Source organism: Moschus berezovskii, chromosome 10 (assembly GCF_049115385.1).
Source record: "Moschus berezovskii isolate FMDL1 chromosome 10, NW_MosBer_1.0, whole genome shotgun sequence".
Taxonomy (NCBI): domain Eukaryota; kingdom Metazoa; phylum Chordata; class Mammalia; order Artiodactyla; family Moschidae; genus Moschus; species Moschus berezovskii.
Genome location: NC_142469.1, coordinates 66,020,958 through 66,165,136, shown reverse-complemented (window position 1 = coordinate 66,165,136; position 144,179 = coordinate 66,020,958). Strand labels below are relative to the sequence as shown.

The following is a 144,179-nucleotide window of genomic DNA, read 5'->3' as shown; positions in this document are numbered from 1 at the left end:
CAACCTGGAAACAATTTTGAGTTTTGCATGGTCTTGATTATATTTATTTAGTAAAATACATGACTTTGTTTCAGTGTGGATCTTGAAGGTTACATTTTTTAAATCCCAGCCTCCTTTTCTTTGAAAAGTGGAATCAAATGAAAAACAATTCTAGGTTAAATTATGCTAAATGCAGTGCTCAAGTCTGAATTCACCAAAAGCTTGTCTTGAGTGGTCAGATTACTTTGTACAAGTGTTTGTGTCTATGGCTGGAAGGTTCTAGCATGCGAGTCATCTGGCAATGGGGTTTCTGCGAGTCATCTGGCAGTGGGGTTTCTAACATTTTCTTACTCTGAAATAGCACGAGTGGTTCCTGATGTTCCCGAGGCCATGTGAAGTTTGTTTCCTGACATACCTTGGACAAGGTTCTTTCAGAGCACAGTCACAGCCCTTCCCAGGCCTCCAGCTCCAGTTTGATTTTGAGAGATAGAACTCCTTGAACCCACTGAGAACCAGGCCACTGCATAGGATGTTTTGAGGTTACACATGACATTCTGAGTGCTTAGAATCCTTCAAGTGGAAAACTCAGATCAGTCTCAAAGAGCCAGCATGTGATGATAGTCAACTTCTCCATGCAATTTCTTTCTGCTAGACCAACATTAAATCGGTGCTGGAAAATAAAAAAAAAACTTTATGTCTTTGCTGCTTTTTCAGTTTCTGTCTGGGGCACTGGTGCTGTGTTAATCAAAGGCTCGTGGGAAACATAACGTCTGGCGCTGGTACTCAGAGTGGAAGAGCTGCAATTGATTAGAACATGGAAGATTCCTTGTAGATGCTATAAATTGCATTATTGAGTTACTGTAAAGTTACAAAAATGAAATACAGTAGCACCTCTTTATCCTCAAGAAATGCATTCCAAGACCCCAAGTGGATGCCTGAAACCTCGGATAGTACTCAACCCCGTCATGTTTTTTCCTATACTTACATACCTATGATAAAGTTAAATTAGGTGGGGGGCTTCCCTGGTGGCTCTGAGGTAAAGAATTCACCTGCCAATACAGGAGACACGGGTTCGATCCTCGATCTGGGAAGATTCCACATCCCGGGGATAACTGAGCCTCTGTGCCACAGCTGCTGAGCCTGTGCTCTCGAGCCTGGAAACCACAGTTACCGAAACCCAGTCGCCCTCGAGCTCATGTTCCAAGACAGGGGAAGCCACTGCAGTGACAAAGCTGTGCGATGCAGCTAGAGCGCAGCCCCTGCTCACCGCAACCAGAGGAAAGCCTGAGCAGCAGTGAACACTCAGCACGGTCAAAAATAAATTAAAAATGTTAAATTAGGGACAGTAAGGAAATGGTAACCCACTCCAGTATTCTTGCCTAGAGAATCCCATGGACGGAGAAGCCTGGTAGGCTACAGTCCATGGGATCGCAAAGAGTCGGACACGACTGAGCGATGGGATAGGACGGGAAGAGATTAACAATCAGTTCAGTTCAGTTCAGTTGCTCAGTCGTGGCCGACTCTCCGTGACCCCATGAATCACAGCACGCCAGGCCTCCCTGTCCATCACCAACTCCCGGAGTTCACTCAAACTCATGTCCACAGAGTCGGTGATGCCATCCAGCCATCTCATTCTCTGTCATCCCCTTCTCCTCCTGCCCCCAACCTTTCCCAGCATCAGAGTCTTTTCCAGTGAGTCAACTCATCGCATGAGGTGGCCAAAGTATTGCAGTTTCAGCTTTAGCATCAGTACTTCCAATGAACACCCAGGATTGATCTCCTTTAGAATGGACTGGTTGGATCTCCTTGCAGTCCAAAGGACTCTCAAGAGTCTTCTGCAGCACCACAGTTCAAAAGCATCAATTCTTCGGCACTCAGCTTTCTTCACAGTCCAACTCTCACATCCATACATGACCACGGGAAAAACCATAGCCTTGACTAGACGGACCTTTGTTGGCAAAGTAATGTCTCTGCTTTTTAATATACTATCTAGGTTGGTCATAACTTTCCTTTCAAGGAGTAAGCGTCTTTTAATTTCATGGCTGCAATCAGCATCCGCAGTGATTTTGGAGCCCAAAAAAATAAAGCCTGACAATAGCAGATAGTAAAATAGAACAATTATGACACTATACAAGTTGTAACAAAACTTATAAGGGTCAGTTGAACACAAGCATTGCAATACCGTGACAGCTGATCTGACAACCAGATGGCCGCTTAGTGACTGACGGGTGGGTAGAGAATACAGCGTGGGGATGCACTGAACAGAGATGATTCACCACGACTGGGCACAAGATTTCTTCACGCCTGTCTGAACAGCATGCAATTTACACACGAAACTAACACAAGTTGTACATCAACAATACTCCAATATAAAATAAAAAGTTAAAAAAAAAAGAAATCTGAAGAAAAAAATCCTTGTTCTTTATTTCTGGAATTTTCCACTTAATATTTTGGACCACGGTTGACTGTGAATAACTGAAACCTCAGAAAGCAAAACTGCAGACAGAGTCTTCCATGGTGGTCTGGTGGTTAAGACTCTGAGCTTCCAGTGCAGGGGATGCTGGTTCAATCCCTGGTTGGGAAACTAGGATCCCACATGACACATGGCACAACCAAAAATTGAAAAAAAAACAAAACTTTGGATAAAATGAAATTGTGCTGTACCTAAGTTGGTTTCCTCAAATACTCAGAGTTACTGTCCATCCTATGGAGATGGAAACTTTGAGGATGAAGCGGGCAAGGCAATGAATGTTTAGCTGAAATAAGAAATAGATAAAACTCTTTGAATAAGTTGGTGCTTTTTTTCCCCATAGAACTCATTTGGGTTCATCTTATATTTAATGCTTTTAGTGTTGCATTATAGATAAATGGCCATTTGAAAACATTCATCAGATCGGATTTTCATTCAAGATGGCAGAATGAAACAATTGGAACACGTATTTTTACTGTTCTGTATTAACATAACACATTTGAAATGTTCCACCAACTCTTTTGAAAGAGAGAATAGAAAAAGGGAAAAAGACAAAAGCAGTGCTCTGAGAGACAAAATTAAAACAGAGAACTCCCTTCACCTGGTCGATTATTTCAGGGCAAGAGATAAGGCTCCTCATTAAGTACACACATCAAAGAAAGTACTTTGTGTAAGGAAATTACACAGAAAGAAGGAAGGGAAAGCAGGAAGCAAGGGCTGTGGAAAATGTTTCTCCATTTTTCTAATTATTCACTTCACTTCCTAGAAAAGAGTGGCTGCCCACAGGTGGGTTGGCCTAGTTTAACATTTTTCTCAAAGTACAATGCTTATTGCTGGTGGTGGTTTAGTTGCCAAGTGGTGTCCGATTCTTGTGATCCCGTGGACTGTAGCCCACCAGGCTCTTCTGTCCATGGGATTTCTCAGGCAAGAACACTGAAGTGGGTTTCCATTTCCTTCTCCAGTACAATACTATTGCCTAAGCTTTATTAACAACGTCAAAATTATTGAGGAAAAGTGAATGACCATTAGAACAATGTGGGCTTTCTGAAGACATTGTCGAGTATTTCTCATCACTTTTTCTGAGTGGTCAGTTAACTTGGATGGATAATGCCAACAAAGAGAACAGAAACATTGTATAGGGCCAGAGAGTCAATTCAAGCAACTCCACTTTTAATTCTTTTTTTTTCTATTTTGGAAAGTTGACTTTGAGGTTTATATAGGAAATAAATGACATCCTCTACCCTTGACCTCGGATGGTGGAAAATCACCTCACTCCCACCTCACTGAATCCTTGCACTTATTTTCATGTTTCTTTTTAAAACAGTTTCTACAGATCAAAGGAGTCATGATTTTTGCCCACAGCCACCTCCTTGAAGACCCTTGGCCTAATAGAGAGGTATCTATTTATTCACTCTTTGAGCACTTGGGGGTCGGAAGGGGAAATTTCCATCTGACCTTTCAGTGCATTCCTTTTCTGAAAGTGACTTTTTTAGTGTGAACTCTCTGATGTGGTTGCATTTGACTGAAGTTATTCTTATTTTTAGCCCATTTAGCAGTGAACCCAAATTTAATATCAGTGCATGTGTGTGTATGCTGGGTGGTTTGACAGGTTGAGCTGTTACTGAGGTTTAATCATGGCCACCATATCAGCAGCCAGATCTTAGTTCTCTGGAAGGGAAAAACGGAAATACTATCTGACTCTTAATATCTGGCAGTAATATTTGCAAAGAAATGGTGACTTCAATCCTGATAATTGCTATTACAATTACAATGATTATTATTACTAATACTACTTCTAAACCATGTGTAGGTTCAGGATTTAAGAAACTTGTGAACTTATTGCAGTCTCAAACAATACATTTAACCTTTCTGGAAATGTCTTTATGCAACAAATACAAGTTATTTAAAACTTTATTTTAAAATATTTTACTGGCCATTGAACTTATGGGCCAGACGATTTAAGCATCATTAGCAACAAAACTTCAGAACGAGGCAGGAGAAGCGTATGATCTAACTCCTTGCTTTCGTTGTCTGGAGATCGCCATACTCCCTACCCCAGGGCAGTGTACTGAATTCCTATGTCTACAACATTGTTCAGGAATGACAGTGCTGTGATTGAGGCTCAGGTCAGTTGACATGTGAATAACATTCCTCAGTGTTAGAAAGGATGGTCTCTCATCTCTGTTTTGCTCTTGTTCATAAAATCCAGTGAACTGCCTTTGGGTTGAAAGACTGGGCTTATGGAGGAAACAGCAACTTGTGGAGGAACTGCTAAAAATGCTGATATGGGTTTTTGGAGGCAGATGTTCAGATAGTGCAGGGGCTGGGAAGTCAGGGTGACAAATACAGTGGCATTCATTTATTACCTTTGGAATTGGTAGAGGCTTTGTCCAGAAATGGGCAAGCTCAGTGTTTCTCAAGCCTTAAGGTTTTTGTATATCTTGACCTTTAACCCTCACATTAACCCTATGAGATGGATACTATTACTACCTCTATTACCTCCCAAGCTCCACCTTGGGCTTCCCAGGTGGCTCAGTGGTAAAGAACTCACCTGTCAAGCAGGATATGCAGGAGATGTGGGTTTGATCCCTGGGTCAGGAAGATCCTCTGGAGGAGGAAATACAACCCACTCCAGTATTCTTACCTGGAAATATCCCATGGACAGAGGAGCCTGGCGGGCTACAGTCCAGAGGGTTGCAAAGAAGCAGGCACAACTTAGCAACTAAACAGGAGCATGCAAGCTGAGGCTTAGGTGAAGCGAAGTCACTCAGTCGTGCCCGACTCTTTGCAACCCCATGAACTGTAGCCTACCAGGCTCCTCAGCCCATGGGATTTTCCAGGCAAGAATACTGGAGTGGGTTGCCATTTCCTTCTCCAGGGGATCTTCCTGACCCAGGGATTGAACCTGAATCTCCCGTATTGTAGGCAGACACTTTACCATCTGAGCTACCAGAGAGGCTTAGGTAGTTAATTAAAATGCCCAAGGTGGCCAGCTGGTAATTATTAGGAAGCAGGATGCCACCAGGTTGTACCTGTCTACATCTATTTCAGCCTGTTCCCATCTATTGTTTCATCATGGGTTTGTATAATGTGTAATGACTATTGCTGGTCATGATACCTTGCTACACTGGCTCCCATGCAGCAGCAGGTCTGGACAGAAACTGGATGCAGGCAGAGCTCTCTGGCCATCCTCAGAGGATCACAAGCATCTCTTACCTGGCCCATCCTGTCATTTCCGCATCTGCATATCTCTGTGCGCACACGTGTCCAAGTGCCTGGATCTTCTGTATGACTCTAACCTTCCTTCCCTCAGGCCACAGTTGAGTCACTGCTTTTCATTAGGTGGTGTAATGAATCCATCTGCCCAGCGGAGCCTCCAGGCGGCACCCTCTCACCGTGCACATCTGTTCCAGCAAATCTACAGCAACACCGACCTCTCTGAGATCGCAAACACTGAGAGACACTTGTGTTTTTTGTTTTTTTTTAATGTCAGCACACATTTATCCCGTCCTCCCTTTATGTAGGTTAACAGGGAGATGCAATATTACTGAGCATCTGGGGACAGTTTTGAAGGGCAGTCCTGTTGACAGGCCTCCTGGCGTGCATGAAAGATGACGACAGGTCTGAGTTTCATGGGACAGATCAGTGTCTCTCTTACATGGCATTGTCCTTCCAGTTTCTGCTGCTCATGAAGGCAACTAACACAGGAAGCCATGAAGACTGGGTGCCAGCGGGAAGGAGGCCCGGGCTTCTGACTCTTCTGGCCCCACGTTTCACTCACAAAGTTGAAAGCACCACTCTCTAAATTCAAAGCGAAGCAGCTGCCAGGGAGAATTCAAATGGCAAATCTGAGGCCCCCTCGGAGTTGGCAGAAGACAGAAGGATTGAACTTCTCTCCTGGTGCCAGGTTAGGACAACTGTGGCTCTTGTATGGCTCTTAGGAACTGGCATATGACGTTATTTCATCTGTAGTGTCAAAACAATGAGAATAAAAATAATCACTGCAGACCCTGGTCCTGCCGTTTATGAGATGCAGGCATCATTTCTGAGAAGTGTAGGAGCACATAATACCCATTGTCCTCCTAGTAATTGCTTTGGTCCCAAGAGTCTTAATGGGGAAGGGGCTTAATGAGCTTTGGCTTCCCAGAAAATAGGAAATGGAACAAAATATCCATTGTTCTGAATGTAACCAGAATGATCCCCAAGACAGAACCCTAGAGTTATATAGGAAAGGGTACTCATGACTGATAAGAGGCAGATTCTATTACTAGGAGATTTATTTCAATATGGGAGTAATATCTAGCATTATCCAAATACATAACAAACACTCAGGTTCACTCAGCATCTATTTATTGAGCCAGCACGATTCTAGGCACAAAGGGTGTAGCTGTGAATGTGAAGATGTACCTGCTCTGGTAAGTTGACAGTTTAGTGGGGGTATAAAATAACACGGGCTTCCCAGGGGGCTCAGCAGTAAAGAATCTGCCTGCCAGTGCAGGATATGTGAGTTTGATCCCTGGGTAGGGAAAATCCCCTGGAGAAATGGCAATCCACTGGAGTATTCTTGCCTGGGAAATCACACGGACAGAGGAGCCTGGCAGGGCTACGGTTCACGGGGTCACTAAATAGTCTAATAAGACTAAACAACAACAAAGATAACACACAAACAGGAAACACATGGAGTGGTAAGTGATTTGCAAAGAGTTACATACTGGATGGAGTGAGAGAGAGACCGGGAGTGTTCAGGGAAGGTGGCCGTGAAGTCAACAGCTGACCACTGAGGAAAAACTGAGTGAAATAAACACAAAGTTGAGGGAAAGAACATTCCAGGTAGAGAAAAAACTTCCAGGCTCTGAGAATGAGCTTGGGATATTTCAAAAACACAAAGACCTGACCTGGGTGAGCAGGGTTAAATGAGAAAGAATGGTACAACACAAGAGCATCAGGGTTTTTCCTAAGTCATGACGCTGTATGAGACTCCTTAGAGAATGTATGAAGACATGGGAGCCTAGGGGTCGTTGCACAAACCCTAGTGCTCGGAGGTTCAGAAAAATGAAGCAAATCTGTTGAAAGAGCAGCAAGTTTGGACAAGAGGCAGCCAGGAAACAGGCAGCAGAACCAGGAGAGTGTGTTAACAGTTTTCTAGGGAGAGCAGAGAAGCGGGGCAGGGCCTATGTGAAAACATGTCCTGAGGGAGTTGGTTTTTCTATTTTTTAATATGGGAGGCACAGGATCACACTCTGGTAGGGGAAGTGAAATGAATGGAGCTGAAGAGAAGGAAAAATTGGAGGAACAAAGTCCCTGAGAAGCACAAGGAGAGATGGATAATGGAGGAGGGTGGATAGTGCCTAGAGAGAGGAACACTTGATCCCTGGTGACTGGAAGGAAGCCTGGAGGACACAGTGTGGTCTTACGGTGGCGATGTGATAAGGGAGGCCCTTTGGGTTGTTGCAGCTTTCTTGAGGAAGTTCAAGGAGGCGAGGTCCCCAGCTAAAACTGGGGTGGGTATCACATGAAGAGCGATCATGTAAAACGGTCATTTCACCGAACGGAAAGCTCACCGACGTGGAGTGTGTGGTAGGCTCACCAGGCAGGGCTGAAGGCCACTTGGAGATTTTGTGATTGTGAATTATAGTAAAACTAGTCAGAAAAGTTGTATAGAAATGAAAGTTATAAAATAATGATGTAAATACCTTTTAATAACTCAAAATGGGACACCATTTGGGAAAAAAATACTGAATCACTTGGCTGTGTACCTAAAACTAACACAATATTGTAAATCCACTGCACTTCATTAAATAATAATAATGTCTATATCACTCCATCATGCTCAAAGCATTTCTTACATCCACTAGCTTGTTTGGACAGAACATAATCCTAGGGAGTGAGAAGGTAGCACGAACACTTCCCCTTTAAAGATGTGCAAACTGTTGCTTAAAGAGATTAATGTCCAGCTTGGGCCACATAAGCAGAGCATCTGCCTCCAAAACTCGTGTTCTTCTATCTCACCAGCATCTATGGAAGTGGCTCAAAACAGGTTTAAAAACACAGAAACACAGCAGTTTTACAAGTAAAAGACCCATGACCATACCTGTTTTGAAAAGATTTTATAGATGATGCTATAGCAGAATATGGCTGACAGATTTGATGACAATCATTCACGATAGAATAACTGTTCAAAAAGATTCTTACAGCATGACCTCAAAAATATACAGTTGATAAATGTGGATGATAGATGGCACTAACACAGCATGGTGGTTAAGTGGGTGGACTTTGGGAAAAGAATTCCCTAGATTCAAACCTTGAGTTTCAGGCTTTGTCAGAGGATAAGTAATTTAACTTCCCAAAAGTCAGTTTACTCACCTGTAAAATGGTCATGACAACAGTACCCTACCTCATTGGGTTGTAGTGAGATCAAATAAAATACTTCATGTAAAGAGTATGGTACAGTGTCTGGTATACAGCTGCTGCTGCTATCATTAAAGTTATACTATTATTATAAGTAGTAAAAATTAAAAATGCAATATGAGGATGGGCTGCTGTAAATTGTATCAACAGATACTGAAATGTGAAGCTCAGCGATTATTTCTCAAAAGTGAGTTGATAAAGGAATTTACACAGTACTCTATATATGAACCTAAGACTATTTAGCAATATTTGCCACCAGGTATACTAGAAAGAAGTCTAACCTACAAGACAATGTATTTGGCTCTTAAAACAGTTTTCTGCTGCTTTAAAAAAAAACACTCAAAGCAGAAAACAACCTTCAAGACCTTACATGCCTGCTAAGTCGCTTTAGTCGAGTCCCACTCTTTGTGACCCTTCGGACTGTAGCCCGTCAGGCTCCTTTGTCCATGGGATTCTCCAGGCAAGAATACTGGAGTGGGTTTTGCTGCCCTCCTCCAGGGGATCTTCCCGACCTGGGAATCAAACCCATGTCTCTTACATCTCCTGCACTGGCAGGCATGTTCTTTATCACTAGCGCCACCTAAGACCTTATGTATATTTATATATATGTATAAAAATCTCACTTAAAAATATATTCAGGAAATATAAGCACATATGTACTTCTGACAGAGAGACTACAGATAATATGAAAAACTACAAATTCAGAGTAAACATGTTGGGTCACAATGTCAGTGATTCTGATCTTACCATGTAGGTACTTTACATCACATTGTGGCAACGTTTCCAAAAACAAGGTGGTATCTGGCTGCCTTCTCATTAGAAGGGCCCTGTGCGTGCATGCTAAGTAGCTTCAGTCGTGTCCAACTCTTTGTGACCCCATGGACTGTAGCCCGCCAGGCTCCCAGGTCCATGGGATTCTCAGGCAACAATACTGGAGTGGGTTGACATTTCCTCCTCCAGGGGATCTTCCCGACCCAGGGATTGAACCCGCATCTCTCCTGTGTTGGCAGGCGGGTTCTTTACCACTAGCACCATCTGGGAAGCACCCCCTAGAAGGGCCCTAGTCTGTCTATATGTGAATATGTCAAACTTAGCTGATGAGCCCCACACTGTCTTATGGAGTTTCTATCATGATCATCCCAGTTACTAAAATAAGGTCATAAGGCAGCAGTGCTGGTATTTTTGATCCCTGCACAGGTTGAATGCTGGTTTATCCAGACCAAGTGCTATCCAAAATTAAAGAGGAAGCCTGTATAACTGCCAGTAGAGGATTGCATATAAATCCTATGTTTTTATGAAACCTGATAACTTTTTGTAATTTGAGGAGTAAGTCTGTTGAGTTAAAACAGCAAAGCTGAGCCATGCTACCTGTAAAGCTATTTTACCTTTTCAGTCTGACTCTTGGAGTCTTTAGTACCAAGGATTTGCTGAGCTTAGATCCCTGCTAAGGAAGGCAATAGCATTGGTCTCCTTAAGCCCTGTGCCTCCTTAAACTACCTGTGCAAAATTTTGTGATATCCTGAACTCATCCCAGGAATGTGAAGCTAGAATCTCCAGGGCTAGAGCCCAGGAATGAGCATGTTTCACTGTGATTACACACTCCAAAGGTTGAGAAATGAAAACCTCCAAGGTTTTATAGGCTACTATAGAAATATGTGTGTATCCTACATTCCTAGACATATACTCATTTGGATTCAAATATTTAGCATTATTTAATGTCTACAGAGCTTATGCTCTGAGAGTTTGAGAGTCAAAGTGACTGTGGATTTTTCTGCTTAGGTCAGCAAGGTATTTCAGAAGCTTATCACAGAATTCTTTATCAGATAAGAGTGTTTTCAGCAGTAAGCAACAGAAAACCCATCTGAGTCACTTAAACAAATAGAAGGGTATTTTTCTTACAAGACTAAGAAGTGTAGCCCAGGGCTGATGCAGCAATCAGTGATGTCAGCAAGAAGCTAGGACCTGTTTCTTGTTCTTGCCTGACATCCCTACCATGTGGCTTATTGCACTGTGACTACAATATGGCTGCCTCTGTGCCAGGCATCAGGTCCACATTCGCGGCAGGAGGAAAGAAAGAAAGAGTAGCACTAGCCATGCCTCTATCAGGGAAGAAGATCTTGCTCACATCTCTTTGACCAGAACTGTATCTCACTGCCAGGGAGGTTGGAAAAGTGACAATTTAGCTTTTCTTGCCTCCAGAGTGAAAAGACAAGGAGGAAAGACAGTTAAGAATGCCAGTCAGCACTGACTGTCATATTTTGTATATCCATATGCCTAGTCCATTAACTTCCCTGACATCAGAGAAGGTGTCTTAATACAGCTCTCCGAATCCTGCAAGGAGTTGGGATTGAAACTTCAGTCTCTATGACTCCAAAGCTTATGTTCTTTCCCTGGGCAGGCAGGGCCTCTACACTTGGCTCAGAATTAGTCTTCAGTGATTCACACAGACATACATACACAAACAAAGAAATATATTTTTCATAATCACTACACAATTTTTTACAGCAGGCTCCATCTAGTACTCACAAGCTGCCCCTTACAACTCCTTGAAGTCATTCAAGGGAACAAAGTCATCCTGATGTTGAAGACATCTCCCAAGTGCTATGGTCACTGGTCAGGGCAGCCAACTCTGCCTGGGACTTGTCCTACTTCCCCTCCCCATGGCTGCACATGGACTTTCCCTCTGCTCTTGCATTCTTGCTGCAGGAAGCCCCTCTTGGCAGCTTTGTGTTGCCAGTCTTTCCAGGAATTCAGCAAGGTCTCTGGGAAATGCTGAGACAACCAATTTGAAGAGGAAGCGCTATGGCTGTGTTACTTTCTGGCATAGAAACAGATTTTACACTGCCAAGGTCAAGTCGTTATTTCTGGGGCAGACTCGACCCAGCGATGGTGCTTGGTGATGATGAGCAGGGCGCTCCACAAGACCATTCTGCATCCCCTGGGTCCCAGCCTCCGAGGCTGGCCCAGGGAGTGGACCCACCTTAGGTAGAAGGCCCTTTCTTATTTAAGTCTGATTTACAGGAAATGTGACCAGATTCAGCAGAGAAACTGACTTCTAGACAGCTCCTTAGATTGAACTTTGGGTATAAAGAGGAATCTTTGGATTTGTGAAGATTTCCTTCGGCTCTAGATAACCCCCAGAAACAGTTCCTTACCGGGTTGATAAAGCTAAGATTCTCAGGTTTTAGAAACCAGCTTCTGATCACAGTAAAATCCTCCAAAAGACGTTTTTGAGGTCCCTGTTGTGTGGTCTCTTGAACAGTCAGAGGTGGGGTTAGAGACAGAGTCCCTGAGGGATCTATTTCAAACTGTGGAAGCCCAGGTAAGTATAATAACAACTTGTATTTGCTGGCTAGTCAGTGCTTAAAATTCTCTTGAGACTCAGAAGTGAATCAGAACACACCTTGATTTTTTGACTCTTGCAGTTTTGCTTGTGGTGGTGTGTTCACTGCTTACTCTGAGGAGGCAGGTGACCAAAGCTGACCCAACTCAAAGCCTCTTCTGTCTCCCAAGGAGCTATTAGGAGCCTCTGACTCTTGGATTGGTGCAAGGCAGACTCTGGACCTGCTTTTTTGGTGCCGAGCATGGATGGCTTCTGCAGTCAGCCCCATATAAAGCCCCTGATGTTGACAGCCCACATAAACACTGATCCTTCTCTTGGTCATGGCAAACCAGGACAATTTTTTGATTCTGCCATCTCTCTACCTTACCTTTGGCATCTTCATCCACATATGAGGATCTCAGTCTCTACTGCCTGCAAACACTGGGGCAGTGGGGGTGTGATGGAGGACAATCTATGTTCAATGGTCAGCCAGGAGCTCTGCTGTGACCCCACAGCCTGAGATGACCTACATTTTGGGTTTAAACTTGACTAGCATCTTACATTCCTTGGTTTTCATAATGGGGCCTGAGGCCTCTAAATTCATAAATTTATAAATACTACTTGTCTCCTTTTCAAAGGCTGACAATTCACATGAGCCTGTAAACATCTGAGGAGGGTCCTCTGAGCTAATCCTCCAGGCTCAAAAATTCTCTCAGGAATTTCTTGCAAAGCAGCAGATGACTTGGGGTTTATCAAATTTTCCATTGCTATTTTTGGCTCCCTCAGTAGGAAATAACCTGAGTGTCATGGTTTCTGCCATTCTATTATCCAGTATGTCCATGCCTTATTCCTTTCTGCTCCCTTAATTCTTTGTGACTTTTTGCTCTTTTGGGAAAATAATCCTGAGGGTAGAGATGAGAAACAGGTCTGCTTGTGCTAAAAATGGGCAACCCTTCCTAAGGAGGCAGAAACAAGCCCAACAGTTGGATAAGTGGTACATTATTTTCTGAGTCCGTTCACATTCAGCAAGGTTCTTGGTGATTTCACCATCTCTGTCCACTTATTTTGGGCAACTTGGACAGCACAATGTCTTCTTGTAAATGTGGCAGGATTGGGGGACTGGTTTACCACAAACCTCCAGCAGGTGAGGTCACATGAACAACTCAGCTGGATTGGGACTTTTTTTTTAACCTCTAAAGTCAACACTGGTGCTCCAGTGGCACAAACAGAATGTTCCCAACTCTCTCCAGGGGCAGATCCATTTGGTGATGTCTTTCCGGCTCAATATAATTCCCCCTCCTCTGAGGATGCCTTTCCCCTTCCCGCCTCATCCACAGGAGGAGCTTCCAGAAACCAGGCCTGTTTTGTGCGACCCTGCCTTTCTGTCCTAGTGATTGGACAGATAGACACCTGGTGTAAGCTGGATCCATTAGATTTCTCTTTTGCGGATTCAGCAGTGATTTTCGGAGCCACTTTGTATGGTGATTGGAAATCTTTCTTCAAATCTTACTTTCCTCCTGGGGTCTCCTCTGACCCATGTTTAAAACTGTACCCAGGGTGCCTTACCCCATGGGCCAGGTCCCCCACCTCCTGACTCTGCTCCATTTTTCTTTCTCCATCTTCCCATCTAATGTGCTATAGTCTCTCCTCAATGATTATGTTTGCATCCCTCTATTTTACTAGAATGTAAACTCCATGAAGCAGGACTCCACTTTGTTCACTGAGGCACCCTGAGCACTTAGGCCAGTGCCTGGTATACCCTATACCCAGCTGACTTGAAGCATGAAAACTGGGTGGCCATATTTTGTCCTATGGTCTAGAGAAGCAGAAGAGTCAGGATGTGCATAGTGGAGAAGAAGCAGACCTACAAAGAGGGGAGCAAGAGCTTTCTCTCCGTCCTAGGCCCTCCTTGAGTCCAGCCTTCCCTTTTGCCCACGGGTTTCATGAGTCCTTGGGATAAATGGCCTCCCTTCCCCCTTAAGCTGCAGTTGGTTCCCATGACTTGTGAGAAAAGATTTTCACTAATCATGTGAGCAGACAAAACCCCAGGCTTCTTAGATCTTGCATTCTAGTGGAGGGAGACAGACAAGGAAAAGTGAGTGGAATATGTGGTGTGTCCGGAAGTGATCAGGGCCTAGGAGAATCAATTTAGGAAGGAGGGAGCAGAAATTTCTAGAAGGAAATCATCTGAAATCCTGACTAGGGACCCCAACTTCAAATGCTCAGGGAAAGTCCCGCTGAAAATGTGATGTCTGAGCAGAAACCCAAAGCATATGAGAATGCAATCCAGGATGGTATGTGGGGAAGAGCACTCCAGGCAGAGGGACCAGCAAGTGCAATGGCTCTGAGGCAAGTGTGAGAAAGACTGAGGAGGCAGGTGTGGCAGGAGCCCAGAAAGGTGGGGAGGAAAGTAGGAGGACAGAGAGGGGCAGATGGACGGGGATGGAAGGGCCTCGTGGACATTGTAAGAACTTTGGTCTTTAACCACAGTAAGGTAGAATGCAGCTTTGGAGCACTTTAACATTTTAAAAGGAGCCTACCAGCTCTTGTGGGGCTTCCCAGGTGGCGCTAGTGGTAAAGAACCCACCTGCCAGTTCAGGAGACCCAAGAGACCCAGGTTTAATCCCTGGCTCTGGAAGATCCCCTGGAGAAGGGAATGACAACCCATTCCAGTATTCCTACCTGGAAAATTCTATGGACAGAGGAACCTGGCAGGCTACGGTTCATAGAGTCTAGAAGAGTTGGACATGACAGAAGAGACTCAGCATGCACCAGCTGTTGTAGGCAATCAGTGTGGGGGTTGTGGTGGGCAAGAGGAAGCTGGAATCCCAGTGGGGAGCTCCTGCCATAAGCCAGGGGAGGAAGGTGAGGCTGAAGGGGCAGCAGAGGAGGAGGTGGTGAGAAATGGCCCAGTGCTGCGTCTAGAAGGCAGAGCTGCACCTCTGACAGGTGAAGACCCTGGAATGGTAGGAGTCTCCTGTAGGCTCCAATAGAGTGGCTAGGCTCTTGATTCCCTGTACCCTGACCAGTCCCCTGATTCTCGCTCTCCAGCCATGGCCTCTACTGGGTGAGGCTGAGCCGCCTCCACTAATCCTGGGGAGGCTGCACCCCTTTCCCACCTTGAGGCTTCTCAAGGGCTATTTGCTGAAAGGAAAGCTTTTTCACACTTGTGGGTGGTGTGGGGTAAACAGACCAGGAGTGGTCAATGTGGATCCAGTCCTAGGTTTGGCTTTGGCTCAGGCCTCAGTTTTCTCATTTGTGAAACAGGTTTGATTTGCACGATCACCGGCTATTATTTTGCAGGTCTGAGGATGCAGTGATTCTGTCATTGAACCCAGGTCAAAACCAAAGGCTTCATCTTAAGTCAAAAAATAAACGATACACCCCTTGGGGGTTCCTGGAGTAATGTAAGGGGCTTAGCCCTGCCTCAGGCTCACAGTGACAAGTGGTGAAAGTGATCTGGGATGTATTATCAACTGGAAAGAAAACAGGTCACAAAACTGAATTCTTACATTTCATTTCCATAGGAAACAAAGATGAATGAAACACACTATAGCGTCAGCAACGATTCTCTCTAGGAGGCAAAGTTGTAGATTATTTTCCCCTGGAACTAGTCTATGTTTTCTGATTCTTTCAAGACCTTTTGATATAATTTAATATATGCATATGTAAATAAATGTATATGCTTTCAGAAGTGTGATCTTCATACTTCTTATCCTGTTTTGATTGGTCCCCTCCTCCCCACCTTTCCTGTCCCCATGGTCACTGTTTTGGCACATGTCCTCACAGCCCAGAAAACTGTTTATTTTTCCAGTGAACACCAGTATCACCTCAATGGTCACACAGCAGTCAATCATCCATCCGTTCCTTTGGGAAAAAAACAAGACTCCAAGGCACAGCCTTGACACTCCCACCCACCATGGGCATCATCTTGAAACTCTCACCTGTTTTTGATGAGCCAGAGAAAGGGGTGGGTAACAAAAAAGAGGGTTGAGAGAAAGGAGACCAGAAGACTTGTTTCCTGAATGAGTGTCCTTAGGACTAACAGGACTGTTTGCAGGGTAATCAGTCAGCTTTGACAGCAGAATTGCTCTAGACTCTCCCACTGTAGTTGAACTCACGGCAACTTTCCATGGGGAGACAAGTTGCCAGCATGTGGTTCTTGTAACAGGAGTGAGTGGGGAGGCTGCATGCGTGGGACTGGACCAGCGGCATGGCAGGTCCTGAGCTAAACTGTCCTCTAACTTGATTCAGAAATTGCCGTTAAGAGCACCCCACTTGGCCATCCAGCCTAGAAAGCAAGGCTGTGGCAGAGGAGCCAGCCCAGCCAGGAACAGGATGTGTGATGGGCCCCCGAGACAGAGCAGGATGTTGACGGGTCACTTCCTGACGAGACAAGTCACCTGGTAAGGCTCAGAGCACTGAGCTCTGGGTGACCGTAGGCTTCCCTGAAACACATGTTTTATCAGATCAGATCAGATCAGATCAGTCGCTCAGTCGTGTCCGACTCTCCGCGACCCCATGAATCACAGCACGCCAGGCCTCCCTGTCCATCACCAACTCCCGGAGTTCACTCAAACTCATGTCCACAGAGTCGGTGATGCCATCCAGCCATCTCATTCTCTGTCGTCCCCTTCTCCTCCCGCCCCCAACCTTTCCCAGCATCAGAGTCTTTTCCAGTGAGTCAACTCGTCGCATGAGGTGGCCAAAGTATTGCAGTTTCAGCTTTAGCATGAGTCCCTCCAATGAACACCCAGGATTGATCTCCTTTAGAATGGACTGGTTGGATCTCCTTGCAGTATAATGCATATATTTACATGTATGTGTCTGTGTATATTTTTCCTTCTTCATTTTCACACCTCTGACTTGAATGGTGGTGTGAAGAAAGGCTGTGTGAATCAGAATGTATGAACAATGCATGTGAGAGATGCCTGGTTCCTGGAGAGAGAAAGGGTTCCAGAGAGGGTCGGGGCAGCTGGGGCAGACACACAGAAAATCATGGAACTCCACAGTCCAGACCCGGAGGAAGTAGAAACACAGATTATAGCCACGGTGGAGCTTGGAGGCTATTCATTCCACCCCACTCTCTCAGCAGGTGAGGAAACCAATGCCCAGAAACATTAAAGAGGAAAAATCTTGTTCTTTAGCAGTTCAGGGACAGCAGATCAGACCCAAGTTCATTCACTTGCCTGTCTCCATCTGACAGATTTCAAGGCATATAGAGGCTCAGTTGGACACGACTGAGCGACTAAGCACAGCATAGCACAGAGATAGGAACATTTTATTCTTGTTTTGTCATAATAAAACAGATAGTTATTGATTTCTCCAAGGCAAACTCCAATTAGGAGGACTGTCTTTACCCTTTCTGAACTGAAAAGGTGTGTGTGTGTTCAGTCATATCTGACTCTTTGCAACCCCATGGACTAGAGCCCGCCAGGTTCCTCTATCCATGGGACTTTCCAGGCAAGAATATTGGAGTAGGTTGCCATTTCCTCCTCCAGGAGATCTTCCTGCACCAGGGATCAAATCTGCGTCTCTTGCATCTCCTGCATTGACAGGTGGATCCTTTACCACTGAGCCACCAGGGAAGCTGCTTTCTTTGCTTTGTGTGGGAATGGTTGGCAGTGTTTGCCCATAGACTATTTGTGATAAACTGCATGTGAATTTTATCCTTAAGGCCTTGGGGATGGACTTAGAACCTTAACTTGAGTGTTTCATTTTTGGTCACTTTGCATTGTTTTGGGAAACACTGAGGGAGTGGATTGGCCTTAAGTACAACCTCTCAAAACAGCTTGGGGACATCCAGGCCAGAGAGCTGGGACCTGCAGGAATACGTATACAACTGTGAGTATCTATCCTTAAAGGTTATAGAATGCACCAGGGGATTTCTTCCTATTTTATAAGCCCACTGGGTCAATAGCTTCTGTGTTGAAATATATACAAATATGGAACCCATATGTGTATATGGAAATCGTCTTAATTTGGGCTATTATCAAGGAAAATCGGCCTAAATTAGGAACAGAACTAATCAAAAGGAAAAGTTGAAATAGAAAGAATTTAAAAAACAAAACCCCACTACTCTGTTCTCTGCAGCTACCCTTTTGTTTTGGTTTGGCTTATTCACACTGTAGCGTAAGCAGAAGTAGAAATCCAGTGTTGTACTCAAGAAATTTAATGTCATGTTACAAATCAATGTTATTACCTCAATAAAAAATAAAAAATCTTTGTAAGCGTGGTATCTGCAAAGTGTAATAAAGCAAAGTACAACAAAACAAACAAAAAAGAATACCATATATATGCCCATACATTTTTTAAAAAGGCAGATGCTTAAATCTTGCAAGTCATATACTCAACCCTCAGTGCACCTAATATTCAGCAGGGCTTCACCATGATATTGGTGTCAGCTGTTTGAAGTACAGGTGTTCTGAAATGCTGAAAAACCAGTGTTCTCAGATAGTGATAAAACACCCCTTCACTCTTGTTAATTAAGAAGAAACTACCACTGCTACTGAGTGATTTTTATCCCTATAGACGGGCCTATGAAACGGAATAGCACAAACTCCAGATCCTTCTCAGGGTGTTGGAGAGGATAAGCACATGACCCCCTTCATCTGAGACACCCTTGCTTCTCACATGACATAGGAACTTTATCTCTTTATTTTGTTTTAAAGGGAAAAACAATTTACAGATCCTCTTGGAACATAAATAATGGATGGAATAGTAAAGGAAACCACACTTTTGAGCTAACCTTGGGTCTTAGTTTTTACCTGGATGTAGAAACACATTGAAGACAATATGCTCCCAGAAGGAGTCAGACTGAAAAATGGAAAATCTGGAAAGCTTCGAAAGCAAAAATAACGCCTCGATTGTTGCATCAGCAAAGGAGAGTCACTGGATTGCTCCCGCCCAGCATGATCCTCCCTCCTCCACGTCCCCTGTGACCCACGACATCCACTGACCGGGAGGAGAGCAGGCAGACCAGCGCTGCTCAGCCTCCCTTATCTCAGCGGAATGTTCCTGGGAGGCATCGTCTCCCCAGCGCTGTCTGCATCATTGGCTTTGTCTGAAAATGGTGTGTTTTGTTTGAATATTGTTTTAAAAATAGTTGGCTCTAGAAGAGATACTGGTCTTTTTAGAAAACTGCTTCTGGCATGAACCAGATATTCTGTGACTTTAAGCTCTTCGAGAAAGCTGTGTGTATAGGAAAGCCAGCAGTAAAAGCGATGGTTGCTAAGGGAACAATTGAATTGCTGACACAGAGACACATGGCGAGACTGAAAACTCTTTTTTTCTTCTCCTGCCACACGGAAAAGAAAGCACATGAGTCAGAGGGAATGGTGGACGGTCCTTTCTGCTTGTTAAGAAAGCTAAAAGGCTAAAATTGCCTATTAGCTTAAAGGGAGAGAGTCTAGTGGTGGTTCAGGCTGAGAAAAGCTGAGAGCAGCTGGAAAGTTGGGGATAAGTCTGTGAAGGCAGAGGCTGAAACTGTGACTCAGAGCGAGCTGAAAAGAAAAAAGCCACCAACTAATGAGACTCACGTTAGGCTGTAGCTGATGACAGTGTGCAACGGAAGGAGCTTAATCATATGTAGATAGATTTCTTTGAACACCAGCTCCTAAATACTTTGAAATGTTTTTTGATTGATTCATTCACTCCTGTACCCTTCAATTGCCATTTCTGAGAGCCTGTTGCTTGTATAAACACCTTTTTTGAGGTATAAATTATATATCTTAAAACTCCACCATTGTGACTTTGTAGCTTAATGATTTTTTAGTAACTTTACAGAGTTCTGTAGTCATTCCTCCCATCCAGTTTTAGAATATTTCCATCTTGACATAAAGTTCCCTTTTGTCTCTACAAAGTCAATCCTGCTCCCAGCCCCAGGCAACTACGGATCTGTTTTATATCTCTATAGATTTGTCTTTTCTAGAAATTTTATCTAAATGGAATTATGTGATCTGTGGTCTTTTGTGTCTGGCTTATTTCATGTGATGTTTTTGAGATTCATCCATGTTGTGCCATATATAAGCAGCTCATTCTTTTTTTAAAATACTGAACAATGTTCCACTGTATAACTGTACCACATTTTGTTTATCTGTTCATCAATAGGTGGACATTTGGATTGTGTCTAATTTAGGGCAATTATGAATAAATCGACCATGAACATTCATGCACAAGTCTTTGTGTGGACATATGTTTTCATTTCTCTTGGGCACATACCTCGGAGAAGAATTATTAGATCATATGGTAAATATATGTTTAACCTCTTAAGAAACTGCCAAACTCTTTCCCAAGTGGCGTTATCATTTTACACTCTGACCAGCAGTACGTCAGGTTTCCAGTTTCTCCACATCCTTTGTCTCCATTTGGTACTGTCTTTTGATTGCAGCCATTCTAATGGGTGTGCTGCAGTATCTCATTGGGATTTTCCATTGCATTTCCCCAGTGACTAATGGGGCTTCCCTGGTGACTCAGAGGTAAGGCATTTGCCCTGCAAAACAGGAGACTTGAGTTCGATCCCTGGGTTGGAAAGTTACCCTGGAGAAGGGAATGGCAACCCACTCCAGCATTCTTGCCTGGGAAATCCCATGGACAGAGGAGCTTGGCAGGCTACAGTCCAGGAGATCACATAGAGTCGGACATTACTTAGCAACTAAACCACCACTACCAATGACTAATGACCCTGAGTGTCTTTTCTTGTCCTAAATGTTTGCCTATTAGGAAAAAACACAGAAATGATAGAATTTTGAGTGGAAAATAGGAAAACAAAAAAAACGATGAATTAAGGCACATGTTGGAATATGCTCCATCCCAGTTTATAGGACAGTGCTTTTTACTGCAAACTACTTACATCAGAAGCACGCAGAATATTTGTTAAAAATCCACATGCCCGCTAGCCTGCAGAATTGATACTTGGGTAGGAGTTCCAGAGCCCACATTTTAAAAATTCCCCATTCCCAACACTGGGTGATTCTTATGCACATTGGAGTTTGAGAGCCCTGCCATGAAATTAAAAGACACTTACTCCTTGGAAGGAAAGTTATGACCAACTTAGATAGCATATTAAAAAGCAGAGACATTACTTTGCCAACAAAGGTCTGTCTAGTCAAGGCTATGGTTTTTCCCGTGGTCATGTATGGATGTGAGAGTTGGACTGTGAAGAAAGCTGATCGCCGAAGAATTGATGCTTTTGAACTGTGGTGCTGGAGAAGACTCTTGAGAGTCCCTTGGACTGAAAGGAGATCCAACCAGTCCATTCTAGAGGAGATCAGTCCTGAGTGTTCATTGGAAGGACTGATGCTAAAGCTGAAACTCCAATACTTTGCCCACCTCATGCAATGAGTTGACTCACTGGAAAAGACCCTGGTGCTGGGAGGGATTGGGGAGGAGAAGGGGATGATAGAAGATGAGATGGCTGGATGGCATCACTGACTTGATGGACATGAGTTTGAGTGAACTCCGGGAGTTGGTGATGGACAGGGAGGCCTGGCGTGCTGTGATTCATGGGGTCGCAAAGAGTCGGCCACGACTGAGAGACTGAATTGAACTGAACTGAACTGAACCCTGAACCTAAGGCACCTTTGCTCTCCTGGTGACTGTCATGGACTACAGGTCCAGGAGTCAGTACTGCGTGAGGTCCCCAAGGAACAAGGAGCCCTGGAAGAGACCTTGGCCCCAAGCGTCATGCTGCTGCTGCTGCTGCTAAGTCACGTCAGTCGTGTACGACTCTGTGCGACCCCATAGACGGCAGCCCACCAGGCTCCTGTCCCTGGGATTCTCCAGGCAAGAACACTGGAGTGGGTTGCCATTTCCTTCTCCAGTGCATGAAAGTGAAAAGTGAAAGTGAAGTCACTCAGTTGTGTCTGACTCTTCGTAACCCCATGGCCTGTAGCCCATCAGGCTTCTCAGTCCATGGGATTTCCCAGGCAAGAGTACTAGAGTGGGGTGCCATTGCCTTCTCCACAAGTGTCATGAACTCTGTGTAAACCTGCAGGAAAATCAACTTTCTGACCCTAGATTTCTTCTGCTGGAAATGGAAAAATTAGAATTCATTACACACAACACAATCCTTGTATGTTATTACTAAGCAAGGAATTGCAAGACTCTGGTTCCCACCTCCTTTACAAGGCAGATTGAAAGACCACAAGAATACAAGTGGGTTAAGTGCATAGAGTTCAAATATGACAGCAGCGACCACCAAATTCATGAAAACCTTAGTCATTTTTGACAAGGATAACCCTGTTTTAATGTCAGTTCCCAAAAGAAGGCTTTAACTTAGTCATCAGGTTGACTGGAGACTTCTCAGTGGTTGGCTTGCATCCTTCCTCTCAGGATTGTTCTAGGATGGATGCAAGTGTCTTGATCAATGATGCTCACCGATTAAGGCTGACTTTCCAAAAGGGCTTAAATACTGCCCGTGAACTCAGGGTTCATTACATCACTAGGTCATGCTCTAATGCATAAATTTATAAACATCATTGCCTTTACCCCCAGAATAAGAACAAAAATCCAAAAGGCCATGGCCAGGCTTTGGGAGGATGTTTCCCTTGAGAAGGAAGGTGTAAGACTCAAAGGGACACATTCTTTGTACACCATGAGGATGTCATAAAGCAGAAAATGTTAATAAAACCAGTTGAAAAGAGGTCAACATGGAGGTGGGGCTGATGGTCTGGAATCTTACCAAGAAGCTGCTTTTTCTTTCCATAAAGGAAAGGCTAGGAAGGGACTCTTCACACTTGAACTTCAAACTAGTTTTAAATATATTAGGGGAAAATATCTATACATACACCAAACCTCCCACTCAGATACCCTCCCACTGGCTGCTGATTCTCTCTGAATGGTCCGTGGGAGGCAACCTGGGCAGTCAATACTCTCCGTGGTTTGGGGGACATTCAGAATATATAAGTGTGACAGCAGGATGGGTCTTTGTGGGATCCTTTCCCACCAAACAAGACTTAGAAGCATGGTGAAGTGGAATTGCTTTGTAAGAAACCAGAAATACAAACATTTATGGAATTACTAGGCACAAATTACTTGGCACTGCAAATTGGAACAATTAGTTAACCTTTGTGAGAAAGGAATGTTGAACGTGAAACAACTTGAGAATGGAATAAAAATGAACCTATTATTCTTTGACTCAATTAAGGGCATGTAATATATTCAATATGCATTTGCCAAACCATATATTTATCTGTGCTGTTTGAGGCTGAAGGTGGGGCTACTTCTAAGCAGGACTCATTCACATTAGCCCTGCCACTCACCCACCTTGGAATAGCAGGAAATAATGGCTCCTGCAAACGGATGAGAACTAGCCCAGTTACACAATATATTGAACAAAAATGATGCCAATAACACTGTTGTTTTTCATAATGGGCACAGATTTTTTTATAGGAATTAGTGCTAGAGAAAGGGACCATCTGAAATAATGCCATTTAGTAATGTGACTCTTTTCCCTTCCAGATAAATCCAAATTTTGGACATACCCTTCCCTGTATTCGCCCAGATGGTAAACTAGACGTATTGGTTGGAAGTGAGCTTTAAAATTGGCACATTAGTATTTCTGTTCTACTAAAATAAAAATATCAAGTGGCCTGTCAATAATTTTACATTTCCAAAGGACCAGGAAATCCTTTTCTAGTTTGTTTAGCCATATTATTTAAAAAAGATAATGTGGGGATTTCCCTGGTGTTTTAGTGGCTAAAACTCCGTGCTCCCAATGCAGGCGGGCAGGGTTTGATCCCCGGTCAAGGGACTAGATCCCACATGCCGCAACTAAGATCTGGCACAGCCAAATATATAAATAAAAGTAAATACTTAAGACATGTAATAGTTATTATTGATGACCACCCGCTGGGGAACGGGGGCTTCCCAGGTGGTGCTAGTGGTAAAAACCCCGCCTGCCGATGCAGGAGACATAAGAGATGTGGGTGTGATCCCAGGATCGGGAAGATCCCCTGGGAGAAGGAAATGGCAACCCATTCCAGTATTCCTGCCTGGAGAATCCCATGGACAGAGGAACCTAACGGGCTGCAGCCCATAGGGTCACAAAGACTTGGACACCACTGAAGCCATGCAACACGTAAGCAGAGACTCAAAGCTGCCATCAGAGCCTGAAGGGACTGTGAAGAGACAGGCACATACCTCCCCAACAGGTTGGGCAAAGTCTCATCTTCTGACTTCTTGTCCAGGCCTGGCCTGAAATCACTCCTTCTCAACGATGTGCCAAAAACGACCTTGGAAAGCTGGGGTGGGCTGCACGGCTGTGCTAGCCCCACAGCAATAGTTCAACAGAAGCTGCTTTTTACTACTTTCTTCTATCACCTGATACCCTGTCTCTATCTCTGCCTTTTTTTTTCCTTTGGAGAGTCATCTTTGCTGTAATGCACATACTTGCTTTTAATCCACAAATAAACATTTCTGATTCTTAGAGTACGCTAGTTGGCCGTGTCTTGGCATTTATGTTTATAAAGTTGTTTCTGTTTCAAGTTTGAATATCTTCCATGTTAGGGCTCTTTTTTGGGGATAGGGGCAAGTTTTAAATTTTGAAATAATTTCAGAATTTCTGAAAAGCTGTAAGAACAATACAAAGAATTCCTATCTACCCTTTACCCAAATTCTCAACGATTAACATTTTCCCACATTTGCTTAATCACTTTCTCTCTGTGTAGATACATATTTATTAGTTTTTTTTTTTGTCTGAACCATTTGAGTGCAAGTTGTAGCATGTTGCCCCTTCACTCCTACATCATTCCATGTGGATCTTACTATGAAAAGTATTACATTTGATGCTGAAAAAGGAAAAAGCAGATAAGCAAAAAGAAGGAAATTAAAATCCATCTGGATTCTTGCTCTCCAGAAATAAACATTTCACCATATATTCTTCCAGTTCTTTTCTATGCATATATTCAAATTTTTTACCCAAGTGTGATGTTAAATATACCATGTTAAGCCCGACTGTTGGAGGCTACATAGCACAGAGGGTGAGCTCTGGTTCTGGAGTCAGCCTGGGTTCAAATTCTGTGTGTACTACTCACTTCATCTGTATTCATTTCCTGTGGCTGCCATAACAATTTACCACAAACTGGGTGGCTTAAAACAACAGACATGTATTCTCTCATAGTTCAGGAGGCGAGAAGTCTGAAATCAAAGTGTCAGCAGGGCCAGTGGTTCCTGGGGCTCTCAGAGAGAATCTGCTCCATGTGTGTCTCTCTCCAAGCTCCAGGCTCTGCCAGCAACCCTCGGCATTCCTCGACTTGCAGACACACCACTTCAGTCTCTGCCTCCATCCCCACGTAGACGTCTGCCTGTGTCTCTGTGGGGCTCCAATCACTCTCTCTCTTCTCATGTTAGGGCTGCCAGTCATAGATGGGCCCACGCAGATTTTGTCTTTAGCAATTACCTCTGCAAAGACCCTATTTCTAAATAAGGTCACGCTCTCAGGTTCCAGGTGGCCATGAATTCGGCGGGGTGAAGGGGGTTACTATTTGTCTCGCTATATTAGTATTGTGCTCGTGGATAAGGAATTTTACCTCTCTGAGTGTAAGTTCTTGGGGATTTTTTAAAGACTAAGTGTGATAACACCCCTAAAGCTAATTCATAACATCCAGGCATAATAATACTAGTTACTGATGATGACAAAAAATATGATTATACCATAATGTGATTGATCAATAACTTATTAGCCATTTAGATTTTTTTCCATTTTTTGTTATCATAGGTGAACTCCTAGTAAATATCCCTGTATCTTTAGTTTTGAAAATGTTTTACATATTCATGATTGTTTCCTTAGCATAAATGAGGCGTGGTTCCCAAAATTCTAAGGCTTTTGAAGTCCCAGTTCCATTCTTGGACTGCATGGGGTTACAATTGATTTCCATCGTCTCTTTCGGGAAATCTCAGTCTGAATTCTTTGGCACAGCAGTCTGGAGACCTATCTCAGTTTTCCCCAAAGTACCATTCCTGGAAATACACACTGAAGATCTGACAGCGTGTTTTCTCATGCCTGTTGTCTCACGATTCTTCTCCGGATGGGAATGCAGTGGGGCCTAGGAGGAGATGCACCGTGGGGTTGTTGTCCCGGGGGGCCACTGGTGGGTGGGGAAGGAGCAGTACCGATCTGGAGCTGTCACTGGATTCTGCAGAGCAGGTTTGAACACTCAGGTAGACGGTGAACCACAACAACCCTGACAGGAAAACAGCCCACCACAGACAAAAGCCTAGAGCTCCAGCTGACACTTGGGGGCTCACGTCTTAATAAGAAATTGCTCAGCAGCTCAAAGCCCTCACCGCACGTTGAGGAGCCAAGGGGCCATCTTTCCGGGTCAACCCTCAGGCCCCAGGTGATCCCAGCCCCCGCCATCTGCCTCCTCCTGGCACAGAGGTGAGGCTAGAGGAACAGGAAAAGGGAAAAGCCATGTGCACGGCCCCTGCTGCAGCCAGAGTACTTTGGTTTCCAATTTGAATCACGCTCTTTACGATGGCAGAACGCAGAGGGGGCTCACACAGATGCACCCAAGAACCAGGTGACAAATAACTTGATGGATGGCCATCCACTAAGGCCCTGGCTTCTGACAGCTTCCCCCTGGAGCAAACACACAAACATTTACTCAGCTTCTTTTGACCGCAATTAGAAAATATTACCAGGGCAGGTGACCACAAATGGTATTTAAAAACAGCTTGACGGTTTTGCAGGGGAGCTAAGTCAGAGAAATGCTCCCCCATCACACATACAAGGCCAGCCTCACCCTCCCTCCCCCGCGAAACTATTTTTCCTTGATTGACATTCTTTTTTTAAAATAATGTTTGAAATAGTTCTCAAAAGTCAGGAATTTGAAGGTGAGTGGGGTCCATCTGAAAAAAAAAAAGTTTATATTTAGCTTCACAACGGGCTTGTGAAAACTTGTTTTTATTTTGATTGTTGTGGGTTTGCACCCCTGGAGTTTCGTTTTGACTTTTCGGGTTAAATGAGTTTCAAAGTGAAACTCATCCAATTGTCACATTTTCCCCTTCATTTTAATGTAAAAACTGGAGGCTCTCTTATTCCAGAGGTTCTGACTACTGGTGTTTCTCCGGAGTTCCTTTCTTCTCCCCGTAGCAAGCTGTCAACCCCAGCCCTCCGCGTGTTTAAAGCCTCTTTTTAGAGCTGAGACTGGGGGAACGCCCTTGGTTGAGGTGTCAGAAGAGCTGAGTTCATATTTTTGCTCGTGGGCGGTGAAGCAACTTGGTCAGATCTGTGCTTGTTTCCTCCTTGGAGAAATGAGAGGCAAAGATCTCCTCTCTGTTTCTTAGGGTGCTGTGATAAAAAATCCAAGTTGAACCTGACTGTCAGTTAAGGAACAATATTTGTCCTAAAGTAAAAGTTGTTATCTAGGAAAGGATTTATCATCAAAATGTTTTTCTTTTATATATAAATATATATATAAGCATTTGGAGATTCAGAATCTGATGTTGGAAGTTTCAAAGTGAATTTCTGCTATCCTAGAAAGATACAACCTCAAAAAGGTACTCTGACTGGCAAAGAGAAGAACGAATTATTAAGCCCACCTGTGAAGAGAACATCATTCTATACTATCTCTATTATGATGATATATTCGGGCTGTTTAAATGTCTGTTATACTTTATGTTGTTGTTGTTTAGTCATTCAGTTGGGTCCGACTCTTTTGCGACCCCATGGACTATAGACCACCAGGCTCCTCTGTCCATGGGATAGCCATTTTCTTCTCCAGGGAATCTTCCTGGCCCAGGGATCGAACCCACATCTCCTGCATTGGCAGGCAGATTCTTTACCACTGAACCACCAGGGCAGCCTGTTATACTTTCTACAAAATAGCTAATAAGTTATAACTTTATTCAGCTTATATTCATGTCCAATTGCTTCTGTAACACATTACCATAAACTGAGTGGCTTTCAACACCAATACAAACTTCTTACCTTCCAGATTTGAAGATCAAAAGCCTGAAAGCAGTTTTGCCGAGCTACAATCAAGGTATTATTACCAAGTCCAAGCTCACTCTGCTCACAGTACGATGGGTCAATGAATCTGAGAGGTGAGGGGTGAGGCAAAGAAAAGACTTTAATTGGGGAGCCTGTTGACCAAGAATATGGTAGGTTAGCACCTCAAAAATAACCATCTTATCGGGGTCTGGATGCCAGGCTCTTCTATAGATCAGAGATGGGGGAAGGTGAGGAAACAAAGTAAAAGACCATTAATCTAGAAAACATCTCCTAAAATGGCAAGCCTCAGGCGGGGATGTGTCAGTTTCTCCCTTCCTGCTATCTACAGGTGGACAGGGTCCTTAACAAAGGCACGTTTAACAGTCAGACAGAGGGGCAGGATTCTCTGAAGCAGGCCATTCTGTGTGCTTATAATAATAAAAACAACGAAAAGCAAGTCAAAGAAACAGTTCCAACATGGAGTCAGAACTGGCATCTTCTCTGCAACAGTGTCAGCAGGGCTGTGGTCTTTCTTGAGGATCCAGGGGAGAATCTGCTTCCTGCCTTTCCCAGCTTCTCAAGGCCGCCCGTATTCCTTGGCTTGTGGGCCTGCCTGCATCACTGTGAGCTCTCATAAGAACCTCGGTGAGTCCATTGGGCCCCCCTGGATAATCCAAGATGCTCTCTCCATCTCAGGATCCTTGACTTCGTCATGTCTGAAAATCCCTTTTTCCATGTTATGTCCATAACAACATACTCAAGATTCCAGGGATTAGCAGGCTGGCACTTTGGTGAACCATTATTCTACCTGCCACAAGATATAAAAGCAGGGACCCAACTTCCCAGCCCACTGTTGATCCAGTACTTAGAACACACGCACATCATAGCAGATAACTGATTACTATGTATAAAGTGAATGCAAGAAATTATGCCTGCTTTTGGCAGCTCAACTCATCTGACACTTATTAAGCACCTACTGTGAGCTAGAACTAAGGGGTGCAGAGCTGTCCTGGAGTACACAGACAGCTGAGAAGAAGACTCAAAGGAGCACAAGTGAGCCCCGGGTGTCCAGGGAGGCAGGGCACCCATTTGTACCCTTGCACTTCCTTCCTGTAATTATTGGCTGCTGCTATCTTATCTAAGAATTCTTTGAACACGTCCTCTTGGCAAGTGTGATTAATTACATTCAGATTTATTTCTTTATTTCTAGCTTTACTCCCCACTCCCTGGGTACTCTTCTGATGTGTTAAGGAGTTTCTCCTGAGAATTATTAAAAGAATCAGTGATTAAGGCTCTGCAGAACCTCCCCCTCCCCACAGAGTGCCCCACTCAGAGAAAGCACAGGTGGCCTAAAGAAGGTCTCAGCATAGCTCAGATGCAGAGAAGAGGTTAAGTGGATTTCCCAAGCCATCCTGGGAACCTAAGCACTGTAGCTCATTGGTTTTATGTGTAAATATATTTCAAATGGGACTAATATATGCATATGTGCCTGTGTGCTCAATCACAAAGTCATGTCTGACTCTTTCTGACCCCATCCAGGCTCCCCTGTCCTTGGGCTTTTCCGAGTGGGTTGCCATTTCCTCCTCCAGAGGATCTTCCCAGCCCAGGAATCGAACCCACATTCTCTGCCTTGGCAGGTTGGATTCTTTACCAGTGAGCCACCAGGGAAGCCCAACATACATGTAACCTTTCAATATACATGTAACCTTTCAATATACATGTAACTTCTTAGCAAGTTATAGACTATTGGCCTCTGCACTAGTGTCCAGAACCTGAATTCCCTGACTCAGTTCAGGACCACTCAGGAGAGTTACAGAACACCATGTAGTTTAAGACTCTTCTACACAGTCTCCAATACTTCGGCCACCTCATGTGACGAGTTGACTCACTGGAAAAGACTCTGATGCTGGGAGGGATTGGGGGCGGGAGGAGAAGGGGACGACAGAGAATGAGATGGCTGGATGGCATCACCGACTCTGTGGACATGAGTTTGAGTGAACTCCGGGAGTTGGCGATGGACAGGGAGGCCTGGCATGCTGTGATTCATGGGGTCGCAAAGAGTCGGACAGGACTGAGCGACTGAACTGAACTGAACTGACACAAAGTCTTCTGTGATTGAGAAGGGGTTTTCGGGCCTTTTAAGGAAGCACCTCTGTCTCCTCTCTACCCTAGACGTGGTTTCTTTGCATTTCTTCCTGTCTCCCTTTTACTCTATCTGGCAGTCTGAAACGAAGGTGAGCAGCCAGCTTGGAGGAGGGGCTTGGCAGGAGGCTGCAGATGGAGAAGCCCAGAGGCAGCAGCAGCCATGAAGGACAGAGGTGGGGTGTGCCAGCTGCTAGCGGGAGCCATCTTCAAAGGCCATGGCTGCCTGCTATTTGCAGATCCACACTTTCTGCCATGCTCCCAGGAGCACCAGGTACTTGCTGAAATCAACGCTCACCCATTTTGGAAAGGTTGAGGGGTCCTCCCAGAGTTGGAAGGGATACCTCTGTTATTCAAAGGCTATGAGTTACACCGTGAACACATTTGGTTCAAGTTTCATCTTGAAAGCTTCTCCTCTACACCGTCTCACGTCCCATTAGATGATTGAGCTCCTGAGCATGGACGATTCTGTGTGGTTGCCCTTTGGGTGGTGGATGCTGGAAAAAACACAGCGTGCTAATCCCACACACCTGCTTTCAATTCTGCCCACATGGGTTTGGAGTAGGAGGTCTGTTCACTCTGATTCTTTCTACACCGTTTTCAAAACCTGCATTTTTCCATGCTAACACATCTCTGCTTGTTGGCACCTGAGTTTACACACACACACACACACACCCCTTGTGTTCACACACACACACACACACGCACACACACACACCCCGCCTTGTGTTCCCACACACTATTTTCTCAGTCAGCGAGTGTGACAGAGGGTGACCACTAGATGGCAGTATATGAAATGCTCCTAATTTGCTCAGGGGAAGAAAAGTTTGAGGAACACCCAGAGATGGGGTTCCTAGATTTTAATCTGTAACTTTTTCTATAAAGAAGAAGAAAAGAGGAGCACTCTGTAGGTATGTCAAGTTTTTATTTTTCCAGGGAACATTATTAAGATATAAATCAACTTCCATGTCTTCCTAAGAGAAACATCTTAACCATAAACAGGAAGGGCAGAATCTCAAAATTAGGAATTATCTTCTCTGTAATAAATGTTGATTTTTTAAAAAAACTCACCACATTCTCCTTGAATGCTCATTTTCATGCAAACCAGTGAAAGAGTCATCATGATCAAGACTTTAGGAAATAAACCGAGTGGAAAACGTGCCATTTCTGAGTGAAATCCCTTGATTTCAAGATCTCCAGACGGACACTCTAGGAAGCTCATGTACCTGCACCGGTGTCGGCTGCATCGCTATTGAGCCATCTGCCTCATAGTCTAGAACACCTCCGTCTTTGCCTGTACCAGGCCAGTCTCACCTTAAGGGTGGGCCTGTCCAGCTGAACATCAGCTAAGCCAGGCCTGTGGGGACTTCCTGCCCATCCCAGCTGGTGGGCGTCTTGGCATCTTGCTCTACCTCCAAAGAATCTACGCTAGAACATGGGGGCTCATCTGTGAGTCCCTGTGTGTGACAGATGCGGAGTGAGACCCTATACATAGTTTAAGAACACGATAAGACTCACATCTCTTTATGGTTGGTTGTTTAGTCACTAAGTTGCGTCCAACTCTTTTCCAACTCCATGGACTGTGACCTGTTAGGCTCCTCTGTCCATGGGATTCTCTAGGCAAGAATACTAGAGTAGATTGTCATTTCCTTCTCCAGGGGATCTTCTTGACCCAGGGATCAAACCCATATCTCCTGCATTGCAGGTAGATTCTTTACCTCTGAGCTACCAGGGAAAGCTGCTAACTACTCATCAGTTCAGTTCAGTTCAGTCGCTCAGTCGTGTCCGACTCTTTGCGACCCCATGAACCACAGCACGCCAGGCCTCCCTGTCCATAGATGGACACAAATGTTAGGTTTTTTCAATCAGAGACCCTCACTCAAATTCCATGGCTTTGGTAAATAATTTCTCAGTCTCTTCATTGGAAGATTGGGATCATGTTAACATTTGCCTCTGTTAGCCATTGTCAGAGTAAAGGAGGTAACCCATAGTAAGTGTATACAGGGTACTTTCTGTGAGTTCAATATGCAGGAACTATTTTTTTTTTTTTAGATTTGTTTCGATGTGGACTGTTTTTACAGTCTTTACTGAATCTGTTACAATGCTTCTTTTGTTTTATGTTTTGGTTTCTTGGACACCAGGCATGTGGGATCTTAGCTGCCCAACCAGGACTTGAACCCGAACCCCTTTCCTTGGAAGGCAGTCTTAACCACTGGAGCACCAGGGAAGTCCCTGCATTAACTAATATTAATAGCATAATCAATTGCTGTGCAGGATGCTCCTTTCTAGAAGCAGGCAGGCTGGGTCACCCCCCAAAGATGCCTTTCTTTGCAATGAGAATGTTAACTGTATTTTGGGAGAAATAAGCTCAGCACCTCTGAGTCTCCAATTTCCTATTATTAACGGCACTTACTCTGTAACTAGTCGCAATTGAAAGCGACCGAGATGCTACATGGCCTGAAAACTGGTTTCGGGACATAGAGCAGGAGACCTGGAATTTTACTTCTAGGATCCTAGGCAGCCCTGCTTACTCAGAAGGATGACAATTACTTGGCATTCAAAGGGCGGACAGCCCCGTTAAGCATCTCCCTCATTCACTAATTCTACTTAATTCAGTAGAAGGTCCCACAGCAGGTATCTCTACGCAAACAGAGCAGCCTCTGGTGAGGCTGGAGAGCACAGAGAAAACTCCAGATAATCAGACACACTGAAACTGATACCACGACCCTGGAGTTGCAGGATGACTCACCCTAGACTGGCGTAGGAAACTCCGCTTGTCACCACCCTGGGTCGTCCATGGCAAGGAGGCCCTGGAAGGCTGTGCTTGCACTGCCACCTAGTGGTTATCAAAAGCAAGACCGTCTGGGAAGGATTCGGGACCTCACAGACAGACCCACCTGTGCCATGATTACGGAGACCCAACATCCTCCTCGCAGAAATTTTATAATATGAACATTTTATTCACAGATTTACAACCTAATTACATAATTCAGTTTGATTTGATTTGATCACTCCCCCAAAGCAATGCAATGCTGTGAGATTCACGGTAGGGACAAAAACCCCAGCTTAGGAGTCTAAAGGCTCGCTTGTGTTCCACTTTGGGGAAATGCCTACAATCTCCCATTTTCTCTTAGAAAAATGGAAGCTAACAATATGCAGGGTTTAGGTGACTGAGGTTTGAGTGTAAAGCCCCTTTATGAACTGTATGGCTTTCTTCCCTTTCTATTGATAGCACCTCGTTTCCTCTTCCCTGGGATTCTGCTTCTAGCCCTCAAAGCCCTGGCTTGTTCATTCATTCAGTCTGCGACCCCATGGGCTGCAGAACGCCAGACTCCCCTGTCCTTCACCATCTCCCAGAGTTAGGTCAAACTCATGTCAGTTGAGTCGATGATGCCATCCAACCATCTTCAAGTGTTTTGTGCTCATACGGAATGCTTACAAATATGCAAATATATTTAAAAAATCTAAGCTTGTTTGTAAACTTTCCATAATAGCTTGTTGTCTTTAACCAGTAGTCCAGGGCAGTGAATTCTCGCTCATTCCCTGGGTAGTCCTTGCCTGAAGGTCACAGGCTAGATTTCACACATGTCTAATGTTTTGTATTTCTGCAGCCCGGGTTCCATCCCTGTTTGCTGAATGGATTTTAGTAAAGAGGTTTAGTCTGTTCAAACAGCTTTAATATGAATAGAAGGTCATTCCCCAGCAGCGCTAAGACATGTTTCCGGGTAATGCGTTTCTCATAGTTGGGCAGAAGATCTTTACTGATAGGCCGCAGGAGGAAGGAGCAAGTGAACCATGAGCCTCTTCAGGCAAAGGGTTCTGCAGACTCGTCCGTGCTTACCTGTTAGTATTTTAGCAGATGCTCACACCACACCAACTCCACGTGGTAGGAGCTATCTACGTACGAACATTTAACTGGCTCCCTTGGCCCAAACTCCACTGGCAATAGAGAAAGTCTCTTACACAATCCTCCACCTTAAAAGCAAAGATTCATTCTATATTTAATCTCCAGGAGCTTGTGGTTTTCCATGTGGCTGGATATAAGGGTCATTACTAGATCCCATCTACTCCCCCATCTTTCTCACCAGTCTGCTACCATACAAGCTAGAGGTTGCCAGCTTTAGATTTTATTTTATAAAGAGATTTAATGATGGAAGAGAATGAAGAGATCATTGCCCAACACAGCAGCCATTAGCCACATGTGGCTATCTAAATAGAAACTAATTAAAATTAAACATTAAATTTAAAAAGATCATTTCTCATAGGCACTAGCCATATTTCAAGGGCTTAATGGCCACTTTTTGAGCTTAGTTGCTCAATCATGTCTGATTCTTATAAGCCCCTTGGGCTTTAGCCTGCCAGGCTTCTCTGTCCATGGATTTTTCAGGCAAGAATACTGGAGTGGGTTGCCATTTCCTCCTTCAGGAGATCTTCCTGATGGGATCAAACCCACATCTCCTGTGTCTTCTGCATTACATAGAGGATTCTTTACCAGCTGAGGCATCAGGGAAGCCTTCCCAAGTGGTGCTAGAAGTAAAGAAACTGCCTGCCAATGCAGAAGACACAGGAGATGTGGGTTTGATCCCTGGGTCAGGAAGAGCTTCTGGAGAAGGAAATGGTAACCCACTCCAATATTCTTGCCTGGAAAATTCCATGGGCAGGGGAGGCTGGCTGTCTACAGTCCATGAAACTGCAGTGAGTCGGACAGGACTGAGTGACAGAACAGATGAGCACACAATGGTCACTTGTGGCTAATGGCTACCATATATAAAGCTCAGAAGTAGAAGTTTCCATTATCACAGAATTTCTATCAGGTAGTGCTGATAGACAAAACCACTGATTTTAAAAACAAAGAAGAAATTACACCCTTCACTCAAGGGCTGAATGAAACCCAGTTTTGCATACTCGAAAGCTACTAGTCCTCCCTGGAAGAAGCCAGGTCAGGCAGTGTGCAGAGCCAGGAAGGATGAGTCACAGGTGATGAGGCTCTATCATGACTCAGGGCATGGGTCAGGCAAGCCCAGAGGCGGGACGTGTGTCATCCATGTGTGTATTTCCAGGCCAGGATCAGAGACTGCATTGCACCAAAGGAAATAAGAGGAGCCAGGGGTAGCCTGAGTAGCTGGGTATGAAGCAGAAGGACAAGTAGGGAAGACCGAATAACTCGAATCAAGATCTCTAATAAGAAGAGGGTGTCCGTTGGCCAGTTTTGCACTCTGTGTCATCCTGGCCCTCCAGACTGATGTTCTGCTTACTGAGATGTACAACACCATTCTGAAATTGTTAAACTTTGCCTTAGCTCATATCCTAGAAACCTAGGTAATGAATTTCAACCCACTGAATAAACAGGCAAGCTATAGGTTAAAGGTTTACTTCAGTTTTGTTTTTAGTAGCTACAGAGCTGAGCCACAGAGAGTATAGGATGGGAACTCAGAAGTCGTGGGTTAATCTCCATCATTCCTTGATCCTGGAATGATCACTTAACCTCAGTACTCTCATCTGTAAAATGGGACAACAGCAAAGATCTCTTGTCAGGATTGTTGAGGCGATCAAAGGAGGTGATCAATATTCAAGACAATTCTGGGCAAAAACAGAATTGTACAGGTGGGGATTATTTATTATCTTTCTTATTGTTCCCTCATTTGGCACCTCTTTCACAGCAATTACGGTACTGAATTCTGGGTGGCCACATTACCTTAGTTTTACAGGATGTATGGATTTCCCTCCAAGATGTATTGTTTTTAAACAGTCCATTGTTGTTCGGTGGCTCAGTTGTATCCGGACTCTTTACGACCCCATGGACTGCAGCAGGCCAGACTTCTGTGCTCTTCTTCTCCTGGAGTTTGCTCAAACTCACGTCTAGTGAGTTGATGATGCCATCCAACCATCTCATCCTCTGTCGTCCCCTTCTCCTTTCTTCAATCTTTTCCTGCATGAACAATCGATGGATCTAACTAATGTCCTTATTGGAAGATGATGCAGTCACAGCTATGTGGTTTTGCGATCCAGCAAAGAAGAGTTGAATGGTTCAATTAGCTCCTTGAGGAGATACATGGTGCTTGAGATATGCCAAATAAGCAGCAGGCCGACTTCTCGCGAAGACACGGCTTCCTGCAGAGCCAGATGCAGCGCGCGTTTTCCTCTTGCTCTTTCCCAACAGCAGTGCTCAGGGGGGATAAACTTTACTTAACCTAATTAATTTTAATCACAGCTTTCAAATCTCATACTGTGAAAAGAATTACAAATTGGAATACATTAATAGAAGCCATAGTTTATGCTGTAAGCTAATCATGAAATGTTCATTTACATTTTCTGCATGAGTTTGCAATTACCATTAAAATAAAATTCCGTATGTCCTTTTAAATTACCAAAATGTGAAGAGCAGATTGAGTCAGACCCATTTTTGTGCTAAATTACGAGAAGAATGTCTAAATTTCCAAGAATTAGACAACTTCCTCCATGTGAGTTGCACTGAGGAATGATTTCCAGTCATCTGCTCCAAGCTATTTCCATTTTTAAATACTAATCTTTTAAACGAATTGTGGAAATGTCTCACCTGCTTTAGCAAGTAGTCCTTTGAGTTTAGTACACAGGAAAAATCATATATATATATATATGCCTCTGTGTGTGTATATATTGGTGTACACACACACACATATATATGTCTGTATACATACATTGTTGTTTAGTCACTAATTTGTGTCCACCTCTTTTGCGACCCCAGGAACTGTAGCCTGCCAGTTTCCTCTGTCCATGGAATTTTTGGAGTTGATTGTCATTACCTCCTCCCAGGGATCTTCCCAATCCAGGGATCAAACCTGCGTCTCCTACACTGCAGGCAGATTCTTTACCGCTGAGCCAACAGGAAATTCCTGTATATATGCATACATGTCTATATATATATGTTAGGTGTATTTAGATCTATACATGGAAGTTTGCTTTTAGGTTCCATGTAGACTTTTATTTTATGGATGTATGAATGTAAGTAAATGCCATCTGGTTCTTCAAAGGATGGAGGCAGTTTAGAGAAAACAGGATATAAGAATAATAATAACATTAATAAAGAGAGTAGACTATAATGGCAAGACTTGGGCAGGGTAATATCAGGGCTTCTCTGCATGGAGGACAGCAGTCTTAATCTCCTTCCACTTGCTGCACCTCGCTTGGTCCCAAGGCAGGCAGCACAGGTCCGCTTGTCTCCCTTCCCAAGGTAAGGAGACGGAGGGAGTGTCAGTGAGGAGCAGAATGGTTTTTTCAACTCCAGTCTGAGGCTCTTTTTAGCTGAATATTTGTGACTGTAAAATGTTGGAGGGAGGTGAATGCTCCGCCATCACACTGTATGAAGCTTCATTTCATTTAGCAACCTGGCTGGACACCTTTAGACTTTGGTTTCCTGAGAATGAAATATCTAATTATGCCCGAGAATGTTCCTAGTATATCACTTGCTGGTTCCATAGCAATGCACAGCAACAACACCCCACAAAACAATAATAATAATAGTAACAGCAACTCCCAATTCCTGAGTGCATGCTATGTTCAGACACTTTGTCAGATGGCAGTTCTTCCCATTTAGTGCTCTGTTTTCTTTTTTCTCAGGTACATATTCCAGTTCTGCCAAGATTTCTATTCAAGATGGCTTTAAGATATCCACTAACCAGTTTGTCTGCCTCTGCACCTACCAAGATCGCAAGGGCGGTGTTGGACCCCTGGCTGGCCCACATGGAGGCAGATCTCCTTTAGTACCAAGAGAACTGGGCCACATTGTCCAAGAGCAGTCCAGCTCCCGATCGCAGCTCTTCGTCAGATGCTAGCTTCTTTTTACTGGCTTCCTCCTGGCCTGACACTCATGGCTGGAATCACTGGTTTCGGATTCAGATAATCGAAAGATCATATCCTAGGGCACAGAGCCTGGACCTCGTCCATCATTAAAAGGACAGCGGACAGTGTGTGGTCCCCAAAAGACTTGGGCTTTCAGATCCTGCACACTGGGCTGTGAACTGCGGCTCCCCTGTGTATCCGCTGGGAGGTCAAGTGATTCCCTGAACTGCTCTGCACTTTCCCAGCCTCATCTGTTAGCAGGGATTTACAGTTGGCTTTGCAGTGGCTTTGGGTGAAGATGATTGTGATATCTGCGTAAAGCAGACAGTCACCCAGCAATGGTCTGTGTGCAGTGTCTGAGGCTCTGCCTGGGCCCTTGCCTAAGCTCCTGCTTCCTTTTCTTGTGCCCTTGTGAGTGAAGTGAAGTCGCTCAGTCGTGTCCGACTCTTTGCGTCCCTGTGGACTGTAGCCTACCAGGCTTCTCCGTCCATGGGATTCTCCAGGCAAGAATACTGGAGTGGGTTACCATTTCCTTCTCCAGGGAATCTTCCCAACCCAGGGATCGAACCCGGGTCTACCACATTGGAGGCAGACGCTTTAACCTCTGAGCCACCAGGGAAGCCCTCTTGTGCCCTTAAGTGCCCTTATTTAGCTCCTGTTAGGAGCCCTCTGGGCCTATTTTCTGAGCAAGTGCCAGTTCCAGCCCTCCATTTCTGCCTCCTTCCTCCCAAATTTCACTTTTTGATTCAAGGTCTGTGGAGCCAGCAGCCCTTTTAGACCAGAGGGCCTGGACTCCTGCCAGAATGGGCCCTGTACCTGGTTGCAATGAGGGACTGAACACGGTCTCTGGAGATCTCTGCCCCGAGCTGAGGTCAGTGGCTCCCCAGTGGCCTAAGTCTAGGTTGGCAGTAGGTCTGGGCAACAAGTGCATTTGATCTCGCTACTCAAAGTGTGCTGCATGGACCTGCAGCACCGACATCACCTGGGAGATGCAGAAATCCTGGGCCACTGAGTCAGAATCTGCATCTTGACAAGATCTCCAGGGATGCAAACGGACATCCAGGCTTGAGAAGCCCTGGATTGGATCCCCACGTCACCTCTACAGGAGAACTTGGGTTCTTCTTTCCAGGGTCAGTGCTGGTGTCTGACTGATTTAGTCAGTCAAAATTAAAGTCAAATTTACCCATGCTGGAGTATTTTCATTCTCCTTTCCAGGTTCTCTAAAGCAAATTTTTGATTCTCTTTCCCTGACACCCACAGATAATAAGTGTGTTATTCACTCAGTCGTGTCTGACTCTTTTGGGACTCATGGCCTGCCAGGCTCCTCTATCCATGGAATTCTCCAGGCAAGAATACTTAATTGGGTCTCCATTCCCTTCTCCAGGAATTTTCCTAACCTAGGGATTAAAGCCAGGTCACCTGCATTGCAGGCAGATTCTTTACTGTCTGAGTCACCAGGGAAGCTCCACAGATAATATAAGATCCTGGCAACTTGCTTCAAGTTAACTTGCCTGTCCCCATGCCATCAGTGGAGTCTCTAGATGACATTCTAGGCCTTTCCTATTATGGAGCCACAATCACACACACACACACACACACACACACACACACACACACACAGAGGCCTGCACACATACACAGATGCATATATCTACATATACATGGACATATATCGTGTTATCATGTACATATGTGTGCATGCACCAGAGGCCATGTGGTTTTCCACCCCTGAACCTGGGCTTCTGCTATCTCTTCTGCCTCAGTTATCCTTCATGCCCTCTTTTGATTTCATTTTATTCATCCTTTAAGTTTCATTGAAAGTGTCAACTCAGCCAGGGCCACCATTTGGCTCCTACAAGGCCCTGCAGAAGATGACTACGTGATGCTGTTTCTACTGTCACCACACTGCATTATAGAGTTTTGTTTGTGGCTTGATCAGGTCTTGGAAACGCTGAATGCAGTGAGGGCAAGGGCCAAATTGTATTTATTCATTTTTGTATCTCCAGCTCTCAGCACAATGTCAGGCACGTTGTAGATGCCCCCCAAATGCCTACTGAATAAATGAAGTGGAAAAAAAGCTTAGCTTGTTCTGGTGGCTTGGTGTTTTCTCCTTTGAAGTTTAATCAGAATGAAATAAAATTACTGCAGACTCCAAGCGTTCGGGGAAAATTCTGTAAAACCTTGTAACCCAAGTGGAAACAAACAGATCAAAGGGAAATTAGATGGCAATTTGTTCTTAAAAAAATTTCTGTGGCGGCATTTTAATTAAAGAATATTCTTTCTCATTGAAATTAGGAAACTCCCAGGGAAATACTTGGGATGGTGGAAAGTCCCTTCTTGAGTTTTTCACCAGCTATTATAGGACCTGCTCAGTTGCTTGGTGAGGGAAAGCTTCGAGGGTGCAGCCCCAAGACCCTCAGCATTTACCCAGTTCCCTGAACTTCCCACAGTTAAGCCTTTCGTCCCCACTCACTTGATGGTTGAGGAGACTCTGAGTATAAGTGACATGGCCAAGGTCACACAACTTGAGCATCACGAGCAGAGTCGAGTTTTGCATCCTTCTCCCATGTCAAGCAGTTTGCCCCCCAACAACCTCAGAGTGTAACCCCTTTTGACAAATGTTGTACCTCAAACTCAAAGACTCCTCCTAAGGTGACTGGATCAGTGTTTCCATTTGTCTTGGTGGCTCAGCAGTAAAGAATCCGCCTGCCAATGCAGGGAACGCAGGTTCAATCCCTGAGTTGGGAAGATCCCCTGGAGGAGGAAATGACAACCCACTCCAATATTCTTGCCTGGAAAATCACATGGAGACAGAAGCCTGGTGGGCTTGTCTGTGGGGTCACAAGAGTTGGACATAACTCAGTGACTAAGCAACACAGGTCAGGCAAATGACTGCAACTAAGTTTAGGCTTGTCAGCTTTTTACTTTGCTACTTAGGAATGCTAAGAAAATCTATGATCTGAATAATGTTATAAAATAAATTTTGACATTTTAAGTTTTATTATTTTTATTTATTTTTTGGCTTGTGGGATCATAGTTCCCCAACCAGGGACTGAACCTGGGTCATGGCAGTGAAACCTTGGAGTCCTAACCACTGGACCACCAAGGAACTCCCGATAGTGACATTTTAATGACCTCTGAATAAAGCCTAGCTTTTAAAAAAATGAATCCGTTTAGCTTCATGAAACACCCACTCCATGGTCATTTTTCTCATTTCACAGCAGACCAATGAAAACCAGTTAACAGTTTGGAGTCATGTTTGGGAGACACGGGCTTTGCCAAACTTTATTTGCTAGATCCATGTATTTTCTTGAAACCCCAATGCCAAGTCAGGGTGGCAGAAAACTGAGTGAAAGGCCACCAGCTGGCGTTTCACACCCAGGTCAGTCATCTGCTCCTTAGATGAGTGTGACAGAAGGCACAGATCACTGAGGACATTACTTTTCAGGAGTCAGTGTGTTGTGTCTCTGCCTTATGCTCCTGGGAATGAAGATGGAAAACTTGAAAGCCCTGAAGTGATTTTCCCTGATAGTTGTCAGTAGGATTAGATAAGCAAGAACCTACCTGACGACCTTATCCCATGGTGTACCCACCTCTTATTTTTGCTTTGTCCACACAAGAAAAATAAAGATGATAACTTAATGTTAAGATGTGAATTTGGGGGATTATGTGCTAAGGGGAAATTTTTAAAAACAAACATAAACTCTGTGTACATTATGAGAAAATTATGGAATAAAAAGTCTAAAAATGATTACTGTGATTGGTTGAAGAAGGGGAATTGCAGATAGATTTTTTCTTTTATGTTATCCAAGTTTTGTTATTGTACTTATATCACTTTTAGAATTTAAAGTAATTTTGTAATTATAAAGAAATGAGAAAAACTGAAGAATTACGTCTTTCAGTTCAGTTCAGTTCAGTTCAGTCGCTCAATCGTGTCCGACTCCCAGCGACCCCATGAACCACAGCACGCCAGGCCTCCCTGTCCATAACCAACTCCCGGAGTTCACTCAAACTCATGTCCATCGAGTCGGTGATACCATCCAGCCATCTCATTCTCTGTCGTCCCCGTCTCCTCCTACCCTCAATCGCTCCCAGCATCAGTCTTTTCCAGTGAGTCAACTCGTCGCATGAGGTGGCCAAAGTATTGCAGTTTCAGCTTTAGCATAAGTCCTTCCAATGAACACCCAGGACTGATCTCCTCTAGAATGGACTGGTTGGATCTCCTTGCAGTCCAAGGGACTCTCAAGAGTCTTCTCCAGCACCACAGTTCAAAAGCATCAATTCTCTGGCGATCAGCTTTCTTCACAGTCCAACTCTCACATCCATACATGACCACGGGAAAAACCATAGCCTTGACTAGAGGGACCTTGGTTGGCAAAGTAATGTCTCTGTTTTTTAATATGCTATCTAGGCTGGTCATAACTTTCCTTCCAAGGAGTAAGAATTACGTCTTTACTGTTTGCTAACTAATCCATGTGCTATAACAGGTTGTATTTTCCAAAGGTTATATTGGCTTCGCCCCTCTGAAAACCAGTTGCATACAGCCAAGGACACGCTGACGTTCCATTGTAAATATGCCACACGCTCTGCTCTCCTCTCTTGGAACGCTGCCCATAGAATTCAGCTGCCATGCTGTGAGGAAGCTCGAAGGTGCAGCCCATGTGGAGAGCCCACATATAGATGTTCTGGTCAACAGCCCAAGTAAGGATCCAACATCAACTGCCAGACAGTTAAGTGAAGAAGCTTCCTTCCAGATGATTCCTACTCCAGGCTTCGAGTCTTCCCAGACGAGGCCTCAGACACCATGGAGATGAGTCAACTGTCCCTTCTCTGCCTAGGTAAAGTTCCTGACTCACAGATTTCCTAATTCTAAGCATAGTTTTTTTTTAAAGAATTTTTTTGGGGGCCACACTGCACATGGTAAGGGGGATCTCAGTTCCCCGACCAGGGATCAAATCCGCATGCACTGGACTGCCAGGGAAGTCCCATCTAAGCATAATTACACAGTTACTTTATACCAGTAAGGTTTGGGGTTTGTTTCATAAGGAGTCAGCGTGTAGTACAATTCTTTTAGTAAAAGCAAACAATCAAGAGCAAAAACAAAATCTCTATACATCTATACATACAAAATATCCATATATACAAAATACTCCTGTACATAAATACTGAACTAAAATTTTTATTGTGCTCAAATGTGCATAATATTTGCATAAACATGCAAAAAATACCACTTTAACATGTACATTTTCATGGCATTAAGTGTGTCCACATTGTTGTATGATCATCACCACCATACATCTCTGGACCTTCTTCCTCTTCCCAAACTGAAATTTTGTACCCAGTTAACACTAACAGCTTCCCACGCCTACCTCCTCCCAACTGCCGTGCTATTAATACCTTCTCTTTTCATGAGGTACTCTAGGTACCTCATAGAAGTGGAATTATACATTATTATGGCTGGCTTCGATCACTTAGCATAATGTCTTGTGTCACAATTTCCTTCCTTTTTAAGGCTGAATAAGATTCCATTGTACGTTATGTACCACACTGGTTTATCCACTCATCCACTGAAGGATATTTCTGTTGCTTCCATCTTTTAGCTATCGTAAATACTGTTGCTATGAACACGGGTATGCAAACATCTTTTCAGGTCTGTTTCCAACTGTTTTGGGGATATACTCAGAAGTGGAATCGTTGGATCATATGGTAATTCTGTTTGAAGAAGTATCATGCTGTCATTTTCATGGTTGCTGCACCATCAGTGTTTAAAGTTCCCAATTTCTTCACATCTTCAGTAATACTAATTTTCTTTTTTAAATAATAGCTATCCTTGACCTGAATTTCCCTAATGATTAGTGATGGTGAGTATCGTTTCATGTGCTTATTGGTCATTTGTATACATTTTTTTTTGAGAAATAGCTATTTAAGTCCTTTGCCCAATTTTTAGTTTTTTTTTGTTTGTATATATTGCTTGTATATATATATATATATATATATATATATATATATACACAAACATATGAAGAGGCTAAAGGCAGAGAAAAGCAATCAATGGCCTGTTACCTCAATGGGTATTTGTTGCTGATAGAAGACCAGGAAAAGCGAGTCCTCTTTGCCTTTTATGTCATGTACTGAGGGTTTTACTTGTCATAGCACATGTCACTATTTGAATAAAGAAAAACAATGAAACTACCAATAAAATGTCATTTTGCCCAAATGTCTCAAAATCTCTGACTGAAGGTTTAATAGTACAGCCAAGAAAACAAGTCCTGAGCTGACCCTCCAAGCTTATTTCATTGGGAAGATTTTAATGAGAAGAAAACTTCCCCTCATTGTTCCAGTCGCAAATGCTCGGCCCGCCTCTTCCCTCCCCTCCCACCTCCTCCCTTCTGGAACATGCTTAGATCAGGAGAGGAGGCTGTCTCTCTTTAAAGAGACTATTTGTTTCCATGGTAACTTGCCTTCTTCATTTTCAGAGTTGTAAACTGGGAAATTCTATTAAAGGCTTATCCAGGCAGTTGCTTTTGAAATGGTGTCTGATATTAGCTGTTTGCTTCATTCACCTTTGCTGCCCAGTAATCTTTTGAATTTGGTGATTCTATCAAATGGAGGAAATAAAATGAAACAATATGAAACTGATTATAATCGGGGTGACTGGCCCCGCTGTGCACATCCGCCAGGACCTGTCATGGGCTGTCCTGTGGAGTTGCCTGGGTGTCTGGAGTCTGTGTGACCCAGGCACACCTCTGCACTGGTGTCCAGCATCGGAGCCCGGCACACGAGAAGAGGTGCTGGAAGAGGCCCTGTGAGGTCAGCTGAAGAAATGGAAAGCAGCTCTGTTATAAAAAATGACGTTGATTGTTAATTTCGTCTTATCTCGAGATTCTGATATGGGCACGTGGAGTTGATTATACCCCTTCTGTGAAAGCAGCTGCAGTTCAAATAGGTGCAATAAAGCAAGTAACAAAATTACCTGAGGCTGATGATTTAAATTTTTCCAGTAGCATCTATGCTTATAAAGCTTCATTTATTGACTCTGGGAATAGAAGGTGTTTGGGTTTTGCTGACCAGTGTGATTGACCGAACGACTTCACTTTGACTTTTCACTTTCACACATTGGAGAAGGAAATGGCAACCCACTCCAGTGTTCTTGCCTGGAGAATCCCAGGGACGGGGGAAGCCTGGTGGGTTCCGTCTATGGGGTCACACAGAGTCGGACACGACTGAAGTGACTTAGCAGCAGCAGCAGCAGTGATTGATACACATGAAATCTATATGGTTTTTAATCTCTTTAGCTACTCAAATAAATGACAGTTAAAACAGTTTACAAGTGTAGAAAATACTTCAATAACTCTTTCATTTGATTATGGGGGAAAGCAATTTCATTTGATTATAGGGGAAAAATAACATTCTATTGGTTTTCCTTTGTAAAAAAGCTAATTGCTGATTAACAGTTTAGCTCCAGCTTTTGAACACATTTGTTAGATAAAATATTAATATTAATATTTAAAAATAATATTTAGCTGATTGGAATGATGAAAAATCTTTGGAGATGGGTAATGGTGAGGTTGTATAATAATGCAACAGACTGAATGCTACTGAACTGTACACTTAGAAATGGTTAAAAATGGTAAACTTTGTAATGTATGTTTTACCACAATGAAAGTAATATTGAAAATTTCCGATTTTCAAAACTGAAAATTTTCCAATTGGAAATATCTCTGCAATTGCTAAAGAAGTGCACATTAAGCAAAACAATCATACCTCAGGATCCTAGCTTCTCCCTCCGCCCCCAACTTACTTAAAAAAAAAAACACTAAAATTTGTATACATTTAAGGTATACCACTTGATGTCTTTTCCTACAGGAAAATAGGAAAAGGAAACGGGAAAAATAGGAAAAGACATCAAGTGGTATACCTTCAGTTCAGTCGCTCAGTCGTGTCCGACTCTTTGCGACCCCATGAATCACAGCACGCCAGGCCTCCCTGTCCATTACCAACTCCTGGAGCTCACTGAAACTCATGTCCATCGAGTTGGTTAAATGTACACAAATTTCAGTGTTGTTTTTTTTTTTTAAAGTAAGTTGTGGGGAGGAAAGCTAGGATCCTGAGGTATGATTGTTTTACTTAATGTGCACTTCTTAAGCAATTGCAGAGATATTTCCAATTGGAAAATTTTCAATTTTACTTTCATTGTGGTAAAACATATATTACAAAGTTTACCATTTTTAACCATTTCTAAGTGTACAGTTCAGTAGCATTCAGTCTGTTCACATTATTATACAACCTCACCACTACCCATCTCCAAAGATTTTTCATCATCACAATCTATGACAAATAGATGGAGAAACATTGGAAACAGTGAGAGACTTTTTTGGGCTCCAAAATCACTGCAGATGGTGACTTCAGCCATGAAATAACAAGACGCTTACTCCTTGGAAGAAAAGTTATGACCAACCTAGATAGCATATTAAAAAGCAGAGACATTACTTTGCCAACAAAGGTCCATCAAGGCCATGGTTTTTCCAGTAGTCATGTATGGATGTGAGAGTTGAACTATAAAGAAAGCTGAGCGCAGGAGAATTGATGCTTTTGAACTGTGGTGTTGGAGAAGACTTGAGAGTCCCCTGGACTGCAAGGAGATCCAACCAGTCCATCCTAAAGGAGATCAGTACTGGGTGTTCATTGGAAGGACTGATGTTGAAGCTGAAACTCCAATACTTTGGCCACCTGATGCAAAGAGCTGACTCACTGGAAAAGACCCTGATGCTGGGAAAGATTGAGGGTGAGAGGAGAAGGGGACGGCAGAGGATGAGATGGCTGGATGGCATCACCGACTCAACGGACATGTTTCAGTGAACTCCGGGAGTTAGTGATGGACAGGGAGGCCTGGCGTACTGTAGTCCATGGGGTTGCAAAGAGTGGGACACGACTGAGTGACTGAATTGAACTGAACTTGATGTCTTACTGTAAGTATATACTGTGAAATGATGATTATAATAAAGCTAACATATTCATCACCTCACAGTTACTATTTTCTTTTTTTTGTGGTGAGAACTCTTAAGATCTATCCTCTTAGTGAATTTCAAGTAAACAGTACAATATTATTTATAGTCACCATTCTATACATTCCATCTCCGTATCTTACTCACCTTAACCTGAAAGTTTGTATCCTTTGACCAACATCTCCAGATTCCCCTCCCAGCTTACCCGAAGGCCCTGGCAACCACCATCCTACCCTTGATTCTATGAGTTTGACTATTTTATATTCTACATATAAGAGAATATTTGTGGTATTTGCCTGTATCTGGCTTATTTACGGGCTTCTCTGGTGGCTCAGATGTAAAGAATCCACCTGCAACGCAGAAGACACAAGTTTGATTCCTGGGTTGGAAAGATCCCCTGGAGAAGGGAATGGCTACCCACTCCGGTATTCTTGCCTGGAGAATTCCATGGACAGTTGCTTAGTATAATGTCCTTTGGGTTCACCTATGCTGTTCCAAGTGGCAGAATTTCTTTTTTCTCCAGGGCTGAATAATATTCCATCACACACACACACACACACAATCCATTTGTCGACAGGTGCACACTTAGCTTGCTTCTTTGTTTTGGATACTGTGAATAATGCTGCCATGAACTTGTGAGTCTAAGTATCTTCTTGAAATTCAGGCTCCTCATTTTCTACGAAGATTTTCTTCATCTTTTCTTTAGACTACCGAGAAAATCCCAAATTTCACTTTATCATCTTCAGTTTTGAGGCATTTTGAATGTGTTCCCTTTCTCATGAAAGATAATAATAAGTACTGGTTTCAGTTCAGTTCAGTCGCTCAGTCGTGTCCAACTCTCCGCGACCCCATGAATCACAGCACGCCAGGCCTCCCTGTCCATCACCAACTCCCGGAGTACACTCAAGTAGCCCTTATCTCTAGAGCTATTTTTTAATTTGTTGTCAATTCTTGCCCTGGAAGAATCTGCTGTCTCACCAGAGTCACCAAAGAACATGAACCACCCAGAATTGTAAGGGATCTCTGCAGTCAACACATCTGTCCTACCAGAGCAGGCTTCCCGATCCCTCCATCTCAGGCAAGTGAACATCCAGTGTTGGCCTGATCACTCCCAGTGATGAGTGGCTTTCAATCCCAGGCTGCCCATTCCACACTTGTCAGTCCCACTTACTACACGTTGAGTCAACAGTGTGTTCTCTCTTTGTGCTGGGCGCTGGGTATACATACCAAAGGGAACAATATGGACATGGTCCTGCTCCAGCTTACGTTAAAATGTTCTTCTGTCTTTTAGGCTGAAACCTGTCCCCTCACCCTGGGCCCATTTGTCCTAGTTATGTCTGCAGAGTCACAGGGAGTGTTCTGGCATCATTTACTGGGTGACTGCCATGGGCAGCCTGGTGCTAAGATCCCTGGCAGCTTTGTCTCTTTTACCCATCAAAGGAATCCTTTGAGGCAGGAACTAAGACTGAAAAGGTTAAGTATCTTGCCTAAGATCATGCAGCTATTATCTGTTTCTCCATTCAGACCCACTCATTCATATTCATTCATTCATCAAACACTGGTTAAGAATCTACTGTGCAACTGGCAATATGAAAAAAACCTGGTGGCTGTCCTTACAGAACTCAGCCCAGTGGGGGAAGATAAACAGGTACAATGCAGCTGCTGGGCTGTGTGAGAGAGCTGCGTGGGCTCCCAGGGTAATGTCAGCATGCAGCAAAGTATCTCGCCTGGTTCAGGACTCCAGATGAACACAGCTCCTGTTGGTCTCTGCCACATCCTTGGCCTCTCTGATCCATCTACTGCCTGCATCCACAATGGTCTGTTTAAATTGTGAATCGGTTTTGTCACACTCACTCATTTCTTTGTTAAGTCAACAAGTAAGTTTGAGGGCCTACTTCATTAGTATTTGGGGACACAGTCTGTAGTGATATGATCAAGACATTTACAGAGCTTGCATGATAGGTAAGAAACAGATACAAGGAGATGCATAGGATGATTTTTAAAAAACATACAACTGCCATGGAAAATACTTTGATGTTTCCTCAAAAAGTTAAGCAGAGAATTCCCAGATAAGCCAGCAATTCCGCTCCTAGGTATACACTCCCAAAAGCTGAAAACAGGCAGTCAAACACTTATACATGAAAGTTCATAGCAGCATTATTTGCAATAGTCAAGAGGTAGAAACAACTCCAGTGGCCATCAATCGATGAACAGTAGTGTTAGTCGCTCAGTCGTGTCCGACACTTTGCGACCCCACAGATTGTAGCCCTCCAGGCTCCTCTGTCCATGGGATTCTCCAGTTAAGAATACTGGAGTGGTTCGCCATTCCCTTCTCCAGTGGGTTTTCCCAACACAGGGACTGAAATTGCGTCTCCTGCATTGCAGGTAGATTCTTTACCATTTGAGGTACAGGAAGTCCCTAATAGATGAATGGAGAAACAAAATACAGTATATCTATGACATCACATTATATTTAGTCATGTAAAAAATGAAGTGCTGATAGATGCTGCAACATGGGTGAAACTCAAAAACATGCAAAGAAGTGAGACACAAAAAGTTACATATTGTGATTCCTTTTATATGAAATATACAGATGTGTAAATCCACAGAGATAGAAAACAGATTGTGGTTGCCAGGGGCTGGGAGCAGGGAACAGGAAGTGACTGCTTCATAGGTGCATGGCTCTCTTTTGGGGTGATGGAAATGTGTTGGAATTAGAGATGGGGATTTGCACAACACTGTGAATGCCATTGAATTGTAAGGAAAGATGGTTAATTTTCATTACGTGAATCTCACTTCAAAAAAAAAAGCACAGCAAAGGCGTATATTTTAGACTAAGATTAAGGATTTGCCAAGGAAGTACGGGACATTCATTGCTTCTGTCTGGAGACTGTGATCTCAGGGTTGGTGGGGTAAATCATCCAGGTCATTTCCATCCTCATCTCCATCATCCTGACGTGTGGGCCCTCTATCACCATTTTCATATGACGATTCCACATGTTAGGTCCTCACACAGGGTCCTATGCAGGAAGGACAGAAGGAACAAAGGCTTCTTCATTCCAGGCCTCTGTCTGGAAAAGAGAAAGCCTTTTCAGAAGCTCCTCAGCAGTCTCCCTGCCACTGCCCCTTGGTCTTATGTAGGTCACTCAGCCACTCCAAGTGGTAAATGGAGCTTGAAATGCAAGTCTTTTCAGCTTCTATGCAAGGAGACAGGCAAGGGAGAAGCACGGTGGAGACAGTGGTTGCTGCACATCTTTTTAATATATATTTCTTTTTTATATAAACCTTTTTCCCCTTTGCTTTTCCCTTAATTTGAGCAACATCCTAGAAGCCCTTTCCCTCTTCCTTCTCAGGTGTAACTTAAATTGCTTTGGCTCCTGTAGGAAAAAAAATGGTATTGATGTTCTCATAGGTCTATAGCTCACTCCTTTGAGATTGGCTTATCTTGACTCTTTTAAGGTCAGGTGTTTTGCATATGAGCTGCATCACAACTCGTGGCCCATCCATGGATGGACAAGTGGAGTGGCAGCCTGAGACAATAGTAACCTACATGCCATTCCCCTTGTCTTGGAAAACTGTCAAGTCCTCAGAGGTCAAGGTGAGTCAATTTCAGGCAGTTGAATTCTTTACTTACGCCTTCTCCCTCCTCTCCCCAATCCATGTTCTTGAACAGAAAAAGTCCAAGGATACAAAAAAAAAGAAATATGTTAACTATATGGCAGAAAGAATTTTCTTATATGCTATGGAGGAGGAGCCTGGAATGCTAAAAAGCTCAGCTCTCCCTCCTACTCTAAAAGAGGGCTTCCTGGTGGCTCAGGCAGTAAAGAATCCACCTCCAATGCAGGAGACCTGGGTTCTCCCCCTGCATCAGGACGACCCCCTGGAGTAGGGAAGAGCAACCCACTCCAGTATTCTGGGGCTTCCCTCGTGGCTCAGAGGTTAAAGCGTCTGCCTGCAATGCGGGAGACCTGGGTTCTATCCCTGGGTCGGGAAGATCCCCTGGTGAAGGAAATGGCAACCCACTCCAGTATTCTTGCCTGGAGAATCCCATGGATGGCAGAGCCTGGTGGGCTACAGTCCACGGGGTCGTAAAGAGTTGGACACAACTGAGCGACTTCACCAGTATTCTGACCTGGAGAATACTATGGACAGAGGAGCCTGGGGGGCTACAGTCCAATGCGGTAGCAAAGAGTCAGACACGACTGAGCGACTAACACAAAAACAGCCTAAAATGGTCCAGAAAACAGCTGAGCAAGAGGGACATTTTAAAGTCCTCTGACCTGGAGGTCCTCAGTCTTCAGGGGATGCAGAAATATTGACCAGTGTGGACCTCGGGGAAAAATATAGGGGCCACTGGGCATTTTCAGCCACATGTGCTGTGTGTTAGTCGCTCAGTTGTGTCTTGACTCTTTGTGACCCCATGGACTATAGCCAGCCAGTGTCCTCTATCCATGGAATTCTCAAGGCAAGAATACTGGAGTGGGTTTCCATTCTCCTCTCCAGGGGATCTTTCAGATCCAGGGATCAAACCCAGTCTCCTACATTGCAGGGAGATTACTTTTTTTTTACCATCTGAGCCACCAGGGAAGTCCATCTTTCAGCCATATAATGAATCAAAAAGTTTGTTCATGAAGTCCAGGAAACAGAGATCCAGCCCAGGAAAGCAGCGATGGAGGGGTCACAGGATGACAGCTGAGCAGTGGCTTGGAGAGCACCAAGCCAGTCAGGAGCTGGTGCTGAACTCAGAGGGAGAACGATGGCTCCACAGGGGACATGGACCTGCCCACCGTGCTTGAGAATATGAAAGATTGCTGATGGCTGTGGGTGATACACCTGTTTGAAGTATTTGAAGGTGATAAACCTATAAGGCAAATGAAAAATAGTACTAGGAGAAACATGGTTTTCAGAGAAAGGCAATATAGTTATAGTCATACTTTACTTGGCTCCACAGTGAATTCTACATAGTCACAATAATGTAATATTGGCTGATTTAAAACTGAGATCGACTATTTTGGGAAGAAGTAGAGGAGATTGAGAGATGTGCCTGTGTTAGCTAAATCCCGGCTCCCATGAGATGAAGCCAGAATTTTGGAATGCAAATTTCATAAACCAAGAAATAGTAGTGTATTACTTACAAATGTGGGGCAGAGAAGGGGTGGAGAGCGGGGGTGGGCAGCAGCTGCTCATTTTGTAGAAGATAAATGTGATGTAAAGCTATGTGGACTTTTAAGGACTACCTCAAAAAATTAAAAATTCGTCCTTAAAAATGCATTTTAAAAGTCAGACAAATGGAAGATTTACGTGCTGCAGTGTGTTCTGCTTCGCTCGGAGGATTCCTGCCCTCTGACCCGTGGCCCTGACACCGCAGATGTGCTCCCCAGTAATGACCCTTAATGGGTAGAAGTAGAGGAGGTGTCAGCGTTTAAAGGACTGGCTTTGCCCGCTTGTTAAGCAGAGCCAAGTTCTGAGGAATTTTAATTAAGCTCAAATTGGGAAAGCAAGGGAGGGGTTGGGAGAAGAGACGAAAATCCATTCCTTGTTATAGCATCCTTGTCATATGTTACTACTTACAAAGCAGTGAGCCGCCCTACTCCGCTACCACGGGGGAAATTACCCTATGTAAATACGATCCTCGGATTACAAAAGGTCCTCGAATGCTCCCAGTGATTAGTGTTCAACTTCATCTTCAGGGATTAGTATTTATGCCAAGTTAATAACTGAAAGGATATTCTGTAAATGACTTGATTTAGTCATACTGTACATTTATGGTTTTACACAAATAATCACTACAATTTATGGTGATTAGAGTATTAAGTTCAATTTCCACTTATGTTTGGAGGCAGTTTTTTTCCCCTCAGCATCCCTTGGGCTTAATACAGCGAGACTTACAATTGGTTGCATGGCGTTATGTGGCAACTCTGCCTTGCCATTTGATCTGAGGCTCTTCCCATTGTGCTGAGATTGCAGATACATCGTGAGCAGAGCAGCAGCGATCTGCCCTCAAGCCAGGTTCTGCCTACAGTCCTAGAGATCACCCACGTGGAATCTGCCTTTTACTTTCCTTCCCAGGATGTGTTATTGATGTTAAGTCGTTAAGTCGGTCATAGCTTAGTCATGTTCGACTCTTTGTGACTCCATGGACTGTATCCCGCCAGGCTCCTCTGTCCATGGAATTTTCCAGGCAAGAATACTGGAGTGGGTTGCCATTTCCTTCTCCAGGGGATCTTCCCGACCCAGAGATCAAACCCACATCTTTTGCGTTGCAGGTGGGTTTTTTTCCACTGAGCCACCAGGGAAGCCCTCCCAGGATATTTACTGATTCCTACTCAAGATAACGTTTTTTTAAAGGACTGTGGAGAATTTATGGAACACCAGTGCACCTGTAAATGAGAGGATTTAGAATATTTTTCTGAAAGAAGGAATCCATACATACACATTCAATTCTATTTCCCCCCCAACATTTGAGATCATTCTCTTATCAGCACCTGAGGTATATAATGTGATGGATGCTATGAATTTAGCCCTAGCAGAGAATGGGAAAGGTAATACTAAATACGGAGATGAATGGCATTTAGAATTGGATCCAGGCCATTCCTGTGTTTATTAATGAAGAAATTTGGGGCTCAGTCTCCTCTCTCCCAAGACAGTCTCCCAACAGCAGGGTGGCACCCGGCCAGGACCAGAGCCGGTCTGCCTCCCAAGTCTCTGGCATCCCCTCCCATGGTCAGCTATATCCCATCCGTTTTCAGGCTCCAAGGCAAAACTCGTTTGATGACTACAGCGCCTTTCCCTCAATCCAGGGGCAATCGGATGAATGCTGATATAAGAGAAAGCAGAAATGCACTTATCATATCACTCCATCTATAGCTGGCATGCCTATCTTGGAATTATGAATAACACAAACTGGAGATTGTTATGTCAATAGTCTGACCTTGTCCCCGTTACTTCAGCTCTTTTCTTTTTCCTCCTTTTCTTTACACTTAAAAAAAAAAAATCACTTAAAAAATAGATGACTTGGGACTTCCCTGGAGGTCCAGTGGTTTAGACTCTCTGCTTCCAATGCAGGGAACACTGGTTCGATCCCTGGTTGGGCAACTAAGATCCCACATGTCATGCAGCACAGCCAAAACATTAAAAACAAAACAAACAAAAAAAGCAAACAGATGGCTATTCACCAAGGAAAAGTAGAAAGAAGCACATCCACGTGTTTTTGAAGTCAGTTTGTAGAGGGCAGTCCTACGGGATGAAATGTTATGTTTTCAGTTCAGTTCAGTTCAGTTCAGTCGCTCAGTCGTGTCCGACTCTCCGCGACCCCATGAATCACAGCACGCCAGGCCTCCCTGTCCATCACCAACTCCCGGAGTTCACTCAAACTCATGTCCACAGAGTCGGTGATGCCATCCAGCCATCTCACTCTCGGTCGTCCCCTTCTCCTCCCGCCCCCAACCTTTCCCAGCATCAGAGTCTTTTCCAAAATGTCTCCTCCCTAACAGCCAGAAGATTAAGAGAATTTGGAACAAGAGTGGTTAAGAAAATCTTTTAAGTAACAAGCAGTCTGGCTATTTTTAAGTGTAAAACAAGACCTTTTCTTCCTTAAAGAGATGAAGCTCTCTGTGTGCGGGGGAGGGGAGGCACAGTTGACTGTTCTGTTAGTGACCATGCCTCTTGCTCTCATATGGAACAGTCTGCCGAGATGCAGCCTGCTCACACTGTAGACCAACCACCTCCACATCTGTCACAGGATGGTATTTAAGGGAAAGGCAGGTTTTTTGGGTCCTAAAATGAAGTTCCAGGGGACAGTTACAGGAATGTTTAAACATTTCATGTAGCAAAACTGGTTCAGGTACTATTAATAGTTTGTCTAGCAAGAATGGAAAATAAATGCCGATTTCTTGTACTTTTTGATCTACAGACCTGCCCACTACAGACCTGCCCAAAGACACTGCTGTATTTCCCCCTTAGCCACAGTTTTGCCTTCTGGTTACCCAAAGTCAACCACGGCCCCAAATAATTAAACAGGAAATTTTGAAATAAACAATTCACTAGTTTTACACTTTGAGCTATACTGAGTACTGTGAAGAAATTTTGTGATGCTCTGCCAGGGACTTGAGCATCTATCCTTCTGGTGTACCATGCTGCGATGGTGACACTGGTCACTTAACAGTCACTGCCTTTGCTGGACTGACAGCTGTGGTAACGCAGTACTTGTGTTCAAGGAAACTTTACTTAATATAAGTAGCCCCCAAATGCAAGAATAGTGATGCTGGCAATTTGGATATGCCAAAGAGAAATTGTAAACTGCTTCCTTTAAGTGAAAGGGTGAAAGCTCTTGACTTAATAAGGAAAAAAATATCATATGCTAAGATGGCTAAGATCTATGGAAGAAATAAATCTACCTGTGAAACTATAAAGAAGGAAAAAAATTTGAACTAGCATGGTAAAGTGCATAGTTAAGATGGAAGAGCAATAAATTTGTAAAATAAGGTATTTTGAAAGAAACTACATTCAATGAACTTTTATTATTACAGTATATTGTAATAACTGTACTATTTTATTATTAGTGCCAATATTCTGCGTATAATAGACAAAGTAAACTTTGTGAAAGGGTCCAGTACTGTCTGCAGTTGGAACTTCCCCTGCACATGATCTCTTGGATTTTAATATAGTCACGGAAGTTAGTATCGTGTAGTTTTAACTGTGATAGCTGGCATGGCCAATATTGGAAAATGCAGACTCATCTGAAGCCTTGGAAATGGGGAGACTATCCTGAAGGATCATTAAAACTAAGGGATCTCTCATGCTCATCATATTTTAAAGTATTTTTGTAGGAAACATTGAAAGTCAGAAGTGGTCTAGTGTGTGTGTGTGTGTGTGTGTGTGATGAAGAAATATCACCATTTTCTCTTCAACCATAAAATTACATCCATTTTCAGGTTTCTTTAGTCTCTAATTTGGTCAATGTATCAATCAATGATTAATATAGCCATTCCTATAAGTAAAGAAGAGGCAGGTTCCACAGAGAGAAAATAAGCAGTAAATGTAACTTCATTCTGTGAACTGCTTTTGACTTCCAGAAGATAAATAGTCAGCATTTGCTCAGTAATTTCTGGTGCTTTCAAGGCAATTATCCTGCTGCCTGATGGCATCTATAAGATATTGCTGACCATTAAATTACAGGATGAAGAATGCTTTCACCACTTGGAAATGTAAAAGTACCATGAAACTCAGATAACGTTAATTGTTTCTCAGAAAAGTTTCACTGAAAAAACTGACATGAAGGGACTTCCCTGGTGGTTCGGTGGCCAAGACTCTATGCTCCCAATGCAGGGGGCCTGGGTTCTATTCCTGGTTGTGGGAACTAGATCCCACAGGCCGCAACTAAAGATCTCATGTGCTGTAACTGACATTTGGCACAGTCAAATAAATAATTAAACAAAAATAAATAAATATTTAGAAAAAAACTGACATGAAGGGCAGCTCATTTAAACAGAAGTGTAAGTTTCAGTGGGACCTCATGGCAGGGGCATAAGATGCTCTGAGAACCAAGGATTAGTCATCGATGGACAGAGTATAGGTCCTGCTGGTAAGCAGTTTACACTCTGCCAACGCAATAGATAGGACCACTGATAGCACCTGTATGAGGTATCATACCTAACAAATTTTAAAGAAGATTGTTTTGTTACTTAAAATGTTCTTCATATTATTCTGCAGTGTAACCAATCTAATCTTTCCTTTCTTGATCAAGAAAAAAGCAGCTACAACGTAAGAAAAAACCCCCCCAAAACTGAAATTACATTTATCAACCATATTTGCTAAAAATCACCAAGGACTGAATATTTATTAATGTTACTCGCCATGACCATTCACATTTCTAACACCTGAAGTAATACAGATACAAATAAGCTTAAAACAAACAAATGCAAGGGATTTTGTAAGTGAAGCACTAAGGTTCTATAAAAACATAAAGTGATCCTAAATGTTTCAGAAGATGGTAACACTGTACAATTGAATAGGCCATATTGGACATATCTACAACCTCTTAAAACCTACATTTTCCCTCAAAAACTGATACTGAAAGGTTTTCAAGCATCACTAAAAATGATTAAAATAAAAAATTCCTCTCAAAGGAATTAAAACAACTCAAGAGGAGGAAGAAAGCATAAAAAGAGTACATATTGAATCATTTCATGTATGTAAAATTCTAGAAAATGTTAACTATTTTACATTGCTAGAGAGAACACTGGGCCTTGGAGAGAAGGGAGGGATAGATTGTAAGAGATGAGAGCAGCTTTGCAGGGGATGGAAATGTTCGGGACCTTGGTTGCTGGGATGGTTTTACAAGTGTATTTAGTTGCTAAATTATGTCGGACTCTTTTACGACCCCAGTGACTGTAGCCTGCCAGGTTCCTCTGTCCATGGAATTTCCCAGGCAAGAATATTGCAGTGGGTTGCCATTTCCTTCTTCAGGGGATCTTCTCGACCTAGGGATCGAACCTGTGTCTCCTGCATTGCAGGCGGATTCTTAACCACTGAGCCACCTGGGATAGTCCCTTTACAAGTGTGTACATATGTCAAAACTCAATAAATTGCACACTTTAAATGGATACAGTTTATTGTATTAAAAATTACACTCCAATTATTCTTTAATGAGACCCCTTGCCCCCGTCACAACTGAAGTGACTTAGCACACACCAAAAAGGGCAAAAAACAAAACAAGAACAAACCAAAAATGAAAAAAACCTGGGTAAAGTCTCATTTTTTTGAAGAATGGAGGAGTCTAAGGACCAGGTCTTACAAGCCCATGACCTGTTTTTCCATTTTTAGCACATTCTTCAGGTGTGGGGGTTGAGGGTGGCACAGAAGACTGAAGACACCCTACCCATCAAATAAGTGAATGAAAAAGCTGAAGCACCTTGGTACTTGGTGAGCATTTTAAATTACAGCACAGCAAAGTGGTTTAGAACACAGACTTAGGCTTAAAAGAGATACACAGGGTCTCAATGTTGGCACTGCTGCTATCTGTAGAGTGGTCACTAAGTCCCTGGGACTGCACATTCAAAGCTACCTCATTTTCCCTTCCTTTGTTTGCCATTCAATTTTCCTTCACATGGGCTGGCAGTGGCCACAGTCTCCAGGTATGTGATTCTGCTGAAAACAGATGATGATGGAAAAGCAGACTCAGGCACCAGTCTTAACCTTTAGGAGCCTACTGTCCCATCTGTGAAATGCGAATATCATCTGACTACCATGTGACTGAAACGGACATGTCACTTGGCAGTAGCCACAGCAGCTTGGTTTATCACAGGTGCTCAATAAATATTTGTTGAGGAATGGTGAATAAGCAGATGTATTTACTAAAGTGAAGGCAGAGTTTATAAGGATGTGTATGCACAGATGTGTAAGTTAGAAGGCTAACAGGTTGATAAATGAAATAATGTAATTTAGATAGACTATAAGAAATCAGATTGCTAATGAGCATAAGTGTAGTGATGTACACTGTGTTATACTTCATACAAACCAGGGTTCACTGAAACTGTGAAGAGAATCCATTTAACCAAAAATCTGAATTTGAGGAAAGCTTCTCAAAAATCATTTAAAAATTTTACGATGGCATTAAGTATTAGGAGTCTGACTTTTCAGTTTTTATTCTATTTTGTATAAGCCAAACAGGCTGCTGGAGCTGAACACCTCACAGCTCTTTTGCTGATATAAATCATTCACCAGTTTTATGACCAAGTTTAGAGTAACAATCTGAATTTTATTACAAACAAAAATAAATCTAAAAAGCTTCCTTCAGTTACATGGTATGCACAAGGATTTCTGCATTACATCATTTTACATAAAATGTTCTGAATGACAAAAGTAGAACTTCCTACCATTTGAAGAGAGGAGCTGACCGCTGAAAACCACACACACTTACAGAAAGAAACAAGAGTTTCACAGGGAAGGCCTGTGATCTCTGGCTACAGGCAGGAGCTGAAACTAGGAACACAAAAGGAACTTGGAGAAACGGAAAAGACATTCAATGCTCTAAATACTTCAGCAAAAACAGTCAAACATTTGTAAACAACTTTTAAACAGATCTCTTCAATATACTATGTGGCTATAAGGTAAATATTCTTAACTGATTTTTATTTGACTCAAAAAGTCAATTTTAACTGCTGAGGATCATTTCCCTGTAAGTTAGATAAAAGCTTTGTTTTCTTCCCCTGGAGGCAAAAATATAATGTAATTAGCGCTTATTCAAGGACTGCTTGTGAATTTTTCAGACTAGGACCTTTTAGATACTTTCATGTCTGTTAGCTATTTCCATCCCCTCAAAATACATGAGTTAGAAGAAATGGTAAAACCAGAATTAATAACAAATTTGGTTCCTTGTTAACATCTCTGAAGGGTTGACACGCAAGAACACTGGTGAAACTGGCTACAGATTTTAATTAACCCTGCTATCTCTTTTTCCCTCCATCAAGAATAATAAGGACTTAAAAACAAGAGCTTGGCAATGCAAGAACTTAGAAACGAAGTAAGGCTGAATTGTACTCAGTGTGCGGGACAACTGCAGTACTGGAAACCCCAGGAACATACTGTAAACAGACACGAGAGGGTTTAACAGCCTTTCCTGCATTTGGCACCATGACTTCAAACTACTATTTTCTTCAATTTACTTATTTGGGATATTTTTATGAAGTGATTGCATATAATAATAATAATAATAATAAACTTTCCCTTTAAGTATGTAATGTATAACAAAAACACATTAATGACCAGAAATAAAATCTGCAATCTGCTAAATCCTAATGGAAACATTCTGTCTTAGCATCCACGCTCGGCTATCTCATGCTCTGAGATGATTAGAAAAATCTCTAAAAGCTGGCTAGGTCCCTTTTGGTGGAGTGACAGATATACAAACAAGCGCAATACTATGAAAGAGTGAAGCTTTTCCTTAACGTTATTCTCCATGTCAGTTTTATTCGACTACTAATACACTGAGCCTAATATCACCTTTGGCTAGGTAACTAAATTATTCGGGAATGAAAACCCTCTGTTTATTTAAATGAAGTAATAGTCAATATTTATTGATATTTACCAGAAACTTTTAAATAATAGATTCTGAAGAAGCTAAAGATGACACAGTTAAGTACAAACTGTCCTTTACCTTTATTGCTTGTATACACAAGTAATACATTATAAAACTCAGTGGGAAGAGGAAAAAATAATGGAAGAAAAAGTTACCTGCTTTAGTATTTTTAAGAATAGTTTTGATAACTTCTTAGATCAACTTGCTTATCTGAAACAGAGCAAAACTACAATACAATCACAATATAATTCTAATAATCACAGCAATTATGCTTTCATTTTTAATTTTCTCTTCATAAAACATTAATGCTATAAAAATGAGGTTGATGACATCTCTATTTAAAAGACACATTGTACTGGTATCAAAATGTAGTTTATTTTAATACCAACTGAAAAAATAGAGCTTATATAGTCTATTATTTCAATGAAGTTTTATTATTACTTTTATTTTCAAAGTTGGTAGCAAAGTTACTGTTAACAATATAAATTTTTTCTTTATAAGTGAAATTCCTTTAAAAGTGTTGAAAGGCATTCTAGGATGGGCTTGCAAGGAAAATCAATCATTCCAATATTGATAAATAGGATACTTGATGAATTGAGATTTATTCCTTTACCTTCCTCACTAACTTGTCCTGATTTGTCAGGTTTTTTACTCATTTGGTATCGTAAAAATAGTTCAGGCCTCAGCCTTTTAGCTGGAGCAATTATTTCCATTTTCCATTATTTCTCTTCAGTTTTTCAAATATACAGTAAAACAATACAATAATCACTGCAGGAAGGAATGATCAGTTAAGCTGGATCATGTTCATTTACCTTTTAATTTCATTTAAGGGATATTAATATTAGAGTCATAAAAGCTTTACAGTTTCAGCACACATACACGCAATCACAGAATTAAAAATCTTTATACCTTTTAAAAAAAGGGTTCCACTTTGTTCAATGTATCATAGTCAAATTTAAGTCTAAAGAAATACACTTCTATTAAATACAGCGGCCGTCACTTACCTTAAAGTTTATGGATAAAGTTCAGTACTGATCCAAGGATGCTGGCATCAAAGCCCTCCTTCTCAACTATCCCTAAAGTTTCTGCATTTCTATAATGTACCACCAATGATTCTAGATTTATAATACCCTGTCTTTAACTTGGTATACACCATCTTTTGGATAAAAGGATTATTGGTTGTTTGAGATGAGATACAAGAACAAAATCATTCTTGAGGTTCCACCTCAAAAACAAGACGATGTTTGCTCACAGCAGCTAGTTCAACACCCCTGTTTTCCTTAGGCTAGCCTTCACACGAGCATGCATATACAGCCATGGTTCACTGCATCTGTTCTGAAGTTGAGAACTGCTGCTTATTCAAGTACAGATGCCCCCATGTGATGTAAGGAGACAGATGAATTGCATGTCCACCATGAGAAAAGGAAAATAAACGATGAAACAAATGCAGCAAATATAGGCAGCTGGCATTCAGAACACGCCAAAAAGCTAACACTCATGAATTGTCATTATAAGGGTTTTTCTTTCCTTTAAAAAAAAAAAAAAAAAAAGTCTTTCTTTGCATATTTTGAAATTTAAGGGTCCCAGAGAATCATGAAGTGCCTTGTCGTTTTTGCTGCTGACTCCTGATGACTTCTAGTTGTTTTTTGCATTGCTGATAGTAAGTTGAAAGGCTTTTGTTTTCATCTAAAAGCTTTTTATGTTCCTGTACCAGACGAGATGTATTTTGCTGGTCCTTTTCATCCTGGTCCAGTTCTGCAACTAGTTCCTGCCTAAAAACAAATACCACACATTACATAGGATGCAAATATTCCTACCTTTACAGTTGGTGATGAAAGCTCTAATTAATTAGAACTTTGATTCTGGGCCTATCATTATACATCTTAGGTACACTGCTACTGCTGCTACTAACGGAGAAGGCAATGGCACCCCACTCCAGTACTCTTGCCTGGAAAATCCCACAGATGGAGGTTAGGTACACTAGTCAGACACAATTACGGGCTGGAATGGAAACTATCATCCACTCTTCTGGCTGCTGCTGCTAAGTCGCTTCAGTCGTGTCCGACTCTGTGCGACCCCATAGACGGCAGCCAACCAGGCTCCCCCATCCCTGGGATTCTCCAGGCAAGAACACTGGAGTGGGTTGCCATTTCCTTCTCCAAAGCATGAAAGTGAAAAGTGAAAGTGTAGTCGCTCAGTCGTGTCTGACTCTTCATGACCCCATGGACTGCAGCCTACCAGGCTCCTCTGTCCATGGGATTTTCCAGGCAAGAGCACTGGAGTGGGTTGCCATTGCCTTCTCCGACTCTTCTGGCATACCCATACAAATATCATACTCTTTTTAATAACCTTCAGTTCAGTTCAGTTCAGTTCAGTCGCTCAGTCGTGTCCGACTCTCCGCGACCCCATGAATCACAGCATGCCAGGCCTCCCTGTCCATCACCAACTCCTGGAGTTCACTCAAACTCATGTCCACAGAGTCAGTGATGCCATCCAGCCATCTCATTCTCTGTCGTCCCCTTCTCCTAACTGTACTTAAATAAGCAGTGAAAACAAATAAAATGGTATAATATAATAAAGTTCCAGAAAATTTCATTTGTTATCCCTTGTATGTAGGAAGGAAGAAAAAAGGCTGGGAAGAGCTTACTCTGGCTCCACTTGAAAGTAACCCTTGGAAGTTTTAATCATTCACATTTGACTTTCACATTCCCATTTTCATATGCAAAGTTGAAGTCACAATTCTATTCAACCACAATGCAGAGTGGTAGCTAACAGAACATTGGCAAGATAATTAAAAGAGGAGAGGTGCTATCCAACTTAAATCTGTTTCTTACTTTGAAAATAATGAAATGAATACAAAGTACCACTCTTGCAATTATTTTTGAGAAAAACCAGAGTCTTTTACAGCCTGATAAACTTCTTTAAGTGCCTTGTATTTAGAGGATATTATGTATTAGTTCCTAAAGGGAACAACTGAATAATTAATGAAAGGCTCTCAAACAAAAATTTACTAGGAACATTTCTTAAAGTACTTAAATTAAAACTGTCATATTTTTCAGTGTCCCTCAATTCATCCTGTGTTTTTGCTCCAGCATAAAATTCCTCTTTCAAATGATTAAAGTATGAAAACAGTACAGATTAAACATGTGACATTAAGAAATAGCTTTTTTCCTTAACATAAAGTGTGACAAAATTCCATAGTTCTACAGTTCATAGTCTAATACTTAACCTATTTAGCTTTAACTTTAAAATGTTCAATTGAATTAATAAAAATCATTGTATTAGAAAATTGTGAAAAAAAAACTTTTTCTCCCTTCTTGAAAGTACCACCATAAATCGGTGTCAAAGGAGTAAAATTTCATGAAGGTCATGTTCAAGAAAACAGAAATATTGGTTCTTAAGAATCTCAAGTAGAGAAGAATGGAAATGGGACTGTATTTCTTTAAAAGGGGAGAAAAGTAGTCTATTCCCCAGAGCAACATGTAAGTATAGAACTCCTCAGAAAAACACTCACAGATGAAATAAAGCCCTCTAATCAGTCATTCTAGTCTCTGAAACATACACCTGGAGAGACTATATCTACAAAAATGTTTCTAAGATAAATCACAACTAAACATTTGTAAATCAAATTATTTTACCTGTGTCCAAGGAAACAATAAATCCGTTTACCAATAAATCTAAATAGCTTTTAACTTTAAAATTCTGCGAACATAAAATATATGGTTAAGAACACCTATTTATTTCCCTTATGTCTTGCTAATATAATAAAATTCAGTCAAGAGTTCAGTTGTACATGGAAAATTAGCTAGGGGTGCTTAAAAACATAAACAGAAGATTCCTTAAAAAACTAGGAATAAAACCACCATGTGACCCAGCAATCCCATTACTAGGCATATACCCTGAGGAAACCAGAATTGAAAAAGACACATGTATCCCATTCACTGCAGCACTATTTACAATAGTTAGAACATGGAAGCAACCTAGACGTCCATTGACAGATGAATGGATAAAGAAGTCGTGGCACATGAACACAATGGAATATTACTCAGCCATAAAAAGGAACTCATTTGAGTCAGTTCTGATGAGGTGGATGAACCTAGAACTTATTATACAGAGTGAAGTGAGTCAGAAAGAGAAAGATAAATATGGTATTCTAATGCATATATATATATAAGGAATCTAGAAAAATGGTTCTGAAGAATTTATTTACAGGGCAGCAGTGGAGAAACAGACATAGAGAATAGATTTATGGACGTGGGGAGAGGGGAGGGGAGGGTGAGGTGTATGGAAAGAGGAACGTGGAAACTTACATTACCGTATGTAAAATGGATAGCCAACGGGAATTTGCTGTATGGCTTAGGAAACTCAAATGGGGGCTCTGTATCAACCAGAGGGTGGGATGGCGCAGGAGATGGGAAGGAGGTTCAAAAGTGAGGAGATACATGTATACCTATGGCTGATTCATGGTGAGGTCTGACAGAAAACAGCAAAATTCTGTAAAGCAATTATCTTTCAATAAAAAAATAAATTAAAAAAAAAAAAGAAAAAACATAAACATAGAGAAAAGTTCCACATGAGAAATATATTTCATGATTAATTCTAAGAATTATGGTTTTCATGTCTTTAAACAATATTGCACCTTAGCACATTTTAAACTCAAATACTAATGATTTATTTTTATTCATAAAAGATAACTTACTTTCTCTGTAATAACAATGCAATTTCTGTTTGGACTTTCATGTATTCCTGTGCCATCTTACAATGCTGTTCAAACACTGCCATAGATTCTTTGGAGTTGGGGCATGGTGCTAGAGGCTGGAAATAAATCACAAATGTTAAAAACATAGTTAAATCAAATCTCAATATCTAGCTGAGCGTTAAGACAGAGACAGTAATAAGACTTTTATAGCACTAAAGCAATGATCTTTTAAAAATAAGTGTTAAATAAACAGGCCTAGAAAATCTCAGTGTCCTTTTGTGTTAACTCAGATCTTAAATTTATACTTGCTGTTTTCAAACTTTTGAACCATGACTACAGTACCCTTGACCTCTGGTTACATTTCAGTTGCTAAACTTTATTATACTGAAAGATATTAACAGCTCTCATATTCAGGCAGAGAAGTGTATTACTTATATTTTAGTCACCATGAACATGCCCATGTATCACAAAATCTATTAAAAAGAAATGAGCTTATATGAGTTTTAAATATTAATACACTAACAATGAAGAGCCAAGACCTATTCTTGGCAGCTGAACAAAGACATGAGTATTTTAAAGTGATTGCTGGATTAGAAACGTATGCCTTTGGCAATCTTTCTGACTTAATTGAGAATCAATTATTTCAATTTGATTTTTAAAAGTTTAAGGAGACCAACTGAAAGCATAAATAAATGCATACACAATGACAAATAAGAACACAACCACCAGCTTTAAAGACAAACTTCTCTAAAAAGGAAAAAGGAAACTGCTGAGAAAGTACTCCTTTACCTGTAGTTGGTGATCCAGTGTAAGATAAGCCATTGGGATGGAATTATCTGATCCATTGGTATCTGGAATTACAGCATGTGTTTTATTTATTTTCTGTCATAAATAATTAAAAACAAAAAGCAAGAAAGCAGATGATTGTTTTTCCTAGAGAAAAAAGTTATTGCTACTGGTAATTTTTGATTTCTAAAGGTAAACAGAGGACATCCAATTACAGATAATTGGAGTACAAACATACTCTCATGCCTACAATTTAAGCTGGCTATGAATTGAACACAATATATTAAAGATGTAAGCCCTTGTTTAATTAAAATAAAAAACAGTCATATGGACCTTTATATTTTAAATTCAGTCTTATGGACTCTACCTAATCAAGCCTCTCATTCCTTCTTTCCTTGATATGTTAAGTTTATGATAAGGCTGTGTCAACTCCAGCAATTATCAGTGTTCCTTCACTGGGAAAGGGGGAAAGCAAGAGGCACATTCTTTCCCAGTGGGTCATCCTCAATTAGCAAAGGTTCTGGCTCGAGTTGCCCATCCCACTCCTCGCTGTGAGAATCACTGCGGAGAAGGAGAGGTGTTACTGACGGGAGTGCATTACACACACGGACAGCACGAGACGTGTGACCTGATGTCATGTCAAAAAGCAGCTTAATGGGTTAACTTGAACAGCCAACCAGCCAATTTACCAAAATATCTGAACACCCAAGTTTTGTCTGTATTTCAAAAAGAGGTAAAACTGCTGCAACAACTTGCTAGAGAAGCATGGGACACTCTCTTCCCAGTATGAACATGTATGTACAACGTTTCCAGGAGCAGGAAGGATAACTGGGAGGTAATACAGACTTTCCTATTTCAGAAGTAGCTGCCTCCCCAGTATTAACAGAGAATAAATGAGTTAGGCAAGTGAGCTATTCACCCTTTTTCTGCTAAAGAGACTCCAGCGGAGACTGGTGTAGATGAAGGCAAGGTCAGGATGACAGTCAGGCACTTCCTCAAATACAATAAAAACTAAGACAGATGGTTCAATAACCTCCTAAGTTACTGCTGACTGATATTCCAGTTTTTTTTTTTTTTTTTTAAGCCACTGAGAATGTGTTTTCACATAACTCCAAAAGCTAAGCTAATTCAGAGCAGATGAGATAATGTATTTAAGGAATACCACTGCAATGTTAGCTAGTCTCTGGGGAGGACTCAACACATGGTGCTGGTTCTTCTTTTTTAATTATTGTCTTTGATATTAAGTGAAGAATTGGGGAAGAAGGGCAATTTAAGATTTTCAAATTTACATTTCAGATTTAAAAAGTCATGTTAAACTGTTGCTGTTGTTAGTTGCTAAGTTGTGTGCTGGAGAGCAATAAAGAAGGAACAACAGAGTATTGCCTTAGAGCTTTTACCCTAAAATCATATACTAGTGCAAAGGCTTTTTCTGAAATAGCTAAACAAGAAATACATTTATTTCTCTGATGAATCCTCTCCCCACCCCCTACAACAGTTTCAAAGAATGCCTCCACTGAATACTGCTTTTCACAAAATTAAACTTATTAAAAGTGTCTGAACTTACTGGAAAAATTGTCTTCAAATTTCTTTAATTTAATATTTCTACTCTTATCACTTTCTTAAATCTTTGATACTTCATATATCATATTTAATCAGTCCCCTATCCCCAATATGTATTTCAGAATTAAACATATCAATGTTTCACAGTACTCTGGGGGTTAAAAAGAAAAAGTCCAAGGATTGTGCTATTTTTCAAACAATTTTAAAGCCCTCTGATGGTGGGAATTAAGCTCCTTTACTAAATTTCATCTGTTCTCTGAATCCAAGAAGTGAGATTTCACCTTCTCACTTAAACTGAAATTTAGCTTTCAGTTTCTGGTTACAAGGCTTTCCTGATAGTTCAGTTGGTAAAGACTCTGCCTGCTATGTGGGAGACCTGGTTCGATCCTTGGGTTGGGAAGATCTGCTGGAGAAGGGAAAGGCTACCCACTCCAGTACTCTGGCTTAGAGAATTCCATGGACTGTACAGTCCACAGGGTCGCAAAGAGTTGGACATGGCTGAGTGACTTTCACTTTCTGGTTTTAAGGCAGCAAGGTTATTCCATTAAAGTTTATCTTATAATGTTTTAATTGCTGATCAAATCTAACCTCTTTTCCTAAATATCAGAACTCACACTGAGTTGGTTAAGTTAGGTAAAACCTCTCAACCAGTCTCTTAAACACAAATCTTATAACTATCTCATATTTTCTAAGTATATGCTCCTTTCAAATGGAATGCTGTCTTCTCCTTTCTGCTTTATGACTAAATAATAAGTCTCGTTATTTTTTTTTTAAAAGTCACAGACTATGCCAGGTCTTATCTGTAACTATTAAAACATTCAGCTTATACTGTAAATGTAGCAGTTTGTGATAAAGCATGACAAGATTACTTTTAATGTGAGAGTACATCATGAGGAACGCTGGGCTGGAAGAAGCACAAGCTGGAATCAAGATTGCCGGGAGAAATATCAATAACCTCAGATATGCAGATGACACCACCCTTATGGCAGAAAGTGAAGAGGAACTCAAAGGCCTCTTGATGAAAGTGAAAGAGGAGAGTGAAAAGGTTGGCTTGAAGCTCAACATTCAGAAAACGAAGATCATGGCATCTGGTCCCATCACTTCATGGGAAATAGATGGGGAAACAGTGGAAACTGTGTCAGACTTTATTTTTTTGGGCTCCAAAATCACTGCAGATGCTGACTGCAGCCATGAAATTAAAAGACGCTTACTCCTTGGAAGGAAAGTTATGACCAACCTAGATAGCATATTAAAAAGCAGAGACATTACTTTGCCAACCAAGGTCTGTCTAGTCAAGGCTATGGTTTTTCCCGTGGTCATGTATGGATGTGAGAGTTGGACTGTGAAGAAAGCTGATTGCCAAAGAATTGATGCTTTTGAACTGTGGTACTGGAGAAGGCTCTTGAAAGTCCCTTGGACTGCAAGGAGATCCAACCAGTCCATTCTAAAGGAGATCAATCCTGGGTGGTCATTGGAAGGACTGATGCTAAAGCTGAAACTGCAATACTTTTTGGCCATCTCATGCGACGAGTTGACTCACTGGAAAAGACTCTGATGCTAGGAGGGATTGGGGGTAGGAGGAGAAGGGGACGACAGAGAATGAGATGGCTGGATGGCATCACCGACTCGGTGGACATGAGTTTGGGTGAACTCTGGGAGTTGGTGATGGACAGGGAGGCCTGGAGTGCTGTGGTTCATGGGGTGGCAAAGAGTCGGACACGACTGAGCGACTGAACTGAACTGAACTGAACCGAACCATGACTCTAATCAGAATACAAACAAATGGGGCATGATTTATGTTTCAATCTTTGCAAAGTACTAGGTACAGGACCATCTCTTGAGTGAGTGTTCCCCCACCCCGTGGCACCCTCTACTGGATCCCGGTATCTCTCTTACTAGCTGCTCTTGGGTATGTATGTCTTTCTTTATCCCCAATATATCACAAGTAGAAACCCATATTACAAGAGCACTATGCATTACAATTATTAATTACTTTATTCTTTTTCTCTGAAAAACAAAAAAAAAAATGCTGCCCTTTTAAATTAAAAAACCCAATTAATTAGGTTGTTTTAACTTAACGTATGCACGTCTACATTTTTCTTCTGGGTCAGTGGGCCTTGAAAGAAAAAGGTTTTACCTGTCTCTTCCCTATAATTTATTTGTTAGCTTCATTATCAATATTTTTCTTAGAAACAGTACAAAGCTGAACTTTATTATTTACAAACTTAAACCATATTCTCAATGTCTAAAATTATATTCAAAATTATTAAAAAAAAATAACCACAGATTTATAGTATATTTCACAGCAGAGATGAAATTTAGTTGATATTGCAACCTGGACTTATGTATGATGTCTAACTATTGGTATTTTGTGATATTTTAGGTTCCAGAAAAGGAACAAAAAGAGATGGGAGTTGGAAGTAGGAGAACACATGAAATGGAATCATAGCAGTTAAATGAGAGGGATATAGAACTTTGATTTTACCCTCATGAAAGTGGCTATCTGCCCCACTTTGACTGGTATGTCTAGGCTAGTCCAGGCTGAAATGAGGAGACCCAGCAAAAGCTGTAATGCCAGGGCAAGTACACCCTCATTGAAGGATGTGTGAATCAAAAAGAGCAAATACTACCTGCATGTTAACAGTCAAATCTGTCAAGATCATTTCCCCTGTCCCTTTCTGAGGAGAAGCATGTCATGACAATCATGTGCTGAGTAGTGGTGAATGTTCTGGACAATTGGAGGTTGAGCTGTGATGGGGGTGAAATTTAGGAGTTTTTGCCACCACTAAATTTAAACTTTCTAAAACTAGCGAGTACATTCAAGGCTGAATATAGTTCTATCTTACATGACACAGAGAAAAGCCACCCAGTTAATTTTTAAAATTATATTATGAACTTGATGATACCATGTCAAGTATCTATAAATACTAATAAGCAGAATTTCAGTTTGTAAAGACAGAAAGCTGACTTTTTAATTTCAATTTAATTGCCATTATTAATACCATTGTTGATCTGATATAAAATCCCAAATGGTTTAGTTTTTTGAGGTCTAAGAGATCATCTTCTCTCTCTGACACAACATATAAATAATTTTCATAGAAGAATATTCTGCATATTTATCAAGGCATCCTCTTAATGCTAAAGAAAAGTTAATTTTATTAAGACACATAATTTCCTGGTTACCCATAATGAAACTATTTCATTACTACCTTCAGACAGACAGATTTTAATACTTATATTCTGATTTTGATCAGTTAAGTTATTCATGTTGGGGAGTTTTAATAACCCTTACAGGCCTTTAAAAATCTATTTAACAGACTATTTATATGACTGAAATGAGGTCTCCCTCTCAGTTAAAAATGATTCAAAAGGCCAAAGGTCAGACTTTTTTTTCTTACCAAGGTACAGAATATCTTGTATTTTTAAAACAAAACACTGATATGAAGATGATTACTTTACCATCCTGTTTTTAGTTATTCAAAAGATGAGAGTTTACTACTATCATTACTACCAGAAGAATAGATTGTAATAGAAAAATCAGATTGAAATACCAAGAACAGAGTATTTTCCTACTTAAAAAATCCCCAAACAAACCATCTTCAAAATACAGGTTTAGTATGGGGGTTGGGGGGGAACCACATGAGGAAAAGTAGTTTTCGTCTTAGTAGTCAAAAAGATATTTTAAAATTTATTGCTAAATATTCAATTTTATTAATAGGAAAATCTAAACTACAGTATAATGCCAGTCTTTGTAAAAATTAATCACATGATTAAATGAACATAAATATGATAAATTCAACTTTATAATGAGGAAATAAACTGGTCACCTGTGGAATCATCAGGGGTCCATGGATGACTGCGAGCTGGCTTTTCTGAGGTTGGTCCTGAGGTAGTGATCATTCTGACACTAGGACTGGAAGACCTACTGCTCACCTGTAGGAAGAAATGACAGGAGGAACAAAGTGTGATTTTGATATAAAAACAAAAATAACAATTGAAAAGTTCCATTCTAAGGCAAAGGAAAGACTTCCATTTTTATCAGAAGAGCTTTTAAAACACTTGCAAGAAATCAAATAGATCCTCTGGGAATATTATATTAATATATGTATGCTAAAATTTTATATGCACTCACACATAATACCTTTTAGAAACCAATAAGCTTGCAAGAAAGTAAGGGAAATGCTCTGAGACCAGAAATAAAGTCTAGCAAGTGCTTAAGCTGCTGCTGCTGCTACTGCTGCTAAGTCGCTTCAGTCACGTCTGACTCTGCGCAACCCCATAGACGGCAGCCCACCAGGCTCCCCCGTCCCTGGGATTCTCTAGGCAAGAACACTGTAGTGGGTTGCCATTTCCTTCTCCAATGCATGAAAGTGAAAAGTGAAAGTGAAGTTGCTCAGTTGTGTCCGACTCTGTGGGACCCCATGGACCTCAGCCCACCAGGCTCCTCCGTCCATGGGATTTCCCAGGCAAGAGTACTGGAGTTGGGTGCCATTGCCTTCTAGCCCTGGGCATTTCAACTGAACCCCAATGGCCTGGAGCTTCTGTTCTGACTTCCTGCTATACTCAGAGGAACAGGCATAGAGTTTGGGGTCTTTGTACAATGGTAGTAGGACTGGAGAACCTCTTGCTTAAAGCTAAAACCCAAGCAGGCTTCATTCTCAGTAAACTAGAATAAACAAAACAACAAAACCTACCCTACAAAAGCGGTAACAAGTGTATCTGTCTATCTTAAGTAGCAGCTCTGGGTACAGGATAGAAAATGTATCTGCCATCAATCAATAAAAAATTTCCAAACTTGATGGAAGATATAACAAATTCCAACCAGAAACAAAGCCCAAGCAGAAAAACATAAGGAGAAAACCTACATTACAGAGTTAAACACAGGCCATATTACAGTCAAATTCTAGAAAACAAAGAAAATAGAAGACAGTAAAATACAGCCAGAGTGAAAAGATCATCCATGAAGGAATACCAGTTAGATCCTCAACAGCAACAAGGAAGACAGAAGTAGAATATGTTCAAACTACTGAAAGAAAACAATTGTCACCCTAGATTTGTTCAGTCATCAAAAATGGGAAGAATGAGGTCAAAATAACATTCTCAGGTGAACAAAAACTGAGGTTACCACCCACAGACTCTTACCAAAAGAATTCACCATCATGGTGAGATATTTTGATACTCCTGTGATATATAAAAGGGTCCAAAAACCAAACTATGCTCACAGTAAAACCTGACCTTCATAAAAAGCAAGTTTGGTCGAAACATATTTATGAACCCCATGCTTAAAAAAGGCTTCCCAGATGGCACAGTGGTAAGGTATCCACCTATCAATGCAGGAGACGTAAGAGATGCAGGTTTGATCTCTGGGTCGGGAAGATCCCCTGGAGGAGGGTATGGCAACCCATTCCAGTATTCTTGCCTGGAGAATCCCATGGACAGAGGAGCCTGGCAGGCTATAGGCAGGCTATAGTCTATAGGGTCGCAAAGAGTTGGACACAACTAAAGCGATTTAGCACACAAACACACACATGCTTAACAATTCAAGCATCCATGGAACACTTTTGCAAAAGATAAAAATGCTCACTAAGTGGCAGATAATTAGGTTGTTGTTTGTAACTATAAGATGGGAATATATGAGTAGACTTGTAGCACCTAACAATTCCCTCCCTAGTTCAAAATTGCAGTACTTTTACAAAACATATACAGTGACCAAGCCTGGTCACAAAGGTATTTTTCTCTTTGATTGTATTTAGTCTGTTCAGACGTGAACTCCAACTTGGGCCTGAAATGCTTTATATTACTCTTAAAGTCTGTGATTTCTCAAAAACATTAAAATCTCCTAAGGGCATAGATCATGTATAATTTTCTACTGGTCACTCCAGGATTAAGGAGATTGCTGAATACATCATATAATGAATAAAAACCACATACATGGTAAAGAACCATATAATAAAGACTCATTATAAATAATAACATAAGCTTTTGGTATTCAGACGTAAGACTGGTATTTAGGTTTATTTACCACTGATATATAACAAGAATGAAAATATACACCATAGAGAATGGTGATGAAATAACCAACTGTTATTTTTAGAATGCTGCTAACCTCTGTAAACAAATAGATATGACATTATTCCTGAGTCCTTTAACCTTCTTTGTCTGAAAGCCAAGTCTTGATTTAATAAGAGCACAGTGATTGTTCTTGCCTGGAGAATCCCAGGGAAGGGGGAGCCTGGTGGGCTTCCGTCTATGGGGTCACACAGAGTCAGACACGACTGAAGTGACTTAGCAGCAGCAACAGTGATATGACCACAGTTATAATTTCCATTGCAAATACAGAGCAATTTTTCTTCAGAGTGCTAGAAGAAGAGGGTTTCAGTCAGCCTAATTTTATGTCCATATTTTAAATATAAATATTTGTGACATGTGAGAACCAATATCAGTTGTGAGGAATTAAAGAAGATAAAATACAAGATTAGGTTTACAAAGTATAAGAATGAATTCTGTACATTTAAAAAAAAAGGGTCACTGAATATGTGGTATTAAAACAAATAATCCCACTTGGACCTAGTACGAATTATTACACTTCTGAAACTTAAATCTTTCCCAGGAGAATTCTTTTCTACTTTATTTCTTTCATCTCATTGCACACTCATTTGTTCTACTTCAGATTTCCCAGGAGTTATAAAACTAAAAAATAAGGCTAATATTTTTAGGTCATCTCAAAACTGGTCTTTCTTCAAGGCTATAAGAGAAGCTACGACTTAAATCCATAAATTAACTAAATCAGTCTTTATATTTCAAGGAATGAGCATCTCAACAAGTAACACAATATGCTAACGTGTATTTAAAAAAAAAAAAACTAAAGAAATATTCAAAAGCAAACCATATTTTTTGAATACCTGAAAAAATCTAAGGTATAAATCAGGACAGGTAATACTTTGATAATTTTAAAAAAGTATCAAACTGCTGGCAATTGAGTATGAAGGAAGTCTTATTTTTATAGTAACTGTTTAAAAAAAAAATCACTGATGGCCATAAATGCTCTGAAACTACTAAAACTCATTTAGGTTGCTCCTTCCTTCAAGACACTTACAATTTCCTTCAAGACATTTATAATTACTTTATTCTCAAAGAAACGGAAAAGTTCAATAAGAGATATAGAGAAACTTGACTTACCACAAGGACTGGCTATGAAAGTGGTTATGAGGGTTCAGAAATGCCACACAGCAATTTAAGGCAGCAAAAGAATACTAAGCCAAATTTAAACCACAGGGCGAATGACCATCAGTAGACATGAACCCAAACTGGACTTGGACCAAAACTTTATAAAAAGGAATTGGGAGTTATTTACAAACAAAAATAAAGCTTTGCTTTTTATGTTTTACCTGAAAGACTGGGAAAATAGTTTCCTAAGTCAAGAATCTACGGCCAGGGTTACTATTAGACTGACATCTGAAAGCTATTTAAAACCCTCAGGAATCATCTTAGTTGCTAAAATTATAGGAGCACAAAACACAGAGATTAAATGTTGATTTATATGATATTTTTGTGAAGTAGCACCTGAAGAGCATAAATATTCAAAAGAAATGGGTATCAGTAGGTAATGTGGATTTACAAGGGTACTTACCCCATCATAATAATCACAAATTAATTAAAACTATTCATGAAAGGATGTACTAAAAATATTTTTTTAACCCAAAATTATGGGCTCAATCTAATTCTGGCTTCACCACAGTTTATTACAAGACAAATTTTAGAATTTTATTTTTCCTATATGGTCTTTAAATTTTCCAATAGGAAGGTATATATGAATCAGGAATTATTTAGGAAATATAATTATGTAGGCTTCTGGTTTAGAGCTTGAACAGAAAATTATTATTATAGACAAAAGAAATAGCATGAAAACTGTATTCCTTAATGAAATAATGACAATGTATGATAATACATCTCTTTTTTCTTTTTCTTGAAGGAGCAATGTTAAAGTCACACTGTAAGAAAAGCATATGGGATGGGATATATTGTTGTGGAAATTTTGAGAAAACACTTGATACGGCAAGTTATCACTGCAAATCCATTTTAGAATCAAGCAGGCTGATATAAAAATTTGTTGAATGGATTCTTAAATATCTGTGGGCTCCTTGAGAAGATGAATTGAGATTTATTCATCTTTGTACAACCAGTGCAGAGCCCCAGAGGTAGATGCTTAGGTGAAAACACCATCTGTTGCCTTCTTAACAGCCACTGTTTTACCCTTTCTTCCTTACCAATAAATCCCTCACTTTGTTTAGGAGGCAAGGTTCAAAAGTAAGAAACGAATCATGATTTATCTAAAGCATCAATGGCCATCATATTCCTTTTTCCTGGTTTACTGAATTAGGAAGGATCATGTGACCCAATTCTCCCCCACAGATTTATAAGAGAAAGTGTTGCGAGGAACTGTGGAAAATACTTCCTATTCTAGAAAGAGATGAAGAGATGCTCTTGGAGAAATCCCACCTTCTTTCTTGCCTTTGGATGCATGTTATATGAGGATATTATTTGAAGCTGTGGTAGCCATCTTGAAATCATGCCTATATTTCTATGTGAATCTCAAAAAATGTATAGAACTGCCATACAACCCAGCAATCCCACTCCTGGGCATACACACCGAGGAAACCAGAATTGAAAGAGACACATGTACTCCGATGTTCATCGCAGCACTGTTTATAATAGCGAGGACATGGAAGCAACCTAGATGTCCATCTGAAGACAAATGCGTAAGAAAGCTGTGGTACATATACACAATGGAGTATTATTCAGCAATTAAAAAGAATACATTTGAATCAGTTCTAATGAGATGGATGAAACTGGAGTCTATTATACAGAGTGAAGTAAGCCAGAAAGAAAAATACCAATACAGGATATTAATGCATATATATGGAATTTAGAAAGATGGTAATGACAACGCTGTATACGAGACAGCAAAAGAGACAGATGTATAGAACAGTCTTTTGGACTCTGGGAGAGGGCAAGGGTGGGATGATTTGGAAGAATGGCATTGAAACATGTATATTATCATATGTGAAACGAATCACCAGTCCAGGTTTGATGCATGATACAGGATGCTCGGGGCTGGTGTACTGGGATGACCCAGAGGGATGGGATGGGGAGGGAGGTGGGTTCAAGATGGGGAACACATGTACACCCATGGTGGATTCATGTCAATGTATGGCAAAACCAATACAATAATGTAAAGTAAAAAAAAAAAAGGCTTTAAATAATAGGAATTAATCACCTCATATAACAAGAAGTTTGAGAGATGCAGGTCCAGAAGTTGGTTAATCTAGCAGTTAAACAATGCCAGAAATATGGGTTGGATTTTTTTGAGATTCACATAGAAATACATCTCTTGATATGTGATAGAAGGCCTTTAGAGCAGATGCTTTCTATAGTCTCTGTACAGAAGCTTCCCTTATGATACAGAAAGAATAGAATGCCAATGGATTTTACATCTTTTCAAGTGGTAGTTTTGCTTTATTTTTCTGAAAAATTATACACTGTAATATAGTGAGAATAAATGGTAAGAGACCTGGAAGGCACAAGATGGGGGCAGGCATACAAGCATGTACCAAGCATCTACTGGTGTGTCTGGTACTTTCACATTTTATAAGAACCCTGGGGGTTGGACATTACAGTCCCCACTGGTAGATAATTTTGAAGCTCAGGGAAATGAAGGACTTGCTCAAAGCCACATATCAGGTCAGTAAAGGTAGATTCTTGAGTTCATATAAAAATTAGTATGTCTGGTTCTCTGAATAATCACAATCATATCATACCGCAGCTGTAATCTGTCATTGACTGCAGCACCCTCCAAGAGAAATCTTGAAAACAGATCTATAAATTTATTATCAAGGAGGATTAGCCTTGCTCAAAAATATAGCACAGTATAAGACTGATAAATAAACAGTATTTAAATAATTATTGATGATGCAGACCAAATGAAGCCAAAACACTTGAAACTGAAGGGGTTGAGGATTACTTTACCATGCATTGCATTCAGTTTTATATGCAAGACAGAACGATAGAGTGGAGAGTTTGTGTGCTTTTGGAATCAGATCTGGATTCAAAAATTGACTATAGCAAATACTAGCCAGTGCCAAGGGAAGTAAGACTTAGGTAAGTTTCTCTAAGCTTCAGTCTATCTATCTGCAAAATGGGGAAAATAAAAAGTACCAAACTTTCAGGTTAAAATGTCAATAACATATATTAAAGGCCTGACAGTAAAGGCATAGAATGGGTGCACAATAAATAAAAGGCAGTTGTTATCACTGAGGTTCTCCAGTTGATCGGGGCCTAAGTCTATCTGCCCAAACAAGCTCCTGGGAGACTGGGCCTTCTTGGTCTGTCAACGTACCCTGGTCAAAGCCTACCGCAAATGCACCTACCTGTAGAGGAGTGAGTTGGGTTTAGTATCTGTTGCAGTAAAGCAAAGCACTCTCCCCAAGGCACTTTGGGGGTTTCAGTAAGGTTTTAGAAAGAGCTTACTAGAGGATTTAGGCTTTCGGTAAGTGACTTGAAGGAGGCCACAAGGAAGGAGGGGTTCACTCTAGATTGGCTACCGTCAGAAAGCAGTGGCAATTTTATGGGGAGGGCAAAGCAGAGGGAGGGTAAAGCTGTTAACTAGTAGAGCAGTGGCAGGCACTCATATCCGCCACAAGAGGGCAGTGTTTGGTTTTCTGTGGGCGGCATAGTGATCTTGTTTTCCATCTGTGCTTAGACAACATTGTAAAATGGCCCTGTTTTCTCTTATTTTTCATGGTCTCAGTCACTTTGTCTACTGGTATTCTGAGATACTGTTTATTTCCAGCTTCTAACAACACCAAGGCTTTAGTATGAGATCAGTTCCTCAACATCAAGGGTGACTTTTTTCTCAAATGGAGGCCAGATCCATTACATATGCTTAATGAACTTCCTGAATTAATAGAAACCTACGACTTAGCAGCAGCAGCAGTTAATTTAAAAGTGAGATGCATGCTGTGTGGATGCAATCTTTTACATGAACATTACACAAGCACTTTTAATTAAGAAGTTTGCTATGTTCACCATTTCTCCCCTCCATAGAAATGGCAGTATAAAAATCGCCAATTTTAGTTGACAGATGAAAAGTTTAAATGATTTTATTAAGATCAATCTTGAATCAAGAGTCAAAGTAGAAACGCCTATCTGATCACTTTCCTCTATGAGATATAATATTGAACTTCATCAGGAAACTCTCTTTTCCTGTGATGACTGTACTGACTGGGCAAATACCTTCATGTTCTTCGTCAATTTCCATGGCCAAAACAAACCCAAAAAACCCCTATGCATCCGTTTAAAACACTGCTTAGCCAGATTTTAAAAAGAACTATACCTTCAATTTTGAAAATCCAGATTTGCATACTTTTCCTCTCCAAATAATGTCATTTTCTTGAGTAATTAGAAAGATTTAATGGTCATTTATCATAAATGACATTTTCAGGGGAAAAAGTTTTCATAGTATATTAGGATTACTATTTGTCATTCTCATCTCTACTGGATATTAGGCATTTTAAGGTTGTCATATGTAAGTAATTCTGAATGAGTGGATCAGTTTGAACAGTGGCTAGGCAATGGTTACACAGAACCTGTTTCACAACGAGTTTTACCACTGTATCAAAGTCCCCCTTATTCTAAACCTTTGGAGCATTCAGTGACAATTTACGCAAGTCTGCCTCAGCTCCAGTGTTTTACTGTTTCATGTACACATAAACATACGTGCAAAAGGCAATGATCAAAGTCTCAGGTCATACAGGATTTGTGAGCAAATAAGTAAGGCTTGGAATGGTGAGGTCAGGCCTGAAACACAGCGATGCCTTTATCCTAGAACACAGAGAAAAAGCACTGGCAGATGCTCCCGAGCTGTCTCAGAGCAATCCTCTCATTCCTAATCAAAGGAAGAATACTTTGCTAGAGTTTTTCATAACTGGAATGTCAATGGCAATAGTAAACAGCATTAAAAAGGCTGAGTTCATCAAACCTTTAAGGAATCAAAGCGAATACCAGATGTCAAGCTATCTATTACTAAATGCCCTGATTTATGCTTGAAGTATTTGAGGGGGAGAGAATGGGAAATTTCATTCACAAGTTCTGAGATCTCACAAAAGCAGATATACTGAAAAAGATGCTATTCAATTAATAAAATTAAGATTTAGGATCACTTAATATCATAATAAGTGAGTATTATACATATATATTTTATGCATATATGTGTGTATATGCTTATATTCATGCTTATATTTGTATGCATATGCATATAGGTGTGCATATATGAATTTGAAGGTGTGTGTGGGCATTATGAGAAGTATTTCCAAATATAAATGAAGATCAAAGATATTTATTATTTAAATATCTCAAGTACTTTCTGTTAGTTAAGTTAGTTGATGGCTAGAAAAGGCTTTCAAATTTTTATTAACAACTACAAAGAATCTCTAAAATTTCAAGCATGTTATAAAAAAGAAGTAATAATAAAACGTCTTTTAAGATGAAAAGTACTAACACATTTTACCAGAAATTAAATCACATTGGTTATAACATATAATCCTATAATTTTTTATGTGGTATTTTTATCACTTCAGATGTATGCTACAGTATTAAAATTTATTTTGGTACAACTCAAAGCAAATCAAAAACAAAACCTCATAATTAGTTCTCACTTCATTTTAAGAATAAGATATAAATTATATATGTTAAGTATTGATGAAATAATAAAAAAGGCAATGACTGCTACTTTTATATACTTGGTTGGTTAAAACTCTGCACCTGCTCAATAATGGCTTAAACTATAGCACTGTCTGGGACATCTTCAAAGAGGTAACGGGAGTTTAGAAGAACATCCAGAAATATAAAGATGAAGAATAAAACCCTTAACAACTGGGATAGAAGCACTGCTAGAGTTCATACATCTGCTTAGTAAATACCATCTTAAGGATGTTTCACAAAAATGTAAATCTAGCGGATATGACAAATTAAAAGATTAGTTAGAGTGCACCAGGTATGTCAATGCCTGTGACCCCAGAGAAGTGACATCTTTATTGGGGGAATACTTAATCTCTTTAGTAAAAAGGAGGTTAACACTAATGATATATTTTGAAGGGCAGTGTTAATGACAAATTGTCCCAAGTACAAAACCGAATACTTCCTTATTAAAGCACATATGAAAACCACATAACACACACAAAGCACTACTCAATTAACCAATCTCTTCTTAGATTCAAGTTAATAATAGCATCTATACTTTTTTCCCCTTACATATTTAAGTTGATGACAATGAATTTCTACATTATTATTTCAGGTCAACTTACAAAACTTATTTTGCAGAGGATACATATTCCAGTTAATTTTTGATTTGTGTTCATCACTAATCTTCAAAGACAGAGAATTAAATATTAAGTCTTACCTGACCAGGATCTGTTCCAGTAACAGTCAAGTCTTGGATGGATCTACGTCTTGGCTGCCCGTTGCCTTTTAAAAAATAAAAATTAAAAATTAAAATACTGAAATCTATTCAGAGACAAGAAGGGTTTAACTGCTACAGTAGGAAGTTGGAATTTGTTGCTCCTTGGATCTACACAGAATGTGAGAAAACAAGTATGTTTATTGTTAAAAAAAAGAGAGAAAGAAAGATGTAAGGAAAAGAAAGAGAAACAGCTATAGTATTTTAACTCAAAAGTTGCTGGCTTACAATAAAGTGTGTCCTAATACAATAACCACTCCTACCACACGAGGAGCTTCTGAATTCTCTTCCACCATCTTCTGTCATGTGTTTAAACAGATGAATGCCTGGGGGCTGGGGCTGATGACGGCATCTATTTCAAGGGCCTTACGTTACAGTTTCTACAACAAGACAGCTAGCAAGTTGTGAGCCATGACTGGCTTTAACCAACAGCAGTACCTTGTTCGTTTAAGAGCTTAAAGGGATGCTTAGGCTTGAATTTATTGCACTGAGTCACACTTACCTAATCCCATTACTCTTTGTCAGAATCTAGTAATTTATTATTTGTGAACAACAACTCTTAATTCCTAGTGGAGATGAATGACTCTCATTCCGTTCTCAAATATACAGGTTGTTGAAATGGGCTTAGTGTGTTAACCCAGTTTCAGGAACTTCCATGCTAAACATAACTGAATCAAAAATCAGTTTATGAAAGAACTAGACAAATCTAAGTCTTCAGCAACATGGGGTGAACTGAACAACAGCTTCACTCAGCACTTCTATTTGGGAATAGGGCTGTTTACACAGTTATTTTCTAAGATGAGAGATCAGCTGTCTAAAAGGAAACACCAAAATACTATGAGTAACAGCTGACACAATAGTCAAAATTCTTTTGACTCTGAAGACTATATTATGTAACAGTGGGCAGCGCTCAGACCACGTACTCTAATAGTTGTGGCCTGATCAACCGACATAATTCATTCTTAAAATTTTATATCTCCATAACCTTATCTTATTTTAAACCAATCAGCAATATATCCTAGCATCTTAATCAAGGTGACCCTACTATTTTGTACATACACTAAAAGGACCTTACAACAGAAGAATAATGTTTAATGCAATAGTACATGCAGTGAATATAAAAACTCAAATTTATAGCTATCCTCGAAAGTATAACTCTTTTGTATTTAAAGCTATGTTTTAGAATTCTTTGCATAATCTTAAAGTTACTTCACATTTCATTTTATTCCAAGCTCCAACTTTCAATAACAAATTGACGTAACAACAAACTGCACATTTATGGAATCAGGTACACTAAGATACTTCTCTGAAAACTTTTAATTATCCCCATTTTCCTGAGGACAAAAAGGATCCCCACTACCATGACTAATGAGCAATTTCAGGCACATTTCATTCAACACAATCATTCTAAAATTAGCTGAGATGAGACAGGCTTGTAAAAGTGTCTGGAATTCTCTTTTCAGATTAGCAACATTTGTGAATCTGGGGAACCACCCAGCACATGTGTCTGAAAATCATTACATCACCATTGCAATAACAACAAAGACAAGCTCTAAGGGGTGAGGGGGTGGGGAGAAGGGGAGGAAAAGGGAATAAAAAGTTTTAAGCAGGGGAAAGGAGAACTGACAGTTAACAGATGCCATAAAATGAGAAATCTTTAAGCTACAGCATGAGTCAAAAGCAAGCAATACCAGGCAATGCATTTCCATTAGCATAACCATGGCAGAAACCATCTGGTATACAGTTCAGAGGAAGCAAAAAAGGATTGCAATCAACAAATACTTGTTGCTCCAATATTAAGTTTCAAGCCATAATTTAGAAATATGAATGTAAAAAATATCAAGCTCCTATTACCACAAATGAAAATTACTGAGTGTGTGCTCAGTAAACTTAGACTGACTCTGAATTTTTTGGTAACTAAACACTAATTTAGAAACTCATTTACATTTTTTCATGGTTCTTTAATATGTGCATACCTGTATTAAACACAGCAGGTAAAGGGAAAAAGAAGTAGAAATAAGGGACAATATGATATCAACAGATGCTTAATCAAAGAATATGGAATTTATAAATGATGTCTTGAGTTTTTTAATCTGTAATGAATTTTGGAACGTTCGGGACTTCTGATAGAGAACAAAGTATATTTTTAAAAATAACTTCTCTAAGAGCAACGAAAGGAATATACTATATCCCTAAGCCCACCTTCTCCCCCACCACTAAAAGGGTGGCTGGAGCAGCAGCTTATAGGGCAATTGCTTTTACAACACTGAAACAAAATCCATCTCACCAAAGAGTTGTTCTTTTTAAGTACAACTGATTTCCTGAGCTGGTATTTGAAAGTCATCAGAGTCCTTCCAGAGACCGCTGGCTTAGGTCCCAGAGAGTCATTCCTGTGGTTTTTCTTATCAGTTTCCTTACCTAAACAACTTGCATTTTTCCAGGTTCCAACTTTATGAAGACACTATTCATGTAAAAATCAACACATTTTCTTGGAGACATCTCTTAATCAAAATGTTGGAAATTTTGATATTTGTTAAGTTTTGAATATTAAAAATTATGGGACACTTATCCTTTTTAGATTTTAAAAAGTGATCTTGGTAGACTAAATAAGGTGGAAAGAGACTACTGAAATATTCCCTGTAAAGTTATATGCACTTTCCTAATTAATTAGTCACAGATACAGAATTTTACTGAAGAAGCAGTGTCTGCACTTGGCAGAAGCAGATGTAGTAGATCTCAAAAGAGCTCTCCTTGGGCCTCCGTGTCCCTAAACAAAGGCAGGTGTTAATGACACTATCTGTGCAAGGTAAGAACTTGAGATCTAGAAAAGCTCAGTTCTTTCTACCTCATGGTCTCCTCATGATGGTGCTGCACTGTTTATCGCTTGGCACTTTTCATATTCTACTTAACTACTTATCTCACTTTTGGTAAATAACCAATATACAATAGAGCTCAGTGTACCTGACTGAAGTTTAAAGTGAATGAATAGTCATTAAATTTTTCTCAGTTAAGAGATCCTAATGCAGCTGATACTATAAGGACTCCTAAAGTTTCTTTTCAGTTTCAAGAATATTATTAACAACAAATGTCAATTACATTCAGAGACCTGAACAAAAATATCTTACGTGTATTAAGACTGACTCAACAAAACACTTGCATATTCAGCCTTCTCTAGCAAATCCTTAAGACAGTACATAATGCTCTTTGGTCAAAGCGTTCTATCAGTTTAAAATGTTATGCCATCTTATTCCAGGCTTAGAAATAACAAAAGGTACACTAGAGTCTCACTGTTCAAGGTTCTCAAACAGAAGTACATGAAGGCAATGCTTATCTGTAGAGTAGAGGAGAAAAATTTCAAGTGTTTAAAATGAAGCCAAGTATTGCAATTTAGTCTGAACTTTACTGAGTACGATATTATAGTAGTATTAATAAAAACTGTTTAAATATATTCTATAAAACCTTACAATTTAGCTCATTTTAAAAAGTTATCTTTTATAATTACAACAGTTATTTAATATCAGTATTTGGAAAAATTTACTTTTGCAAATCATATGTTGGAAATTTATTTCATTTCATAATAGCAATCAATCTGGTATAAACTATGCATGAGGATTTTTTAACAACAGAAAGGAAGAAAGTGCAGAAGACTTATGTTTCAATTGAATCTTTTGCAGGTGGTATGTATATATGTATCCGACAGTACTTTCATCCAGTGGATTTCAAAATATATTATAATCACAGTTGACCTTCTTAAGTACTATAACTCTTCACACAAGGACTCCAGAGTAGGACTGCTGATCTCCCTTGATAACAGACATCAGAGCCATGAACAAAATATTTTTTAACTATTCAGTCTTTTGTTGTTTAGTTGCTAAGTTAAGTTGGACTCCTCTGCAACTCCATCGACTGTAGCCCACCAGGCCCTTCTGTCCATGGATTTCCCAGGCAAGAATAATGGAGTGAGTTACCATTTCCTTCTCCAGTGGATCTTCCCAATCCAGGAATTGAATCCACGTCTCCTACTTTGGCAGGTGGATTCTTTACCACTAAGCTACCAGGGAAGCCGACTCAGTCTTTTACTCTATGAAACTGGAAAAGGTTGTTGCTCTTGTTGTGTAACTTTTTGACATTTTACCTGTTTAACTTTGACATGTGAAATTTTAAAAGAAATGTAAAACTTAGGTATTCTTCTAACACCAGATCAAATGTTACTATCAAATGTATTATAGTTTCCCAATTTATAATCCCTTTCCCATTTGAGTATTTGAGATGAAGATGGAGGGAAAAGAGACCCTTGGAAGCTTGGATAATAGCAAAAGCAAAATGTGGGAAAGTCAAGAAAATCCAAATAAAAGAACCAAATAAAAATCCATGTTTTTATCAAAATCTTAAAGGAAAAAACTTTAGAAAAATTTAAAGCAATCCAATAATCTGCCACCCACTCTCTTTTCTTCAAATAAAAGTAACATAAAACGGACTAGAAAACTATAGATCAGATAGTTTCAATTATGGGCAAGAGATGTCTGCATTTACATTAATTTTGCTTAGGTTGCACAGTTATTTGGCAGGACATTCTCTACAAATGAAGAGTTAGCAAAATGTCATAGAGTACTGGCAATTGCTCTTATTATATGTCTTGCTTGCTAAAAAAGAAGCCAGATCGATTTACAGCCACTCCATGGGCAGGAGAAAGTAGAAATAAGACTTAACCAGAACAAAGTTGCCAATACCTCTTTCAGAGCCAGGCCCAAGGTAGCAAGGGTACAAAAAATTGTGTAGTTTGATCCACAGAAGTCCTGAGGTATTAAAGGTCCATTTTTGCATGACCTGAGAGACTGTTAAATTGATGAATGCTGATGTCAGCCACAGATTGCTTGTTCTTCCTCATTTGTTGATGGCAGGGTATTTAACAGTGTTGAAGAACAAGCAAAAAACAAGATTTAAATTTATTGACCCACGACCAGGTTAGACATTTTAGTCATTATAAAGATTGTATTAAAAAAAATTTTTTAGAGTAACAGTGCCAATTTAAAAACTTTTAAACTTGGTAAAATTTTTTAAAAATGAAAGAAGCAACATTTCAAAAATGATAATTTGTACACTGCTAATAAATACACATAAAAACTTACTTGATGCTAAAAGGAGCATTCCTAATAAAAAGAGGCAGTTTATTCCAAGAGTTACATTAAACTCAGTATACTGCGCTTGGCCAAAGGAAAGTATTATTGAAAATAATCCATAACAGATGAAAAATATAGCTTATATTTTAAAAATGCTTACAACTGGGATCCAATGCTAATTAATGCCAGTTTGGATATATCAAGAAGTATCTGATAATATAACCATAGAATTTGTAGGGAATCAACCTCAAGCAAAAAAGTTCTAAAAGGTATTAAGAAATTTAGGGAATTAAATTTCATCCTTCTTTACAATTAAAATGGCCATGTAAGATAGTTAAGATATTCCCAAAGCACAGGTTATATCTTTTATGTTTAATTTAAAAATATAACCTAAGAATAAATTAATGTTTGACTTTTATTTCCAAGTATTTCAATTCCAGTGGTTGCATCCTTTATTAAAAAAAGTGAAATTACTAGGTTAATGTTTGAATATCTGGGGGAAAAACCCAACAAAAATATTTAATAAAATGTATTACTGAATACTATTTCCACTTGACAAGCACTGGTACTCTGGCAATTAGCAGCAGAATTAAGGTTTCCTGACCCCATAAGGATCCAATGTCATTAAATATCTCCCGGATGAAACGCTCACTTAAATTTAATATGAACCCTAAGTAGGAGCAGCTCAGAATTACTCTAACTTCTGTGACTCAAACAAAACAAAACAATGGGTGTAATCTGGTGTCAGAAGATCGAGGATGGGATCCTGGCTGTGTAACTCTGGGAAAACCATTCAACATCATTGGATCTTTTTCATCTGTAAAATGGCTATTAAGCTGATGCGCTTTAAACTACCTTTCAGGCCACACAGCACATCTAACTAGGGTTTTTCAGCCCTGGCACTGCTGATACTTCAGGACGGGTAATTCTTGGCTGTGGGAGGCTGCCTGAGACACTCCAGACTGTTCAGCAGCAACGCGGCTTCTGTCTACCACGTCAGTAGCACCTATTAATTTGACAATCATAAACGTTTCCAGACAGCACCAAATGTCCCCGGCGGGTGTGGTGTGGTGCACGCATTCACCCTGGTTCAGAGCCTCTGAGACCGTTTTTCTCCTCTTTTCCCCTACTCGTTATTACATACATCATTGGCTATTTCGCTATGTGTGGGTCTATCTGTTCTTAATGTTTACCCATAAGACCCAGATTAAGATTAGTGTGCCATTTGGCTAAATTTTTCTGATACTCTCCAACATTTAAGATAATCACAGCTCAGCAGTATGAATGTTTAAACGTTGCTTCTTCTTCAGTTAGAGTATTATTCCCTTAAACTTGGCATCTTTCAGGGCAGAGGTAAAATGAGCCTAAGTATTTTACTAATTTTGAAAGCAGCCCATGACTCAATAAAAGTATGCGAGGAATATGAAAATGTAAAATAAACCACCTGAACAACCAGTATAACAAAGAACTACTCTAGAAATAAAATGGTTTTGTATAGATGGAATGGGCCCTAAGAACTGTTTAAAATATTTCATACACATCTGTAATTTACAGATTTTACATGTATCCTAGTTCTGACCCGCTGGGAGCTCAATAATGGGTCATTTCCATAACTGGCACATATTTACTAAACACTATGTGTGAGGTCTTGAGCCAGAGATGGCTAACGCCATCAATAATAAATAACAAAGACATAGTCTCTATCCTCAAGTTTCAGTTTACTGGAGGAGACAAGAACTACTGGGCATGGTGATTTAGATTCATCTATGAGATAATCACCGTAAGAAATAAAAGCAGTTTAACCATATGAGACATGTGGGAGTTAGGTATAAAAACACATAATTTGCAAGAAGATCCTCCTAATAATACATAGGAATCTGAAGTGACCATAATTATTTGGCAAGATACCATGCAAAACAGCAAATCTCATTTAGCTTTTGTTTCTGTTTTCTAGGTTAAGGCCAAATAGTATTCAGCTACTCTTTTCTCAACTTTGTATTTTACTTACTACCAACAGAAAGAGGTTGGGACAGAATGCCAAGAGGGAGCCCCCAAGTTGCAATGAAGGAAGGAAAGGAGCCAAGGACAACAAGTATTTTTAAAGGATTGTTTCCTCTTTCTGCTAGATGCAAAAATGGCCTGAGTTCAGCTATTCTGCTCATTTAAAAGATGAGAGGAAGTTGGCAGAATTCTGGGCTGGTATGCCTCCTTCCGTGAAAAGCCTTATTACTTTACCTTCTAGTTCATCCTCAGTTTTGAAGATGTAAGGTTTCTGGCCAAGCTGGCTTCAGTGCAGATAAATGTATACAGTTTTTAATCTGTCTCCCTAAGGACTGCATGCAAAGTATCTATTTTCACATTCTATCAAATTGGAGCAAGAAGCATTTTATAAGTACTAGGGATCATTATTCCGGTTTTACAGCTATTAGACCAACCCAGGTGGTCTATGATACCTGCTATGACGGTCTCAGGGACATCCAGAATGTTGCCAAATGAAGCGGTTTTACGGTGGCCCCGTTTAGGCTTGGAAAAGGCTGCAAAAATACACACATACAGTATACATGCAAACAACCACAAACAGTAACACAGAAAATGGTGAACAAAAACAGAATACTTTTCAAATAGTTATGTTAATAACACTTCATGCAGGATGGCATGCAGAACTATCAAACCCTTTGTCCATGCTTACACAAGGCGTGATTAAGGAGCAAACAACTATCAATACAAGATGTTTCACATACTGGCTTTAATTAGCAGGGAAAAAAAAAAGGAGAGAGACAAACAAAGCTGCAGGATAATGAGAAAGCTAGATTTCCAACACGTTCATAGAAATAATCTAAATGCAACCACTGATGTGCAGTGAGGGTCTATGATGCAAGTGGGAAGAAAAGAGGAGTTAAAAAGAAATAAGCTGCCATATTTAATTAAACAAACACAGGAATATGTGTTCAATGAGGTGTTTCTTGAAGTGATTATATGATAATTATTTGATCAAAGTATGAAATGTATATGCTTTGTAATTATAAATATTTAAACATACTTCTAATAAACTGAGTATTTATTGTAGTTTCCAAAGTTTAGGGTCTATTCCTGCTAAACTGGAATAGTTGTGAAAGGCTGGAAAATATGAACCTGTCAAAGTAAGACAATTCACCGACAAATGTTCAGCGCATCTGTTTTATTCACATTTAGGCAGAGAAAGGATAGGGTTATTTAAATATACATGGTTACCTTTAATCTGGTGAAATATCACTTCTGTAAAGATTAATTATAAACCAGTACCTGACTAAAATATTGACACTAGCAGATATAAAATTATCACTATTACATTACAGAACACTTCCTGTTTTAAGGTAGCAATCACTATTTGGCAGCTCTAACTTGAATGATAAACTCCTGAAATGAAAAGGACTCCCGGAGTGTTAGGCTGCATTTCTGCGTACACTGTTCATCAGACACTGTACTGTGACACCCCCACTGCACACAGAAACACTTGTGACTCAAGTGACCTCTACTCAACTTGATTGTTTCTGAAGATTCCATCTATGTGGCAGAGACCAGCCGATCTCTATTTTTCCCTTTTTTCTTAGCAACAGAACCTCAACTGTACTCAGGACAACAATGTTCCCAGATAAAAGACTGCAGATGCCCTCTTCTCTTGGATCCAAAGGGAGCAATCTGACCCTATTACTATGGCCAATGACATAAATGTGGAAGTTGTTAGGACGGACTTCTGTGAAAGCTTTTTGAAAAAGTAGCCCCTGCCCTAACTTCTGCTTCCTGATGCTGGGATTGTGGATGTGATGACTGGAACTATAACAGCCATTACGGTGCATAAAGTCACCTTCAGGATGAAAGCCACACAATAGGGATTGTAACACAGAGAGACAGAAGAAACCCAGTCACCAAAGATCGAGGAGCCTACCTCCAGATTTGTGTGTGAAAAAAAGGTTTTGTGTTAAAGACACTGTTATTTTGGATATTCTATAATATCTAACTGATCCTAATGCTAACTGATAAATAATGACCAAGATTAGTTAAAGACAAGAAGAATTAGGATAGTCCTCTGGACAACTTCTTTCTTAAAAGAACTTCATACAAAATGAAAATATTCTTTTAAGAAAGAAACCAAAATGATCTTAAAACAAAACAAAATCACACAAGACCTGGTTAGCTAAGTTAAAAAAAAAATATGCTAATACACTAGGGAATATACTTGTATATACATATGTAGTTTAAAAGATTAGAGGTAAATACACAAAAATGCTGTATTTATTTTTTAGTGGCACAATTATGGAAGACTGGGTTTTTAAAATTTATATTTCTACATTTTCCACCATAGAAATGTATTTATAATCAGTTCCTCTCCACCTCTAGGGAAATCAGAAAGAAAACAATTTAACCCACCATTAACTAAATGAACCTGGTTAGAAAGGAAGGTTAGAAGTCCACTAAGGTAACAAAACATGTAATTATTTTTGTGCTGACCAGTCTTGCCACAATTAATCATTTTAAATACTGACAAAATGGAAGAGAAATGCTAGCTTTCTCCAGATCAAATTACTACGATCTTTTATTTTACAATTAAAAGAATTAATCACAAACTTAGCTACTTTTGCCACTGAAAGGAGCAGCAGCAGACAGTAAGGCCAAATCATATTTTGATCTGGAGCACATTTTCCTGCTAAATTCAAAACAAAACATTTGCTATTACTTGAGTTCAGCACAAAACTCTAGTAGAATCACTCAAACTCCTCCCAAAACATCCTAGCACTGGCTAAACTTCAATTTCTCATTTAGATTTTCAGCTCATATTGAGCTGACTTATATTTGATAAAAATCTGTAATAAGAAATTAAACTTTATAATGCAAATAATTTTACAAATCATGCTTGGTTTATCTGGAATTTGAGATGCATTCTGCTAGAAGCATAGGAAGTATATTATAAATCAACTTCCTGCTTTAAAAAAATTTAGGACACACACAGAAAAGCCCCTGACATTCCCATGACTGAAACAACTGAAACTACCATCTTCGTTCCTCTTCAGACTTTTACTTCCTTCTTACCTGTGGTTGCAGCAATCCTGGCTTCTATTTCAGACATATCGGCACTCATCCGCTTGCCTTCAGAGGTTGGGGGCAAGCTCTCCACGCTGCTCCCACGAGAAGCTCCCAAGCTCAAACGCCCAGATTCACTCTGTTAAAAACATAGGTCAATTTGAATTACTGAAGCTCTTTATATTTAAAAATCCTGGGAGCTAGAAGAAGGGAGATACCAACTGGGATTTTTATGGGTTCTGTTCTGAAAGAAATGGAAAATTTTCAGGGAGAGGGTACTGGAGGAGTGAGGAAGAACAAGCTGCAGACACTGGCCTTTAGGAAAAGGTGATCACTAGAGCTGGGAGTTAAATGTCCCAATTGTTAGTTATCCTAAATGCCTCAAGGAGGATGAATAAAATCACTCCTTAAAATATTTAAATAACAGCAAAAATATAATAAATCTGGAAACATGAAATGATGGATCTAGAAGAACTCCTTCAACCAGTAGTACAACGAAGAAATCTCCATTTTACACTTGTAACCATCAACTGTTAAAGTTAGGGATCATCGTAAGGAAGATATGCACAAATGCCAAAGGCAGCAATCATCTGATGGGAGAACAATTAATTGTAAAGAATTTCAGGAGAATCTCATTATACATCTCTACTCTTGAGCCTATCTGTTTGCTTCAGGAACAAGATTCAGGACTTATATAGTGGAAGAAGGCAAACAATACTTGTTAGTATAATGTGCAGGACTTCATGACTACTGGTAAGGTTACCAAAAGACTTTACTTTTAGTAAAAAACAAACCTGTTGTTTTGCCTGGTTTTTCAACAATTTTGATTCTAAGCGCTTAATTGTATCGTTTGTGGAAGGAACTTGTTCCATGTTAGTGTCACTTTTATTACTGGTGTTTGTAGAAGCGATGTCCATGAAGGAGCCTAGGAAAGCAAAAATATTTATGACAATAGGTTGGGAATAACACAAATGCTTCATAATAAAATGTAACTTAAATTATTTTCTAAACTAGCAAGATATGAATAGAAATAAGACTTTTCAAGCTAATGAAGATACCCAAACAAACCCATTTTAAATGATATTTCAGGATAGCACAAAAAGGGAACCAAAGTGCCTAAATAGTTTTCTAATAGTCAAGAATGATTTTAACATTGTTAGCCTGAGAGAAAGAAATGGCTATTAATAGAGATGGGAAAGGCTGTGGAACGACTGAGTCTGAAGGGAGCTCAGTTAGGAAAATGGTAATTTTGAGCTCATAGCAGGTATCAATCAAGTAGTTGGATATGTAAGTGTGGAGTTCAAGTTTGGGATGGAGCAAAAATATTGGCAAATACATGGTATACATGGATGAGATTAGTAAGGAAATGAGTTTAGACAAACAAAGAGGTCAAGTAAGTAAGCCCTGGGCACTCTGACGTTTATAGGTTGAGAAGGTGGTGACCTTGACAAGAGCAATTCTAGAGTAGTGGTATAATAAAAGCTTGAACGGAGTGAGCACAAGAGAGAACAGCAATAGAGAAGCTAGAGAAATGCAAATACAGACTTTAACAGTCCCCGCCTTATCCACAGGGGATAAATTCCAAGACCTCCAGTGGATGCCTGCAACCTCAGATAGTACTGAGCCCTTGCATACTGTTTTTTCTTACACATATATACCTATGGTAAACTTTAACTTATAAATTAGGCACAGTAAGAGATTAACAAGAGTAACTAAAAATAAAACAACAATTGTAACAATATACTGCAATAAAAGTTACATGAAAGTGGCCTCTCTCTCAAAATATCTTACTGTACAAATTTAATACCTTTTTCTAACTAAGTACTTATCCTGCACTGTGGCTGTTAACTTTTGCAGTTTGAAGTATGACAGCAAAACAGGAACAGATTTCTTTTTCCTTCTTCCTGATTTCATGGACAGAAGTTCTTAAAGGAGATCTTAGCAACCTCAGCCAGCATAGGATTTTTTTTTTTTCCCCTAATTAAAGTTGAGAATTTTCACCTTTTCAGTTAGAGGAAGCACTTTCCAGCTTCTCTTTGGCATATCAGAATGGCCAACATCACTACTTGTGTGCTTTGGGGCCATTAAGTGTCACGTGGATAGGATACACTGAATAAAAGGACGATCCATAGGATGGAGTGAGATTTCATCGTGTTGCTCAAGATGGCTGCAATCTAAAACTTATGAATTATTTCATTCTGGAATTTTTCATACAGTATTTCTGGATCACGGTTGACCACGGGTAACTGAAACTGCAGAAAGTAAAACTGTGGACAAAGGGGGACTACTGTATATATACTCAGGGAATGAGCCCAGTACAAGGCTAAAACTGACGTTGCAAGAGACAGGAAGAATTGCTAGGAGAGCAGATGGGATCTGAAGCACAAGGGGACAGGCTTGCCTCTGGCTATGAGCATGGACAGTTCAGCATGGGAACAGAAGAGAGTGCAGAGCAGAGGGGCAGACACAGGCAGGTGGGGGCATGGAGAGGGGGAGTTTGTGGCAGCTGTCTTCTGATCACAAAGAAACTGTAAAGAAGGTCAGCTGAGAGTAAGGAGTGGCAAGCAAATGTTTTTAGAGAAATTCAGTTTAGAATTCAGAGCATCTCAGCAAGACTTTCAGTAAAATTGGAACCAGTTTAAATATAATTTTTTTGGAGGTAGGGGAAATAGACCAGGAAAAGTAAAACTTTGAGAATGCATTAAGTATATGTGTACATACACACCTATGCCTTTTAGTTTTAATCAAACTGACAGGGAGGCCCGGTGTGCTGCGGTTCATGGGGTCGCAAAGAGTCAGACATGACTGAGCGACTGAACTGAACTGATTGAACTGAATAATGAAATGTTCGTAATACCATATAGTTTGAGAAGTAAAATTTTTCTAAGTTACAGTATTAATTCTACTCTGTTTTTTTTTGATGACCGCAAACTATGGAACTGAGGACCTCCAAACTAAAACATAGCTTCTTAAATGAATGTCTCTATGGATTCTTCTACAAAGATCAAGTAGGGTGCTTGTGATACAGGAAATATGCTGTTTTTTATATATATTTATAATAATTTTGATACTATTTGATACTAGCTGTATCTGTGTAAGAATTGTTTTTCTTTTTTTCAATTTTATTAAAATACAAAGCACAATGCCAAAAACATTAACAGTTAAAATTTCACCAAATGAAAAAATACTATAGAATACACAGTTGTAAAAAGCTACATTAAGTTATTCTACAACTGCCTCAGGCTGCAAAAAGAAAAAAAACCCAATGCCATACCTAAGTTATCCCTCTCTCAAAATAATGCCATTTATGTTATAAACCATGAGCACCCCATCAAAAGACGGGAACTGCTTTTGTTAATTCATATATATATATATATATATATATATGACTTTATCACTTTGCTATAAAAGAATTATTTTTCAAGTAAAGAATGGCATCAACAGAAATATAATACCCAGTCTTTTTAGATATAACTGTGTAAGAATTTCAAAACTTGGAAGTGGGTTTTTAATTAACTAACTCTTTAACCTGGGTACCTGCATGAAGAATGATGCACCTGGAAATTCAAATTGCAATCATATTAAATGAATCAATTAAAATGCAAAAAAGGACATCATTCATTGCTTCTTGATTATCATTTCACAGGAATAGAGACGCAAAACTTTAGGTTATTACTGTTCCAATCTATCCATTTACCTGTACTGGTAGCGGAGTTGCTCTGTCCTTCGTCTGAATACTGACAAGGGTATTGTAATGGCTCATCTGCTCCTGGAAAGTACTATATATAAAAAAGTAAATAACAATTTAAACTTTCTTTAATACAAATTGAATCACGTGAAAATTAACTTAAAGAGTAAGTATGTTTGAATTACTTCCTTGCTGAGATCTGAATGTAGCAAAGATGCTGCTTTATTTTCACTAAGGCGTATATGGAAATTTGTAGATACAAAGACAACAGTGTGCTAACTCCTGAATTTCAACTGTTACCAATGCCATATATCTACCTACACAGAGCCTAGATAATCTTGAAGAAAACAGCCAACATTCCTCTAGAGGAACATTATGAAATACAGTAGTATCATTCCTCATAATTACATGAAACATTATTCATGTTCTCATAGCAGTGATGCCAATATCTAAAGTGTTGAAATGACTCAGTCTGACAACCGAGATGGTATGCCATAGAATAATTTGTTAGACTCAATATTTTTAAATATAAAGGATAGACTATGAATGTCGTTCTATGAATCAGAGATAAAATATTGGATATATCTGCTGGATAAAAGTTAGAATTTAGGGAGATAAAAGAGAAACATTTTCCTCTCAAATTAGACAAAGCACATGTATGCACAATCAAAATCTGAATAATTTATATAACCCAAAGTTTTAAGGTATCTGATTATGGAGACCAAACTGTTTTCTTTACTTTTTAATTTTTACTGAGTTGTTTTCTTATAAGTGTATCTTTAGATCCCAGGATTCTACATATAGCTATTCTCCAAATATGAAATTAAGCTTTAATAAGATGAGTTCAAGCTGCTGTAGCTAACTTATTTTCAATAGAATGAACAAATTAATTATGTGGCCATTTAGGAAATCACTTAATCTATATTCAAAGAGATTGAAAGATTCTTCTACTTAGCAAATTGTTCTGAAATTCAGGCACTTTCGCAAGTGCATAAACATATCCAGGTCAAGGTACTACTTGATAGATTTGATAGTGCATCAAAAACCAGAGGCCTAGAATGATTCAAATAATTCTAACAAAAGTGTTTGATATATAGACTGGGAAATTCTAATAATCATTTAAACTGATTCTTCTAAATTCTAAAATTCTACAGATCCTAGAAAAAAGTTTAACATTTTAATGGCAAGTGGAAAGCTGAAAATATACAATGAAAAACCAAAAGGTAAAAATCACTTAAATAAAAGTGTCTGGGAATGTAGCCTCTCTAGCGTGCTACATAAATGACTGCCTGATAAAGATCTGTACTAAAGAGAATTTATAACTCAGCAACAATTAGAGTCATAAAATACCCAAGTCCTGCAAAAGCTTTAGAGATCATCTAATTCAACTTCTCTCACATTACAGATAAGGCAACAGGCCTAGTAACAAATACATCTACTAAGTTAAGCAGAAGGAAAAAAAGCATGTTCAGAGACCTAGTCTAGCCATCTTTCTGTTATAAAGAATTAGATTTTTTTTCCAAAATAATGTTTTCACCTCTGATTATATGAGCAATGAATACCCATTCTAAAGTGGAAAATACAAAAAAGTATAAAATAACAACAAAAAATTATATCCCTTTACTTTAAAACCCCATGAAAACTCAGTATATATAAAAGTCCCTTAATCCCAAAGCCCCTCAAAAGAAGGATTATACCCGCATCAAGTGAGTCATTATTTTCACAATTTCCTCCATTGAAGGGCGCTGAGAAGGATCTTTAGACCAACAACGAGTCATCAGGCTCTCAATTGGTTTAGGTAAATTTTTGATCAGTGGTGGTCGAGTACCTACAATTAAAAATTAGAGGAGGGGAGAAAAGAATCTATTTACTCAAAGAATAGTATAAGTTTCTAACACGGTATTTATTTTCTAAATCAAGATTTTTTTAGGAGGAAGAAAAATACATTTACCTTGTCCTTTAGGTTAACACTACATTTTCATAAAGGGGAATCTACACCTTTTGAGAAGCCAAATTAAAATTTTCACATTTTCATGACTGAGAGTTAATAATATTTCATTTATTATAAACACTCTTTTAACAAATAGTTAACAGCTTAATGTGTGAATGGTAACTTGAGGTAATCATATCTGACCTGTATTTTCATATTTATCATAAAAATTTCAAATCTGTTTGAAAAATCATCTTCCATATATCAAAAGTCATCAACCATAGTTGACGTATTACATAGTATTACACTCACTGACTTCTAAACAGTTCTTTGGTGGGAGGCAGGCCTTACAGTAGCTGTGAGTCAGTCATTTCACAAGCCAAAAACTGTCAACTTTTGTGTGATTAACAAGACTAATATCACTAGCAAGGTACCTAACTTGAAGGGCTCAATTATAAAGAAATCTTTGTAAATTTATCAATTAATAAGTTAATTCTTTTATTTCTTACTTCACTGACATTCAATTTTACTGACACATGACAGAAAAAGAAAACAAACTGTCCTGGTCAATGCTCTAGCATTCTCCATCAACAACAAAAAAGGTAGTACAATGAACCAGAAAACTAGTAAACACACAAGATTACTGCAATGACTCCTTGACATGTCTATGAATGACCAAAACAGTGGGGCAGATATTTGTTCTATCACACGTGGAATAGTGTGTCAAAAATGCCATTAATCAGAATAATTATAATCAAGAGATAGAAATTAAACAACAGAGAGGGAGAGCAAAAGTTAAAAGATTCAGCAATTTCCTTTCAAGAAGTTTATTTTCCCAAAGCAACTGCAAAGTAACTTGATTAATGAAGGAGATGCATTCTAGTATCATGAGTGGTTAGATACATTGTAATTAGAGGTATAAAGGGAATAGGAGGGATGAGTCAGAAACATCCATATCTAATCTCAGCAACAGCACTTACTAAACCTGTGACCCTACGCAAATTACTTAGCTGCTCCAGGTCTCAGCTTCCTAATATGGAAAGCTGTAAAATGGGGCAATAATAGCACTCACATCATAAGGATGAAAGAGAAGCTAAAAAGCAAGACTATGTGGTGCACTTTGCGTTTTGCCTTTATGAATAGCTTAAGTAACAACTCTTACTTAAAATGCTTTGCTTTCTCTCCTCAGTGAGACACTGCTTCTTCAAGCAATAGCTCCCTAATTATCTTAACCATGTGAGAAACCTTTTTTTTTTTCCTACAGCGTCCAGTCCAACGTGTCCCTGTCTGCTGGAGAGAGGCAACGAGGCAGCTGGCTCTGGCTGTCTACTGATGGCTTCTTCTGCATGGGCACAGCCAGCAGACCTTCTCAGCTTTGTCCAGAGCCAGGACTGCCCAGCTCTGCTCAATCATGGTGTCAGGCCAGGTAGGGCTTGAGGCTGAGTACAAGAAATCATATACTTTAATACTGGGGATAAATGGTCTTCTTTGGGGGAGAAACAATTTCCAAATAAGAAATATACAAAATATACTGATGAAAAACTTCACAAACCGTTATGAACAGCCCACATGATACGGAAAGCTGGGCCACCAATTTCATCAAAGGGTTTCCGACGTGTTATCACTTCCCAAAGGATAATACCCCAGCTGAAGACATCACATTTTTCACTGTAATTGCTACCTAGAAAAAAAGGTAGTAGAATTTCAAGACTTTTCCCCACATGACTTACAGAAGTAACGGCTTTCATAAATTTTAAGAATAAGCATCATGTACAAAAATAAGAGAATGCCACAGGTAGGGCTGAGAAACTCTTTCTGAAGACCTAGTCTTTGCAATAAGTACACTTTTAAAATGAGTTATGTACTAATAATGCACTCAAAAACTTACTCTATCATGTATAAAATAGATAACTAGCAGGAAGCTGCTGTATAACACAGGGATCCCAGCCTGGCACTCTGTGATGACCTGGACTTGGAATGGGGAGTCGGGGAGGGAGGCTCAGAAGGAAGGGAGGATACACACATACACACACATATATATATATGTATAGTTATGACTGATTTGCACTGATGTATAGCAGAGACCACCACACTGTAAAGCAATTATCATCCAATAAAGAGAAAAAAAAAAAACCCACTTTAGAAAGTTATTTTCTACCTTCTTGTCAAGAAATGTAGACCTTATCTTTTACTTAAACATATTTTCTCTGGGGCAGAGAATTAAAACAACTTGTACATTCCTTTCCGTAATTTCTTATTCCTTTCTGTAATTTCTTAATCCTAATATTTCCTTCTGCCATTCTCTTGATGGAAAACACTATCAAAGCAGAAGAAATTTCTAATCTAGTGTGAAGATTTTTTTCCCCAAAATATCTGGTGAGATAAATTATTAACTTGCACACTTAAAAGTAGGTTGTAAGCAGGAAAACTACAAATACCAAACTTATAGTAAGCAGACTTATGCAGCAAAATGTGCATATTATAAAAAGGCTGGTCAATCAGCCGATAAACAAACAAACAAGACCCTAAAAGCCATGAATAACCCACTCTAAGAATGACCAATTATTACAATAGTAGCTGCGGATGTGCTTCGCATGTGCCACAGGCACGGGACACGATAAACCGGACAATGACATTACAATCTGATTTGAACCAGACTGACATCGGGTCAGCAACCAGGTGCTGACATCTTTCAGAATAGAAGAAATCTACATAGCCTAATAGTCTGAGTTTTGTTGCTCTAAACAATTAAGAGTAACTTTTATTTCTGGGTTCGTCTGTAAAAACAAATCTTTCTGCTCTCTACACTACAGTAATAACGGTGCTATTTTAACCCAAAGAAAGTCACATTAAATAAATAATTTCAAAACAATGCCAACTATGGGTATTCTACATACGAACTTAAAACAAGTGGCATTATTTAACCTTCTAAAATTTAACACTGGCTTGTCCACAAATTTTTTAGCTGAACTTTCTGGCAAAATAGCTCCACTCAAGGGACCAGCTGCAGAACAAATTTCTTTCTCTTGGTGGCTAAAAATAAAGAAAAAAAAAACTTTAAATTTATCAAAAATAAAAGTCAAAATCAGAATTCGATTATTGAATGTTTCTGAATTTCATGGGCTTTCATACCTTCTAATGTATGAATCACATGTCTTCAGTTCAAATTTTCTCAATTGTTTAAAAGATAATTGATGTTTTTATACAGAAACCTCATATGCAACTTATGGATCACTCTTTTAGAATTTGAGTTAAGACACACAGATGTAAAAGTAAGCATAAGGTATCCCTCACTTGTTGTCCTTAGCATCACATTTCTGTCCAGTTAGCTGCATTCTTTCTAAGGTACGCTCATTTAAGCTCTGAACTGCCGATTTTTAATCACTAGGAAACCAACACAAAGCACACGTGGTTCCTGTTATTCCCTGTATTGTCTTATAAGGTTTGCAGTGAACAGGACTGGAAAAGGTTGGTTTTCATTCCAATCCCTAAGAAAGGCACGGAGAAGGCAATGGCACCCAACTCCAGTACTCTTGCCTGGAAAATTCCACGGATGGAGGAGCCTAGTGGGCTGCAGTCCATGGGGTCGCTAAGAGTCAGAGATGACTGAAGTGACATAGCAGCAGCAGCAAGAAAGGCAATGCCGAAGAATGCTCAAACTACCACACAATTGTACTCATTTCACATGCTAGTAAAGTAATGCTCAAAATTCTCCAAGCCAGGCTTCAACAGTACATGAACTGTGAACTTCCAGATGTTCAAGCTGGATTTAGTAAAGACAGAGGAACCAGAGATCAAATTGCCAACATCCGAAGGATCATCGAAAAAGTAAGAGTTCCAGAAAAACATCTACTTCTGCTTTATTGACTATGCCAAACCTTTGACTGTGTGGACCACGATAAACTCTGGAAAATTCTTAAAGAGATGGGACTACCAGACCACCTGACCTGCCTCCTGAGAAATCTGTATGCAGGTCAGGAAGCAACAGTTAGAACTAGACATGGAACAACAGACTGGTTCCAAATAGGGAAAGGAGTACATCAAGGATATATACTGTCACCCTGCTTATTTAACTTATATGCAGAGTATGTCATGAGGAACGTGGGGCTGGAAGAAGCACAAGCTGGAATTAAGATTGCTGGGAGAAAATATCAATAACCTCAGATATGCAGATGACACCACCCTTAAGGCAGAAAGCAAAGGAGAACTAAAGAGCTTTTTGATGAAAGTGAAAGAAAAGAGTGAAAAAGTTGGCTTAAAACTCAACATTCAGAAAACTAAGGTCATGGTATCTGGTCCCATCACTTCATGGCAAATAGATGGGTAAACAGTAGAAATAGTGAGAGAATTTATTTTGGGGGGCTCCCAAATCACTGCAGACGGTGACTGCAGCCATGAAATTAAAAGATGTTTGCTCCTTGGAAGAAAAGTTATGACCAACCTAGACAGCTTATTAAAAAGCAGAGACATTACTTTGCCAACAAAGGTCTGTCAAAGCTATGGTTTCTCCAGTAGTCACGTATGGATGTGAGAGTTGGACTATAAAGAAAGCTGAGTGCCAAAGAATTGATGCTTTTGAACTGTGGTGTTGGAGAAAACTCTTGAGAGTCCCTTGGACTGCAAGGAGATCCAACCAGTCCATCCTAAAGGAAATCAGTCCTGAAAATTCATTAGAAGGACTGATGCTGAAGCTGAAACTCCAGTACTTTGGCCACCTAATGCAAAGAACTGACTCATCTGTAAAGACCCTGATGCTGGGAAAGATTGAAGGCAGGAGGAGCAGGGGACGACCGAGGATGAGCTGGTTGGATGGCATCACCGACTTAATGGATATGAGTTTGAGTAAGCTCCAGGAGTTGGCAATGGACAGGGAGGCCTGGTGTGCTGCAGTCCACGGGGTCTTAAAGAGTTGGACACGACTGAGAGACTGAAATGAACTGAACTGAACTGTAAATTTGTCTACACTGAATCACTTCCTCCCAGAGGAAATACAGGATTGGGTTCCTGTGAGCCTCTTCACAAAATTTTTGTCAACTGATCAATATATTAACCTTGTTTTATGTGTTTCTGTTTAAAACATCTTTTTAAATATAAATCATTAATTCATTAATATTAAACTCATGGCCAAAAGCACTGTAACTCATGCCTGAATACAGATTAACTAGCAAGTGCATTTTCTCTTAAGACACATCACAGCCTTCTGATACTTAGGAACACTAGAAAGCACTTCAATTACTCGCAGAGGCCGTTTTAAACTGTGAAATCATCAACAAAGTACAAAAAAGGGAAAAAAATGAGGCACTCACTAGATCACAGAAGTGACAGAGTATGAGAACTGACACAAGAGGGCAAAGCATTGCCTTGTTTGACCTCAGCCGGGAATGTGTGTGTTGGGAGACTCAAAATTTTTTCCTCTTCTGTGCATTTCTGTAAATAACTTATGAAAAGAATTATGAGTACTGATTTTAGGGTACACGTAGGCAATTTTGCAGTTATGGAATCTGAGCATGAAGATAAACTGTACATATGCCTGAACTTCAGACAACCGAAGTCTTGTATGAGATTCAAGATTTAAGGCTGTATTTATGCAGTACTTTCTTAGACTTTAGGAAGTATCTTGTGTAAACGCCATGTAGAAATCATGTAAATAGGGGAAAGCCATAAACACACTGGATTTACATGGGGTAATAAGGCAGATTATCAGTCACATCACGCTTTTGCTATTTTACCTTCAAAAACTTCAGGTGCCATCCAAGCAGCACTCCCCTTATTGTTGGTCATGTGCGTCTGAATGTCACAGGCTGTACCAAAATCACAGATTTTTAAAACTGTCCCCCCTGCAACCAGCAGCAAGCTGTTTAAAAAACAAAGACAAAAAATAAACCAAAAAATGAATTAAAGGTTACAAGACCAGTATTTGATTCTACAATAAAAGAGATATTTGAGAAAACAGAAAAGGTTAGTAAGCAAAATGTCACCATTCAACTTCTGTAAAATGTGAACCAGTCACCTGTAATAGCTTAATAATACAGAGGAATATTGGCAAAAGTTGACTTTAAGCCAGTTCTTAGGGTGACTGCTAGATTCAAATTTTGATGTCTCCATCTCTATCTCCATAATCTTTCTTGACTATGCTTCTCTCTGGGCCAAAGTATGGGGTTTTAAAAAACATCTAGTAATGAACATTAAGGTGTTCTGAAATGGGAGTGGATGGATATCAATACCTTCATAAACTGTTGGCTCCTATACTTTACCTGCCTACCCCAGTGTTTTCTAAGGTGCAAGTAGAAACCTAGTCATAAAAGCTAAACCATAAAAATTCTAGATCACATATCTGGGGACCTAGATTGCAAAACAACTCAAGATTATGACAGTGTTAAAAAAATAAAATAGAAAATATCAAAGTGTATCACAACTACTAAGATTAAATACTGTTTCAGCAAAGTTCAGTTTCAGGTCTACACACATCATTACGTGCACACAACAGACTGTGAAGTACATCTTACTGTGGATCATGGTGCCAACAGTTTCCAAACCTTCTTTGCTCTTATTAACCTTACTGTGAACAGAAATGAGTCTTTAGTTAGCCTAATGTAGCTAGACCGCTTAGCTGTTCACTGACCCTATTTCCCTATTTCCTTTCCTTTTTGGGTACATTTCTCAGCTTTCTGAGCAATTAGGTATGGTTATTAACGACCATTCTAGCCAGTAGAATGTGATGTACTTCACCTTCAAGCCTGATCCATAAAAATCTCCTACATATATACACACACTCCTTTTCCTTTCCCTATATGTCACTGAATGCAGAGGATTCTGACCTACAAGACAGATGGAGTCTGGGACATGAATCAGGAATGTTCACTTTGAACTTTAGGAGCAAACCCTACATACAAACCACCAAACCCATTTAGGGTTCAGTTCTCTCTACCTTTTGGCTGAATGATTCCCTTATCTTCTTGTAAGATCACCTATGCATGTAAAGGATATTTGCTGTAATATGTAGCACCTCTGGGTTTGGTGCTGGATGTTTTTGCAGTTTACCCAGTTTGCCATATTGCTGGAGAACCAAAATTCTTCTCATGTGAGTTTAAGAGTCAAAACCACATTACTATACTATCCCTGTGAGCACTGTCAAGGGCAGTATACTCCAGTACTATTGCCTAGAAAATCCCATGGATGGAGGAGCCTGGTAGGCTGCAGTCCGTGGGGTCGCTAAGGGTCGGACATGACTGAGCGACTTCACTTTCACTTTTCACTTTCACACATTGGAGAAGGAAAAGGCAACCCACTCCAGTGTTCTTGCCTGGAGAATCCCAGGGACGGGGGAGCCTGGTGGGCTTCCGTCTATGGGGTCGCACAGAGTCGGACACGACTGAAGTGACTTAGCAGCAGCAGCAAGCATGTATAGGTTACACTATACAAAATGTTGCTTTATTCTCTTACCAGGATATTTTTTTCATATCATTATATACAGATATTTACATAAAGTTATAAATTCTTTGCATATAATTCTGTTACAAAATTCTAACTGGATAGATTGTTTCCTTGTTTCACCGTTGCTAAATTCTTACTACTCTTTACCCAAGAGGAGAATTCTGTAACTGACTTCTTGGTTTCATCCTAGTATATTCAAAATATCACAGTATTTTTTCTGAATGACTTTTATATTATTACTATTTACAATGAATACCCCTTTACTCATAAGATTTTGAACTAACCAGCAAAAAGGTAACTAAAGTAGGGGCACAAGCTGATACTTTATGAAACACCTAATTGTATCGTCAGGTGCCTTCTTTATGTGCCATTCTAAAACATTCCTCCTGACTGGAGACTCCACAGGTTTTCCAGGGACAATAAGATAGGGCACATGTGTCTGTATATGCAATTATATATGAAAGTACAGTCATTCCAAAGAGTTTCCTTTTCCCCAGTACTTTCTAAAAAGTAAATTCTAATGATAAATCCCAATTTGTATATGGGGTGCCCCACAGGCAATTTTCAACACTACACCATGAGTCCAACTATAAGAATGCCTGAGAGGAATGAATGACCTAGACCATATCTCTTGTAAATATGTTAATGGTATTTGTTAGCAAAACCAGAGAACCTAGCTGCAGATGACTTTGGTAAGACATATCTGCTCTAAATAGGTTGGTTAATAAACCTAAAATTTATGGATCTACAGGGTGTGGTTGAATGGGGAATGGAAGCAGATGTTTAAGCTGTGTAATTATGGAATCTGAAAGATGTTAAAAAACTAAAACAACTTCCTTTTGTGAGATTATTTTAAAGTATATTGTTTAATAACTCATTAGTCATTTCAAAGCCAAACATGCCCCAGTGCAGACGGGTGTTGCACCTAATGGGTTCTGGCTCCTCCAGGAAAAGGATGCTTCATGCCTCATACTTGCATCATGAAGGCATAACACCTTCATGTCTCATCCTTTGAATCAGCCAGTTTGTTCCCGGACAAGAGCTATGATATTCACAAATTTGCTTTGATAATTCAACTCTGTGTTAACCTGGGGAGGGGGGAAAGGAGAACACAATCTCCCAAAACAGGGACCAAAAAAACTGCTTTCTTCTTTACTAGCCAAGATAAGTAGCTACAACAATCTCGGCAGGCAAGTTAAAAAGAAGTATCATAAACCTGGGACTTAAACATTATTTGACCAAGGACCCAGGGAAAGAGAAATCAGTTTAAGCCTGGAGGTGGAAATAAGGTACACTAGTGAGAATGGAGATTCCAAGAGTTGAAACCTATGCAGAGCGCATCAGATTAGAAAGGAGATGAGAAGTTCTACCTGGAAGGGATACACTGATGCTTTAAATCACTGTCAAGAGAATGGAATACTTGTGACTGATTTCCTAGCGGAAACCTCTTATCTGAGAACCCATGTGATGGCCAGCAGTAGAGGAGAAAGGGCATAGGGGGATTTTTTTGTCACAGGTGGATAGAAAAGAGAAAAATTAGAGAGAGATGGGGATAAAAATATGTATGTTTTCTTTAACTTGAGTACCCCTGGGGGGAAAAAAAATCTCTGAAGTTTTGGCCTTTAAAAATTATTTAGGGAATTCTGAAGTTCTTTCAAAGTCCCAGAATCCACAATATAAAGAAATCCAGAGTATTTTCAGTTTCTACTCAGATATGCCAGCAATGCCCTTTGCCTTTCTCTGAAAATGCAAATAATAACCACCCTGTGTAGTTTGGTGGAATGTTGACTATGTGTGGACATTGTGCTTATTAGGGATACAACGGGGAACAAGACAGGCTTGTCTCTGCTCTCATGAAACTGTTCACGGAAACCAATATATACTGAGGGCACAAAACAGGATTCATAGACTAACAGATTCTAGAAGTATGCTAATCTAAGTCAGAAGTTATTAAAAAGAAAAATGCCACTGAAGACAACGTTTTAAAATGCCAGTTTAGATGGCTAAATGATGGAGGTGTGTTAAAAATAAACAATGTTAAAAGAATAAAAATAAGCATTCCTCATCAAGCTAAAAGAGAAGAGAAAAGAAAAACTGATGTGCAATGACCAGCTTAAATTCGGGAGTGGGTGGGGGCTGCCGAGAGAGAGACCACATTATTAGAACTTACTTTGGTGGTTTCAGGTCCCTGTGAATTAGAGCTTTGGGCTGCATGCTGTGAAGATAAGCCACTCCTTGGGAACACTGTAAACACCAACTCATTGCGTGGGCAGCAGTGTAATATGGCAATGGTTCAGCACCATGCAGCACTGCAAAAGAAAGGCACAAACTAAAAAGAACTTTATTGCATATGACAAAAGACACAAGGTGAATACAAGCACTGTCAGAACACATGACTGGGTATTTTCCTACACATGCTCCCATCGGTCCTGCTTTTCCTTCTTTTCTAAATAAAAAGATAGAAATAGCTAATGATTTCAAATGGATAACTACCACATAAATACCTAACATCTATTAAATGTTACACATACATTCAAAAACAATATATATTACCACTTTTTTAACTCAATAGATGCAGTCTTGCACACAATAATATAAATTATAAGCATTTGATAGCATACTGTACTTTTAGAGATACAAAGAAACAGTATAGAAGAAAACAAAACAACGTGCATTGAAATGTTTACAATTATGCTTTCTATAATAGCTAAAAACTAGAAGTAATTCAAAGTAAAACACAGTATTAGACAGCCATTAACAAGGACAAATACATGAGCAGTGCACATAGCTAAATAAAATGCTACATGTTATAAAAACGTTTTGACAAGAGACTATATATATGGTTGGTGTTTCTTAGAGTGAAACAGCTCTGTTCTACACAGGTAACTAAATGGATTAGTTCTGTTCTATAAAGGGAGCTAAATAATATAGTTTCCTTTCATTGTTACTAAAATGTTCCATAAAGTGAACATTTTCACAAATTTACTTTTGGGGGGAAAAAAGGCAAAAGCAGAATAAGGATGTATAGTTAAAAAGTTCTAAAATGAGGAGACTGAAAGCTAAGACAGGGCAAAAAGAAAAGGTTGTAAGTATGAAGATACTTTAAAATCTATTTAAAAAGCAAGTTATGCTTTTAACGTTATGAAGAGTACCATCAATTTAAAAGATTACTATACTTAGACATCTAAATTTCACATACTAATGTTGTAGCCTCTTGTCTTTAGCAGATTTTTAATCTTTGGCAGATTTCTTTTCTTAACTATCTCCTTTTGGGACTCTGAGGATAAATTGTGAAGAACATTAAGTAACTTACAGTTTGTATTAAAAGCTTTTCAATTATTTTACTCTAATAAAGACAGGTCTAATGACACTCACCATTATACAAGGAGCCCCCTTCAGCATATTCCATTACAAGACACACCTGAAGGAAACATATGTCAAATAATTAACCACAGAGCTACAGCATCCTAGGGAACTTGAGAGACAACTTAGATCAAGTTTTGATTTTATAAATGCATTTAAAAATCATTCTTTTGGTCCCCAGTATCTGAATAGCACTACAGGGAAAAAAGGTATCTATGATCTAAGACCTTGTCTTCTAGGGGCCCACTGTCTAAGAGTGAAGGTGTATATAAAAACATAATCGCAAGATCTTTGGGGATTTTTTCCAGTGCAAATGAACAGAGGCTATCACAGGATACTGTGAACCTCCAAAGATGAAGTTACTGGGTAAGACCACCCAAGACAACTCTTCCCTCACACTGTGTTGCTAATAGATCAGAAGCACACACAGTATGATTTTTTTTTTTTTTTAGAAATAATATGACAAATCAAAACAGCTTCATAAACTACACAGCTGCATGGATCTGCCATGTTTTTTCTCACAGAGTAAAATGAAAAAATGACAAACTTACTGGATTCAAGCAGGCTCCATATAGCTTTACAATGTTAGGATGGTTCACACGGGATAACTGTCGAAGCTGTAACAAAAAAAGGTTTCTTTTGAAAAGTGCTGTAACTTTTGAGGAAGTGATCTCACAGTATCATTCAAATCTTAAGGTTGTACAAAATATTAGTTTAATCATTCAACAATCACTGTTTCCTATGTAGCAGGCACTATGATCATAAGAACCTGCCCACAATGGTACAAAATCCCTACCCTGGAGTTCTCACAGTTTAGTCGTGGGAGAGATACATACACAAATAATTAAAGCAACATGCAAAGTGCTATAACAGGAGTTATGAACAAGGCGTGAGTACAATAAGAAGCAATGAAGTTTGCCAAGAAATGTTAAAATGCCATCCCTGAGATGGCACTGAGCTGAGCTATCCAAACCAGAGGAAGTCATATCATCATCACCTCCATCTTCATAGCTATGGTTGAAGGAATACTACCTACTCTATGCTGGGCACTGGGAAGCACTTTACAGATACTGCATAATCCTCACAACTTTGCAAGGCAGGTATTATCATTTTCATTTTAAAGATGAGGTACCCTGAAGATAAGGCTCAGAGCAGGTTAAATGAGTTGCTAAATACCCTAGAGCTAGGAAGTAGCAGAACCAGAGTTTGAATTTTGGTCTGTCTGACTTAAAATTTGCCCTCTTGCCTTCTCTTCCCTCCACCTCCTATCTCCTGAGTTAATTCCCTCTTCTCAGTTCCCATTACAACTGCCTTTGCCTTAGCAATTCCAATCTGAACCAAGTAATTACTAGTCTCCTTCTAACTGGTCTCCGTACTTCCAGTTTTATCCCATCATATCCAATCCAATTCATGGTGAGATCGTGAGTGGTTTGGCTGTACTCATTTCTCTTGCTCTATATCTCAAATTAATATTAACATAGCCCCCCAAACTGCTACCTGCTCTCTTTCTTCTCCCCCTTTTCTGCTTCTTCCCCTTTCTTCTTCCTCTCCTACTCTATTATCTACATAATACTGCTGGCTCATATGAAGCCCAAAGGTAAACCTTTTTGCCACATGTTACTAGAAAGCTGTACTTTTCTACAGCCAACATTTCTAGATTTTTAGTCCTAAAAGACTTAATATCACCATTTATTATATTTCACCTTATTAAGATTCTGAAGTACTGAGCTTTAGATAGCAGACTGTTCTTGCTCCCCCATCAAATACTACCAAAAGAGGAAAGGAACATTTTTTCAAGACAAACTCAGAAAGATGAAGAAAACGTGATATGAGAAAACAGCACACATTTTTGAAGTTGGAAAGCAAATGAGCAGCAATAACTGACACTGCAGACCTAAAAGGAAATGAGAAAAAGTAAGAAGCAACCAGGTTTAACTCATAAAACCTCCAAAAGGTTGGGGAGTGGTGACAGTACCAGGTATCTATTCACATAAGCTATTACTAACAAAAGGGCAGAGAGATCGCTTAAAATTAGGCCAAAGACTCCCTCCTTCCCTGTCTTCAAACAGCTAGTGAATGCCTCTTTATTGTCCCAAAGATTAGAGGTTGATTCTTTAGAGAAGGTATAATAATATCTTCTCAAAACATAGATATATATTTAATGTAGAGATAAACAGAGATAGAAATATAAAAATACCTTCTTTGGAGAAGGTGTGAGTCTAGATTGGGGGACGTCAAACAAAACTAAAGATGAGCTCAAAGTAGTTGCCTCTGAGAAGCAGAAAACTTGATGGGAGGAGATACTGGGATTTTTAATAAAAACACATGGAGAACCATTCAACAATTTAAATTACGTGTATCTACAACTTTGATGAAAAATTTTCTTTCCAAGTTATTATCATCTTTTTGACTGGATTCCTAGACTTTAATACGTACGATTTTATCTAGTTTTAGGAAACTGCCAATACAACAGTATCCGATCAATAACCTCATTTAAACCATAAACAAAAACTGTGAATAAGGCAAGATAAAGCCAGACTGTTGGACTACAGATCATTTTTCCTCATTATGACATCAAACCATTCATCAGCATCTCTCAATTCATTCAACTAATTGCAAAAATCTACTTCATCATATCACAACTAATTTCTCATTTCCTCATGTTATGCATTTAAAAATATCAGTAAATATACTTTGACATTATAATTAAATAAAATCACAGATAAAAATTCAGAAAGTTTATAAGGTAAAGACCACTTCTGTTGGCCAAGGAAGTTAAAAAGTTATAAAATCACTGGTTTATTCAAATACTGTAATCTAATATACTAAACAGCATAAAAGAATGAACCTGATAATAAATAATCTCATGATTATCAAATTCTCCATCATCAAATCTGTAAGAGAACGGCTATAAATTTTCATGCTAAATGAGAAAAGCTAATTTGACATAATTTTTCCTTAAAATAATCTCATTCGAATTTCTTAAAACATTCAGTCAAAAATGAATGCATAAAATTTCCCTTCTTCACTTTAGATAATGGGAGAGATTACCATTTCTTTTCTATTTTAAAATTTAAATTCTATGCCTTGAAATAGACCTGAATTACATGGAAGAGACTGTATTTTAATTCAGGGATAAATTCATTTATGCAGCTACATCTCTCTTCTAATTTTTAGAACTCAGAACTAAGAGTATGAATGAAAAACTGTTCCTATGGCATTCCCTTTAGTTCAACTAAATTGCTGATGTTTAAGAACATAAGAGAAATGATGATTGAGAAACACTTCGTTTTTCACAAATATCAAATTCACAGAGTATCTTAGGTAAAGAACTACACGACAGAAATGACATTTCAACTTACCTCTACAATAAAAGCTTTCCTCTCAGATTCACTTTCTATTTGTTTAATGGCAACATCTTTTGCTCTCCACTTGGCTTTGCATACTACTCCGAAAGCTCCTCTTCCAACAACCTGAGTTAAAAGCAAACAAACAAAAAACTCCATGAGAATCAGAAACAAATAGATCCAGCCCACCATATAATGCTGAAGCAAACCTGAAAGGTTAAAGATTTTAGAAATCATCACGATCTGGATTTGTCACAGAGCCAGTATGAATTTTCGTTAAAACAAGGAGACAATGAAAGGCACTGTCTCTTTGAAAGTTAATGGTCTAGACACCTCTTCATTCTCAAAACCAACCCCCCCCCCCAAAAAAGACTCTTTAGGGACAGAAAACAAATTAAGACAGGCAAGATGAATGAGAGGATACAGAGAAGATAGTTTGGAAAAACAAAAATAGAAAGCAGAAACGTAATCAATGTTTTAAGCTCTTATATTTATGAAATTAAAAATAGCTTTTTAATAGTTCAGTGGGGTAGGGAGTGGAGGGGGAAGGATAAAAATATAGATGATAAAAGACTGGCCATCGTGAAGGACAGACAAAACATGGCATATTCTACACTGGAATGTTATTCGTCAAGAAAAAGGAACAAACTACTGATGCGTGCTACAACATGGATGGACCTGAAAAACACTATGCTCAAATGACAGACACAAGAGACCACTTATGACTCCAGTTATACGAAATGTCTGTAAAAGGCAAATCTTTAGGGATAAAAAGTAGATCAGTCGTTGCCTGGGGCTGAGAGGGGAAACTGGGAGTAACTGTAAATGTGTAGGAGGGATCCTACCAAGGCGATGAAAATGTTTGAAAACAGATTTCTGGTGATGTTTGCACAACTTAGTAATTGTACAAATTACTGTACACTTTAAATGGCTAAATTTTATGATATGTAAAATATATCTCATTAAAGTTATTTTTTTAAGTTACAAAATAAAAACTGACTATATGTTGTATTATTGTTGAAGCTGACAGGTAGCTCTCGAGTTCATTCCTCTCTCATGCTACTCTACTTTTACTGTTGTTTGAAATTTGCCATTATGTTAAAACAACAACAAAGAATAGCTTTTAATACTTGTTAGAACAAAATCAGTCTATTTTATCACTGAAAATGACCTTAGTTATGTGCCATTTACTCCAATCTTTCAAATTCCAAAGGATCTAAGTACTTCCTTAAGCGAAAAATCTACAGTTCTCACCAATGATGTACTTTCTATGTAGTAAGCACTGAGCTGAGAGGGAAATGGCAACCCACTCCCGTATTCTTGCCTGGAGAATCCCATGGACAGAGAAGCCAGGCAGGTCATGAGGTCACAAACAGTAAGCTACAACTGAAGCGACTTCGCATGCATGCATGCAAATCTGTATCATGTATCAGAAAGGGGCAGTTACATCTTCTCTTGGAGAAAGTCTTCACTTTAGGCAAACTTACATGAACAGGTACTCTTTCCAGAGTAAGAAATAGATGCTAATAAATACCAGGATAGTTAGTTGTAAGCTGAGATGGATGGACACTCTAGCCATAACTCAAATTCCACTTCAAACATCACACAAAGCAGTATGGACATTTCTCATGTTGCTTAATGTATAAAACTACCCAAATAGTTAACAGAGTGAATGTTTACCATGTGCCAGGTTCTAGCCCACGTGCTTTAGTGCATTAACATATTTAATCCTCCTCCATTTTAAAGGTAAGTAAACTGAGTCACACAGTTGCCAAGATCACAGGGTCACAGAAGCCAGGATTTGAAACACAGTATAAAATAAACAATTCACTGCATATTCAGCCTCTGATGTCATTGTTGTTTAGGCCATAAGTTGTGTCTGACTCGTCTGTGACCCGGTGGACTGGTGCCCACCAGGCTCCTCTGTTCATGGGATTTTCCAGGCAAGCCTGGAGGGGTTTGCCATGCCCTCCTCCAGGGGATCTTCTCGACCCAGGGATCAAACCTGCGTTCCTGCTTGGCGGGTGGATTCTTTACTACCGAGCCACCTGGGAAGCCTGTATGTCTTCAGCCTTAAGGAAACTGAGTTGTCTTGATTCAGGGGACTTTTCTTTTTCCATTCCTGGCCCTTGGTGCTCAGGGACCGCCTTCTGATTAGGCTCTAGCCCTCCTCCGTACCTCTCATAAGGGAAAGGAGTCAATGTCACTTATTTGAACTTTGCATCCAGTTACTTTAACATGAACAGTGACTGGCTAAACCTGGTACCACTGGAATAATGGAAAGAGTGCACCTAGGATCTGAAACCCAACAGACTTGAGTTTAAATATAGATTCTGTCTGCCTGCTAGCTACCAATACTGGGGAAGTTAATGTCTTTGAGATTCTGTTTTCTCAACAGTAAAAGGGAGATGTTTACATTTTCTTCAGCATATTATCTATAGGGTTCATAAGTCAAAATCAGATATTTTCTTACATACCACAAAAGAATAGTAAGTGCTTGGAGTTGGGTGTGCTCAAGTTTGAGGAGTTACACTCCTTATTTCTTTCAAATTAACCACAATGAACAGCACACAGGCCCTAAAATGAATTTCAACATTATGACAATACCAGGTTAAGAAAGAAAGGATGGACAGACCAGTCTATCTGTTAACAGTACTATGAATAACGATTGGGAAGGAATTTAATATATTCTCCAACTATGTATTTATAAATGGCAGTTCAGGTCTGACTCGCAAAGAGTCGGACATGACTGAGCAACTGAACTGATACTGATACTGGTGGCTCAGACAGTAAAAAATCTGCCTCCAACGCAGGAGATATGGGTTCAATCCCTGTGTCAGGAAAATTCCTGAAGGAATGGCTTCAGAAGGGAATGGCTAGCCAATCAAGTATTCTTGCCTGGAGAATTCCAGGGACAGAGGAGCCTGGCAGGCAACAGTCCATGGGGTCACAAAAGAGTCAGACAGGACTTGCTGCTGCTGCTAAGTCGCTTCAGTCGTATCCGACTTTGTGTGACCCCACAGACAGCAGCCAACCAGGCTCCCCCGTCCCTGTGATTCTCCAGGCAAGAACACTGGAGTGGGTTGCCATTTCCTTCTCCAATGTGTGAAAGTGAAAAGTGAAAGTGAAGTCGCTCAGTCGTGTCCGACTAGTAGCGACCCCATGGACTGCAGCCCACCAGGCTCCTCTGTCCATGCGATTTTCTAGGCAAGAGTACTGGAGTGGCTTGCCATTGCCTTCTAGACAGGACTTAGTGGATAGTAATTTCACTTTTCTTTTACTTTTCATGTATTTACAGATACATCAAAGCAACTGGTACTCAGCAGGTCTCTTGTTTCATTTTGCTATTCTCAAGAATCCCACACAGGGATTCCAAACATTACATTTGTGTATCACGCATCTGTTGCAAAAACTGTGTAATGACTAATTGTGATGCACAAGTGCCACCTAGTGCTGAGAAGATGGCCAACCTGAGCCGGCAACTTAAAACCATGAGAACAAAACGTGGGCAACAAAGAAGATCAATCCTGGGTGTTCATTGGAAGGACTGATGCTAAAGCTGAAACTCCAATACTTTGGCCACCTCATGCGATGAGTTGACTCACTGGAAAAGACTCTGATGCTAGGAGGGATTGGGGGCGGGAGGAGACGAGGATGACAAAGAATGAGATGGCTGGATGGCATCACCAACTCGATGGACATGAGTTTGAGTGAACTCCGGGAGTTGGTGATGGACAGGGAGGCCTGGCGTGCTGTGATTCATGGGGTCGCAAAGAGTCGGACACAACTGAGCGACTGAACTGAACTGAACTGAAGGACAAGATAAACTTTCTCCCTCTCATTTACAAAAGCAATTTTTTGGAAACACTCTGAAATATAAAACAGGCATTTCATGTAAGATAAGAGTCCGTGAACTTATTAAGAAGCCTCTGCGTGCATCAGGGCCACATGATATTTCACGTGTATGGTGAAACAACAGATCTAAAATGATTAAATAAAGTCCAAGATGCCTGAGATTGTACAGGTAAACTGAAATACATGATAGAAAAAAATAACTGCTGTGAATTCAAAGGTCAGAGGCACAGAATCAGTGCTTAATGAATTACATTTCTGTGTATGTAATGATTCTGATTACTAAATTCCAGTGTGTGGAGGGGGATTTCCCCACACTTTCAAGCAATCCTCAGATACCAGCTGGACAGCCTACCACTGAGTTCAATTCTGACATCACCCACCTCGAGAGAGCATCAGACCCCACAGGTTAAGGGCTCAGTTCTGCAAGACTGTGTTGTACCCTCCCTCCCCCCCACCAAAGGCTTCTATGCCCTCTCTGTGCCCCACTCTCCCCCAACCTTAATGTGTTCACCAACCTGGAAGCTCTCTGAAACCTGTCCTTCTGGGTTTACGTGGAGCTTCATTAAATGGACGTGAATGATTAAGCTGCTGGCCACTGCTGATTGATTCAACCTCCAGCCCTTCTCCCCTCCCCAGAGGTCAGAGGGGTGGGGTTGAAAGTTCCAACCCTCTAATCACACTGTTGGTTCTCCTGGCAAGCAGCCCGGTTCTTAGGTGTGGTCCAAAATTAACCTCAGGACATCTTTATCTCTCATCACTTACAAAATTCAGAGCGTTTTGGGAGCTGTGAACCAGAAACTGCAGACAAAGGCCAAATACATTTAAGAAATATTTTGGTCATCTGAATGACCAAGTACATGTGTGCTTAGTCGCTCAGTCATGTGCAGCTCTTTGCGACCCCATGGGCTGCAGCCTGCCAGGCTCCTCTGTCCATGGGGATTCTCTAGGCAGGAATACTGGAGTGGGTTCCCATGCCCTCCTCCAGGGGATCTTCCCAACCCAGGGCTGCTACATTGCAGATGGGTTCTTTACCGTCTGAGCCACCAGGAAACCCCAAGAATACTGGAGTGGGTAGCCTATCCCTTCTCCAGGGTAACTTCCCGACCCAGGAATGAAACCAGGGTTTCCTGCATTGCAGGTGGAATCTTTTCATATTTCTTGTAAATCACCATATCACAGAATCAAAATGTGACTTTCCATCTTTTCAAATGGCATAAATAATAGGGGTAAAAGAATAAATATATAAAGAATTGATCCCTGCCTTCAAGGGTTGAAAGTGAGGTAGAGAAGAAATTCAAGACAAAACACACACACACACACTCTCACACTTCCCAGCTGAAAAGGGCCAGAGATGAGAGTCTATGATGGCAGCTTTCAGGACAGACTTAGGGATTCGAGGGTAGAGAAGGCTTATTTCCATGCCCGCTCCCCCTCAACTTCTCACTGAGTTCTCCAGAAGAAAGCAGCCTCACAGGACAGGCTCTGCCAACATGGGAAACTGCAAATAAGTTAAGTGTGGTAAAGGAGACAGTCAGAGGGAGGCCTCACATCCTTTCAGCCTTGACAGAACGTGGAAATGATACAGAAAAACTCCTGCCAAGAGAAAAACAGGATAACTGAATACTGAAGTGTCTTCTGACTGCAGGAAGGAGGCTGTTGGATGGCAGAAGCTCAAAATACAGGGAGCTAAATGCAGAGCTCAGCTGAATCTCAGAGGATCAATGAAAGCCAAAGGGGAGGGCCCAGTTAGCAGCTGGGGAGAAATGGGTAAGGTCTCCTGCTTTCAAGGGGTGAAGTGAGGCTAATGCCAAGAGAACAATGAACTGCGTTTATTCCTTAAACCAATATTTCTTGAATGTCTACTATATTCAGCTACCATCTGGGATACAAGAGATATAGCCGAAAATAAGACAAAGGCCTAGATCCACATGAAATATACTTTCAATTTAAGTGGGGGAATAGGGAGAGGAAAGAAAAGACAGTCAACAGACAAAAAGATGGGGCTTCCCATGTGGCTCAAGCGGCAAAGAATCTGCCTGAAAATGAAGGAGCCGCAGGAGATGCAGGTTTGATCCCTGGGTCAGGAAGATCCCCTAGAGGAGGAAATGACAACCCACTCTGGTATTCTTGCCTGAAGAATCCCATGGACAGAGCAGTCTGGAGGGCAACAGCCTACTCTTTGGGTTGCAAAGAGTCAGACATGACTGAGCATGCAAGCATGTGAGACAAAAAGATGAATAAGATAAATAACAGCTTATAAAAAACTGCCGTGGAGAAAAAGTTGAATAATGGGACAAACTTACGTGGAAATTTATGGCTGGATAGTATAAAAGGCATCTGAGGAGGTTACTAATTTCATATTTGAATGACACAAGGAATGAACCAAAGAAAGTAGTAATGTAAGGACCCTTAAGGGGGAAAAAAACCCTACAATCCCTATTCAACAACATTTGAACCCCATCTATAGTTTAGGCATTATCTTACCTATTCCAGATATAGAAGTAAACAAGTTAAACCAAAATCCTTGTTCTAACTACTTACATTCTTTGTGTGCAGGGAGACAAAGAGGAAGCAAGATGTGTGTGCACAAAAGACACAATGTTTTAAGAAAATGACAAATGTACTAAGAAGAAAAGAAACATAACTGTGTGTGTGTACACATGCATGCACTCCTCCCACTCCAATTTTAAATTAGGCCTTACTGAGACAGGTGACATTTTAATGATGACCTAGAGAAATACTTGGAGGGTTTGGTATAAGCGGGACATAGTGGGAGAAGGAAGAGTGATGCAGGATAAAGCCAGAGAGACAGACAAAGTCTGGATCCTGGAGAATTCTTGGCACAATGAAAAGGAGTCTGAATCTCAGCCTAAGTGTGATGGGAAGCAATTAGAGGAATTTAAGGAGGAATGTGATATGATTTTACATTAAAAAAAAAATCATTCTGGCTCTATGTGAAGAATGAATTGTAAGGAAGCTAGCTTATATATAGAGAGAGATCAGGCAGAGGGCTGTAAAAGCAGCCCAAGCAAGACAGAAGTGCTTTGAGAACGAGGCTGATGGTAGTACAGAAAAATGAGCAGAACTGGGATATGTTTGAGCTTGTTTTTGTGCTCATGTGCTCAGTCATGTCCGACTCTGTGACTCCATGAACTGCAGTCCACCAGGATCCTCTGTCCAAGGGATTTCCCAGGCAAGAATACTGGAATGGGTTACCATTTACTACTCCAGGGGGTCTTCCTGACCCAGGGATCTAACCTGAGTCTTCTGCCACTCCTGAACTGCAGGCAGATTCTTTACCTGCTGAGTCATCACGGAAGCTGGGGAATATGTTTTAGTTGTTGTTCAGTAGCTAAGTCCTGTCCAACTCTTTGCAACCCCATGGACTGCAGCACGCCAGGCTTTCCTGTCCTTCACTATCTCCTGGAACCTGTTCAAATTATGTCCACGGAGTCGGTGATGCCATCCAACCATCTCATAAACCATATGTTTTAGAGGTAAAGTCAAAAGAGCTTGCTGATGATCTGTATGCAGGCAGGACAGGTGGACAGGAAAAGACATGAGTCAATTATAATGTCTAGATTCAGAAACAGTTTAATAAAGGATAAGAAAGGATGAAGCAAGCAGATTTTCTTTCTTTCTAATAGCACAGAGTTCTGATTTACTCATATAAAGCCTAAGATGCCTATTTAGATATCTGAGTAGAGATATCAAGAAAGAAAGTGGAAACATGAGTCAAGAAGTCAGGCAGAATATTAAAAACCTGGGAGAGTCACTAGCATTTGGTTGGTACTTCGAATCAATCCTCTGGGCGTGCTGACCAAAAAATAACATGTTAACACTGGGGTCCTAGAACTGAGCTTTGAAGTACGTCAACATTTAGAACACAGGGGAAGAAGAAACCAGCAAAAAGAAAGCAAATATAAAAACAGCAAAAGCATTAAGTCAGTGGCTCTCTAACTGTAACCTCTGGGTCAGAAGTACTTGCAGCACCTGGAAATTTGTGAAAATATAACTCTCAGGTTCCCACCTAGAATTACTGAGTCTGAGGGTGAGGTCCAGCAGTCTGTGTTTTAACAAGCCCTTCAGGTGATTCTGATATTTGCGAATGACTGTTATCAGGTTATATTAGAACCACAACTAACAGTGAGACAAGATATCTCACCGGAAACCATCACACAGACCAGAGAGCCTTCGCTTCCTGCTGACACGGTCTATGGAAGTTTTCCAGACCACTGACACGGTATCTTTAGCGGGAAGAAAGGAGAAGAATTCTTGAGAGCAATGCACTGTTGTTCTTGACAAGAAGAAAAAAGTGGCACAGATGGCAACTTGAGACACAATGGCAACTGAGGTAAATAATAAAAAAAAACTAATATTCAAACTACAAAACAATGAAAGGAAGTCACTTTTTACTTACTACCAAATTTCTAATTTAAGTTCACAATCAAATATGCTTTTTGGATTGTACTCATATCTGAGTAAGCTCCTCTGACATATTATTAAAAATTATTGTGAATGGACAGCTCTCCCCAAAGATCAGTTTTCACCAAGAGTGTAAAAAATGGCACATGCCCAAATTACAAGTATCTCCCCCAATGCACACATCCATCCAAAATAGTGAACCCAGAAATAAATATTTCAGATATTTTTCACAATCCCTCATCTATAAAAATAGAAAAACAAAGGAATGCAGTGAGAACTTTGGTTTTAAACGGGAAGTCAAATTAGAAATATTTCCTTCTGAACATATGACTGTTTTCTAAATTAAAATGTTTCCAGATTAATTATCTTATTACATGTACCTCTCCCCCCGTGGTTTAGCCCTCATGGTTTGGGATCCACAATTTTAGTCTCATGTAGTAAAGCAGATTTAAATTTAATTTCTGAATATAAAAAAAGTGCAGCAGAAGAATATGAAATGACAGGAAAAAAATATTTCCACGCAATTAATATTAAAAGGCAAAAATACCAAAATCAAAATTTGGTATACGTGTTCAAAGAAAGCAACTCCTTTAAAAACTAATTTAAGATGGACAAACACTCCATTCCTTTGTCAAGTCAGGTTTAAAAAAAAAAAACCCATCTAAATGAAAACTAAATAGAAAAGGGTGTGCACCCTTGCACTCTTAATTTACTATGAAATAATTCTTAATTATGTCCAATTCATGTTATTTTTAGTTCAGTGACTATAGCTGTCAGTTTGCTTTGTCCCTGACCTGTGATCTATGTGAATGGACCCTGGCCATGCTGCCACTGCTCTGGCTAGAAATTTGCGACATGACAGAACAAGCATAGATCTGAACATTTATTAGTTAGAACTTGGAGCCTCCAACTATTTCAGAACTTCAATATCTATTCATTAACTGTGGCAGGGTAGAACTGCCACCTGCTGACAAGACACTTTATAACACAAAAGTAAAGCTTATATTATTCAGACTTTTTAAAATCAGCCATAAGACATCTGACCCTTTAAACAGGCCTTTCTTTCAAATAATATACTCATGTCATCTTTTCAGTTACACACGCACACTATAAATGTTATCACTGTGGCTACCTCTTCACTGTGATAACAATTACAGGTTTCTCCTGAAACCAACAATCAAGTTTCACATGGAAGTGCTTAATAATAATAATTCTGAATATTCTTAATCTTAATAACAAATCTATAGACAATTTATTCAGGCCACTATAAGTTAGATTCTCTCTATTACCAGTTAACCACACATTTAACATTAAAAAAAATCACAAAATGTACAATACTATCAAAGCTCTTTCTGTATTTCAATTTAAAACAAAACCTCTGCATGTCTCTAAGAACATATAAATTATCTAATTATATGTGCATTGCACATATGCTGTTCTTGATGTCAACACTGTGGATCTCCCCTTTAGAAAGTGACCATGCCAAACAGGGTCTTTTTAGCATTTTAGTAAAGGCCCACTAATGCATGGCTTGTATTGTTATAGCACCTGACCCTCTGCAGAATCTTTTACCCCTGGTTAAGCCAAACTATTTGCTAGGTATAATTAATTGCAATGAAATCAACATTTCCAACGAGAATCAGATTTTATCTTTAGTGTAAATGCTGCATTAGCCAAATCACTAACTTATCTTAACATAAAAGAACCAGGTCACAAAAAGAGAACCAGATGGACACTAGAATTCTCATGATTATGGTGCAATAACTTCATTTACTCATTCAGCAACTATAGAAAACCTTTAGATGCTAGCCATTGGAGTTAAAAGTTTGAATAAGGTTAAACTTTGCTGGGGGATACCTACTTTCAGTGACAGTGTCATGAATACCTACTTTCACTTTAAGTGTCATGAATAGTAGAACTGACAAAGATCTAGGTTGCTCAGGGAAAGCTTTTCCAAGGAAGTTAACATTGGAGAAGGAAATGGCAACCTATTCCAGTATTCTTGCCTGGAGAATCCCATGGACAGAGGAGCCTGGCAGGCTATAGTCCCTGGGGTCGCAAGAGTTGGACACGACTTAGTGACTACACCACCACCACCACCACCACCACGACTTGAATGGTGAGAACAGGTCAATGAAATTCTAAGGAAAAGAGCATTAGAGACAGAGGAACAACTACAAAGAATTCATTTTAGTATCTTTCCCAATCTATGATGCTTACTTTATTCAAAATCTAGTTTCAAAATCTTTCCCGCTAAATGGAGCCTTCCGTGATAAACTCTACTTTCAAATTATGGCTTAAGTGTGCAATTCACATTACATTCAGTTTTAATTTGTGGTTCCGAAAATCTAGTCTCAGGATAAGTCAAAGTTTTTAAGGAGAGAACCCTAGGATCCTTCACTCATCTTTCATAATCTTAGCATAGAAAAGAAGGTTCATTAAGTGCTGGAGACCAGCTATTACAAATGAAATTGGTATTTTGTTTTCCATTCTTACAATAAGGTTTGGCTACAAAGTAACTTCAGAAAGAACTGAAGGTACCTTATAAATCCAAGAGGAAAGAGCAAATGACTCAGGAGTGTGAAATCTCAAACTCAATGCCCTGCTCAACCATGTACTTAGATATGAGGCTTCTGGCAAATCAAACTCTATGACTAGTTGTCAGTATCTGTAAAACGGGAGTATCATTTGCCCTATTTAATTAGCATTAGTTAGTCATAAACTATATTTCATCATGATCATTGTTCTTTAAGCTGCCTGTGGAAACAGAGCATAAATGCTAGAAAAAGTGTGAAACAGTAAGTGTGATTTCATTTTAGAACTGGAAGAAACCTTAAATTATCTTTCAATCTCTCTTTTTATGTGAGAAATCAAGAAGCTCAGAAAAATGAGGTGATTTGCTCAAAGTTACTAAAATACATGATGGTAGAATCAGTATGGCATCTACATTTTCTAAATACCCAGCCCAGTACACTTTTATTTTAGCCACACCACATTGCCTCTATTACTTCTTGCAACCTAGTCCCCAGCGTACTGATACATAACTCACAATTCAGTCAGATCTAGAATGATAAAAGCTAAATGACTTAAAAATTTTTTAAAATATCTACACAGGTTTCTAATGCTGAGACCTGACATAATTTGATATCAAAACTGAATTTAGAAAGTTTCACACTGATTATTACTGAGTCATGGTATAAGAAATGTAAGGATTAAAATCAGCTGATGCCTTAAAAATATGCATCTGTGAAATGAGTGCATATTTGGCCTATGGTCAGAGTACTTTTCTTTATACACAGTTTCTAACTGAATCAGTATAATGCTGATTCGATTACACTGTTATTTGAGAAACAGAATATGATTTTCTTCATTTGTAGGCAATATACTGGTACCATATAAAACAATGAAAGCAATATAAAATACTTTTTGTTTCCAGTTATCTTTCTCTGTTTCTCTTACTCATGATTTTAAGCTGAGAGCAGAATCTAAGTTGAGAAATAATGAGTGCCCACGGTGCTCCCTAGATTATATAGTAATACTGCTTTAATGTGAAAATAAATAATATGATGAAAACTACGTAATGGTTTTAACCTTAGAAAGGTCTAAGTTCAAATCTTTAGCACGAAAATAAACTGAGTAATAAAAACTGAAAAGAACAAAATTAAAAGATTGCCTCTAGATGAAAATTTCATCTAGAAACAAAAATTTACTCCTCAGGAATGTCCTAAATCTACTAAAGAATAGTTGAAACATCATCTAAACTAAAGGAAGGGTCTTTGGAAACAGAACCCAAATAGGAAGTTAAATAGCTTTGGGGGAAGAGTAGTAAAAGGATAAATGAGACCTTACTAATAACCAAGAATGTAAAATGCTTCAGAAAGCAGTGCGGGAAAACTAAGCTTGTAAAAATCAGATGATGTAAGTCTCTGAAAACATTTGGTAGACCACAAAGTACAAGTTATTATTATATAACAATTTGTAGTCTACAAGCATAGCAGTTCGCCACAGAGTAGACGTAAATGCTTATTTAAAAACTGTAATTCTTTTATACTGACTCACCGAATTTTTATTCTTAAAAAAGAAAGAATGTTAGCCATGAAACCGGGATCAACTATCCAATTCTGAAAAAAGAATTTATCATAGTTTCAATAGGAAAAAAAAAAAAAACACAGACACACACAAAACCTCCCCCTCTTCCAAAATATGGGTTCTTCTTTTAGCCATATGACCTTAAAGAAGGTCACAGTTCCTCTCTGGAACTCAGCTCCCTAGTAATGTGTGTCAGGCACTGTGTTGGGTGTTTTGCATGTACTGCCTAATAAAGTCTCATACAAATATAATGAAGTAGAAATTATAATCATTTTACAGTTAAGGAAACTAAAGCTCAAAAAGGTTAGTCAGGAAACTTGCTCCAGATAGCACAGCTAATAAATGGCATAGCTGATACACTGAATCTTCGTCTAACCCCAAAGGTTTTGCTCTTCCTACTTACACTATCCTGTAAAATGAGTCTGTTTTTAGTGATCTTTAAGATTATTTTAAGCAAGTAAAAATAAAGTAATCCATTATTCTTCCAAAATATGCATAGGAAAAAAAAATCATTCGTTGAAGGATAATTATCTCACTACTTTTAGCTTACCACTGTCTTAAAGTAACTTAAAATTTATAAAGTACAGATAATTCTTTGAGATCTGTATTACAGAACATGCAGGATTCTCGTGGGTATATGTAATGCAGGGTGCTTAGTAAATTTCTTAAATAATAAACAAATGGTAAATAATAAATACTATTTCCAACTGAAGTTTTAACACTTTCTAAAGTGTCTTTAAAATATACATAGCTTTCAGTTTTCTAAATTTTATGGTCTATACAACCAACCTCTGTGCATTGAAAAGAAGCAATGTGCTAAAGGCACATGGTTACCTTGCTCCAAAATAATGTTAAATACTACAGAATAAAGGATGTATTCGGGTTGTATAACAGCGACTTCTGGTCTGATCTCACATTCTAGCTGTCACTGAAATCACTCGTTATTGCTTCAGAATATGCTACCTGAAACATTTTTTCATCCTAAACCAGTCTACATTACTAACGGTGAAATTAACCTAAATTAGCCTAATCGAAGGCTATTAAATAACATTTAATATGACTACTGCTCTATGGAATCGGCCAAACAGCTATTCAGTACCTGGAAAAACTATTAGACTTGTGGATGTATTAACCTACGAAGCATCCATTGAGCACCCACTGCGTGCCAGATGCTGAGCCAGAAATCGAACATAATCCAATCCTTGACCTTAAGAACACCATGTTTTGGAGAACTAAAACTCCAAAACGGCCATGGTCTTTGATGTATTTTACTACTTACAGATTCTAGAACTGGTGGACCAGACGATCGCACCAGTTTATTCTTCTCCGTTTGAGATAACCCAAACTCCAAGCATCACCGACTCGATGGACATGAGTTTGAGTGAACTCCGGGAGTTGGTGATGGACAGGGAGGCCTGGCGTGCTGTGATTCATGGGGTCGCAAAGAGTCGGACACGACTGAGCGACCGAACTGAAAACTCCAAGCACCGGAGTATTAAATCCAAACTCAAGAGTGCTAAAGTGAGAAAAAAGAGAGCTACCCCGGAGCAGCTGAACGCGGAGAGCCCCTTTACACCCGGTCTCTGTGGGGTGTGGGGACTCCCGGGTGGGTCCGAGAAATAGAGGGGTTGGGGAGGCGGCTTTACAGTCAGGACCAGGCAGAGACCGGCACAGGCCAGGGCCCGAGCCTCCGTGCCGGGCCTCGCTCACCTCTTCCACCTCGATCTCCTTGTAGTCTATCTCTTCAAAGTTGAGGACTTGGGAGGGGGCTTCGATCATCTCACCGGCGGAAGACGAGGAGGAAGAAGAAGCGGCGGAGGCTGTAGACATGATCCCTCGCGGAGCCCGGGGGGCCCGGGAAGGCTGCCGCCCGGACAGTCCGGGGGAGACCCGCGCCCACCCGTCTCCGGACCGACCTTCAACCTGGAGCCACGGCGATCCGTGGCGGGGACGCGGACAGCGGCCACAGCCGAGTCCCGGCTCCGGCTCAGCTGCGTTTTCCGCCGCCCGGCCCCGCCCACCAAACTTCCGGTTCCGGCCAGAAATCGGAAACGAGAGGAGGGCCTTGAGATCAAGAGAGGGGAGGGGAGAATTCGGTGACTGAGACAGAGAAAGGAAGGACAGGTTGGGGGTAGGTTGGGGGAGGGGTGGAGTGGGGGAGGGTGAGAGGCTAGTTTGGACCCGTGGGACAAATTTCGCGAGACCTTTATTAAAGGACTTCAGCAAAGCGATGATACCGCGAGAGCTGACGTGTGACGTAATTAATACGCGCGAACGGAAGTGGCGCAGAGCACGATGGAATCTCAGTACGGTTGGTCCTTTAGGAACCAGCGGGAAAGATAAAAGCTACCGTTTCAACCTTTCTTGGTGAAGTATGTTTTGACCCCGCTCCCTTTTCTCTCAGGGACCTGCAGATGGACGGGGTAGTATGGATTGAGTTTTTGTGATGAAGCTTACTATTCAGTTTCACTCCTAAGCTAAACTGCACTATTAAAAAGCCTAGGAAAATGTGTTTTGTGTTTGGAAGGAAGCGATTACTACTGTTACTTTGAGCCAGTCCCTGATGCTGTCAGAGATTCTAAAGAAAATAGTACACAGAGAGCCAGCATATGTAACCTGGATAATACTATATAGGCTCACGAACAGAAGTTAATTTTAGGTAAGGTAGATATTTATGATTTGACGTAATTTGTCATTCATTTGAACTTATAAGATGAGTTAATGGTACAGTCGGAGTGCAGTGCTTTGTGCCTGATGCTTTACATTTAGGTATCCATATTTTATCATTAACAGTAGCCTTGCAAATTAAGTATTTTTGTTGCCATTTTCAGGACAGCAGTAAACAGGCTCGAGAGTAAATCAATTATGATTCTGACAAGCACCTGGCTCAGTATATTTCCAAGGTGAAAAGTATTTCTTGTGTTGTACTATCAACACAATATTTAATTTTAAACTATCTGTTAAACATAAGTCAGTTTGACCTAAAGCCTAATTGGGAAAATTGGACTTAGAGATGAAGGTTTAAGAGTGAAACGTTGTGAAGGTCAGGTTCTATCTCAGTAGGAGACCAAAAAGGGAACAGTCAGAAAGGAGAAAGTGAGGGGAATGGTGATGGGAATATCAGTGGAGGAGAGTTTTTCAAGTAAGGAATAGCTAACCAAATAAATGCTGTACAGAAGTAAGTTTAACACATTGGGATTGTGAATAGGTCATTGAATTTGCCAATTAAGAAGTTAAGAACTCCTGGAAGACAGTGTGTCATTTTTTTATTTGTAGTTTTAATAACGATAATTTGGTGAATGGGTAAGAGAGTGGAAGAAAGAATAATTTCTTTCACAGAGCAATCTCTGGGTGATCTTACCCAGGGTATTGACCACTTTTATGATGATAACTCACAATCTCTCCCAGTTTTCAAATTTTTCCTGAATTCTGGACCTATTGGACATCTCTGTTTAGATGTAACTTAGCGCATGAACTTTAAGATTTCAAAAACAAATTCAGAAGTTGTCACCCACTACATATATATTCTTTGTGTGCATTTTCTGTCTCCATGAAGGATCCCATTATCTACTCAGTTGTCCAAGTGAGAAATCAGAGCTTTATTTCTGTGTGTATTACAATAAAACGATGCTTAATTAGTGCACTAATAACCAAATAGAATGGAGAAGGAAATGGCAACCCACTCCAGTATTCTTGCCTGGGAAATCCCAGGCACAGGAGTCTGGAAGGCTACAACCTGTGAGATTTCCCAGGCAAGAATACTGGAGTGGGTTGCCGTTTCCTTCTCTGTTCGTTCTCTAGTTGGACACGACTGAGCAACTAGACAAAAAACAACCACCGAATGGAAGCATATTAAATTAATAGGATAACCATTTTTACCTGTCATTTCTTTCCTCAAATTCCCAAACTAGAATGGTCACCTTTTAACCTTGTCCTTTCACTCATAGGTCATATTTACTTTTTCTTTAACACTTTGATCTTAAAACAGTGGATGCTACCAAGTGGGAAGTCAAGAGATAATTCTTTTATGTTTCGGCTGAATGAATAGTTTTGCCAGTCCTAACTTTCATGGAGTGCATGATCTGTTTTCTGTACCTTCAGTTTAGAACTAGAATACTGCAGAAAAGGGCTTAGTCACCATAGTCATGATGTTATTCTGCTTGTTTTTTTTTCCCCCCAAATTTTGTTATAAAAAATATTGAAATACAGAAAAGTTAAAAGAATTTTACAGTAAACAACTATATACCTACTGGTAGGATGCTATCATTAACATTTTACTATACTTGTTTTTATCATATATCTGCTCTGCATCCTGTCATGTGTACATCTTTCTTATTTTGTTGGATGCATTTCAGAGTGAATCTCCTGCATGACCTTGAACATCTGCCTTAATACTTATGCTTCTATATTTTATGCACTGATTTGGACTTCTGATGTTGATAGTAATCTAAAATCAATCCTTCTCCTATTTGCTTGCAGTTTTTCTTTCTTTTCTTTTTTTAAAAGTCCCAGCTCTCAGCAGTGCTTATGACTCTGGATCTTATCATCCTTAAGGTCCAGTGTACCTCTCCCATTCTGTGGTTTGATTTTATGAGCTGGTTCATTCCCATTTTTAAGCTGACTCAAGTTGTATTTTTGTTACTTGCAATCAAAGAATCATAAATAATATAGTTTGAATCTAGAGAATTGAGGGAGGGGAATTTGTCTCAGATCACCTGAATTTTGACTTCGTATTATTCCTTTTAACTTCTTTGACTTTCATGGGTTAAAGATGGAAGCTTAAACCTCACAATTTCATGTGAACTTAAGTCACTAGTCTATAGTGTCTCCACAAATTTCCAGAGATCCAGATAATAACGATGGAGTGATCACTCACCTAGAGCCAGACATCCAGGAATGTGAAGTCAAGAGGTCCTTAGGAATCATCACTAGGCTACAGTCCATGGGGTCGCGAAGAGTCGGACATGACTGAGCAATTTCACGTTCACTTTTCACTTTCATGCACTGGAGAAGGAAATGGCAACCCACTCCAGTGTTCTTGCCTGGAGAATCCCAGGGACGGGGGAGCCTGGTGGGCTTCCGTCTATGGGGTCACACAGAGTCGGACACGACTGAAGTGACTTAGCAGCAGCAGCAGCAGCACTGGAGAAGGAAATGGCAACCCACTCCAGTGTTCTTGCCTGGAGAATCCCAGGGACGGGGGAGCCTGGTGGGCTTCTGTCTATGGGGTCACACAGAGTCGGACACGACTGAAGTGACTTAGCAGCAGCAGCAGCAGCACTGGAGAAGGAAATGGCAACCCACTCCAGTGTTCTTGCCTGGAGAATCCCAGGGACGGGGGAGCCCGGTGGCTTGCCGTCTATGGGATCTCACAGAGTAGGACACACTGAAGTGACCTAGCAGCAGCAGCAGTGGAGGTAATGGAATTCCAGTTGAGCTATTTCAAATCCTAAAAGATGATGCTGTGAAAGTGCTGCAGTCAGTATGCCAGCAAATTTGGAAAACTCAGCAGTGGCCACAGAACTGGAAAAGGTCAGTTTTCATTCCAGTCCCTAAGAAGTTCAGTTCACTTCAGTTCAGTCACTCAGTCGCGTCTGACTCTTTGCGACCCCATGAATCGCAGCACGCCAGGCCTCTGTGTCTATCACCAACTCCCGGAGTTCACTCAAACTCATGTCCATCGAGTCGGTAATGCCATCCAGCCATCTCATTCTCTGTCGTCCCCTTCTCCTCCTGCCCCCAATCCCTCCCAACATAAGGGTGTTTTCCAGTGAGTCAACTCATCGCATGAGGTGGCCAAAGTATTGGAGTTTCAGCTTTAGCATCAGTGCTTCCAATGAACACCCAGGACTGATCTCCTTTAGGTCGGACTAGTTGGACCTCCTTGCAGTCCAAGCGACTCTCAAGAGTCTTCTCCAGCACCACAGTTCAAAAGCATTGATTCTTCGGCGATCAGCTTTCTTCACAGTCCAACTCTCACATCCATACACGACCACTGTAAACTCCATAGCCTTGACAGACATTTGTTGGCAAAGTAATATCTCTGCTTTTTAATATGCTATCTAGGTTTGTCATAAGTTTCTTTCCAAGGAGCAAGTATCTTTTAATTTCATGCTGCAATCACCATCTGCAGTGATTTTGGAGCCCAGAAAAATAAACTCTGACACTGTTTCCACTGTTTCCCCATCTATTTGCCATGAAGTGATGGGACCAGATGCCATGATCTTAGTTTTCCGAATGTTGAGCTTGAAGCCAACCTTTTCACTCTCCTCTTTCACTTTCATCAAGAAGCTTTTTAGTTCCTCTTCACTTTCTGCCTTAAGGGTGGTGTCACCTGCATATCTGAGGTTATTGATATTTCTCCCAGCAATCTTGATTCCAGCTTGTGCTTCCTCCAGCCCAACGTTTCTCATGATGTCCTCTGCATATAAGTTAAATAAGCAGGGTGACAATACACAGCCTTGACGTACTCCTTTTCCTATTTGGAACCAGTCTGTTATTCCATGTCCAGTTCTAACTGTTGCGTCCTGACCTGCATACAGGTTTCTCAAGAGGCAGGTCAGGTGGTCTGGTATTCCCATCTCTTTCAGAATTTTCCACAGTGTATTGTGATCCACACAGTCAAATGCTTTGGCATAGTCAATAAAGCAGAAATAGATGTTTTTCTGGAACTCTCTTGCTTTTTCAATGATCCAGCGCATGTTGGCAATTTGACCTCTGGTTCCTCTGCCTTTTCTAAAATCAGCTTTAACATCTGGAAGTTCATGGTTCAGTATTGCTGAAGCCTGGCTTGGAGAATTTTGAGCATGACTTTACTGGCGTGTGAGATGAGTGCAACGGTGTGGTAGTTTGAGTATTCTTTGGCATTGCCTTTCTTTGGGATTGGAATGAAAACGGACCTTTTCCAGTCCTGTGGCCACTGCTGAGTTTTCCAAATTTGCTGGCATATTGAGTGCAGCACTTTCACAGCATCATCTTTCAGGATTTGAAATAGCTCAACTGTAATTCCATCACCTCCCCTAGCTTTGTTTGTAGTGATGCTTTCTAAGGCCCTCTTGACTTCACATTCCAGGATGTCCGGCTCTAGGTGAGTGATCACACCATCGTGATTATCTGGGTCATGAAGCTCTTTTTTGTACAGTTCTGTGTATTCTTGCCACCTCTTCTTAATATCTTTTGCTTCTTTTAGGTCCGTACCATTTCTGTTCTTTATTGAGCCCATCTTTGCATGAAATTTTCCCTTGGTATCTCTGATTTTCTTGAAGAGGTCTCTAGTCTTTCCCATTTTGTTGTTTTCCTCATGCTCAAACTACCACACAATTGCACTCATGTCACACGCTAGTAAAATAATGCTCAAAATTCTCCAAGCCAGGCTTTGACAGTACATGAACTGTGAACTTCCAGATGTTCAAGCTGGTTTTAGAAAAGAGAGGAACCAGAGATCAAATTGCCAACATCTGCTGGATCATCAAAAAAGCAAGAGAGTTCCAGAAAAACATCTATTTCTGCTTTATTGAGTATGTCAAAGCATTTGACTGTGTGGATCACAATAAACTGGAAATTCTTCAAGAGATGAGAATACCAGACCACCTGACCTGCTGCTTGAGAAATCTGTATGCAGGTCAGGAAGCAACAATTAGAACTGGACATGGAACAACAGACTCGTTTCAAATAGGAAAAGGAGTATGTCAAGGCTGTATATTGTCACCCTGCTTATTTAACTTATATGCAGAGGACATCATGAGAAACGCTGGGCTGGATGAAGCACTAGCTGGAATCCAAGATTGCTGAGAGAAATATCAATAACATCAGATATGCAGATGATACCACCCTTATGGCAGAAAGTGAAGAGGAACTAAAAAGCCTCTTGATGAAAGTGAAAGAGGAGAGTGAAAAAGTTGGCTTAAAGCTCATCATTCAGGAAACTAAGATCATGGCATCTGGTCCCATCACTTCATGGCAAATAGATGGAGAAACAGTGGAAACAGTGGCAGACTTTATTTTTGGGGTCTCCAAAATCACTGCAGATGGTGACAGTAGCCATGAAATTAAAAGACACTTGCTCCTTAGAAGAAAAATTATGACCAACCTAGACAGCATATTAAAAAGCAGAGACGTTACTTTGCCAACAAAAGGTCTGTCTACTCAAGGCTATGGTTTTTCCAGTAGTCATGTATGGATGTGAGACTTGGACTCTAAAGAAAGCTGAGCACTTAAGAATTGATGCTTTTGAACTGTGGTGTTGAAGGAGACTCTTGAGAGTCCCTTGTACTGCAAGGAGATCCAACCAGTCCATTCTAAAGGAGATCAGTCCTGAATACTCATTGGAAGGACTGATACTGAAGCTAACTCCAATACTTTGGCCACCTGATGCGAAGAACTGACTCATTTCAAAAGACCCTGATGCTGGTTAAGATGGAAGGCAAGAGCAGAAGGGGATGACAGAGGACGAGATGGTTGGATGGCATCACCGACTCAATGGACCTGAGTTTAAGTAAACTCCGGGAGTTGGTGGTGGACTGGGAGGCCTGGTGTGCTGCACTCCGTGGGGTCGCGAAGAGTTGGACACGACTGAATGACTGAACTGAATATCAAGCTATTGAACTGGACTTGAAGTCCCTACCAGTTTGAACACTCTGTACCACCCATCCTCAGTGTCAGTACATAACAGAACAAGTTCTGTATTTTACCTGTTAGTGTGACTTTGTTATGAGTAACAGAAAACTCAAGACAACATTGCTTAAACAATAAAGGGGATTTATTAGCTTTGTTAAGTTGAAAGCTAAAAGCTCGAACAGACTTACGAGTGTCATTTGATTCATAGTTTATGGTAACATCAATAATTGAGTTTCCATTGTTGTCATCTGCTTTTTGTGATATTTGCCATTATTCTAGAAAAGAGTTTCTCAATCTTTTTTTCCCATTATTAATCCCTTAAGGAACCTTTTAAGACTTTTTCTTAATAGCCCCCAGAGTTTTTACTTTGAGTGAACTCCGGGAGTTGGTGATGGACGGGGAGGCCTGGCGTGCTGTGATTCATGGGGTCGCAAAGAGACACGACTGAGCGACTGAACTGAACTTATATACTGTATAATCTGTTTATGTACTGTATGCATATTTTTGCTTTATACGTAAAGAGTAAATTTTTTTTCCTCTCCAGTTTCACCCACTGGGAGATGATGTCACCCCCATTAAGAATGCATGCTCTAGCAGTTTCATTTTTCATGTGACATATCACATTGTCTAGTACAATGACAGCATCTCTTTTGATAGCTGCTTCAGAAGAACAGGGAACTTTAAACTTTGGCAACTATACCCTTGACTGAAGAATGGAGATGGGATTTGAAGTTATGAATGTCTTTACCTTCGATCTAGGACTCACTGAGTTGTGAGCTTTGAGAAGGAGGAGCTGCTAACCAAAAGAAAGATCTAGAGACTTAAGAGAGCAAAGCAGGGAATGGTTGCTGGGAATGCAGCCAACAAATGTTCATTATTTATATGTCTATTCAGGATGTGCTTTATACTTAGAAAATGTGTCTTTACTGTGTCCCAGAACCACGCTAGCCCACAAATTAAATATTCTTTATAGAAAGTTCAGAAGTAGTTTTCCACTGTATTCAAAACTGCAGTTTTCTCACAGAAGAGAGCCAATCCCTTAGCAATTCTGTGAAAGTGCTGGAGAGTGGCTCCCCAAATTCATGTATTTCTTTGATATTTGGGTTTCTTTATTCCATATACTCCCCACATCTTCATTCTAGGTCTTTCACAGTCCATGGGCTTCTGGGAGGGTTTGTGTTCCAAGTGTCCACAATGTGGGTGGTCAGAGTGGGCCTGCAAAAGTGGATTAAAGGTGCAGCTCCAAGACGTTCTCTGACATTAATCAAAGCTAGCATTCTGTTTGCAGCTGGTGTTCTTTTTGTCCCCATCAATTGTGTTAGTGGTGAGGCAACTGCTTTGATGGTGCCCGTGTGTCCTGCAGATAAAATTCCCATCATTGTTTTTGAAATTCTTGATATTAAACAATGTAGCTGGTTTCAAAATCCATTCATATTATCCCAAGGAGTTTGAATGTTATATTTGCTGTTTAAATAAGAGGAAGATTTGTTTAGAGAGTTTTCAATTACTATTTCAGCTGTTGTAGATTTTTAAATGGTTGTGAAAATATTTAAAGTTTCACTTTCTTGTATGAATATATGTTCTTTTTGATAATGACTATCAAGAATTTGAAGAGTTCATTTTTAAAAAGTCTTGATTAGGACTGTTAGTAGGTATTTCAAATACAATATAAAATCTTTTTTTTTTTTTTTACTAATAAAAAAATTGTATTTACTTAGAAGCATTCAGAATGTCAACAAAACAGCTGCAACTTTTTTTTTCTTTTTTTGCAATTACAGAGTGGTATTCAGTTAACAGAACAACAATTATTCGTATAAGCTGCATCAGAGACAACTGAAGATGAAAAAACTACCATCCCCATATATAACTAATTTGTGCTGTGCACCAACAAGAACCTGCTTTAAATTTCCATGCCAATTTACAGCCCCCATACTGTACCAGGCAAGGTTAGTGGCTATTGAAAATACCACCAGGACAGGGCTATCTAAAGACACATTCGGTAGTGTGTTAACTATACAAAAAAAGACACTGTACAGTTTAAAAACAAATCTTACACAGCCTTACATTTCAATTTTTTTTCTTTAAAAGGAGTGAGTTGTGTACAGGGGGGTTAAATGCTTTATAGACAAGAAAAAAAAAAACTGCGCTAGAACCAACTTATTCATCATCATCATCTTCTTCCTCCTCCTCATCCTCTTCATCTTCCTCATCTTCCTCCTCTTCCTTCTTTTTCTTGCTTTTTTCAGCCTTGACAACTCCCTTTTTTGCTGCATCAGGCTTCCCTTTAGCTCGGTATGCAGCAATATCCTTTTCATACTTTTCCTTCAGCTTAGCAGCCTTCTTCTCATAAGGCTGCTTGTCATCCGCAGCAGTGTTATTCCACATCTCTCCCAGTTTCTTTGCAACATCACCAATGGACAGGCCAGGATGTTCACCTTTGATTTTTGGACGATACTCAGAACAAAACAAGAAAAAGGCCGAAGGAGGCCTCTTGGGTGCATTGGGATCCTTGAACTTCTTTTTTGTTTCCGCTTTAGGAGGGATATAAGTTTTCATTTCTCTTTCATAACGGGCCTTGTCCGCCTTTGCCATGTCTTCAAATTTTCCTTTCTCTTTAGCAGACATGGTCTTCCACCTCTCTGAGCACTTCTTAGAAAACTCTGAGAAGTTGACTGAAGCATCCGTGTGCTTCTTCTTGTGCTCCTCCCGGCAAGTTTGCACAAAGAATGCATATGATGACATTTTGCCTCTCGGCTTCTTAGGATCTCCTTTGCCCATGTTTAATTATTTTTCCTCCGCGAGGCACAGAGTCGCCCAGTGCCCGTCCGGCTCTCACTTGCCCCGGCGCTGTCTCTATCTCAAATACAATATAAAATCTTATATTAGAAAGTTATATTTATGAAGGAAAGCTTATAAAAATTCCTCTTAAATTTTTGAAAAAATGTGTTTGATGTTTACAAGGATTCTTTTGATGTTGTAATGCTTTATTTTTAAAAATAACCCAATGTGGGAAAAGCAGGTTTTTTGTGTTTTTTAATTAAGCCCAAATAGATTCTTTAAAATCTTTTCCAGTTTATCCCAGAATATTTTGCAATATTATCATCTTTAACGTATACCATGACATGAAAATTTTGAGATGCTAGGAGGGTGTCGCAGTAGTAATAGAAGTGTTAGTGATTTGAACAGTATGGATCGTGGCCACAGGGGTTATGGATAAATGGATTTGAGAGATACTGAGGAAACAGAATTGGTGGGATGTTGGGGAAGGAGACAAAGGAAAGGGCAAAAGGTATAAAGGAGGATTCCCAGATTTCTCACTTGTGCAGCTCAGTTGGGAATGGTGCTATTTTCAGAAGCAGGGAAGACTGGAACAAGATTGGGGGAGAGGAGAATAAAGAGCAGTTAAAGACACTGAGCTCGAGATGCCTGAGAGTTCCAAGTGTAATTATCAAGTAGGCAGCTAATCTTAGGGAAAATAGGCAGTGCTGGAGAAACAGATACTGGCCTATTGATGGTAATTTCAGTCATGGAAATGAACAAGATTACCTAGGGAAGATGTATAAAATGAGAAAGAAAAGGAATTAAAACAGAACCTTATGGGATAAAATCTTTAAGGTAGGGGTAGAGGCAGAGAAACTGCCAAAGAAATTTGTGGAAAGCTAAAAACTGTGATGTGGAAATCAATATAAAAGGATATTTCAGTGTTGAATACTTTTCAAGAGGCTAAACATGAGAAAAACTCGGGAGTGTCCATTGGATTTGGGTCTTGCCTCCTGAAGGTTAGCCAAGGCAAATCTCTACATGGGGAGGGTGTGGGAATGGGCTCCAATGGGTAGGTTGGAGTGTCCACATGTGGGTTCCTTGCAGTGTAAAATTAGGTCTAGCGTAGGAGGAGTGGGGATAGGTCAGGAGCTCATACCACTTGGATTCTGGTGCAGGATAGAATTTGTTCCCTTTACCAGTTAGAAGTTGAGTTAGAAGTTATAAATATTTTGACATACTTACGTGAGCCTCTGTTTGTATTCTTGCTCTGGGCCCTACAAATGTTAGGAGAAGCCTGCTTTTATATGAGTTAGATTTCTTTTCTCATGTACTAGTGGTCTACAGGTTGTTGTTTTTGTTGTTCAGTTGCTAAGTAGTGTCCGACTCTTTGCAACCCTATGGACTACAGCATACCAGGCTTCCCTGTACTTCATCATCTCCTGGAGTCTGCTCAAACTCATCTCCATTGAGTTAGTGATGCCATCCAACCATCTCATCCTCTCTCGTCCCCTTCTGCCGTCAGTCTTTCTCAGCATCAGGGTGTTTTCCAAGGAGTTGGCTCTTTGTGTAAGATGGCTAGAGTGTTGGAATTTCAGCTTCAGCATCAGTCCTTCCAATGAATATTCAGCCAAATCCCCCAGAATTCTGACTGCTTCCTTCAGTTTCTTTTTGTGTTTTATGGGACATTGTTTGAAGTATTATTTCTTAATATCCTTCTGTTCAACTTCACTGTTCAGAGTCTTCTCCAACACCACAGTCCAAGAGCATCAATTCTTCAATGCTCAGCCTTTATGATCCAACTCTCACATCCAACTACTGGAAAAACCATAGCTTTGACTATAGGGACCTTTGTAGGCAAAGTGACATCTCTGCTTTTTAATATGCTGTCCAGGTTTGTCATAATTTTTCTTCCAAGGGATAGGCATCTTTTAATTTCATGGATGCAGGTCTACAGGTAGGTAGATTTTCAATTTCCAACTCTGATTTGCAATTTCTCTAATTTCCCACTGATGACTCTTATCATTTAGATCTTGGCTCAGTTACCTTCACTTCAGTTTCCTACCACTTCACTTTTTATCCAGTACTCAGTTTTATTTCTCTCCCTTTACCTCTTTCACATTATCTTATTTACTTTTATCGCCTTGTTTATTTTCTGTCCTCCCACCCTCTCCCTACTCCATGGGATGTCAGTTCCACTGGGACAGGGATTGATTGTAAGCATTGTGTTCACCACTGTTGTCTCAGGATTTAGAACAGCACCTGAAATGTAGACACTTAATAATCTTCTAAAACTTAAATGAGTATCCACATTTCTAAGTAAATGCTGTTTATTTCAGGTATAAGGAGTAGATTAAATATTTCCTGTAATACCTCTGAGGAAAGATTTAATAGACAGCTAAATTGACATACAAGTAGCATACCTAATTATCTATCACCGAGATTTCTTAAGTATTTGAGAATTTTGAAGGTGCTTTGTTCTATCGTCTGCCTACAATGTGGGAGACCCGGGTTTGATCCCTGGGTCACGAAGATCCCCTGGAGAAGGAAATGGCAACCCACTCCAGTACTCTTGCCTGGAAAATCCCATGGACTGAGAAGCCTGGTAGGCTACAGTCCATGGGGTCGCAAAGAGTCGGACACAACTAAGCCACTTCACTGTGTTCTATCGGTCAATTTATACCTCTCTTCAATGTTTAAATGACTAATGTTTAGATCATTCACCTTGTGTATTTTCCAAGTGTAAACTTTAGTTTTTCTTCTTCCCCAATACTCACTACTGTTTAATCCATTTGAATTGTTTGTTTATTGAAATTTAGTAATAAGGTGTTGTGGCACTGATGATTGCTTTCAGATGTAACTTGTGTTCTAACTAAAACAGATGCAAAATCAGACAAGATAGACATTTTTATTTTTGAATATCTGAGGCAAGCTTAAACATTCTGTTGTACCTCATCATCAGTTTTTAAAAGCAGAAATTTAATCAGATAACAATATACTTCAGAAATGAAAATGGTCTTCAGAGAAATAGTGCTTTTCACTACAAAAAGGCATTCATTAAATGTTTTCTTTCACAGACCAATATGTCAGATCAGTGTTCCTAGACGGCCTTTTTCAGAAGAAATTCCAGAAACAATTTGGCTTCATTTACGGGAATGAATAAGGGTGTTTCATTTCACACAGCCTCAGGGAATCACAAATTAAAACTTTCCACTAAAATGGATGCCATCTTCTATTCATTATTTCAGCAAACAAACCACTCTTCTCTGCTGAAGTTGCAATCAGGGTAAAGGATAGATAGTACTTGAAATCTGCTAGGCTAAGAGGGTCTACTTTGCATTCTTATTTGTAAGCTGCCCCTTTAACATTTTCCTCTGAGTTCCCCAGCACCCACCCCACAGAGCTCTTCTCAGGGGCTCAAAGCTCCATTAAGTAAACAGAGGCTCTGTATTTGGAAGCCATCTCTGGGAATTCAGAGTGTTCTGAGCGGGAAATTGGTACTATCAAGATTAAGGTATTAATGAAAGGTTCTGTTAAATTTCTGTTGGGATGCTAATTAATCTTCTAAAAGTTGTTAATCAGTTACTGTAACACACTTAAACTTTAACACATGGTACAGGAAAAGTACCCATAGCTGGGTCTTTCAGCTATGCCCAGAGGCATTCAGAAAGTTAAGGGAAATAGTGTAGACAGAAAATTACCCCCTAAATGTGATTGTATTAAATAGTTGGATCTTCAATATTTACTTGTTCTATCATATTTGATAGGTTTGGGAAATCAGTATTTAGTGCTCGAATATCTTAAGAAATATTAGAAGTATTAGAAGACATTCAAGAAGTGGAATTTTGACAACTATTCCTTACTGGAATCTCTACCTGAAGTACAGAAAATTTTGCATGGATTATTAAACCCATGTTAGAAGTGTTAGCTTTAATTGTTAAATAAAGACGTAATCTGGTAAGTCTTTAATGTTTGAAGCTTGACTTAGCCATGCTTTCAATATTGAGCTAAATGAATATGCTGTAGTCCTAGCAATATTAAAATATTTTGTTTCTGTTAATAGGAATATGAATCATATCGATGTTACATATTAAAATATCATTCCATCTGTAAATCTTAATGTATTCCAAATGGTATGTGAAAGTATATAGTACAGTGCCTAGAAACTATATGGTGTCCAAAGATGTTAATATGAGTGAAATACTGTATAAAGGCATAGAGACACATGACATGATGTGTCCGTAAAAGTTAGCCGCAGCCTACAGATTAGTCAATGAATTTTACTTCTGTAGATTCTGATCCAGCAGGTCTCAGCTGTGACTGAGGCAGCCTGAGTTTCTATTTCACAGCCCAGTTGTGGAGTTGAGAACCATTAAGGTCACATATAGGGAGCAGCATATATTTTAAGAAATAAATTTAATAATTCACTTTTGAAGAACTGAAAATTATTGATAACATTTTAATCTTGGGCCCATTTTCCTGTTGTTTTGAAAAAAAGTTGATGTTAGTGATTCTATTCTTATTTTGTAATAAATTTCTTTTAACTAAAGTTCAAGACTTTCCAGTAGGGTGCTTGGAACAGCAATTCACCTTGGTGAGAGATCTTGATCTTGGATGTAATCTCTGGTTTTGTAAATTCAGTAACTCAGTTTTAGTGGTTCACTTTCAGAACGATTAGGTTTTTGATTCCTCTGTTCCAAAACCACTAGTGGCCATGTGAACTAAAAAGCCGATACTGTATACTAGTCCTTCTGAGGATAGGGCTGGAGAAAGGGAGTATAGTTAAGCAGGGACAATTATAATACTATAGATTAACAAAAGGAGGCTTGAGGGGTGGTGTGTTTAAAGAGATTGCTACAGTTGTAATGAACTTATTAGTGTCTTATAATATTTTATCAACCAGAGCACTGCTTAAAAAGACAACAGCTAGCTTGTAACCCTACGAAGACATCTTTTTTAATGGGTTCTAGAGGTTGACTTCCCTGGGGGCTCAGATGGTAAAGCATCTGCCTACAATACTGGAGACCAGGGTTCAGTTCCTGGGTTGGGGAGATCTCCTGGAGAAGGAAATGGCAACCCACTCCAGTATTCTTGCCTGGAAAATCCCATGGACAGAGGAACCTAGTCCATGGGATTGCAAAGAGTTGGATATGACTGAGCGACTTCACTGCACTTCAGAGGTTCCTTGTAAAGTCACCAAAGCCTTTTTGCCTGAAAGTGTGGAGTTAGATTACTAGTTCTAGGCTTCTGTTGAGCTATATCAGATGATTAAATTACTTTGGAGTGTATTGGGTTTCCTTAAGACAGATGATTAATTATAATCTTATTTGTTTGAAGAATATGAACCTTCCCTGAAAAATAATATGGGGCCTTTCCTATTCATTTATTTGATTGATAATTATACCTTAGAATTACATCATTATGATTTTCCTAATAGTATTCTCTTTTCTTACCTGATCATTTACTACTCATTTAAGGCCAGCTTAAACTGTGACTTCCCTGGTGGCTCAGAATCTGCCTGCAGTGTAGGAGATGAGGGTTCTATCCCTGGGTTGGGAAGATCCCCTGGAGGAGGACATGGCAACCCACTCCTGTATTCTTGCCTGGAGAATCCCATGGACAGAAGAGCTTGGTGGGCTACAGTCCATAGGGCTGCAAAGAGTTGGACACAACTGAAGTGACTTAGCACGTATGCACATGCTTAAACTTGGGGTTGGTGTGGTGAGAGTCTGTGGTTTCAGGGAGAAGAAATTGAAGTTGAAATGTAAGCAGAGTGAAATATTTTAAAGGGTGAAAGGTCACTTAGTCCTTAGGAATGAATTTTCAAGGATGTTTAGGAATATGGTCATATTATAATGAATGTGTCAAATGTATTATTGTTACACTATATGCCTTTAAATAGAAATTGATAATTTTGGGGAGGATGAAAAATAGCAAATATTGTCATTCAGTTTATGTTAAGCTTTTAAATCTCTAAATTTCTGTAAGTTTTCTAGTAATTACTTCCAGTTTCCTTGATAAACGGCAATTGCTTAAGTATGTCATTATCCTAATCCAAACTGGATGCAATTCAGTGCCTGAAGGGGAATTTTATTCTGAGATCAAATTAAGCAATTCTTGATCAATCTAAATGAGAGGAAGTTTTACACCTCCTCATATATGCAGGCAATTCAAAAGTTTATTAATCAATATAAGCCATCTTCATTAGAAGAAAAACAATAGCATATTTGAATTGACATATGGTGGTTATTAAACTAACAAAAGTGGAGTCATCTTTGGCTTCCGTTTCATGTAATATTGCTTACCTTAACTTTCCTGCTCAGAATTGATTTCTACCTTTTTCTAAGGGACTCATTATCAACTTTAATAAATCTCAGATTGATCCCCTTTGGGAAACAAAGAATACATTATTTCCTGTGTCTTTAGCTTAATTTATTTAAAAAAGGTATAATCAGAATTGATAATTCACCTCCGATTGAAGCATATTGAACTGGCATACATACAAGTGATTTCTGAAAGCAACAAATTTTAGCTGTAGAACTAAGATGTGAAATCTGGATTAAAAAATTAGCCTTTAAAAAGTCATTAGAGCTTGAGAATGTGAGTTTAGGATTTATAAGGTTTAGGATATATAGAGAACAAGAAGTTAAATGACTTTATTTCTTTCAAGATGCTTTTTAACTTTAGATTTTTGATTGTGTAATCATGTTCATATAGGGGAAATGGTTAGGGTTTAATCTTTTTATTTTTGAAACTTTATGACTAAAACAGAGTATGTAACTTGTATAGAATAAAAAGTTCTACATAAAAGCTAGCCCTTCTTAGCTAGGTTGTCAAAAGTGAAATTTAAAAAATAAATATTCAAAGCTCAGTGTAAGTGAGCTGCTATGACTGGAATTCTGGTGTATCTGTTTCTGAATAGTTCAGTCCTAAATCATTGATTCACTCCCTCATCAACAACAGTGGTTTATTGAACACAGATAGTGGTAGCCACTATACTCTGGTGCCTTTAAAGGCTATTTAACCTAATACTAAGAAATTACAATTATATTTTACTTTCATATCCTCTCTTTATTCTAGGACCTCTTCCCATTTATATACCTATTGCCATTACTTGCCTGGTGTGGCAGACACTGTGAATGTTCCACCCACATCCCCTCAGATTCTATTACTCTCCCATGCGTGCCAGCCTGACTTTCAGGGGCCAGCAGCTACATCTTTGTTAGACTAGCCTTGGGTTGCCAAAACACCCTTTGTGCACATGCTTGGGTAGGCTGAAAGTGAATAACTAATGTCCCTCAGGTGATGGCCCTTAACCCAGTGGAGCTGTGATGTAGAGGTATAAATTCCCAGGCTCTCCACCCCTTTGCTGGAATAATTCTAAAGCTTGTGATGTCCACTGGGTTAGTTGACTTAATAATGCACCCTGTGTTGGCTGCCTTTGCTTTTCTGTATCATTTTCGTATTTCCTTGTCAGAGTCACTGTTCTAAAAAGCTATGTGCGTTCAGTTCTTGTGTCAGGATTTGCTTCTGGGGAAGCCAAGCTAAAAACTTGTTCTGCAACCAATCCAGGTAGAATCTTGGTTGTGGCACTGCAAGTCTTCAAGACACAAATAATGGGTAGAATTTTTGTATCTTTTTCCGATCTGAAACTTACATACCCCAACATATGACTGGTAGAGTCTTTCTGGGTTTATTTGATTATAGATTCACAGTCACATAAATGCTGTATTGGATTAACTGGTTTCATTTTGAGATCACAAAATGGCCCACCAAACTATGCACTTGAAATAACAGAAATAACTGGATAGAGTGATTATATGTGTCATTCTTCAACCGAACAAAATTTATGGAACATTCACTATGTGCCAGATGAAAGTGAAAGTCACTCAGTCATGTCCGACTCTTTTGCGACCCCATGGATTATACAGTCCATGGAATTTTCCAGGTCAGAATACTGGAGTGAGTAGCCTTTCCCTTCTCCAGGGGATCTTCCAAACCCAGGGATTGAACCCAGGTCTCCTGCATTGTACCAGCTGAGCCACATTCTTTACCAGCTGAGCAAAGGGGAAGCCCATTTAAAGATATAGCAGTGAGTAAGACGAATGATTACTTAGTCTTACTTCTCCGCCCTCACAAAATGTTAAAGTTGAACTTATGTTGTTTCCAGGTATATTTATATGCTATTGTTGCAAATGTGTGCGGTTCTTGCAAATTTTGATAGTTTTTAATAGAAGATTATTGGTTTTGCTCAGTGTGTTTAATTTTTCTCCTAGTACTTACATTTCAAGACTCAGAGTTGTAATACATTTCCTCTGTAATACTTTTCTGTATCGATCACAACTTATTGATTTTGCATATCTCATCCGTCTACTAAATCTTTTCTTTTTCCCTTTTCAGTTGTCATTCCCTTTCAAGAACTCTCTTTCAATGACTTTCCATTATTGTAGAATTTTGTTTGTTTTAAGGAATATATTATTATTTCATTAATCTCATTGAGGTTTTCATTTTTCAGTATTCTCGTATTTGGTGTAGCCTTTTTTTTTTTTTTTCCCTGCACTACATGACTAATGGGATCTCAGTTCCTGGACCAGGGATTGAACCTGGGCCATGGCAATGAAAGTCCAGAATCCCAACCACTTGACCACCTGGGAACTCCCAGTCAGCCATGTTTTGTAATTAAGATTTTTGAAGTTTTTGATTAAGTATAAAAATGCTCAAAATTGTGTACATTTTTTATTAAGTAAATAAGTGGTCCAAAACACAAGTAATACTATAACGAATAGTGTATTATCGTTCTTGCCTGGAGAATCCCAGGGACGGGGGAGCCTGGTGGGCTTCCGTCCATGGGGTCGCACAGAGTCGGACACGACTGAAGTGACTTAGCAGCAGCAGCAGTAGCAGCAGTTTGAAATAATTTCCACATTTAGCTTTCCACATTGTGGCAGTTTTCAGCTTAACTTAAAATATATCAAGTTAAATCTTTGTTTGACACGCATAAAATTCTTGTAAATGGTTATGGCCTTCCTGTCACATGTCAGGTAAACATATATAAATTAAAAGCTATGCTTTTTTTTATGTGCATGCATTAATTGGATTGTTCATCTGAAACTTGCACTCAGCCAAAACTTGAGGAAACATTACAGAAAGTTTACGTGTATAGTCTGTTATTTGAATGTTTGTAATATAATCTGTGTATTCCTTAAAAAAAAAAAAAGCAATTTCTAGTCATTCTCTGCCTTTAATTTTCTTTGTACATAGAAATAATTCTTAACACTCTGTAGTTGCCTTTTATTTGTCCCCCAAACAGTCACTTCCCTAAGATTCTTCTGGCATTAGCATCTTCGTTTTTCTTTGGAGAATGACCACTTTCTGTACTTGGGTTTAAGGTGAGGTTGACTACTCACTCCCCCTTTCAGCGGTAAGAACACCAGCTTGGTATGGGCATGAAGAGTTGTATGCCCCTGTTGCCATGGTGATCGGTTCAGGAAAGGATGTGTAAACCAAGTCAGACCAATAAGAGCCAATAGACTTTGGCTAAGACCATGAGAAAGAGGCATTCTCTTTCTGCTTGTTTTGCTAGACTCTTAGTCAGTATACCTGAAACTCCTAGTAGGTATCTTTGTGGAACAAGTTTGCTTGAAAACAAAGCTTGTGAACGGAAATTGGAGTGTGGGTGGAAACAGACTCCTGAGGACAATGCCAGAGCATTTGGGTTCAGTGGTACCTGGGGATCTACCCTGAACTGTTACTTACGTGAACCGTTATGTTCAACTGTTC

At 39.9% G+C, this 144,179-nt stretch overlaps 1 protein-coding gene and 1 pseudogene across 9 annotated transcripts; both read right to left on the bottom strand.

The window, feature by feature from the left end:
* Window positions 1-49,640: 49,640 nt before the first annotated feature.
* On the bottom strand, window positions 49,641-125,137 carry MAP3K7 (mitogen-activated protein kinase kinase kinase 7). Of its 9 annotated transcripts, none has more exons than XR_016038427.1 (19): window positions 124,734-125,135; window positions 110,670-110,780; window positions 107,859-107,924; window positions 107,320-107,365; window positions 106,115-106,253; window positions 102,240-102,364; window positions 98,063-98,191; window positions 96,278-96,408; window positions 94,590-94,671; window positions 91,687-91,817; window positions 90,902-91,031; window positions 88,288-88,368; window positions 80,658-80,722; window positions 71,029-71,134; window positions 65,645-65,706; window positions 64,856-64,971; window positions 52,968-61,928; window positions 51,648-51,939; window positions 49,641-50,149 (listed from the first exon to the last, which is right to left on the bottom strand). XR_016038427.1 is itself a non-coding variant. In XM_088840710.1 (18 exons), the coding sequence occupies exons 1-18, from the start codon at window positions 124,851-124,853 to the stop codon at window positions 61,748-61,750; spliced, it is 1,899 nt and encodes a 632-aa protein (XP_088696836.1). In that variant the 5' UTR covers window positions 124,854-125,137; the 3' UTR covers window positions 61,688-61,747. The 9 variants fall into 9 exon arrangements, 1 of the variants encoding a protein (XP_088696836.1); XR_016038430.1 differs by having other exon boundaries at window positions 51,648-60,366; window positions 61,161-61,928; XR_016038431.1 differs by lacking the exon at window positions 51,648-51,939 and having other exon boundaries at window positions 60,312-60,366; window positions 61,161-61,928.
* An 8,206-nt stretch (window positions 125,138-133,343) lies between these two features.
* Window positions 133,344-134,490, bottom strand: LOC129560863 (high mobility group protein B1 pseudogene; annotated as a pseudogene).
* Window positions 134,491-144,179: the final 9,689 nt, after the last annotated feature.

Bases quoted from the DNA above. Each gene is read 5' to 3' on its own strand.
- MAP3K7 (XM_088840710.1), bottom strand. From the start codon at position 124,853: ATGTCTACAGCCTCCGCCGCTTCTTCTTCCTCCTCGTCTTCCGCCGGT. The intron at 96,409-98,062 runs GTTTGTGAAGTT...TTTTAATTGTAG, and splicing joins CATGTGGGCTGTTCATAACG to GTACTCGACCACCACTGATC. The intron at 91,032-91,686 runs GTTTGTTTTTTA...TGTTTTTAACAG, and splicing joins AAAACCAGGCAAAACAACAG to AGTGAATCTGGGCGTTTGAG.